This window comes from Engystomops pustulosus, chromosome 5 (assembly GCF_040894005.1).
Source record: "Engystomops pustulosus chromosome 5, aEngPut4.maternal, whole genome shotgun sequence".
NCBI classification, from domain to species: Eukaryota; Metazoa; Chordata; class Amphibia; order Anura; family Leptodactylidae; genus Engystomops; species Engystomops pustulosus.
This window is the reverse complement of record NC_092415.1, coordinates 58,193,138-58,337,316: the sequence shown is the minus strand read 5'-3', so window position 1 is coordinate 58,337,316 and position 144,179 is coordinate 58,193,138. Positions and strand designations below refer to the sequence as shown.

Here is a 144,179-nt window from a genome sequence, read left to right as displayed (position 1 = left end):
CCTCCACAAACATTGGTACAAGAACATGACATAATCCTCTGCCTGTGAGAGTTAGCTAAGTTCTATTGTATAGGCGGAAGTTTTAGGATTACAAAATCTGAAACCATTATAGTCCTAAAAATCACTGAGCAATTATTTTTATGTTTTCCATAGAATCAGGCTAAGTATACTAGCCCAAGGTCTGCTGACGATTACATCACAAGTGTTTCCTTTGTGTAGTTATAGTACGTATGATATAAACCTTTGTGTCCAGAACTCACCTTCGTTGAATGTTTATCTGCTTCTTAAACATCTTATAGAGTAGAGTATTCTCTTAGCACTCAACAGTAAATATATTTATTCATTCATTCATAGACATACAAGACATAATCTTTTGTGGATTAAAGTATATTATGAGGGGTCAGTCCCAGCAGCCTCTTGTGGAGGAGATGCTAAAGTGTGGGAGGTGGACTAGATGGAGATACCCTTTACCCATCCAAAACTTTCATCATCCATCAACTCAAGGCACAAAACAATCTTGATTTACTGCCCTTCATAACAGGAACTTCTATTGTAAGGCTGGAGGAGGAAGAGAGTTGTTCTAGCCAACAAGAACTTTAAGCTTCGCAGCTGGGAGGAGTAGGGACTATGACATACTTGGACCCAAAATGTGCTTCAATATGCATTTCCTTTCATCACATACATCGATTTATTTATGCACCTGGCACCATAATATAATTATATACTAGTATGTGAACAGGAAGTACATGATAATTGCTCTCTAGGCATGTCCATTTACAAGGATCTTTCTTTTCAATATTATACAAATACAAATTCCTATATGCCAACTTCATATACATCAGAATAGTACTAGGGCAGAAACAGATTGTAATATGTCTTTTTTGGGCAACCCAGGGCTTGGGGGTGGCCCTGGCCACCCACCAATAGTGGATTGAGTGTGCCATGGGCCATGGGCTGTTCACACAACTAGGTCCCACCCCAGTGTCCAAACTAACCTCTTCTCGCAACAGGATCACCGCAACCCATACTGCCCCCATTTTTAATGAAATATCCACAGTAGAGCCCCCCTTTACAGAAATGGCCACTGCAGAGTCCCCTTTAATGAAATATCCACTGCAGAGCTTCCCTTTAAAAAAAAGTCCACAGTAGAGCCCCCCTTTAATGAAATAGCCACTGCAGAGCCCTCATTTAAAAAAAATTGCAACTGCAGAGCCCCCCTTTAAAGAAATGTACACTACAGGGCCCCCCTTCAATTAAATGGCCACTGCAGGGCCCCCCTTTAATAAAATATCCACGGTAGAACCCCCTTTGATAAAATATATACTGCAGAGCCCCCTTTAATGAAATGTGCATGCACTGCACAACCCCGATTTAATGAAATGTCCACAGCAGGGCCCCCCTTTAATAAAATGTCCACTGTAGATCCCTCACCCATAAATGAAATGTCCCAGCATGGCCCCTCCCTTTACAGAAATGTCCATATTGAGCAACACTATGACAGCACGCAGCCCCGACACCGGCACACCATTGTGTATGTGTTCCGCCCAGAAGAGCATAAGACGGAGACGTAGGGCCGAGCAAAAGAAGCCAGAAGTTATTTTTTAACCTAGCAATCTATGTAAAGGGACCGGCCATGGGTGGGCCCCTGGAAAGCCAAAGGCCCCTTGGTGCCCGCCCATTCAGCCTATATGAATATCCGCCATTGCCTCCCACACATTCATTCCTTATCAGCCAAGTAGAAAAAAAGTGCAACCCATGCGGCAATTACTTTAGAAGCATATAAATATACACTGTATGTGTACTGAACACATATAAGGACTTGTAAAGGGCCCCGATATGTTTGATTTGTAGTTTAGTGGTGTTATCATCATCCTGCCTTCTAGTAATGCCCCCCCCCCATTACCTAGGGGAAATTTCTGCCTAGTCCCTGTCTAAAAACTGCCATTATTGCCTTTATCAACCAATCACAAGGCAGCTTTTATTTTATATACTTCTTTAAAAAAAAAAAAGAAGTCAATTCATATATAACATATTATAACCAACATGCCAGTCAGTAGTCCACGCAGCGAAGGTGAATGAGAATCGCCGGTGTGAAGGAAACCTGTAGTATTTTAGTTATCACATCACCTTTGACATGGAGATGTAGTAAGAACAAGACAAGTATTATCCACCACAGTTATTTTTGTGTAAACCTGGCATGGCCTTGGTAACTCAATCCTTAAAGCTCTTTTCACTTCCCTTTCTTCCACCCTTTAAGTAAGCCTCAAATAAACAGCCGTGTCTTTGTTTGTCTACTACTTGGCTTAAAATGTAGATGAGAATCGTTATGGTATGATTTGCTAGTATAAAATGACTAGACAGTTTGGACCAGTATTTAGAGCTTAAGAAGTTGCCAGGATGTCACTATGCGGCTATGTCCTACTGGTGTACTACTAATCCTTTAATACTTGCACGTCCCTCATCTCAACATACTAAATCTACTTAACAATTTATAAGGCTGTATTTATATCAGAGCACTATAACACTCCAGCATGAGAGGGGGAAATACTGCCAAAGCATATGTGCATGTAGCGGGACACAAGAAATTTACCTGTATTTTTGATCATTGAAACCAGTAGGCAAATCACATTCCTCTTTTTTCTCATCTATTTTTTTTTATGTGCCTTACAGTAGTCATTCATGAGAACCATGACCAGTAATAGTTTGGGTTGGGTTTTTCTAGGAAACAGTTTTCTAGAAGAGCTCTGTTAGGTTTGCAGTGAACTTTGTGCAGGGAGGAGGAAAAAAAAAGCTGTGATCTTCACTGATCATCAAACGTGGATTTAAAAAGATAAATAAATAAAGGTAATAAAATGAGGACATCGTCCAAACTTGGCAATTTCCAAGGGACCAGCTAAAATGTTCAGAATTCTGTAGGATATTTGGGGAGTTTGAGGGAATGGTAGTCCTATAAGTCAACACCTACCATATAGTGAATTTACGTATTATAAGATTTTGTATTTTATAGTTGTTTTTTACACAACATAACAGTATAATTTACCTATAGATCTGCTTCCAAGGATTTGTGACAATGGATACAACATAGGATTGTTTATTTCCAAAATTACTGAAGAAATGAAAAAAAAGCTATTTTTGGCAACTGTGGGTTGGCATAGGTAAGTTATATTTATAACTGATTTAAACCATTTTACACTAGCAAACAATGCAGTACGTCATTTGTTACCACTAGGTTGCACCTCTGTGCTGCCAGAAAATGAGCAGGTGTGCGAAAGTACATGACAGATGCCGTTGGTGAGGCTCATAAACACAGGAACCTACAGTATAGACGCATGTACAGATGTAGAAGTGCAAACATACACAGTAAACACACACATACTCATCCACATATACATCAACACACATGTACATCATACAAATACTATATATATCCACTGTAAGGGTTCTTTCACATTGGCGTTGATGTTCAGCTTCAGTTGCGCATCTGTTGTGTTTTGTCCTTGATGTTTCTCCGTTTTTCTTCCATTTTGTCTCCGTGTCCGCCCAAAAAAACCTGAAGGTTTAACATTGCTTTAAAGAGAACCCGTCAGGCAAAATAACCCCCTAAACTAAATATATTTTCATAAACTGCCATTAGAGAGCATTGTCTCTATCCCTTCATTGTGCCTCTACATGCAGAATAGATGGTTTTATAATGATTAATGTATGAAATAACTAGATAAAGGCTGTGATGGATCCTTGTGACCTACTCCAACAGGTAGAGGTGACAGAAATAGTGACAGAGACCTGATGACAGGTGTCCTTTAAAAACATCAAAGGTGATTTTTCAGCCTCATCAGTGGAAAAAACATGTTTCATCAGTTTTTTTTGTAGACTTCCATTACCTTCCGTGATCCGCATCCGTGCCAAAAATAGGACATGTTACATAAGTTTTTCCATGGAGAATGGACAATGGATCAGTGAAAATACTAGCCAATGTAAAAACACCAATAGAAATCAATGGCTTTGGGAGGCATCCATGGAAATCGCTGGACGTGAAATATAACGCCAATGTGATAGAGCCCTAATGGACAGCAATGATCAATGCCATACAATCTACTCCTTTAATGTCTTAATACCACTTCTAAATGTGACACCAAGGGTAACTGCATCCCTCCTGTTGACTCTGAAAAAGTTATTGGGAGTTTGAAACTCTCTTTCAATGTGTCTTTTTCAAACATTACTAGTCTGGGTTTACTGTTTTCACCGATCTGTAATTTTGAGCAAAATTATATTGCGCAACCTATCTGTAATCTGTGTGATACAGTGATCTCCTGATCAACAACATCACAGTTTTAGGGGAGGGGGTCAGTTTAAAATACAGAAATTTGTGCACATTAACCCCTTAACGACCTGGCCCTTTTTTGTTTTTTGATTTCTATTTTTCACTTGTCACCTTCAAAAATCTATAACTTTTTTATTTTACACATAAAGAGCTCTGTGATGCCTTTTCTCTGCCTAACAAATTATACTTCATAGTGATGGTATTGAATATGCCATGCCATGTACTGGGAAGCAGGAAAAAAATTCCAAATGCAGTGAAAATGGTGAAAAATGCATTTGCGACATTTTATTGTGGGCTTGGATTTTACAGCTTTCACTGTGCGCCCCAATTGACATGTCTACTTTATTCTTTGGGTCGGTACGATCACGGGGATACCAAATTTGTATAGGTTTTAGAATGTTTTCATACATTTACAAAAATTAAAACCTCCTGTACAAAAAAAAGGTTTTGATTTTCCATTACAGGGTTAAACGCAGTTAAAAACTGTTATTATATTTTGATCGGGCATTTATGGACGTGGCCATACCTAATGTGTTTATGATTTTTACTGTTTATTTATATTTATATCAGTTCTATTTTTATTTTTACTATTCCTCAGACTCCCTAGGGTACTTTAACCCTAGGATATCTGATTGATCCTACCATATACTGCCGTACTACAGTATGGCAGTATATGGGGATTCTCCTGCTCATTCATTAAAATGCGCAAATCGCACATTGTAATGAATGGGTTAAAATGAAACCCGAGGCTGTCATGGCAACTCATCGCGCTCCCCGATGACTTCACGTCACCAAGATGGCGCTGGCTTTGCCGGCGGTGATCGCGGGCATAACACCCGCAATCGGCGCTAGCAACGTTTGCGGGTGTTACCGGTAAGTCTTTGCTGCAATATGTAGCAAAGACTTACCGGCTATAGAGAGGGCTCAGCCCGTGAGCCCCCTCCATGTACCTGCACTCGATGTGCACCGTACTATTACGGCGGCTTCGGTAAGGGGTTAAGAGTAAATTTTTATATCTTCACTGAAAAAGAGAATATAGGAACCACTCTATAAGTACGCAGGAAATGTGAAATATATGAAATGTATTTTTAAAGGACACCTATCACTACTCTAGGGGTGTTAGATTGTCCCATAACTCATGCTCGTTACCTGTAGGGGATGATTCCACTTTTTTTTTTTAGTGAGCTTCCAGGCTCTACAATCGTTGATAAAACAACTTTATAAAGTTATGTAAAAGAGCTGGAGGCGCTCAGGGACGCGTCATCTGAGCAAATCCGTTCACTAATTTAAGCATGCCCCCCGGCTGATTCATATTCATCTCTCCCATCGGCCACAGCTCCCCTGCCTCCCCTGGCATCAACGGTTTGTAAGAAATCTGGCGCAGGAGCGAGAACTTGTCCCTTGCGCAGCTGCACTGGAGACCGCCCGGGCTGCGCAAGGGTCAAGTTCTTGTGCCTGTGCAAGATTTCTTACAACTTTTCAGCGAGCTTGGAAGCTCGCTGGAAAAAGAGGAGTCCTCGCCTACAGGTAACGAGCATGAGGCATAGGACAGTCTAACACTCTTAAACTGTTTTCAGACAAAAGAGAAATCCCAGGAAGAACAATGTAGGACCTATTTTAAGACCTCATATCTTTAAATAGCACTTTCCTTCTTCACTAAGTCATCACTTGTCAGGCAGACTCTAAGCAGATTATTGGTAACAGTGAAACTGGTCCCATGTAATTGTCCCTTATCAACATTTTCCTTGGATGGGATTATATAATGGAGCAAATATTTCTATTAAAAAACAGACAATGACAAGTGGTTGACTGGTGGAAGTGATGTTTTGGTGCAAACATGATAGAAAACAGGAAATGCAAGCATCGAGTAGAAAATTTCCAATAGTTTCTACTAGGAAGTTATTGGTGAGAGGCATCCTGTAGGATATTTGGTGGGTGGTCATCTTGTCAACATCCACATGACTGTATTTTGTGTTCCTTGCCTCTGTCTCGCTCTTCTTCCTGCTTTAGAAAAGATAGACTCCTTAAAATGACCAGGTCACATTAAGTAGTCTACACCACAGAAACATCCAGGATGTGTCTCAAGATCAACAAGACAATAGAAAGCAGAATTTCTAAACTGATAGAAACTCAATTAAAATGTTCCCATGAGAACCTAGCTCAGTTGAAAGCATTTTGAAAGCAATGTTTTCTTATAGTTTTTTCTTCATAAAATAGGTGATTGCTCATGTATATATTGTCTGTATATATGGAGAAGATGGACTTGATACAATGGTCGTCAATGGTCTTTGAATCTGTGTCCTCCACAACATAGAATGCAAGTTTTCCACACGGAATGCCCTCAAATATTCAGCATTGCTAATAATTGTAATACATAAAAAATAACATATATTCCCTCCCCAATATCAATTACTGCTTCTCAAAGCAGGTTCATGTGGGTTGTAGCTCTCGTGTCAGGTAGATCACCGATGGATGGTAGATATGGTATGAATATACTACTCAACAATGATTTTGCAGTAATGATCTTTACAATTTACAAAGGATGGGATGGTATCTTCACATTTTATTGCTGGAGTTCCATTACTGTTCAGTAGCTATCCTGTGGTTCATTTCTTGATTCACTCCTCTTGAATTAGAGACAAAAAAGTCTATTTTTGTAGAAACGTCTCCACTTTTGTCTCCACTTTTGTCCTCCCTTCATCTGCTCCCCCATTTCAGTCTACTGTCCTACCCATGCTCTTTGTTCTGTGAAATCTAATAATAATAATAATAATAATAATAATAATAATACTTTATTTATATAGCGCACACAGATTACGCAGCGCTGCACAAGCATGTCAAATTGGCTAAGAATTTTATTTCCTAAAATCAGTACTTCACAGTCTCCGAGACTGCTCTTGTGTTGCACTAGTTCTCTAAATTGTAGTATCTCTGGACAATTAGATTTATACACAACTTTTACATTCACATGGCCTAAAACACGGCTCCATAGAACGGCCTATTGTCATGGGTGTTCCTGCGATCCATGTCTCAGATCGTAGGCCGTTCTGGCCCTCACTTACCTCTCCACGCTCCTGCTCTCATCCCGGCTAGGCCGCATGTGCGTCCCCCCTCTCTGGGGCGTCCCCACTCACTAGTGTTGAGAGGGAGGTAAAGCAAAACTCCTAGTTTAAAACTCAGTAAAGAGCATTTTGGGAAATACATTTTTGGCTGAACCCTTTATTTGCCAGGGAGCCATTTATCCTACTCTCCTGTACACATGCACACTTGTCTCATTCATGCAGAATGTGAATTTATAGTGAGTTAGATGTGTTTCGTGGTGGCTTATCTTCCAGTACAAAAAAAGGATTGGCCAGATGCAATCCATACATCTGCTTTGGGGAAGAATTAGGACCATACACATTAAATGATCAATTGGTCCAGTCTAAATCAATAGCTTCTGCCAGTACACATCCAAACTTTTCTCATGAAGACTCAATATGCGAACAGAGCCCTTTATACATTTCTACAATATAATATGATATCTATATGAATTCTATTGGCTTTTGATCTGCTTTCTAAAATCCAGGATTCTGACTGCACTAAGATGTTTTTACTTATAACAGGAAAGCCAATGCCAAGAATCTGAACTATGGTAACTATTTCATTAACTTCTAAAAAAACACAAGATCTCATTATATTACAGAATAACCATTGCAAGAAATTCAATCATGAAATTAGGTTTGACACATAATAAATGTGTTGACGTTATCTCAAAAAATACGGGAAACTCAAAAGATAAAGTAAAAAAAAAAGAAATTCTAAAAGAAACAAACCTCTTCATTAAAAAAACTTATTGCAATCTCTAATGAACAATATCTATAATGAATGTTCTTGCATGTATAAGGCCAGTCAAAGTTTTACAAAGTAGTATAAAGTTTTACATTATAGCCATAAACATTGTTACTCCCATGTATACATCGTAGCCTAATTTCTGCTAAGGCATTTTGATATTTGGTATTATGGACATGTTTGATGGGTAAGCTAGGAAAGCTTACACCCTGAGCATGTCATCAAGCAAATACTGTCAGACATATGCCTCCTTTTGGACTTCACCTTCATTGGAGGCCATTATAGGCTACAGGGGAAAGATGTTACTGTATGACATCCATCCCCAGCCTCCGCTGAATGTGCATTGTGGGTGTTCCTTCATTAATGTCCATAAACAGAGGCACCCTAAACATTGGCAAGAGCAAATCAAGGCAAATCACGGCAAATCACGGCTGCCTATGTTCGCTCCTCCTCCCAATTTGGGGGAGAGGCTAAATAGGAGAATGTTTTCAACTGTATAAGCACAGAGTAAGATACATTGCAGCCCTCCTGTATAAATATATGCTTGCAATAATCCCAATCTATACAGCATAGTGTAGAAATGAGATGTGAATGCAGCCTAAGTCTATTCACAGGTGGCACGAAAAACATCTGCATAAAGACATGAATGGTTTCCAGGATAGTTACCAACAGAAGATCAGACAGTTCATAGCTAACAGAGCAAAAATGTAATTAAAAGAGATCTGGATCTGCATCAGACTGGCAAATTTCAGGTTTAAAGTTAACATCAGATGATGGGATGAGAGGATGGATTGGCCAGGGAATTAGTATATAGATGGTAAAGTCCAGTAAAGTAAGACTTGCTGTGTCACAAAAATGAAACAGGAAAATAGAAAAAACTCCAAGTGGCAGATGCATCATTGTGTCATGTTCCTTTAGCTGTGGGTGCACAATCTAACCACAGGCGATTTGCAACTTTACCTTATCCATAGAAGTTTAAGAACATCTGGACTGAAAGCTCATTCTGTAGTGACCAAATCTCTTATAAACATAAAAGAATCAAAATACTAAACTCTCCTTTGCTGAGGAACATATTGTGTGGACAGAGAAGAAGTGGTCTACATTGTGGTGATGAAAGTTTAATTTGTTTGGATCTGATGGGAAACATTTTGTTCATTGACAAACTGGGGAAAGACTGAATCCAAAGTGTGAAAGGAAGTCAGTGGTGGAGGAAGTGTTATAGTTTGGGGAATGTTTTCTGCAGCAGCAGTTGGACCTCTCATACTGTTACACAGCCATGACTTAAGGTGTCTAGTAAACCAGAAACATGTTGGCTTTTTACTTGATGTGTTCTATCTATCTACAAATGGATTAATGAAGGAGCAAACAGTTTTAATAGAGATGGATGTTTCAACTCTTTTTCATTGATGTCAATAGTGGGTACTGCTGAAGGACTTTACTTCCGTGCTGAGGACTAAACAGCAAATGGCCAATTGGGTGAGCTGAAAAGACATTTTCTATAGTGAGAGTGAATGCAGGTGTGTATGAGAACCTTCTTAAAAACATGTGGTTCCTTCCTGTCGCTCTTCACTCAATCAGCCAGCAATTTTCATGGAGAACAATGCCCAGAAAAATGTGTAAGGCAGTTACTTGAAACAGAAAATGTTGAAGCAATGAAATTGCAAGCCCAGATTTCTGATCTAAACCCAGTAGAAAATCAGGAGACTCCTTGGTGATCAAGTTTAGCCAAGAAAGCCACAACTGTGGAAGAGACAATAAAGAGACAAGAAAGGACAATAATCACACCACAGAGCAGCGTGAGAGACTACTTATGTCCTGTGGTCATAGATGTGATGAAGGCAGTGACCTGGGCACTTCCTACTGATTGGTGACTGGTGTAACCTTCAGAAAATGTAATTATAATCTTTCTCTCTGTTATTATAAAATAAAGGTTTTATGTTGATATACTTGTTCATTTTGTTAAACCGTGCCATGGTGTACCCCTTACTAAAAATCCATCAAATGTTGATCAATGGTGATTACATTATTTCTGAAAAATGAATACATTGATCATACATTGTTATCTCTAGTGTATATGTTATGTAAAATCATCCTATGATCTCATACGGTATTTTACCCACATATAAATCAGTAAACTGGCCCCTGGGTTCCTGATAACAAAGTCTGCTGTGGAGTCATTATTCTTCACTCCTTTCTGTTTGGAACTTTAATAAGGGGTAGATACATAAAGAACAATCTGGCCAATGTGAATATAGTAACACCTGCACCAGGAACGGGAGCGAATAACAATAGCAAAAACAAAGACGTCTGTGACAAACGTTATGATTTATGGTTATCAGAAGCTGAGGCAACAGTCTGGTTGCATCTCATAAGCGGTGACTCCGCCCTGAGTCAATATGTCGTTCAAATAGTAGGCGACAAGAGCAGTCTTTAGCACTGCCTGGTACCGTACACCCTGCTGTGCTCACATGGGCTATAGAAAGAAGGCAGCATGATTTCTGTGTTCTGATGGCAATCTGATAACTACTTGAGTCACCTGAAGCCTCATTGTTTTACTCACCTCCGCTCTGGCCCATACATGATAACAGTCTTTGCTTTTTATGGGTCTCTGTTTGAGTATGTGCTAGTTCCATTCTAATTACTAAAATATGAGATGTTGACATGCTTGTTGAATTGCTAACCAGTGGTAAAGGAACTGTGCATTGGAAACGAGAGCTAATAATGACTCATGTTTGACAGCCATTGCTATGTACAACTAACAGCAAGGTGGAATGTAGACACATCGAAGCATTCTTATAAATCTCACAAATGCTTCTACTAAAGAATAACTCACCAAGCTGTGTCTTCCTAAAAAGTAAAAACCCCTCAGGCCTTATTTCGAAACAAACAACTGTGTGTTCAAAGAAATTTCCGCACTATTAAGAGGGAGCCAATTAAAGACGTTGTCTGCTTAAAAACAAACAAACTAAAAAAAATTTTCACTGATCCATTTATATGCAATGCTGGAAAAATTAAAAATGGAACTTTATCTGCGAAAAGTGAAGGGACATGAAAAGACAGTTTATCATGGAGACCAATCTAACACTTGCCATGTGATATTAATAAATAAATTATTTGTAAAAGTCAGCATTAATAACTAAATAAAAAAAGATGTAACAATAGAAAAGACTGATCCTGTTATTAAAAGAAATCTACAATCAAAACCAAGGCACACTTACTCACAGAACCAGGCACTGTGACTCTGGTGATCTTCTTATATTTGTTATCTATAAAATTATGCTAATGAGTCCTTCAGGCTCGTAAGTATAATTTTAAAAGTTAATTTTAGGAGGAAGTAGGCCATGGACAACAAATAAAAGAATATTACAGCATTCACAGTGCGTATGAGTAAGTGTCCCTGGTTTAACTTTTCTTAATTTTTTTATTGCTATTAGTTTAGGCTTCCTAGGGTGCTTGAAGATTTTGGGAGCGGATCACTTATACAATATACTGAAATGCAACTGCCTCTAGCAGACTGTATTAGATGATAATGTGTGACAGCTACGGGATCCTCTAAGAGGTTCCTGCTGTCATGGGAAAGGATCAGTGCCCTCCTATGATGTCAAGGGGGCTCTTCATGTGCTGCACTTCTAGGCACTGTTTCAACTTCAGCACCAAATCGGTAGTACCACCGACTTCAGCAGTTGCCGGTAGGCGTCAACTGTATTATACTAATAATGAGTCCATGAGGCCTGTCGATACACCACTTCACTGCTGGCCAATATAGTTTTTTTATTGTGGAGGGCATTTTATAAGCTTTACAGATACACTTATTCAATTCTCTAGGGATTGGTCATTTTTGAAAAATGTATGTTTTTTCTTGATGCAAATTAGCGATTTCAATAAAGAAACTGTAAAAATAGTATATCTCCTATACATGGAATTTAGACCCAATTTAGCAAACTATCGAAACCACCGCAATATATTTGCCATAAAAAATCCAAAAAAGACCAAAGTACCTGTGGAAGATACCTGATAAATGCTACATCTTCCCTACATTTTATGCACAATTTTACATAAATTAATTTAATTTTTGTAAAAAATGAAAAATACTTTGCATAGCCATATATATATATATATATATAACAAGAAATCAGAGTAATAAGGAAAATGAAATCTTTCACTTCTGAGCACTGAATTTGTTTACTTGGTCTTTATTTTTTCATCTTTTCTTTTCCCTCAGTACATAATATGTAACAATATCCACTCTCAAGGCCATTGGGCACAGACTCCACTGCGGTAGCAGAAGCATTTTTCAAGGTTTGTGCTGCCTCATTTTTATTATTTGCCCATCAAACCTTGGACATAAACAATCTTTAACTGGAAAAAGTAATGGGAACCACCCAAGGTCACACATCTGCTGCTTTACACACTTTGTTATCAGTGATGTCACGGTCATCAAGGACCTTCTATTCATTAAAACAGTTGAATCACCAGGAGGTTAAAATATGCTGCTTTTACAGATTTTCCCTACTAAGATATTAGAAACTTAAAGTGAAACTCTTTTTTTTGCATAAAGACACGTTTACTTTTAGATTGAGAAAGTTTATTAAGAGCAAATCCAATAATAAAGGAAGAAATCTGTGAATTTTGTATCACAGCTGTCCTATAGACTTATTATCTGAATCGTAGTTGCAGAGTCATTGATTTTGATAACCGCATGGTTTTGATTAACCACTTTATTGCCAGTCTGTTTTAGCCATGGATGACCAAGCATTTTTTCTAAATTTGTTCTGTCCTTGCAAAAGGACCTTTCCCTTTTTCTCTCAATATAACAATGTGAGGGCTTGTTTTTTGTAGGCCATTGTGCTTAATTGCACCGTTTTAAAGTGCATAGATCTCCTTGGTTAATTTTTCTACATTGTTTTTAATTTTTTTAAAATAATTATTTAGGCTTTTTTTGCCACTTTAAATTTTATGCTGTTCACCTGGAAACTTAATGAACATAATGGGGGACATTAATCATAGTTTTTTAGACTGTATTTGTGCAAAAAAAAAATTGTGGCGCAGTTAGTTAATTTGGCACAGTTTTCCGTCTTTTACAGGCGCACGTCAAAGTCCAGCACTTAGTGGTTTTGAGTCCATGCACTTTATTTGACATAGTAAGTGGCTGCTATGCAGATGTTTGTGGCATCTATCACAATTTTGCGCATAAAAAGTCGCAGAAAAGTCACAAAAATACACCTACTCTGAGCAGGTGCACTTGAAAAAAACGTCACATTTCATTACTGAAAACAAAGGTTTTCTCTTCCCAAACGAAAAAATACCTCTATGCAACATGGAAAATACTTCAGAGAAGTTTTGAAATTAAAATTTCATCAGTAACGACTTCATCATTTTCTATAGGATAAACTCTGTGAGTGATTATTGTCTTATTGTACAGATCCGAAAAAATTATCAGACACCATTTCCAGTACATTATAATAAAAATGGCAGACTCATTAATATTTTTTTTTTTTTTTTTTTTTACATATCTGTAACTTTTAGTCCCTGCATTTATATCGTAATGTAGACCTGAACGTTCTGTCACCTTTTTTCAATTTTCGTTCCATTATTAGTCACAAATGAAATTTACTTTGTAGGGTAAAAATTTGAGACAAATTTGGCTCAAATTAATCAAACATGCGACAATTCAAAAACGCATTTACTAAGGCAGAACTAGATCCATTATAAATCACAAGCCAAAAAAAAGAACAATCCAGGCGAAAAAATAGGCGACCCTGAGACCCACTATGATTTATGTCCCCCAATATGTTTATTATCTGGGCTGATACTGCTATTACTTTTAAGCAATAAAATAAAAAATAAAAAAAAGTATATATATATATGTCCTTTTCTAAGAACACTTCTTTTTATCTTTCAATATAAAGATATTGAAGCTTCTTGAATCTTCCAGAACATGTCACTTTTATTCTCTAGGCTGATACCACTATTTCTTTTACAGAATAAAAAAATAAAATAAAATAAATATATGTACGTATGTACAATCCATTTTTGAAGGGGGGAGTGTGAAATTAAGGGTTTGTTGTTTTTATTTTTAACTGTAAGGTGCTCCAAAAGGTCCCTCGGCTGCCATGTTAGAATACTAGCACCCCACAATCCACTGCAGCATCGGGAAACGGAAACGGAAAGTGAATGGGCGTCTCTGAAGAGGAGAAGATTGGAGTGCCCAAACTGCTGGCTTATGAATAAGCCAGACTGCTCTTCATAGAGTGACCAAGAGGAGCTCAATTTCATACTTAGTGGGAAAGGTTTGGATTATAATATTCTAATTATAGTATTATAATAATTAGATGTACATAAAGGTGTTGGGTGGAGTTATTTATATCACGGTTTGAATACGGACTTTAATTTAGGTTACAGGTGTCCTCTAAAGCTACTGCGCCCCAATGTCTATCCTGGGCCTCTGTGTTGCCATGTTCAATTTTCCTATGTGAGAAACTACATCAATTTGTATTCAAACCCCATAAATTGCATAATAATGCCTATAAAGTCAAAAATGTACAAAAAAACCTTGGCATAGCCAGTAAAATAGTTACATCACTGCAGACCTTCCACCCCAACATGTATATTTCTGGAGGCAGTCTACACTCAAAAAGAAGTCTTCTGGGTAATAAAGAAATCATCACATATATTATTATAGTTTGTAACATAAAGATTCAAAAATAGCCGGGAACTAACTAAAAGGAACATATTGTTTGCATAGGAAACAATGATTTAAATACAATGCTTGTAGGATACATTCCAGTAATAGTTATCATAGAGCTTAGCGGGAACTCCATTCTTCTGGACAGCTGCTCTCTCAATCACTGGGTCCAGGAATATAATTAAAATAGGTTTATGTTGTTAATTTGTAGTTGTCAAATGACCTACTACTATCATAGTTCATTATCTACTTCATTTACTTTGAGCTTTAGTCCAAGTTTCTGGAGATGTCATTAGTAGTAATGAGGACAAATTCCATATAGACTATTTAGGAAACAAGTTGAACGATGTAGATTACAAATACAGATGATTCATAGCTTATTACAGCATTGAAGTCTCTTCTCAAATGAATGGAAAAGAATTGGGATTTAGGGAACAACATTATTCCAATAAGAATAATAAGGTTTGTAATTACATCATATTAGCTTCCTTTGGCTTTCCACTAAAAATTCTTTGAGTTGACCTTCTTATAATGCACTGAAAATTGTATTTTTGGTCAGGACATGTGGTTTAATTGAGAAGATGTTCTCCTCAAAGAGGTGGCACCGTACCGTCGCTGGGCCGCCATTGCTGTCTATGGGGACACAGATTTTTTACGCCAGTGTTTTGCATTACCATAAGTTGAACCTAATTTATCAAATGGAACATATCACTGGATAAATCTGGCATGTCTAGAAACCGTGAAATGGTCATCCCACTTTTTCCCACCTTTTAACTAAAGCTAGCTTGTGACAATTTCTGCAACTTCTTATTTAAATTAGTTAATTTAATATGCAGGGGATAACCCCATCCACTTTCCCAATTACTTCTCAAAAGTGCAGGTCATGTATCAAAGTCATCACTTAATGGTGCCAGAATTGTATAATTGGCCCACATTTATTAACCCCTTAACGCCGAAGCCACTTTTCCCCTTCCTGACACGGCCCATTTTTTAAAATCTGCCCTGTGTCAATATAAGTGGTTATAACTTTGAAACGCTTTAACATATCCAAGTGATTTTGAAATTGTTTTCTCGTGACACATTGTACTTCATGTTAGTTACAAAATTTTGGTGGTATGTTTTGCATTTATTTATGAAAAAATCAGATATTTGGTGAAAATTTTGAAAAATTCTCAATTTTCAAAATTCAAAATGTTCTACTTTTTCCACACATGAGTCATAACACCAGAAAGCGTAATAACTAACATTCACTGAATGTCTACTTTATACCTCCGTGGTTTTTTATACATACTATCATTTTTGTAAGATGTTATGGGGCTTTGAACGTCAGGTGCAATTTTTCACATTTTCATAAAAAAAGCAAAATCCTGCTATTGAGGGACCCTCTCAGGTTTGAAGTCACTTTGAGAGGCTTAAATAAAAGTAAAACACCATAAATTACCCCATTATAGAAACTACACCCCTCAACGTACGTAAAACAACTTTTATGAAGTTTGTTAACCCTTTAATTGGTTTACAGGGGTTAAAACAAAATCGGATGCAATTTTGAAATTATTTTTTTTTTTTACTAAATTAATGTGTTTTTCATAAAATTTACAAATTCTCAGTGGATAAAATACCAAATGCTCCACAAAATTTGATACCCAATCTCTCCTGTGTATAACAGTACCGCATATTTGGTGGTAACCTGCTGTATGGGCACACGCCAGGGCATTGAGGGGGGAATTGCACCGTTCAGAGCAGATTATGCATTGTCACTTTATAATGGCTATACAATCTTTATTTTTTTGGTGATTTGGACATATAAGGGCCTATTTTTTGCGACATGAAATGCACTTTACAAATACTTCATTTTAGTGGGTCTGTAGCTTTTTGATGAGATTTTATGAACTCTTTAATGTATGGAGGAAAAGAAAATTGTCAATTTTGGGTTTCTTTTTTTGTATATTTTGGGGGTCATACACCATACACTAAAAATACTATAATATTTTTATTCTATAGATCACTACGATTATGGTGATACCTCATATATATAGTTTTTTAATATATTTCACAATTTTACAGGAAAAAAACGAATATAAAGAAAATCTCATTTGTTTTTGCATCGCCATTTTTTCAGAGATATAGCTTTAATATTTTTTGGTTGACAGAGCTGGATTAGGGCTTATTTTTTACATGTTGAGTTGTCCTTTTCAGTGGTACCATTTTGGTGCACATAACTTTTTTTTGATCACTTTTTGGAACATTTTTGTGAAGGGATTTTATGAAAATTTACATTTTTGGCGAGTTTTTCGCATTTTGTTTTTACGGCGTTCTCCGTACAGGTCCAATAATGTTTCTGACTTATTGTACAGATTGTTATGGACGCGGAGATACCAAATATGTGGGGTATTTTGGTGATTTTCAGGTTTTTTCACTTTATTAGATGTGTATAGGGCATTGATGGCAAACCTTTTAGACACTGAGTGCCCAAACTACAACCAAAACCCACACATTTTTCACAAAGTGCCAAAGCCACATTTTAAGCAGTAACCTATTACTCCCTGCTCTGTCACAGGTTTAAATTGTATAGGCACCAATACAGTAGAGGACACCAATACAGTAGAAAAAAGGAGAAGAAGTTTGGATTATCATTGTAGCTTCCTTCTAGGATCCTTGGCTGCCTGGGACTGCAAGCGGCCTGGTGAACCCTGCCCTGGGGTGATGGCAAGGGTGCCCATATAGAGGGCTCTGAGTGCCACCTCTGGCACCCGTACCATAGGTTCGCCACCACTGGTACAGGGAATGTTTGTGTTTAGGGGACTTTAAATTTATTTAATTAATTCTTTTTATTCAAAAGTGTGTTTAATTAGTGTTTTTTACTTTTTTTCTTTACTTTTACAGGTTAGCTTGAACAAGCGATCCACTAATCGCTTGTTCAAGCTATTCTTCACCTAATACAGTGTAATACAGATGTATTACACTGTATTATGTGACACATTGAGCATGCTGTGCATGCTCAGTGTGTCACAGGACCCGGCTCCCTGGAAGCATATCGCGCAGCTCCGGGGACTGGCAGTCCCGGGGCTGCGATCGGAGCAGTGGACCCCCCGGTAAGCGCCGCGGGGGGGGTCCGATTCCAACTAAATGCCCCTGACACGTGTTAGGGGTTCACACCCGCGATCAGAGAAATCTCCGATCGTGGGTGTTAGAGGCGTGTGTCGGCTATAATATATAGCCAACACCCACAGCTTCTGGTGCCGGCTCAGTTCAGGACTTTGCACTGAAAAGAACGTGACAACGGCTTGCACATGTATTTATAAAGCGTCTGCACCAGTTTTGTGTTGCGGCTGCACTATGTCCGAAAAGACTGAAAAAACGTGCAGCTAAAGGAGCGAGTTAGTGCTTAGTTGGAGTTTGCAGCATATTTATTATTGACGTGCACCACAACTCTACAGCATGAATAAAGTGCACCACAAAAAATGATGGTGCCCACTTCCCGAGCAGTGCAGGGGGCGCCATATTAATGAAGACCGTGACCCAGCTTTGATTAATCTAGCACACTGCACAATACACAGGCAAACTGCATATAATACAGAATGCACTAATGTTGATACATGTTGCCCATTGTGTGATACATTGTTCACATTACATTTATACTATTTTGAGAATATTTTAGGTTATAGTGGAAGCATGCATGTATTATTAGTGTGAATCTTATGCACATAGCCGTAAAGATTGCGTTTCCCTCTTCTTTGTGGTTCTTGCTGTTATGCAGTTGTTGAGTTCAACATTTGCTGCTTATATTATTACAGATCATTGATCACTTATGTGACAGCCTACTATTTGGGCAAAGAGGAGTTGGCTGCTCCCTCGGAAACCACATTTCCTCTTACTCTCTTGAATCTTGTTAGCATTTTTGCTTCAAGGACTGTTTGCTTGGTTTTATTGTTGGTTCACTTTGTCTCGGCTATTTTCATATATATACATGACATATGAGAAATTATTGCGCCTTGATGAATAATCATGTTATGTTAGCACAGACCTACTGGACAATATGAGAGGCAGTCACAGATCTCGCCTCTTAGCCAACAACAAAATTAAGCTCTACAAAGCCAAACTTGTTGCATTCACAGGACACTACTTATATTAAATTTTGGCGCTGGAACCGTTCTACATTTTTCAGTGGGATGTAAGTTTGTGGTGCAACGAATTAATGAATTGGCACACGGACTGAAAGGTTCAGAACCCCCTAGACCAGCTTTTAGCTGCTCTCTTTTTGTGCCACAAATTGCACAGAAAAATAGAAGTACCAAAAAAAACTGGTGGATTCACGAGCGGCACCAAAATTATGCACCAAAAAATAGAAGAAGTCGAGAGTGTTGGAAAACACCCCCAGATTTCCGTTTCAAAGGTCATAATAAATAACCCCCTATTTGTTTGAACGTTCGGACACACAGGCAAATATGCAGATTTAAGAGAAATGGGCAATAATTACTGGTGGCCCAGAGCTTCACCAAAAGCTTTTGTCGGGGTAAACTGGGTTTAACTGACTGAAAGCGGTGAACCCCTTCATGACGCAGCATTGTTTTGTTCTTTTTTTGCTCCCCACCTTAAAAAAGCTATACATTTTTCATTTTTTCATGTACAGAGCTGTGTGAGGGCTAATTTTCTGCTTAACAAATTTTACTTTTCAATGATGTTATTTATTATTCCATGCTATGTACTGGGAAACTGGAAAAAAATTCCAAATGTGGTGATATTGGCGAAAAAACGCATTTTATTCTTGGGTTCGGCATGATCACGGTGACACCAAATTTATATAGGTTTTAATGTGTTTTGATACATTTTCAAAAATTAAAACAAAAAAAAATTTCCCCATCTTCTGACCCTAATAACTTTTTCATAGTTCAGTGCAGGGAGCTGTGTGAGGTGTCATTTTTTTTTCAATATAAGCTGATGTTTTCATTGCTACCATTTTGAGGACTGTGCAACCTTTTGATACATTTTTTTAAACTGTTTTATTGAAAAAATTATTTGTACATAGAGCATCAAACACCGCATGCAAGCGGGATACAGTCACATACAGGCTAATTATACGTAGTGGTGTATATTAGCACCTATTATTATTTAAAGAATTCACATGGTGCTCAATATGTGCAAGTACAATCAAATTTCACAGCAAAACACATTATTTTTATAAAAAAATTTATTTTATGTAAAATGTTGTAAAAGTCGCATTTCGGACATTTGGGCTCTATTTTCCATTATTCAATTCATTGCCAGCAATAACCCTTTTTATATTTTTATACCTAACATGTTTGTGATTTTTACTGTATATTTTGTTTTATATGAGTTTTAGGGAAAGGGGGGGGGATTGGAATTTTTATTTTTTAATTTATTTACTATTTTTTACACTCTCTCGTGGTTACAAAGGATCCATTATCCAGAATCTAGAGAAAGCTGCAGAAACCATACCGCCTCAGGTCTTACAAAGACCCAAGGCTGTCATGACAAACACTTGTCTTCATCTGTGCCTTCTTCTTTTAAATGCCGACTTTTTCGGCAACAATTAAGGGGATAACAACCACGCTCAGTGCTAGCACCTATCGCGGTTGTTAGCGTTGGGTGTTTGCTGCAATATGCATGAGCCCTCTTTATAAATCCTTAACAGCTCCCTGACGGATGTAAATCAATATTAATAATATATTACCATATATATTTAAGTATAAGCCAACCCGAACATAAGCCAAGATACCTGATTTAAAAAAAACTGTGAAAACATTTTGACTCAAGTATAAGCCTGGGGTGGGAAATAGATTAGAAACAGCCTCCACCCAGTATATAGCCAGTAGCCCCCTAGTATATAGCCAGTAGCCCCCTAGCATATAGCCAACAGCCCCGTAGTATATAGCCAGCAGCCCCTAGTATATAGCCAGCTCCTGTCCCGTAGCATATAGCCAGTTCCTGCCCCTAGTATACCGCCAGCAGCCCCTAGTATATAGCCAATGCCTGCTCCCTAGTATATAGTTAGCAGCCCCCCAGTATATAGCCAGTGACTTCCCCCTAGTATATAGCGGGCAGCCCCCTTGTATAATAGCCAGCCTCTGCCCCCTAGTATAATAGCCAACCCCTAGTATATAGCCATCAGCCCCTTATATATAGCCAGTGCCTGCCCTCTAGTATACTACCAGCAGCCCCTAGTATATAGCCAGTGCCTGCCCCCTAGTATATAGACAGCAGCTCCCTAGTATAATAGCCAGCCTCTGCCCCCTAGTATAATAGCCAGCCTCTGCCCCCTAGTATAATAGCCATCAGCCTCCTTCCTCAAGTATGCCAGTCCTATAAAAACAAAACTTTGTACTCACCTTTCTGACGCTCCCCACAGGTCCTCTTCTGTCTTCAGCTATGACTCAATCTCCTGGTCCCCGTGCTCTGCCATCACATATATTTTTTGTGGTGAAAAACTTGTCTTATACTTGAGTATATATGGTGATATAATTGTAATGAACTATAATTTAATATACAAATTATCTCAAATTTAATTATCACCAGAGCCCAGCTAGGTTCAGCACAGTCACATAGCTGAGTTTAAAATACCTTTAAAATATTGATTTGAACTAAAGCCAAAATTAGCAGATTGTGAAAATACCTAACAGTTACAGACTGAGCTGTTAATCTTATATTGTTTACTTATTGCAGATCTCACATTGATGTATGTCTGTAACCTTATTGCAAGTTGTGTTCATTGTGTCTTTTAGTGGGATTGGATGGCACCAGGAAATTTCAATATTGTCTCATCTGTCTCCTGATATGTTGTTTTCTGCTTAGCAGAAGCGTCTTTCCTGGAACAAGATGAACAGACATTTCAATTACTCTGCATTTATTTATCAAGCAGTAAAATTACTGTGAACAACTTGTGTCACTTTGTAACTGTTATTGATTGATTCTTAGGAAATTTGCTGTGCTGTCTGGAAATAAGTTTTCCAGGATGGGAGAAGGAAAAAAAATTGCCTTTTTTTGCTACCTTGTAAAGCAGCCCCCTTAACATCAAGCATGACTTTCAGGAAGTCTAATGTGGGATTAAAGCCAAACCAATGTATCTATTCCATAAGGAACAGATTCCCATATGGGTGGTGAATTCGCTATTTTTATCACAAATTCTTGAGTCACAAGCCTCTAGATGTATCCAGTATGACAAAGAAGGACATGGCCACTATCATACACGCAGGATTGCTGTGTATGATAAATCTCCCTCCTTGACTCTGTTGTATGGTACTTCAGCCAATTAACTTTAGGCCTAGTTTTAGGCCTAGGCCCACACCCCTTCCTAGCAAGGTCATGCCCATTTCCCAAAGACCACTCCCCTTATTCAGACAAGTCGGAAGAATGCCAAAAAAATTACTAAAAGCCTTGATAAATGTGGTGCAAGGCAGTATTTTCATTAGAAAAAAGAAATGATATATAGCATTTTATACACTTGCTGGATAAACTGCATCTCTCAATTGTTGAAGTATCTTTAGAGGATAAGGATGGAGACACACTGGTTTCTAGTATTCTCTTCTACTTACAGTATTAATAGCTGAGGCAGCTGTGGCAAACATGGCAATCCTTATTAGAATTTTTTTTAAATACAACTAATTATAGGGACAATATTTAGAGAAAGATTTCACTGTGGGCTCGGTATATGAATAATATAATTAAGTGGGTTCTATTATACAGGCAGTCCCCTACTTAAGAACACCCAACTTACATACGACCCCTAGTTACAAATGGACCTCTGGATGTTGGTAATTTATTGTACTTTAGCTTTAGACTACAATAATCCGCTGTAACAGTTATCAAAGGTGTCTGTAATCAAGATTTATTGTTAATCCTGGTTCTTATGACAAACCAAAAGTTTTAAAATCCAATTGTCCCAGAGACCAAAAACCCGGGGACTGCCTGTATATAAAATAATTGATTGAAGGCACTATACTGGCAGCCCTTAACTTAAAGGGGTATTCTCATTTCAGCAAATAAATTTTATTGTTTGAATTACGGTAAGTTATACAATTTTCAAATATACTTTCTGTATCAATTCCCGTGGTTTTCTAGATCTCTGCTTGCTGAGATTCTATAGAAAGTCTTTACTTCCAGTGGACAAAAATCGACTTTAGAACAAACCTACAGAACATATCTTGTACGTGACCCGGGGACTGCCTGTATATTAAATAGTTGATACAAAGGAAATAGATTTTTAAAAAACTCATTTTGGGGGCAATATTTACAAATAAAATTATTTGGGATTCATTAAATGTAGGGTAAAATAGATAATATAGTGGGCAAACTTTCTAAAAATAATTCCATCTGGGGGCACTACAAACTATATAAGTAAATTGGGAGATAATAAATCATTAATTAGATGAATATTACGGTATTATTAATACAGTGGGTTCTATATAATGATTTATTATAAGATATATACAAGCAGTCCCCGGGTTACATACAAGATAGGGTCTGTAGGTTTGTTCTTAAGTTGAATTTGTATGTAAGTCGGAACTGTATACTTTATCATTGTAACCCTCAGCCAAATTTTTTTTGGTCTCTGTGACAATTGGATTTTAAAAATGTTGGGTTGTCATTAGAACCAGGATTAACACTAAAGCTTCATTACAGACACCTGTGATAACTGTTATAGCTGTTTATTGTAGCCTGAGGCTAAAGTACAATAAATTACCAATATCCAGAGGTCCGTTTGTAACTAGGGGTCGTATGTAAGTCAGGTGTTCTTAAGCAGGGGACCGCCTATATTTCTAATGGACAATATACTGTAAGTGTGTTGATCATTTCTAGGGTACTGTGTGAAAATGTGTGATATGGAGACATCTTGGAATAAAAATTCTCCAGCGATGGGGAGGAGTCATTATGAAGTTTTTTAAATTATATGCTTTTATAAGTTAGTTTTTTTTTGCACAATGTGTCTGAGCTGTCGGTTACTTACTACTGTCTGATAGCTGTATATAGATATATACTTCCCCTAACTGATGAGGTTAAACAGACCTGACTGACAGCAATTGAAATGACAAAGGTTGCATTTACACCTGGCTGAGGAGTTTAATCATCTACTTTTGCCAAACATTATAAACCTTCAGGGTGGGATCAAAATGATGGTACAGCTGCTGAGCCCATGTGATTGGCCACGGTGCCATTATCTACAGACAAAGAAACTTTTGTGTAAACAGAAGTGGGGTTACTCTGGTAACCTGGGATTGATCAGCAAAAAAAGGTCACAGTTTTTCATGTTTTTTTCAGTTACTCATTTTCATAACATTACTGCTTTCAGGTTCTTTTTTTTACCTTGGAAGACAAAAGTGTAGTGGAAGGTTGTGGCAGTCTCTGAACATACCTGCCTTTATGAACCACCTGTTCTTTATGGGCCTGGAAATCAGAGTTAAATATAACTTGGTTTGTGAGATCGATTTCCAGGTGTTATTACATTTGAACTACTGTATTTCCTGTGGTTTGTCACTGGGTTGCAGTGCTTTTTATGCTACTTTATGACTGTCTTTTCTCTAAATTATTTATAATTTTCTAGCAATTATACAACAGTCGGCAAATTGAGAAACAAAATACAGAGAGAACTAAAGTGACATATTAAGCTTAGGATACATCTTTTTGCAGATACCTGTTTTCATCTTTGCATCTTTTGCAGATACAGGGGGTCCCCTACATAAGAACACTCGACTTACAGACGACCCCTAGTTACAAACGGACCACTGGATATTGGTAATTTATTGTACTTTAGTCCTAGGTTACAATGATCAGCTGTAACAGTTATCAAAGGTGTCTGTAATGAAGCTACATTGTTAATCCTGGTTCTTATGACAACCCAACATTTTTAAAATCCAATTGTCATAGAGACAAAAAAAGTTCTGGCTGGGATTACAATGATAAAATATACAGTTCCGACTTACATACAAATTCAACAGACCTACAGACCCTATCTTGTACGTAACCCGGGGATTGCCTATAGTTATCAGCTGCACACCATAAACTATGTTTTGCTGAACAAGAAGATGTGTATGTAACAGACGAATGCTTTATGTTTAGGGCAAATAAAGCCTTTAAAAGACTCTGTAGAAGGAACACAAAAAAACAACGGGAGAGGATGGCGCCTCGTGTAATATTGTTAGAGCCGAGATGTGGTGAGTGAGAAGAAAACCGCTCACCTGATGACCACTTGTTGAGATGCGGTTTGTAGTAGTACAGTAGTACTGAGACATATCAATTTTACCAATTATGTTTTAACCGGTTCGCGACAGCCCGCCGTGTATTCACGGCGGCGGTCGGGTCGCGCTGCATGGAGAGGGCTCACGGGCTAGCACTGATCGCGGGTGTTTTCGCAGCGATGGCATGGGCGCCGCCATCTTACCTGGGATCGCCGCTCCCCGTGACGTCATCGGGGGGCAGCGATCCGTCTCCATGGTATTTCGTTTTAACCCCTTCATTAAAATGTGCTGATAGCACAATGTAATGAATGAGGAGGAAAATCCCCATATACTGCCATACTGTAGTATGGCAGTATATGATAGGATCGATCAGACAACCTAGGGTTAAAGTACCCTAGGGAGTCGGAAAGATAGTATAAATAAAAATAAAAAAAAGTTTAAAAAAAAAATTATAATAAAAAAAACTAACATTTCAAATCACCCCCCTTTCCCTAGAACTGACATAAATAGAAATAAACAGTAAAAATCATCATCCGAAAATGCCCGATCTATCAAAATATGATAACGGTTTTTCAATGCGTTTAACCCCGTAACGGAAAATAGCGCCCAAAGTCGAAAATGGCACTTTTTTGCCATTTTGAAAAATATAAAAAAATCTATAAAAAGTGATCAAAAGGTCGTACAGTCCTAAAAATGATATCATTGAAAATATTATCAGATTTCACAAAAAATGACACCACCCACAGCTCCGTACACCAAAGTATAAAAAAGTTATTAGCGCCAGAAGTTCAAAAAAATTATTTTTGTACAGGAGGTTTTAATTTTTGTAAATGTATGAAAACATTATAAAACCTATACAAATTTGATATCCCCTTAATCGTACCGACCCAAAAAATAAAGTAGACATGTCATTTGGGGCGCTCAGTGAAAGACGTAATATCCAAGCCCACAAGAAAATGGCGCAAATGCATTTTTTCACCATTTTCATTGCATTTGGAATTTTTTTCCCGCTTCCGAGTACATGGCATGGAATATTTAATACCATCACTATGAAGTGCAATTTGTTACGCAGAAAACAAGCCATCACACAGCTCTTTACGTGTAAAAATAAAAAAGTTATAGATTTTTGAAGGTGGGGAGTGAAAAATGGACATGAAAAAACAGGAAAGGGCCCGGTCCTTAACCGGTTAATATGCCACTTTTTTGTTCAATGATTGTTTCAATAAATTCAATTATGTTCATTTAATCACTAATCTGGAGTAATTTTAACAATTTATCACCAATTGAGATACTCCTATATGAATTGGCTTATTAGCGCCCCACGTTAGCTTCCCCCAATTTTTTCCTCCTGGTACCTCACTTTAAAAGACTCAGGTCCCAGGTCCCATATAAACTAAGCATATGTCCTGTATGTGAAATTCCCTGCATCATGACTGAACAATTTTTGATAAAACATGTGCACTCAATGCACATTCATGTGCAGTCTGTGTGTATGTTACAATCCTCTCCGTGCTGTGGCCTAGCTGCTGTGACCCACACCCCTCCCCTCTGCATAGAACATCTATGTAGTCTGACACCTCAAGAATGATAACAGTAATTATTAAGTATTATTAGTAAGTATTACAAAGCTACTTGTGTTCACCTATGCTGCACGGCTTATTGAAAAGTTAGTGGCCATTAGACTATGATTACAATAGTATCTGCATTGCTACTGATATAAGGAGAAATGACCTCAATAAAAAAGATTCTGCTTCAATGAACCATGAATGGGATTCATGGACCATAACATCAATATGTTGAGCTTTACTTAGCCTGGTCCAAATGCATCAACATGCATTTTTGTATGTAATTGTAACACCTTTTGTAACTTATTTTCCACCTGAGCAGACCTTCACGGTCCTAATGCATACTGATCCCTTACTGACCCTTGTCCAGTTAAACCAAAAAAAAAATTCTTTAGATTGGGAGCAGCCAAAAGCAAACAAGAAGTTAAAGTGTTCTTAGTGTAGCGAGAGAGAGGTCTAATTAACACTGCACATGTAGTAAACATCTAACCCCGCTAACCTGGACTGTAAAATTGTAAAGGAGCTGACATATGCAAACAAATTCTTCTCTGTCTACATGACAATCTGCCGCTTGTACATGGCTACAAACATCTTGTATCTAGGGAGATTTCGCTTTGCTGTACAAGACACAAAAACAACCACCTTGTAAAATTAAGGTGTATTCTGGAGGGAGTCTCCAGGAGATTACAAAGTGTGAGGAGTGTGAGGAGTGCAGCTCATAGGTATGACAATTGTTTCTCTGTATCTGTGTTCCCTGGCTAGACTGTGACTGCCATCATGATGGGAAATATGCAAATATGTCTTCCTACATGGGGCAAGAAAGACCACACCTCTTTTACTACCTTGTAAGGCAGCCCCCTTACCATCAAGCATGACTTTCTGGAAGCCTAATGATATGATGGTGGATTAATGACAAACCAGTATATCTATTCCAGAAGGAACAGACTCCCAACTGTAGATTACACGTTTTAACATGGTTGCGTCGCTTCAGTACAGTGTAGGCAACTGGTTTGACTGAGTGAGAGGCTATTGACAAGGGTCAAGGAGTAAGAGTTCTCCTTACTGAGATTTTGTTTGCCAATTAAGGCTGCCTTGTAGACGTGGAGACTTATAGCCATTGATGCTCCGCTAGCGGATTCAGTGTTATAAGTAGCACATAGGGGAAGTTCTCAATGAAGCTAACCATACACATTAGATTTGTAAGAGCCAAACTTAAACCTGTCACCAGGGACTTCATTTTTTACTAAAGACAGGTTACAGAAGCCCATCACATCTGCATTACAAATACATCTTTCTTCTTTCTCTAAGCATTTGCATTACACTATAATTGTGTGTTATAACGTATCATCTCTTTAGATGTCCTTTACACATCAGATGTATTATAGAGCTTTAGAAAGTTTGATAAATGTAGCACCTGAGATGTTTATTTCTGAAGTGGATTTTACAAGATTTAGCAATTTTGGTGCAACTACTTCCTAAGTACATTAGGATAGTCATGATAAATTCGGAGCAAGGTGCTTAAAATGAAAAGTGAAGTATTCCCCCATGTGGTGCAAATCATCAAATACAACCATTTTGAGAAATTTTGAAGACCGAAACAGCTATCCCTTATATTATATAACAAGCTAAAATTGTAGCCATAATACTGGAATACCCATGGAAGAAGAAACCGGTTAGTGAACTGTAGCAAAGACTGGTGAACTGTAAGGGCCATATTAAAATCCTAAATCACGTATAAGGTAAATTGGCATGAATCCAAAATAGGGTCTCGTTTCCTCTTGATACAAGTATCTATCTCTCTCACCATTTCTTCTTCATCTAATAAATATTTAATGTCAAATTCAGGACTAAATAAACCAATGCTCATCTTTGACCATGCTGTATGGCTAGTGTTCATCAAACCCAAACACTGCACTCTCTTGGTTATCTCTTTATCTCTCTGACTGCACTTTTAGTGTCTCCTCCAGAACTCTCTCATATCCTCTTACTGTTGTTAGGACTTAGGGCTCAGTCCTAGACCCCCTTCTCTTCTCCCTCTATACTAACCCCCCATTGGACAAACCATTGTATCTGTGCTGTCTCTAACATGAGTCTTCCACCTACTATACTCTCTCTGCCACAATCTGTTCTTAATGCGGCAGCCAAAATGGTCTATCAGTCCGGACACTACACGGATTCCTCCACCCTGTGTCAGTCACTGCACTTGCTGCCCATCACCTTCCAAATTCAATTAAAATGAATCACCCTTATCCACAAAACTCCCTACATGTGCACTTCATTCCTCCAATTATCTAAGAGTACTTTCTTTCTTAATTCGAACCTCCCACTCATTTCTCCAGGAGTTCTCCTGAGCTGCACCTATTTTCTGGAATGCACCACCTTGAACAGGTTTCTCTGCAGACCGAAGCACCCTGTTTTCTGTAAATAAAAATATGTACCTGTGACTGGTTCATTCAGCATTATGCATTTATTTAATTATTTTATCCCTTAAAGATTGGCTGGACCATTTTACAAATCGCCTTCTGTGTCACTCCTTCATCCTTCATAGTCTGTAAGTTCTTGCAAGCAGGGCCTTCATTTTTATTGTTTCATCTGGTTGTGTTATTTCACTGTAATGTCTTGTTTTATTTATGTACCCCTCTTTACAGTGCTGTGAAATATGGTAGTGCGTAAATATAGCTTTAGATAAATAAAGCTTTATTATTATTATTATTATGATGATGAATGACAATATTCTGACTGCACTATTGTGCCCTACAGTACTTCATTGCAAAACCTGACACCTGCTTGTACCAGAGGAAGTTGAAGCAGGCACAGATGTAACACGTCCTCTACCTACAGCACCATCTTTATCACCACCTGCAGTAGCTGCACCATGGCCACATCCTTTTGTTTTCTGCCTCCTTAGTCTCAAGACAACTGCAGTTCTTCAAACTGCACTACAGGAAAGTATGTGTACACAGATGCAGCTACATTCACTGTGGTATTATACAGTGTCATATTAGAAATGAAGAGACTGCAATATGGATGGTTTGAGATTAGAAATGCAGTGACTGTTGTTATGACACAGTTTGAAATTAGTGATGAGTGGTTTAAGCGAAATTCAGGCTCGACAAGTTTGTCTGAAGATTGGAAGAAAATTCACTTTGAGACCCCGACTTCTGCATAAACTTGAACCTGAACACAAACCCTATTGAAATCAATGGGGACTGTACTTTTAACACCTAAAATGGCTGTAAAATGGGGGTAGTAAGGGATGAATCAGTGCCTTTAATATATTGCTGGATGATGCTGGAAATGCTAATGGTACTGAGACTGGCACTGCACTATAGCAACCTATCAGTAGCTTAATGCAGTTTTTCACAGTGTCCTAAAAAGGGCAATAATTTCAGATTTTCACCTCTCCCTAATCATAGCAGCATCTTCTACTGAAAAAGGCAATTATTGGTATTTGAGAAGTACTCTGCCTGTCTGACCTTATGAAGAACAGCAACCTTATTTCTGTCTCCTGTCTATAATTTTGTCTCACCTGGCCAATCATAGCCATGCCCACAGAGAATATAAATGTGGTTGCTATGGGGTTGAGAGCTTGTTGATTTGCTCAATAGCCAGCTTGAGGTGTTTTTTCACAAGCACGAACCTGAAACCGCAAAATTTGGTATGGACCCAAATGCAGTGACTACTGGAATAGATGGTTTGAGATTATAAAATGTAATGTCTGCCGGATTACACAGTTCAAAATTAGAAATGCAGTGACTGCAGGATTAGATGGTTTGAGATTGGAAATGCAGTTTCAGTCACTGACACTTAAAAGGGCAATTATCATTTTTTATCTGTTCCTCTATATAATAGCCTCCTCTTCCTACCAGGCGGCCCAGTGCAGTTATTAAGTCCCTATTTCCCTTTTCCTAACTATTGTGGTTTTGGTCCACTGAACACTGGTGAAGCGCTATGAATGCTTTACTTTAGTTCCAGGCTGCAATAAATAAGATTTATAGATAATCCTTGTTCCCATGATAGCACAAAATTTTGAACATTTAATTGCCAAAAGGGGACAGTAGTCCCCTCCAAAGCTATCAAACTAAGACTTGAAACAGGAGCTGCAGGTTGTGGGCCCCCAGGAGAACCTTCTTCTGAATGTAGATCATTGGAAGAAACACAGGTGCCAGGAGATGGACTTATTTCCTTCCATGGTAGGCAGGCCTCTACAATTTACTTCTGGCCATGCTTGGTGTCTTCTTCCTATTTTTTACTGTACTGTGGACTTTCTAGAACCTTTTCCAAGCTTTTTTCTCTTGCACCTGGAACTTTATTGGGTTTTCTTCATCAAACTCTAGGATACAGATAGCACTTTTCACTGATAAAACAGTACTAGCCAGAGACATCTTGTTTCCTCCTTTCAAAATGGCACTCGTCCTAAGTGCAGCTGTAAGATAAAACTGTGTCATTAGAATCCCTTGTATTGTTGTGTCATCACGTTCCGAAGTCTTCATGATGGATATCAAACTATATCACAATATGGTGCATTATGTAATAATGAAAGTGCAACATCCCCCACCGGGGCGAGGGAGGGAGGGAGCCACAGGATGTAGATCATCAGCCTGGATGCAAGGGCAGGCTGGAAGATAGCTGTGTCCTAGTAGGATGCTTCAGCTTGTCCTGGGTTGCTTCAGATATCACCCTTGAAGGTAGGATGATAACCCCTTTCCTCTCACTGACTAACTCTCTCCACTCAGGCAGGGAGCTGAACTCTCCTGCTGTGGTCTGTCTACCTGTCTAACTAGATTAGACTGCTCTCTAGAAGTTTCCTGACCAGGGGTTTTGTTACTCCCACTGGTCAGGTGGTGGCTACTCCTCCAATTACATCTCAGCTCACAGACATACAGTATAACACATGTGATTGGTTGCTGGAATTGCATCACATAAAACAATTAACTCCTGCCAGGCAGGTTCTACCTTTGCAGTGCTCATCTGTGTTATGTAGTTGTTATGTAGTGACATGCTGTGGGGCTGATCAGACCCTACACAAGCTGCAAGCTACATGGTGGGATGTATTCGCAACCACTCCTCTGCCTTGCATCGGCGAGGGTGTTGCAAAAGCTTTTAGAATCCAATGACCGAACAATTCTGTACGATGTTCCTTTGACTTTTCTGGATACATTTGTATATGCCAAAGTGTGATTGACCTTTATAAATATGGCAAATAGTTTCTAGAATTATATTTTGTTGGATTCATGTAACATACATCACTACTGTGATATTATTCCACAATATAGAGTTTTAGGATGCAAGACTGATGTAATACATTTGTGCTCCACTCTATACTCTATTTATGTGAGCATTAGAGGAAAGAGAAAGAATCAAAACACTTTTTAGTCTTGAGAAGAGATGTCTAATAGGGGACATTATTTATTTGTCTAAATATTAATATATAAATGGTTCTTACAAAAATTGGGTGAAAAGTTGTTCCAAATAAAATTCTCTCAAAAGACAAACAGTAGTCTATCGGTGTCAACCATGTCAAATGTGAATATTCATTCTACTTCCCGTGTCTACTTGTGTTGACACTTTTACTTGCCATTTAAGTCCTACATTCCCAAGGTCACCTTTTTTTAGGACCATCAGATTTCTCTGTCCAATTTTACCGTAATAATCATTTTACCATAAAATCAGAACTAGATATGTAAAGGAAAACCACTTAATTTCTTTTAAACTGAGGAATAGTCACAGAAGGAAGACAATACGGCAAATCAGCTAATCACCAATCATTGCGGAAAATGAGATGGAAAGTCAAGTTTTTTTTTTTTTTAATTGAATCCCATCATGTCATATGCGATTAACATCCATTTAAAGAATATGTCCAAGTTATCTTTTTCTTACTTTTACTATCCCTTAGAATTGCCAAGAGCCAAAAATACCAGACTCTGGTGCAGTTTGTACTCAGGTGACCTCTGAGGCTTGTGATTGGCTAAAGCTGTGACCTGCCATGAACGGGAAGTCACTTCTGACGTCAACCTGTAAAGCAAACACAGAGAGCAATGACTGGTGCTGGAAACAGCAAAGGGGGAAGGGGTGAATAAGCTTTTATGTCTTTTATGACACCTCTACACGCAGGGTTAGACTTAGAATTAATTAGTGAACAACACCTAAAGGTGTGCGCTACATGTATAGGTTAAACAAGGATTGAAGCTGTGATGTGTACTGCCTATTATACATGGTGGAGTTATCTCTGACACTACACCAGGACAAGATATGACCTTAAAGTTACAAAACATTTGGTAATTGGAGGCAAAGAATGTCAAATGCCAAAATGGAAGGTTATTCTCGGGGTAGTTCCTAATAAGATCCATAAGACTTTGTGTTTTACAACTTTTGCTTGAAAGGGACAGAAACACAGGTTTATGTTGAGATACATTTTTGGTGACAATAATTGAGTATTGGATACTTGAAATATAGCCCTAATTTCTTCCTAGACACAACATTATTTACCTATGATCCGTATCATGACCTTAAGTTCCCTCACATAACTGAATGACTCTTTAGAAGGACAGACAGCTTCCTGGGACACAGCATTCCTGTATATAAAAGTAAACAGAGGTGTGAATGAGAATTTACATGGAGACATAAAATTTTCAAGAAGTTGGCCGAAACAAACAAATGCCATAAACAGGTTCCATATTTTAATCTATAAGGCATGGAAAATGACAGAAGGACACCTTCACAATAACACATAAGGGTGATTTAAGGTGATCCTGATGATATGATCCAATAGGAAAATTGTTGTGGATGTTCTGCAAACAGCACAATCATAAATTGAATGAATAAAATCATAAAACACTGCAATAACTTTTTTTTATTTTACAAACATGGGTGGGAATAAGTTTGTTCAGGTTGCCTGTCAAATATTTGGACACTATATTTCCTTGTGTACAGCACTGTAGAAGGGATATTTTACATTGTAGTTATCTGGTCCAGTTCATAAGAGGGATTGTTAGGCAGCTAGTCCCAACTATGTTCAGGTGTCCTAAAGAGATTAGACAACAAGTTTAACAAAACTCGCGAATCCTTTACATTCAGTCTGATACAAGATCCCTGCGGCTGAGCTCCAGAAATGCAGTAGAGGTGCCACATATGTGTCGTGGACATGTGCAAGCAGTTTGCACATAACCTTAGTAAATGTGCCCCTTAGAGTTAGTTAAAATGCAACAAAAATTTAAGGGCATTTTTCTTTTATTTTAAGCTTGGGTTAAATTAACAAAAAAAGGGGGGGGGCTTTTTTGTAAGGTATGCTATATCTTTTCATAGTAACTGAAAATGAATATTATAAATTAATTCCCTATGTTGTGTTGGTCATTTTGATATGTAATATGTATAGTCTCAGCAAAAATGGTGAATATTGCAATGTTTTTTAAAATATAGAGAGGGATTTTTTTATTGGGAAATACTAATGTATGTTTCTACTAATCTATTAGTGTTTTGTGAGTTTTTAGATTGTATGTCCCCCATGAGGTCATTAAAGACCCCTGAAGGACATTTTCACCAATTTTTTTTAAACATTTTTATTATTTTTTTCTCTTACAAGTTTTACCCTGTAACTGGGGCATGTATATTAGAGCCCCGGTTACAGGGGGAAACAAACCCTGAGGTCTGCACCAGAGCTGTACTGGGTCTCAGCAGCTTTCAGCAGGGACCCATCAGCTCTGCTTAACCCTTGCATACACGTCGATGATTGTGTCTGATAGACAGAGACCTGGTTCTGCATCCATGATCAGTGCTGGAGCAGGAGAAACTACAGCAAACCAGAAAGGTATAGCTGCAGACTCTGGACCCGCACCAGCTGATGTCTTGTCAGTGGGTGGTCAGAGAGGAATATTACCCAAAATTATTGCTTTCCAAATTGCTTGGTGATCCCGTTACTAGAATTTTGGTTTCAGGGTTTGTAAACTACATTATATTGCGCTTCTCTTTCCTGTCCAGTTATTGCATTGAGACATGTTTCATATGTAACATCAGGGATCTAGGTCTGTACATATAAACATGCATGATCTTTCCCTTTGGGTCACTGATCCAAGCTACATGTTAACTCTTTTCCTACAATACAACATTGTTTAATCTTCCACACAACGAAAGACCATTTATTCTTGTACAGTACAGTGTTGTTAATAAGAGGAAATGGCCTTCTTAAGTTCAGTCTGTTGTCACTAATGTGACCTGCTCCAGCATGAACTTACAATAATACTGAAACAAAGTGTGATGGATTTCTTACAGTCCTACTGATTAATTTCCTGTCACAGGCTATTTTTTTTCTTTACCATAGACTAATAAAAACTTCCTTGTTACTGGGTAGCTGTCACTGGTTTTCTCCTCTAAAAGCTAAGTTTGTGTGTTAGAAGATTAGGTTGCCCTTTCTAGGGGAAGAGGATTGTTTTTAATATGAAATACATCAAAAGTAAAAGTAGGTGACAAATGTTTAGATTTGTTAAGAACCTCGACTTTGATCAGGGATTTTCTATTTTATTCAAGAGTTTGACAAATGTCCTCTGGCTTAGTCTCAAACATCTTGCGTCTGTCTGCAGAGTACTTACACTGAGTGGAATCCATTTGATCATCCACTTGCCCTGCTCTCTATAGAATACCTGCTCTGCTACTCATAATAGGACTGTTTCTTCATGAATCAGCTGTAGCCGGAAATCTTTATATCCTCTCAGCAATACTATCAAAAAGAATCCTGCCCCATTGGTAACATATATATAATAAGAGAATAATCTAATATTTGGGTTGATCATAGTTAGTATGTAAAAAGTAAGTTGTCTTACGTTGCCCATGCATATGCACTTATCATCTGGTGACATTATATCATCTCAGGGGAACAAGTTGGCTATTGAGGTGTCATGAGTTTCCTGCAACATCATCCATTGTGTGACTTCATACTTTCCAGGAATGATCAGGTACATTAGCTTTAACCTCCCCGATCCCTGTCTTGTGTACTCCAATGCCAGAGTGGTTTGGCAGCATCTTAGTTCTCCCAAAGCCAGTATGAATAGATATGGGGAGGTGAGGAGGAATATATGGATGACCGCCTTTAAAGGGAACCTGTCATCAGAAATTTACCCCACCACCATCAGAAATAATCCACCACCAGTATGTTGCCGAGCAGCTAAACACCTTCTAGATAAGGTTTCTCTTATGACCTAGTGTGGTTGCATCATTCAGAAAATCTATGTAAATTGGTTGTATACATCCAGAGAAATCACTAACCATATACTCTGAAGTCCAATGCATGATGTCAGTCACAGTAGAGAAGGCATTCAGAGGTCCCCACCTTGACTTCAGTGTTATACTCTCCGCCTCCTTGACTTCATACAACCAATTTTCACTTCACTTCAAAGTTGATTTTCTGGACGATGCCATCACACTAGACCATGACAAAAAAAAAACTAGATGGTGTTACGCTAACTAACAATATACTAGTAGTGGTTTATTAGGCCAATTTTTGATTACAGGTTCCCTTTGAAGTAGCTCCACATAAAATAAGCGCAATATCATTGATCTTTGTCTTGACAGTTGATCATGTCTGTACTTCTCTACCTGTGGGTTTGGAATCTGTCATTTCTAACTATTACTCCCTACAGTGATAGAAAAGCCAACACATCCGTTCAATGTTCCTTATTGCAATAATACAATGATAGTTTTTAACAGTTCTGGATTGCTTTTGAGCCAACTCAAATCTATAGTATACCGCCATCTTAAGAATGGGTATACATATAGTGATTTTGGAGACAAATTTTATAATTCCACCGGCTCAACATTCAAACTTCCGTATACATATCTTCTGAAGTATTGGACAGTATTATGATTTGCTCCTATTACATTACAATTTTTCATTGCAATTATTAATTAAAATAATTTATTAGACATTATAATTATAGAAATTATTACAATTTCTCCAGTCATCAGAAAAGGGTGACTTTTAATTGAAATTAAACCTTTCTGTGTTTTTGTCTGAGCCAGATGCCAACTATTGCTTCCAGATAAGGGAGGCATTCCTAAAGAATACCAACCACATGAGCTCACAATGTAGGAAGGTGGGGGAGTATTTCAAGGACATTGCTGAAATGGTCTATAACATAAACAAGTTCATAGTAACATAACTTAGTCCTGGTAATAATCACTATCACTAAACACTTTATCTTCCTTTATTCTTAGAAACAGGCTTCATTATACAGGGTGTAACAAAAATGTCGGGACAGTGAAATATTTGGCAAAATACACATCAGATTTAAAAACTAAAAATATACATGTCAAATATTTTACAAAAATCTATCCATCGCTACCAAACTTGACCCCCTACCCCAACCCCTCTGGAGATGGGGCTGGAGGCAACTTTAATATCTTAAATGGGGCCCACTATTTTTTATTGCAGATTCAGATTCCCCAGGTAAATTGATACATTGGTTTGACCAATTTTTCAATTTTGGTGACAGATGGTGCTGTAATCATCAGAAAATAAAATGTGTACAAAAACGTTGTAAAAGGGGATATTTCTTGAATACACATAATGAATACACATCATACACAAAATCTGAAAAAAGACAGAATATAATATTTTTCTAAAAAATCTATCCAATGTTTTCAAATTCAAGCACTTTAAGTAGAGCATTCAAGAAAACTCTAGGAGGAGATATCTCTGTCCAGGAAAATGTAAAATCTACAATTGCTTTTATAGAAGGTTGACATTGTATGACAAACAAGCTTGGAAAAAACTACAAAGACCATTGTTGATTATAATGATTAAAATTATTATTTATAGTGTACAATGTAGATGTTAATTCAAATTCATATAAAAATGTAGAAATTGACATTTTCCATGTGCTTTAATGATTATTAGGGATTTGTTGATTGCCTTCTTCATTTTCTATTGCATGCATACATATTTTGTATTGAAACATCAGAAACTTTAGCTATAATGAATAAATAGAAAGTACGTGAATAAAGGGTATAATGTAACCAAATGTCTATCCAAGTGGTATTCTCGCAGCTATTCATCATTGATGTGGTATCCAGAAACTTATCTTCCCTACCAGTGATGGTAAAATGTAAGCTGCACGGTAAAACTGATGACTGTTGCAGACCACTTTCTTATAACTAAGCTTAGTCGTATCCTACCATTAATTACTGCTGCTCATCATTTCTAACTCTAAATTGTAAAATCTCCAAATATTTCTAATTAAAAATTATCTGGTCATGATATCACATTTCTATGATGGAACCATGATGATGACCCATCAGCAACTATAAATCCATGCTTAGATCCTCTACAAAAACGGATAAATTCCAGCTCAATGAAACCTATGCAAAAACGGCAGAATGGAAGCTTCCACCTTAGATAATACAACTCTTCAAATCTCAGACTGTGTACAAAACAATTGGTGTAGTTATTAAAGGAGATGAGTCACTTAGCCCCAGATATCTGCTGTTATTAAATCCTCTTTATTCCAGCAGAGGATCTATCTACTCTGGTATATACCTGCATATCCTCACATCTGGACTGCTGTAATGCTCTATACCTGAGCCATCCAGATAAAGAGATACTACACCTTAATTTAGTACAAAATGGTACAGCCAGGTTAAAAGATTTGGAGACAGAGCCGGTGCCGGGGTATTTTTCAACAGCTTCCAATCTCTGGAACTTATAACCTGAACCTGTCAGAGAGATATCCCTGGGGAGTTCTATTAAGATTCAAAAAACATATTTCCAGTGACAACTGGAGACAAACTTCTATACAGAACACAATGCAAAATACTGTTTAACTTACCTTCGAACTGTACCTTAAGTCCACTGTGGGAAAAGTGCATTATACATATTTGTTGTTGTGTCTCCATTGCTGGTATGATAGCTACCATACCAGTAAGGTCTATCTCTCATCTATCTAGCTCTTCTATCTATCTATCTACAGTAAGAAAAGATCCAAGCTGCACTATCAAAAAAGAAAATGGGTAAACAAAAATAGAAAGCGGGTGCATGCCTAAGAGGGCCGGGCATCAGGTCCTTCAATTATAAAGACAAAGGAAAAAAAGCAGCACACCAGATTGTAGTGAAAAAATACCTTAGTGCAGTGATGGCTAACCTATGGCACTGGTGCCAGAGGTGGCACTCAGAGCCCTTTCTGTGGGCACTCGGGCCATGACCAGAGATGACTCCAGTTATCTTCCTGCAGTCCCAGACAGCCCAGGACTTGCTGTGCACAGAGCTATTTTAAAGTGACAGCTGTACCTGGGACTATTTTCTGCTTTATTGGTGTCCTCAGGTGCTGGTATCAATGAAAGCTGTGACAGAGAAGGGAGTATAAATCACAATTTAAATTTCTGTGTTGGCACTTTGCGATAAATAAGGGGGTCTTTGTTGTAGTTTGGGCACTCGGCCTCTACAAGGTTCGCCATCACTGCCTGTGGATTTATTCCATGTGAAAGAGCAACGTTTCGGCTCCAAACAATGAGCCTTTCTCAAGCTGAATATCCATGATTGTGTACAGATATATAAACAAAATGGAGGAGGTCATGTGATCATTAATGACCAATACAGACAAAGTGCAAAGTTCAAGCAATGTGCAAAGTTCAAATAATCATAATGCTCATAAAATTTACTAAAATACAAATATCAAATAGATACATCATTAGATTAAAGTGCATGTGCATGTGTCTCAACATAGTATATCTATACAAATATAGTTTTAGCATACAACGTGATCATCCATTGATGTGTGTGAACACTGACATAGTAAAAGTGAAAAAAAAATTTTTAAAAATCCATAGCTAACAAGCCATAAACAAAGTCCCCATCGTCTCACCACCTTATATCAAAAGAAGAGCTAGTGATAGCCGTGTACACCATCGCACTGGGCTGGCACACATGGTAAAACGCACACCAGGAATGGCGCCTGCGGGTGTGCGGTTCGGCACATTGTAAGTCTATGGGCAGAACCACTGCCAATCAAAAGACTGACAGCAGCTGATGTCCATAGACAAAAAAATATATATATAGAGGATCGCATCGCTGGAACCATGAGTAAATAGATGCGTAATGACAATGTGTATGTTAGTATTCACACTGCAGTATGGGCTAGTCGGTCCAAACAATAAACTGTGGGGAAAACGCACCATGGCAACCTGTGTATCGGCAAGATGTACATATTAGCCACACAGAAAACGCATGATCACCGCAAGGGAACCGCAATTATTGCGAATAGCGCCTAATAAGGCTGGAGGTGCCAGTTTATGTCTAACCCCTTCCCAGGGGAAAAACAAAGAACGGCAAATTACCTCTGTTTTAGTGGTAATAACCACAGCGGTGACAAAACATTAGATGCTGACCCCATAAGAAATAACAATAAATATATGATAAGATGTGACTGCAGATACGAAATACAGAAGGAATCGATGTCAACCCTCTATATAAAAAAAACTATTTTACAGAAAAAAATGTCAATATCACAAATAATAATTAAAAATCACTACAGAGACGAGGAAGACATATGTTCAAGTTGCTTGAGATATGCGACTTCATAATCTGAAAAAAGGAAAACAGACATTATAAAAATGTAAACAACAACAACAATCATATAATTCATAATTCCACCTACATTAGTGGACACAGTGTACATCGCTACATTGGACTGGAGAGGAGAAGCATCAGACCGAACTCAATCTATAATCAACATTTAAGCCATGTGGTTTAAGTGTGTTTAATACAAAAATCCATTTCAATTTCCTGCGTTTCAGAATACGCTCACGGTCCCCACCTCTGCGTAGTGGTGGTATATGATCTATTATACGGAAACGCAACTGCTTCTTAGTGTGTCCAGCCTCAAGAAAATGTTTGGAAACTGGCAAATCCTTACGTCGAGACCGAATTGTGTATCTATGTTGTGTGAACCGCACCTTAAATTCTATCTATCTATCTATCTATCTATCTATCTATCTATCATAATAACAAGAAGAATTCCTTTAGTTATATAGTACACTCAGATTACGCAGCACTGCACAGAGCTTGCCAAATCGGTCCCTGTCCCCAATGGGGCTCACAATCTAATCAATCTACTAGTATGTTTTGGAGTTTGGGAGGAAAACGGAGGAACCGGAGGAAAACCACACAAACACAGAGAGAACATACAAACTCTTTGCAGATGTTGACCCTGGAACTTGAACATCCTTTTATCCAACAAATACTATAAGTACATTTTTATTCTTACTCTTTAAAATACACACATTAAAGATTGATCAGGTGCATAAACAGGAAAGACACATATTAAATGGTATGTATATAGATGATTCTAAGTACAGGTCGTCCCTGGGTTACGTACAAGAAAGGTTCTGCAGATTTGTCCTTATTGGAACTGTATATTTTATCATTGTAATCCCAGCCAGAATTTTTTTGGTCTCTGTGACAATGGGATTTAAAAAATGTTGGGTTGTCATAAGAACCAGGATTAACAATAAAGCTTAATTACAGACACCTGTGATAACTGTTACAGCTGTTTATTGTAGCCTGGGACTAAAGTACAGTAAATTACCAACATCCAGAGGTCCGTTTGTAACTAGGGGTCGTCTGTAAGTCGGGTGTTCTTAAGTAGGGGACCGCCTGTACAAGAGTGCAGACCTACAGTAACTGATATTCCACAAAAAGAGACAGGTAGGTGATCATGGCACTACCAACCACTGACTTAGGCTGATATACACATATGGCACATGTGCAGGAACTGGAATCTGAACGGGTGTTGTGAGTTCCAATAAAACGGTGGCGCTCAAGATCCAAACAGTATTACATCGGTATAGGAAAAGGCAAAAGTGAGTATTACTCTTTGAATAATAAAGAAGAAAAACCTTTGCAACAGGACGTTGGTGAGTGCCATCCTTTCCATATAACTTTTCCTATGCCGAACTACAGTAATTATAGTAAACCTTACATGGGACACAGTAACCAAGCGCAAAAGTTCATCACCATCATTAGGCGTAGTGTGGAAGACTTGGAGAAAAGCTACACATATGCACCATAACCTCTAAACACAACAACCAAATTTTCACCATTATAACAAATAAGGTAACTATGGATCATTTAGTATTCAACCTTTGATGCTGTTTTGAATATCATAGTTAGATTTATAATTAAAATTACTAATATTGTAACCAAACAAGGAAACATATACACTCACCGGCCACTTTATTAGGTACACCATGCAAGTAACGGGTTGGACCCCCCTTTGCCTTCAGAACTGCCTCAATTCTTCGTGGCATAGATACAACAAGGTGCTGGAAGCTCCTCAGAGATTTCGGTCCATATTGACATGATGGCATCACACAGTTGCCGCAGATTTGTCAGCTGCACATCCATGATGCGAATCTCCCGTTCCACCACATCCCAAAGATACTCTATTGGATTGAGATCTGGTGACTGTGGAGGCCATTTGAGTCCAGTGACCTCATTGTCATGTTCAAGAAACCAGTCTGAGATGATTCCAGCTTTATGACATGGCGCATTATCCTGCTGAAAGTAGCCATCAGATGTTGGGTACATTGTGTCATAAAGGGATGGACATGGTCAGCAACAATACTCAGGTAGGCTGTGGCGTTGTACCAAGGGGCCCAAAGAGTGCCAAGAAAATATTCCCCACACCATGACACCACCACCACCAGCCTGAACCGGTGATACAAGGCAGGATGGATCCATGCTTTCATGTTGTTGATGCCAAATTCTGACCCTACCATCCGAATGTCGCAGCAGAAATCGAGACTCATCAGACCATGCAACGTTTTTCCAATCGTCTACTGTCCAATTTCGATGAGCTTGTGCAAATTGTAGCCTGAGTTTCCTGTTCTTAGCTGAAAGGAGTGGCACCCGCTGTGGTCTTCTGCTGCTGTAGCCCATCTGCCTCAAAGTTCGACATACTGTGCGTTCAGAGATGCTCTTCTGCCTACCTTGGTTGTAATGGGTGGCGATTTGAGTCACTGTTGTCTTTCTATCAGCTCGAACCAGTCTGCCCATTCTCCTCTGACCTCTGGCATCAACAAGGCATTTCCGCCCACAGAACTGCCGCTTACTGGATGTTTTTTCTTTTTCGGACCATTCTCTGTAAACCCTAGAGATGGCTGTGCGTGCAAATCCCAGTAGATCAGCAGTTTCTGAAATACTCAGGCCAGCCCTTCTGGCAACAACAACCATGCCACGTTCAAAGGCACTCAAATCACCTTTCTTCCCCATACTGATGCTCGGTTTGAGCTGCAGGAGATTGTCTTGACCATGTCTACATGCCTAAATGCACTGAGTTGCCACCATGTGATTGGCTGATTAGAAATTAAGTGTTAACGAGCAGTTGGACAGGTGTACCTAATAAAGTGGCCGGTGAGTGTAATTAATAATATTAATGAAACTATTATTGGGGCACACATGGTGTTATTCCTGAGGGATTCTACTTTATAGCAGGTCATATGTGAGTTACTATTTTCTTCTTGTGTGATCTGTGTTTTGTCCACACTGGACAAACCCTTTTTAGAAATAAATTCATTTGTTTTTTGGATGATGAGCTTTAACCTCTAGTTAACACTTGTCTCCAGCAGCGAGTTGCATGAGCAGTATATAAGCATTCACCACGTGATGGCCACTGCCAGCTAAGGAAAAATGAAAATAGCAATGAGTCATTCTTGTGTTCTAGTATTTGGGTTTCTAAGCCAATGTAAGCAGAGATATGTGACAAATCACCTTATCCTAATGGCGCAATCTATTATTTTAATGAAGTAGATAAGAATGCTGCTGCCTGCTTCAGGAAATATCTATAAATGAGAAGTGGGGGGGGGAGTGTAGACTTTTTTGGTAGATGTTTTTTCAGGTACTTCCTGAAGAAAGCCTTTTACACCAACTCAAACGCATTTTGTATTCAGGGACAATTTGTGAGTGGAACTTTCCCTCTTTAACATTCCCACTCCCATCAACGTCAGTATGCAGGTCATCAGTAGTCTAGGCATATGATATATCACAGGGACTGATCTGCTGCTGTAGTAATATATTAGTCTGTTGGAATGTCTGGGTTCTCTTTTATTTTATTAGCTTTGTGCTCAGAGCGCTGTGTGTCAGCTTCTTTGTCTTGTGTTGGGACTTTGTAGTTCCCCTAGTTACAAATGTTTACAATGCGCTAACTGGATTACCGAGCAGGACACACAACTAACATTGAAGTACACACACACACATACACGTCCACACACAAACAATACACACAACTGGACAAGATCACATGGCCAGGAAAAAGATTGTATTTTTATTCATATTTTACGCATACCATAGAAAAAGTCTAAATGACTTCTTGTGCCAGTTCTGTTATTCAAGTTTTTTTTAGCTCTTTGGTGTATTTTTTATATCAGATGTTATTATAGTGGCTTCACAGTTAGAGAAAAGTGCTTTCATTTTAGCCCATGAGGTGTTAATGTCTGGAGTGGATTTGCAGCTTTTTGACAAAAAAGTTGCAACTAGTTTATAAGTTTTTCCTGCTCCCTGGGGGAGTGGAGTGGATTTGTGCCTAAATTTGTGACTCTTTAAAAAAATATATTTTCACTTCATAAATCTGTCTCACATCTGGAATCACATAGTAAATCTGAAATAAGTTGTCTACATTCAAAGTGGAGCCCAATTATTCAATGAGGAGGGATAACCCAAGATTCTTACAATTTGCTTTTAATTGATAAGAACTTATTTTAGGATCCCATCACATCTGTCTGTTACATCCGATTTTATTTTTCGCATCACTTTTATCATTTGAGGATTTGAGGATTTAAAAAATATAACACAACTGCTTTATGTGAATATGTGTATTTTATAAAGGAGTCACTCATTGGGTTTTAGTTACAATTCAAAGTTATGTTTTTCAACATTTTTGTTAACATTGAACATTTGACATTTTTTCTTTTTCTTTGAGTATCTGAACTGTTCCCAGGTGATTGTGATTTCTTTATATCATTACAAAACAGTGTTCTAAGAAAAGACCTGGTCTGGTCACCTTATCTGAAGAGACAAATCCAACTCCAAAGGGTTACACTCACCTAGATGTTTGAGTTAAGAGGAGTGGAATGTTTGTACTGTTCCTCTGAAGATTTTTACTTCAAAGAGCAGGTCCAGGCGATTCCTCTGCTCAGTAGTCAATAGTTGTGTGGCTTGAGAACTCAGCAAAAGTTTAAATGAGAAAACCATCAAAAAAATACCTGACCTTTAAGAATCTCTGGAGACACCATTGTAGTACAACCTTGGCTACAATTTTAGTGGCCATATTTTCAAATAACTAAATCACTGTTTAATTCAATTTTTTATCTTGGATTACTATGGTCCATATGACCCCCCCCCCCCCCAATGGTTAATTGTACTGTTAAATGTGACTATTCTGTTCCCCCTGTAGTTCCTCCTGAACTTGTTATAGAAGTATCTATTTATAACTATAACTATTTATTAGGTAATTCTTGTGCTGTTTCTAAAGAACCACCAGAATGAAGGATTGTAAACCAAGCACACTGACATGCTGGTGTATGCCCCCTCTGGCAGAATCTGCTCTTCTTTTAGCTTCTTATGCCCTGGTTTTAACAAAAACAAGGCTTTTAAAATAATACAAATGTATTCGAGGGTCTCCAGGTCCATGGGCGTTAATACAACCTCGAGCCCCTCAGTTTAATTTGCATAATTTGTAAAGACTTTTTCTTAAAAACATGGGCATAGGAAGCTGAAAAGAGCAGAACACATCTGCATGTAAGTGTGCTTTGTTTACAACTTGATTCTGGTGGTAGATGTCCTTTAAAGACACATACTGTGCTACTTACAATTATCTGAGCCATATAGATGGTATTGAACACCCAGGTGTCAATGAAATATGCACTGTGTATATAACTTTGTACTATATATGTGACAACTGTTTTGATATGTGTATTATAATTGGGGTTGATCTGTAGCTGGCGAATGTGGTGCTGGTAAAAACTTGTCCAGATGCCAAGACAAGTAATGATCTGCACAGCAACTATGCTATGTCAGCATTAGTGCAACCATGGATGCTAAACCTCCCAGCATGCACTGCTGCTTAGTTTTTCTACGATTTCTCATTGAAGTGAATTGAACTTGCTGGAAGTTGTAGTTTTCCAACTTCTGGAATGTCCTGAGTTGCTAAAAAAAACCTGGAGAGAGCAATTACTACAGAAGGGACATTCTTCTCACCGAAAAGGTTGCTTTGATATATGCCATTTCTAATCAGGTGCCCTTTGGATATTGGGTCTAGACTTTTCATCATTTCCATTGTATCTCAGAGATGACAAAGTCTGTGAAAGGACCACTACTTAAGAAGAGCCACCACTGTTGTTGCAAATTGTTCCCCTTAGAAACCCAAGATTTTAAATTATTTTGCCTCTCATCTATGGAATCGCCACAAATACTGCCATTATGCAATTACCATGTCTGTTACTCTTAATATTCAAGTCTAAGACTAGCCCAGGCTCTCTATAGCACATAGTAGGGAAGCTTAAAAGTATGTGCATAGATATATGTATCAATACATCATATCAAGCAGTGGGGGTGAACCATCTCTCTGTCCACATGTAGAGGTTAGGGTACTAGGGTTCCTGCACCACTTTAGGGAATCCAGGTAGTAGTTCAGAATTGATGTCAGGCTAAGCAGTGCAATATTATAAGAGAAAGCCCTGGTCATATGGTTATGCAGGGTAATTCCCCATCTCAGGGAGAGTTTCCCCTTACATGTCATTTATATGCTTATGGGAGGGGAGGAGAATCAAATCTTCTAGCATGAGCATGGGAGACAAGAACATTACTAGTGAGCCATGGACTCAACTAAGATTTCCAATAGTGTTATGACCTATACTGATATATAGAGCTGTATCTACTAAGTAGATATCTCTCTATATAATAATATTTTCTTTATTTATATAGCGCACACAGATTACGCAGTGCTACACAGAGCTTGTCGTCCCTGTCCCCAATGGGGTTCACAATCTAATCAACCTACCAGTATGTTTTGGAGTGTGGGAGGAAACTGGAAGACCATGAGGAATCCCCCGGAAAAACGGAGAGAACATACAAACTCTTTGTAGATGTTGACCTTGGGACTTGAATATAACATCACATTGTCCTTTTTAAATGATAAAACCTAGAATTAAAACAATATGCGCGGTCCTTAAAAGTTTTTCTTCTGGCAAAGTATCATTTTGGTATAAAAAATTATGGTACTGTACAAATGATCAATATCAAATTCCTAATCCTCTTATAGAAACATCTCCAGCATAGAGTTCTGACTTCACTGAGTGACTCCAGGCCTCCTCCTGCAGTGCCAGGCAGCCCAGGACATGCCGTGCTCAGCACTATTATAAAGCGATACATCCTGGCCTGTCTGGGGAGTTAATGGTGAATGTATGAATATATCATTGAGAACTCTGCTATTGTGTTTTTCTTTCAAGTCAAAAGATGTTGATCTATTACTGTTCAGGTTTAATCGCCCTGTTGGCACTTTGCGATGGGTTGACTTTGGGTCACAGTTTGGGAACTCATACTAGGCTCACCACCATTGATATAAGGACTCATATATAACTGGGCATGTATATAGTGCCGGTTACTATTACTTCGATAGTATTTTATTATGCAATGCTGCAAGAATTGTCAGAATTTTCTTTATTTATATTGTTATTTATATTACTATTAAGAATGACTGACCCAGAATTAAAGGCTTGCCATCTTAAATATCTATCATAAATATTCAGAATTATAAAAATGTAATGTTTGTAATGAATTGATAAAATACCATGGTATGTAATAACTTAAAGTTACCTGATACCCCATTTTCCCAAATACAGCTAATGACAGGTTCCCATAGAGCCATATTAACTAACTGACACCCTTCTTTTAGCTAAAAATTGTTTCCCTTGCATCCCCATAAATCAACTTTATGCTATATTATCTGGCATCAGAGGGTAATATATGGGAGCCGGCCACTTCCATATACCCCTCCCTATGTCCCATGCCTTTTCTCATGTGACCAGGGTGATGTCATCTAAGGTCTTTTACGTTTGCAACGTCTACCCCATGTGTGTATCTGATATCATGAAATCACAGCATGACTCCATGGATTTCTGCTCCTCCCTATCCTCCATATAGATCTGCTGAGATTACATATGATCAGATACATACATGGGGCAGATGTTGTAAATGTAACATGACCTTAGATGACATCACCCTAGTTATATGACATGAAGTGCCCAATGATGTAACAGAGCTCCTAGCTCCTAGCTTTAAATCAGGGATTATGAAGGCAGTGCAGTGAACACTGTATATTATAGACCACATTACTATCACTGGACTCACATCAGGTTATTTGCATAAAAGTTTATAAACTGATTTTTTAACCTTGCAGCCATGAAAGGGATAAGGTCAATGCTTTTCGTTCATAGTTTTTAATGAGGAATTTATTTTGGGTGGATTCATTTAAACGGCAGGTTCTCTTTACCATCAATCCTGACTTTCAAGAAGTCTACTACCATGATGTGCGAGTAAAACCAAACCAGTATATCTATTTCAAAAGGAACAGATTCCAATCTAGTTGAGAGGCAATGTTTTCCTTATCCCATCCTGGAAAATGTATTTGCATATTTTCCCAGAATCTCCAAGTAGAATGTCAATGGCTGTAAGTCTCCACACACCTTCAAAGTGACCATAATTCGCAAAGTTTCCATAAGGAAAGCTCTCAATTCCAAACCTGGGTTCTCTTTGAAAATAGTATCTAATTTAAATTTAAAAACTCATTATTATACCATTATACTGTATAATACATAGGTTAGATAAATAGATTCTGAGACAAAGTCACAAAAACCTTTTGACAAACATTGCATAAATAACAAGTGAATACTAGAAATCTTGTAATGTATCTACCTAGCATATTATATTGTAATATATATATATATATATATAATGCTTTTTCTTACTTTGGCATTTACCATCCTCTCTCCTTTCTTTCTAAACTGTGATTGACACTGAAATCTCTGCTGAATTACATCTGCTGAATTAATACATTTTTATTACATTTTTACAAATTTTATGATATAGGGAAGACAAACTATTCAGTTCACCAGTACATTGTATGTGAAATACATGCAAAAAAACTTAGATAGAAGCTTAAAAAGGTGTGAGATTACAGGAACTCTATTCAGTAAGTAGTCACAGAAGCTAGGTCTCCACCCACCAGTTTTGAGCGGACTGCACATTTATAGGCAAAGACTGCAAGTAAATGAGGGGTTCAAGCCACATAGTGACCAGTTTTATTCTTTATTACAAAGGACTGTTGAGTTTATAAAGGTTGTTGAATGGTAAGACCATCAAATCTCCTTGTGATGAAACAAACGCGGGTTTTTCTATAACTAATTGTGGCCAAATAAACTTTGACCAAATAAACTGTGTTTAAAATTTCAAATCATGGGAACAAAAATCCAGTACTAGTAGAGTTTTATTTTTTGGATGAGGAGGGGTAAAATTCTTATTGCGTCACTATACTTCACATTTGGTTCACATTCTGCTCACAGGGGGGAGATACCTATCTGCAGTCACTGAGTGACTTGGCCAATGTTTAGGGCTTCCCCCTCTCCCCCTCCATTCTGCCATCTTCACCATCTTTCAAATCGTCAGTCCCACACTTGTGCACTTTGCTTCTGCGATGAGCAGACCCCTCTCCACTGCTTACTGCACATGACACAAGCCTGGAGTCAAGTGAAGTGGGGTACTTGAGATTTTAAAGGAGAATACATTGGCTGAAGGGAGGGGGGATGAGGGAGTTGCCAGAGACGTTGGCCTAGTCACTGAGTGACTTGGCTGAAGATAGGAAATGCCCCCTGTGGCTATTTGGAGATGCCTGCAGGAACTTGTCATTATGTTTAAAGGTGGAAACCTGATGAGAAGTTCCTTTTAAAGAAAATGTATTTTACTACATATTTCCTCTTGGATATATTTATTATATAATAAACTTAGAGAACAGTCACTATGTGGTGAAACCCATACATTTTAGTATAGGTCAGTTAGACAAAACACATTCTGATAAAAGCTATCTATATTTACAAAGCATTTTCCTAAACAGAATGAATCTATAAGAAAGATTTAACAGAGCGGGCAGTGTTTATGTTCATGAACTGAAAGATGTTTCTATCAAGAACTCCCCAAGGAACATGATGTATTAGTTTTGGAACAAGCTGTTTCATAGAGCTATGTTTTAATTTGTCTACATGGATTGTCTGTCTTCTAATTGTTATGAAATAACATATATCTTTTGTTTTATAGTCTAGGTTATTTTTTCAAGACTCCTCTGTGGCTAACAGTTATATGTGTAATGATGCTCTAAGTTCATAATACATAAATGAACTTTGTAACAATAGATGGCACTTAAAATGATTAATGTGTCAGCCTCAATGGTTGTTTAATCCTTTTAATGTTAAACACTTTAATGTTAAAAATGTTCTTCTTTCACTTTTTACATATTACTATCTATATGTTAAAATAAATCTGAAATCTTGCAGTTTAAGTGTAAACTGGCCCTTCCAGATTAGTAAAAATCACTTCCTGTTCTGCAGAGATCATTTCTCAGCAGCCACACAATCTCCATTATTCACAAAAAAGATAATGCCTACAGCTAATCCCCTCCCCCTCAATGCACAATTACCTCTGGGCACCACAATTTATGGGTTTATGTGGTCCATATAACTTAAGCAAATTGTTGCTCAGCCCAATGGCAGTAAATGATAATCTGTTAAACTGAGCTGTGAGCTATAACGAGCCTTACACCCGTGTGATGTCACATGACCATGGGTGGGTTTCTATCAACAGGAAGTAAACAATGAAGCTTCCTGTTGAATGTCAGGGAGCTGAGATGTAGAAAACCATGACACATTGATGCAGAAATTATATTTGAAATTTCAAAAACTTTTAATTACACAAACAATAATAATTATTTGCTGAAAGAGGGCAACCCGTTTAAGGAAAAGTCAACAGAGGTCAAATGGAAGGCTGATGAGTAAAGGGGAACTGAACAGGTGAGTACAGATTGTTTGGTTTTATCAGCTTTACTGCATTCATTTATTAAATCCAAATGCATTTAGGAACATTTGATTTTGTTGTGAATATGTGTGATCCTCTGTAGGGCATCTTGCATTGTGCATCAGGTGCTGCCATATTTTTCATTCTTGTGGAATACAGAAATAATACCCATAATCCTCTTTACCTGGGTCACTAGTCTGCATTTAAACCTCATTCTGTGTTTGCAATGTATTCTGAACTGCAAAAATGCATAATAAAATGTGTAAAAATGAAGAATGTCTGTAATGTTCCAGTGAATATTCCAATGGTGTGTGTCAGTCTAAGTCTTATTTACATAAGACATTTACAACGACTTCCATCTTCCCATTAAATTTGTCACACAACATCTTGATGTCTATAAAGTTCTTTAATAAAAAAGTTTTTTATCCCCCATTTTCCTCACAAGTTTAGTTGCTTACCTTTTCCATTGTGAGTTTGGCAGCTGCACGGCCTTCTATAATAAAGTACACACGTACATAATGACTTTATCTCTTATTATAAAGTAATGTGTTTGCCCATTTACTATGAGCTACAAGTGATTTCCTGACGCTTATCTTCATATCTCGCCCCAGCACTGTTTGTTTATAAGTTTAGCTACGAGAAATTCTCCGTACTCTTGGAGGAGTGAACTGTGATCGTGTGGAAAAATCCACTTCCCAATGTACAATCATTAGCACTTTTTTCATTTGCAAAAAAGTGCACTAAATATGTAACCACTAACTGGATATTGTGAACCAGGGTGGAAATCCTCCATACATATCAGATAGCAAGTCAGTTTCATTCACATCGGAGGGTTCATGCACATTTATGGAAAAATTTTTCATTCTTGCTTTTTTTTCTTTTTCATTTCCCAGCTTCCAAAAGCCATAGCATTTTACTCTCCCTTTAACAGTGCTCTATGAGGGCTTGTTTTTTTGTGTGACAAGTTGTACTTCCTAGAGTTAATTTTTATGTTGGCGAAAAACTGTCGATTTGGATGTTTTATTTCAGTTTTTTGAACTGCTTTTTTATGCAGTATAGGCCCAATGAGTACTTAAACCTTAGGGAGTCTGATTGCTGATACAATATACTGCAATGTGCCTATATTATGTATTAGACCCTGCCTCTACCAGCAGAGAGACTCCGGGGGAGAGCCAAAATAACAGCGCACTGCAACTTGGTCTATATGTTATTGTTTATTTCCTTACGTGAAAATATCTTACTTTTGTTATTGTTTTGCAGTTGAATAACATTTAGACTTTTTACACCTCTCTTTATCTGTGCAAATACTGCTTGTTCATGTAAAACTGGTATGTTCTAGACCAAAGCGCAGCCTAGCGTTTTATCATATGTTGTGGAAGTCCAGTATTTACTTTATTGTTTCCTGACCCCATTCCTCAGGTTACATCTTTTTCATTTTTATGAACACAAGTAGGTGACTTTTCCTTCCTTTTCTAAGTGCCCTTTATGTGTATGGGACTGATAGATGGCTCATAAACATATCAATGGAATTCTGCTGATCCGTTAATATACAGTAATGCTAATCACCTATCATTAATACCCAACACATGCCATCTGTCCATTCCCATTCATATTGTGTAAGTGTGTAAAGTCTACAACCCTTTCCCTTGAAAACAGAAATAAATTACCAATGTCACTTGCATAGAATGCCTTGTCCTACAGACAAAATGTAACAAGGTCATGGAAGCTAGAAGCTTCCGTATCTAATTAAATGCTTCCTGTAAGTCTCTGCTTCTCGTTGGGCAGGAATATGAACTGTAAGAAACCCTTTGCCTTAAAACCTGCTTCCTGTTTAACAAGATTTAACAAGTCCACACTACAACACAAAACCTTTCTTAAGTACATCCCTGTGTCTGTGACTCTACCTCACGTCTGCTAACATCAATGATTCAGTGAGGCAATCCCTTTAAACACAGGCCAAGGGGCAAACATTATTTGCTTAGGCTGAGAACCAAGGGGTGCCTTATTTTTCCATTAACAAGAATTCACAAATATTGTTGAAAATCCATAAATGTTCAACATTTATTACTATCTTGTAGTCCTGCTATCCAGCAAAAACCAAGATTTTTTTTTATTTAAGGACCATTGTGCAAAAACTTCTCTAACATCCTTATAACCCTTATAACTTTCTGTACTCAAAATAGAATAGTGAAATTGAATTCTAGGTCTTATTTTTTTTTAATTTGTTCAAAAATGTTATTATTAGAGATCTACAAGGCTAAATGCCAATTTCCAGGACAATTAATGGAACATTGGTTTAGACCAAATAGATTCTAAACTGAATCTAACGAGAAAAGCAAATCTTTTCTCCTTATTTCAAATCTCTTTTAATTTTGATTTTTTACATATTTAACAGAATATAAACAGCAACGGTTATAGACATCAAGTAATTGGACACGCTCAGATTAAGTGGGTCCAGTGTACGAAAGTGTAGAGCACAAAGATAGAAATAACAAGGGCTTCCGTGAAAGCACAATATAACACAAAACATTGAAAATGACTTATAACTTATTAGGATAACACAAAAATACAAAAACATAAGTAGGTAAAAGGTCACTGATTCAGAAACTAGGAATATGCTATGGACTAACCTGTCTTAGGAAGTTAGTGGGAGGGGAGCATAAAATATCCAGCAAGGTGGATCGCACCAAATGGAATTTGGGATAATTTCCATTGTGGAGGGCAGTGATTCTTTCCACATGGCACAGTTGGGAGATCTTGTTTGGGCAGGGAAAGTAACTTGAGTGGAACACCAGTTGATGGGGACCAGGGTCTTTGTGGCTTGTATCAGTTGCGGCCATATTGATTTATTGAAATTCCTTTTCCAGTAAGGGAAATAGGTTTAGAAGTATGATCATTCCTATTCTAGGAGGGGGAAATAGGTTTAGAAGTATGATACACACTATGAAGGGGGGGGTCTTACCTGAACAGATGTGGTTGATCACTAGTTCCACCTTTTGATTCACTCATCTCTATAACCATTTATATTATATTCTTTGAGGACAGACCTAATTTATCCTTAGTCATGCGCCCTACTGAGCAATGGAAATGTTTGTACCCAAAAAATGTTGAGTTAAATGCCACCTGCTTTTACACCAATAAACTAAAAGTCCGATCAGGTAGGGTATGAATGATCCTATCTTGGAATTGTTTTTATGAAAACAGCTATAAAACTAGTACTATTACTAATTGGTGAAATTTAAATGCTCCTCTATTGGGCTCTGTAGCTGCAGATCAAGATCTGATACCCAAATATGTCTTTAACTGGTTGTATCTTTGGTTTTGTAGCTCACAGAATCACAAACCTGATGTGTTTTGAAAGTTGAAATTCTCATTGTTTCATTAGATTAGAATTTCATGCCGTGCTTGTCACTGAATAAAGGGGTGAGTGACAGTCCCACCCAGCTTCTACAATGGCTGATTTAAAACGATGGGGCTCATTTATTAAGGGTTGCCGAGCGCATTTTCGTCAGACTGTGCGCCATTTTTCTGGGATAACACAGCTTTTACAGGTATTAAGCAAGTGTCTGCTTAAGGTGAACTCCATCGGACCTGAGCGGGAAGCGACACATGCAGGATATCGGTACACAGTGCATTATCGTCGGACAATGCACTTTCGGGGGAACTCCAGCGGCTGGGTAATTAAATGTACACCAATGTATTCTTTTTGGTTTGAAATGTGGTTTTGTCAATCCACTATTCAATTTAAGTCAACAAAAGAAATAAATCAAAAAACTGAAAACACATTCCACTGATTACCAGTGCTGCTCCTCAATTGGTCCTCCTATTCTCTATTTACATGAATAAGGCATAATAAGGCATGTGGCCGCTCCTGAATTCAGTGGACGCAGTAGCCTTGCACTTTATTACTGGCATCATGGCTCCCAACACTTAGTTGATAAATTCAAGAGCATTGCTCTTTCCTGCATGACACTGAAAATATGCATAGAGTTCTGAACTTTTGGAGATGAAGTCAACAGCGCGTAGTATTTCAGTCCCTGAAACCAACAACCTCTAGTCATAATAACATAGAAGGACATTGTCTATTGAGAAAACTATTATGTGAAGATATCTCTCTGCATCATAGTCTGCCAGAATCAAGGCCATAAGTAACTACATTTCACATCAAATTGTTGCAGAATGTTGCAAAATATAAATAAAAAATTATTGCAATTGTTCAGTGAGCTATTTGGTAAAGCTGAACAGACTTGTTGTGCACTTATGATCCATTCAACCAGAGTTTGAAAATTTCTAACAAAGGTTTGGGATCTTTGTATAGATAATTCATATTGCCAACTCTCATGAGTAATTTACAAACAATGTTAGATATGGCACCATGCCATTGATGGATAAGAAGTAGATATGTGATAAAAAAAACTAGCCATCCTTAGTATGGGGAACCAACTTCACAACTGAGGTCCCAAATCATTAAAAGGGCTCTGGGCTTGAGCACACAGCTATTATATCATTTGCTGATATTGCAGCTTTAGTTCTGCCCCCGTCCCCCACTTTATTCCATTAGGTTTCATGTCCCATACAACCCTCCCTATTTGCAGATTGTGATATGTTCAGATGTCTTAAAACAGTCCATTTTAATTTACTCCAATAACCCACCTGGATGCAGAACAATGAATTGCTAAACTAAGGTTTTCATTTATTGTCAATTTCTGGAGAATCTCTTTAACCCATAACATAGAAATTGCACAATATATTTTACATGGGTCAGGGCTCAGTGTTTATTATATCCGATTCTGACTCCCCAAACTCCTATTCTAGTACCATGTGTAGGAAAGGACATCTACCACTAGGATCAAGGTTTGTAAACCAAGCACATTGACATACTTGTGTGAGACCCCTCTGGCAGGATCTTAACTTCTTATTCCCTGGTTTTTACAAAAAAAAGGCTTTTCAAATTGCCGTATATACTCGAGTATAAGCCGACCCGAGTATAAGCCGAGACCCCTAATTTTACCACCAAAAACTGGGAAAAACTATTGACTCGAGTATAAGTCGAGGGTAGGAAATGCATTGGTCACAGTATATAGCCAACCAGCCCCCTATAGTATACAGCCAGCCCAGCCTGCCCCCAGTGGTATACAGCTTGCCCCCAGTGGTATACAGCTTGCCCCCAGTAGTATACAGCCTGCCCCCAGTAGTATACAGCTTGCCTCCAGCATTAAGAAAAAAAAAATTATATACTCACCCTCCGGTGGCCCCGATGTGCAGCGCTGCTCCCCCGATGTCCGCGCTGCTTGTCTTCAGGCTTCCGCGCCCGACGGGCACGGAAGCCTGAAGACAAGCGGCGCGGACATCGGGGGAGCAGCGCTGCACATCGGGGCCACTGGAGGGTGAGTATATAAGTTTATTATTTTTTAAGTATTTTTTAGTGACTTAGTGACTCATGGCTGCTCTGCTGCTCTGCTCATTTCCACATCCAAATTTTTCCAATCTAGGCCTGCTAACATAATGGTGTGTGCCTGCACCAGAAAGACCGCAGTGGAATGGGTCCAGGAAGATACAATCGAGAACAGAGCAGAAGCACTCCGTTGCAATCCAGTGCACCAAGTGTTCTCGTCGGTAGTGGATTATAATATAGGCAATTTGGGAGGTAGCCCAAGGCCCAAGCCTAATCCAAATTAGGCATCCAAACCCCAAACCAAATTTTATATTGAAAAATACCTTCACTCATGAACACATCCTCTATTCCCCCATAAGCTTGATTCTAGTACCATGTGTAGGAAGTGATTCAAGGATTTAGCAGTCTTATTCAGTCCCTGGTTCTCATTATTAATCTGAAATACATGCAACGTTTCGACCCTCGGTCTTTGTCAAGCATGGTTGTCAATGATTAACAAAGACTGAGGGGCACATTTACTTACCCGGTCCAGTCGCGATCCAGCGGCGGGTTCTCCGACGCTGATTCGGAATCTGCTGGGATTCACTAAGGTCCGTGCGCCGATATTCACCAGGTGTCGCTGCTGCGCCGAGGTCCGCTGGAGTTCACCTGCTTTTTTCTGGTGTATGTGAGTGCTTGATCTTGCGACACAAATGGCTTTTTAAATTCTGCGGTTTTTCCGAATCCTTCGGGTTGTCCGGTGGCCACGCCCCCTGATTTCTGTCGCGCGATTGCGCCAAAAATCGATCGCGTGCGCCACAATTCCGTGAAATACAGCGCAAAGAGGAAATATTCGGGAAAAACCCGACGGATTCGCGGCTGCGGACCCTTAGTAAATGTGCCCCTGAGTGTCAGAAGGTTGCATGTATTTCTGATGAATAAAGAGAACATTTGATTCACTGGATTACAACACAGTGCTGCGGCTTTTTCCTTGATTGGAAAATAATGTGAACTAGCTAGTATTTGCAATAGCAAGGATGTAATGTTTATGCCCTTATGACACCACATTTCTTAATGTTATTGGGAGTTCCTTCCTATACTGCATATCCAAAATAGAAGCTGGGGCAGTCCCTCCAGTCTTCATTTAAAATGGATATCATGTGTGTGTTTAAAGAAAATCTACCATCAAAATCAAGCATGATAAGTCGGGGCGCTCATAGATCCAGACACCGTGACTATGGTAATCTTCTTATATTTCTTATCCATGGCCTCCTTACTTCCCTAGAACCTCTATGATCTGCCTTTGCAGGCTTCTACAATGTTTCACCCTCCCCCCACACTTCCTCAGCACTTGTGTAGTGAGTACTTCCAGGTCATAGTCACTGTGGCTGAATCTGTGAGTGAGTGTCCTTGGTTTATCATGCTTGATTTTAAGGGTTTCCTTTAAGTAGTAGATTGGCTGCAGCATTCACATTCTAGCCATTTGTAAACAAAGACCAGAGGACCTACCAGAGCATCTTTGCTGGATCGATATTGCTGATAGTATTGCTTTTCTTGTTATCTTAAAGAAGACCTGTTGCCAGAATTTTACCCCCAAAACCAACAATGTCTGCTGGTAAAGGGTTATAAGTACTCAACATATCACCTAAAATTAGTTGCCAGTGAGACATCGTACCTTTTCTTATATGAAAATTAGCACACTTGACTTATCCTGGATATGGCTCTGGGTTTCTTCCGGGCTGCCAGTGAACCATGTCCCCTTATTTTGACTGAAGAGCTCTGCGTCTCTTCAAATCATGGGCATTGTCCTGCCTCCTTGTTCTTGACAGGTCTCACTGCTAGGACATGCTGCTGTATGGAACTACCATATTATTTAGGGAACATCTACCAATATACAACTACAGACATATAAAGCTCTGTTTACTTATAAGATATACTGTGTCAAATTTTTAACACAGTGCCTTGTGTTACATTCATGTAGAGGTCTTTTTCACCCTAACATTTTCCATATTTACCCCATGTATATTTATATCTATCTATATACACTCACCGGCCACTTTAATAGGCACACCATGCTAGTAACGGGTTGGACCCCCTTTTGCCTTCAGAACTGCCTCAATTCTTCGTGACATAGATTCAACAAGGTGCTGGAAGCATTCCTCAGAGATTTTGGTCCATATTGACATGATGGCATCACACAGTTGCCGCAGATTTGTCGGCTGCACATCCATGATGCGAATCTCCCGTTCCACCACATCCCAAAGATACTCTATTGGATTGAGATCTGGTGACTGTGGAGGCCATTTGATTACAGTGAACTCATTGTCATGTTCAAGAAACCAGTCTGAGATGATTCCAGCTTTATGACATGGCGCATTATCCTGCTGAAAGTAGCCATCAGATGTTGGGTACATTGTGGTCATAAAGGGATGGACATGGTCAGCAACAATACTCAGGTAGGCTGTGGCGTTGCAACGATGCTCAATTGGTACCAAGGGGCCCAAAGAGTGCCAAGAAAATATTCCCCACACCATGACACCACCACCACCAGCCTGAACCGTTGATACAAGGCAGGATGGATCCATGCTTTCATGTTGTTGACGCCAAATTCTGACCCTACCATCCGAATGTCACAGCAGAAATTGAGACTCATCAGACCAGGCAACGTTTTTCCAATCTTCTACTGTCCAATTTCGATGAGCTTGTGCAAATTGTAGCCTCAGTTTCCTGTTCTTAGCTGAAAGGAGTGGTACCCGGTGTGGTCTTATGCTGCTGTAGCCCATCTACCTCAAAGTTCAACGTACTGTGCGTTCAGAGATGCTCTTCTGCCTGCCTTGGTTGTAACGGGTGGCGATTTGAGGCACTGTTGCCTTTCTATCAGCTCGAACCAGTCTGCCCATTCTCCTCTGACCTCTGGCATCAACAAGGCATTTCTGCCCACAGAACTGCCGCTCACTGGATGTTTTTTCTTTTTCAGACCATTCTCTGTAAACCCTAGAGATGGTTGTGCGTGAAAATCCCAGTAGATCAGCAGTTTCTGAAATACTCAGACCAGCCCTTCTGGCACCAACAACCATGCCACGTTCAAAGGCACTCAAATCACCTTTCTTCCCCATACTGATGTTCGGTTTGAACTGCAGGAGATTGTCTTGACCATGTCTACATGCCTAAATGCACTGAGTTGCCACCAAGTGATTGGCTGATTAGAAATTAAGTGTCAACGAGCAGTTGGACAGGTGTACCTAATAAAGTGGCCGGTGAGTGTATATAAATAATCACATGAAATCAAAGCATCCTCCATAGGGGATGGGGAGAAGTCCATGGAGGCATGATGTGATCATACCACAATACTACCATGTGATCAGATACATGGCAAATTTTAGGAAGAAAAGGACCTTAGAAGACATCACCCTGGTGATGTGAGGGAAATTTTTAGATAAAAGAAGGGTGTCAGTTAATGGGGCTCTGTGGGAACCTGTCATTAGATGTATTTGTGAAAATGTGGTGACAGTTTCCCTTTAGCTTGATGCCAACCACCCACTTACTTAAGATGTTTGGTGGTAAACGGCTCGTATAGATGTCCCAGTTACAGGGGAAAATTTTTACAGAAAAAAAATTTAGAAATTAAATAAATCTAAAAAAAAAATGTAAAAAGGACCCCCAAGGATGTTTTATGACCTTATTAGGGACATATAAAGTAAAAGAACACACACATCACATATGTCTGAATATATATAAATACACATTATATAATTTCCAATAAAATTGAAAAAGAAAATCTCACCCTATATACTCACGTATAAGCAATGTGCTGAAAAACCCTAACTCGGGTTATACTCCAGTCTAAGTAAAAAAAAACCTCTATACTTACCTTTCTGACACCACCTGCAGGTCCTCTTCTGTCTTCAGCTCTGGCTCCGTCATTGGGTCCCCTTACACTTCGTCGCACACAAAATGTCGTCATCCACTTGCCAACATCATAGTGTGTGCGCCGACATCGGCACACACTATGATGTCAGCAAGTGGCTGACGTCATGGTATTTGCGACGGCACAGCGCAGCAGCGGTCATGCGTGGCTGTCTGCTCCATTATTTTCTGGGAGCGACAAGGGGTCCGACTGAGGTACCTGGGACCCCATCGGACCCCTCGTTCTCAGGATCTGTGGGGTCTCATCACTGAGATCTTCACCGATCAGCAAGTTAGGCCCTATCATGTGAATAGGGCCTAACTTATAATGTCCCAAAAAAAGAAGATGTGCCATAATAACCCAACGGTAAATTGGAAATAATCTTTATTAATTACAAAAAAGACCAGACACACAATATAAAATCACTTAAAAAGTGTACTAAGACACTCAAGACTCGGTGTGGTGAATGAGGTAAGGTCACCAACACTCAACCTCTGATTGCACAGATGGGAACAGTGTGAGCTCAAAAAAGGTTCTCACATGTTAAACCAGTAAACAGTATATATGCAGTTAGTACATATCACAAACAATGCAATATAAATCAAAGTAACCAGGATAGAGTGGACACTATAAAAGTACAAACATCAAAATCAGAAAACAATCATGGCTACTAAATCAGAGCTCACAACAGAGCAAATCAGGGTATAGGCATTACCACCCCACGCGTTCCGTCACTCAAGGTGACTTCATCAGGGGAATGAGGCCCAGAGTTCACATGGCATCCATTTATGTGTGTATTGAGGGGTCCCCCCACCTACCAGAGCGGCGATCCTCACCTGTGAATAATAGCAATCAGAACGGCAGTAGTGCCGGGGCGGCGCTTGTGGATGACAGAGGCCAGAAGTGCGCGTGCGCACAAATCAAGCCGCGATAGGTTATTGTGGCGCATATGCGCCAAATCAGTCGCACGGAGTATTTACTGCACATGCGCCCAATTTTAGTTGCGCCCAGGAACCTACTGGGTAGTAGCTTTGTGCATTGTGTGCAGGGCTAAAAAGAAACGCCGCAAAAATAATCAGTGCCCCATAGTTGATCAAAAGAGATCAAGTTGTGAGATATATTAAAATAATGCCTTGCCAATTAAAGATATATATGCAAAATCAAAGTGAGTAATTATAAAGTATCCGTGAATTAACGGCGCCTTACATAGCTTCCAAAGAGATCAAGTTGTGAGATATATTAAAATAATGCCTTGCCAATTAAAGATATATATACAAAGTCAAAGTGAGTAATTATAAAGTATCCGTGAATTAACGGCGCCTTACATAGCTTCCAAAGTGCCAAAGCATAATGGCATAAAAAATAAGTGCAACAACAAAAAAATATAGGAAGATATATGAAACGCATTTTATTGGAACCCATAGCATGCGTGAAACATGTACCCCCAGATAGGTATAGATGGAGATAAATGTTCGACGATCACAATATTATACCAAAACGGCATTAAAAGAGGATATAACGAGGGCCTAACTTGGTTCGTGGGAAAACCCCTTTAAGCGGCTAAAAAGTTGTTTTTATTTTTTATAGGGTAGATTATTATTCTTTATGTCTCTGTAATCTAATGATAATTCCAAGATATTAACCCCTTAACGCCAAAGCCACTTTTCACCCATTTTTTTAAATCTGCCCTGTGTCACTATAAGTGGTTATAACTTCGGAATGCTTTAACATATCATTTTGAAACTGTTTTCCCGTGATACTTAGTTCTTCATTCAAAATTTTGTTGGCATGTGTTGAGTTTATTTATGAAAAAAAGGGATATTTGGTGAAAATTTGGAAAAAGTCTTGATTTCTGAAATTGAAAATGTTCTACTTTTTCAATACATATTCATAACAGCAGAAAAACTTGATCACTAACATGAACTGAATGTCAGCTTTATGTCTACATGGTTTTTTTATGCATTATCTAATTTTTGTAAGATGTTATGGGGCTTTGAACTTTAGGTACGATTTCTCACATTTTCATAAAAAACACAAAATCCTGCTTTTGCGGGACCTGCTCAGATGCAATTATGAAATTAAAATTTTTTGGGCTAAATGAATGTGTTTTACAAAAAAATTTACAAATTCACAAAGTGGATAAAATACCAAACGCTCCACAAAGTTTGATACCCAATCTCTCCCGAGTATAGCAATACCTCATATGTGGTAGTAACCTGCTGTATGGGCACACGCCAGGGCATCGAAGAGAAGCTGCACCATTCAGAGCAGATTATGCATTGTCCCTTTTTATTGGCTATACAATCTTTATTGTTTTGGAAATTAGGACGAATAAGGGCTTATTTTCTGTGTCATTAGATGCACTTTACAAATACTTCATATTAGTGTGTCATTAGCTTATTGATGAGATTTTATTAACTCTTAAATGTATGTAGGAAAAAAAATCGTAAATTCTGGTTTCCTTTCTTTTGTATTTTTTTGCGGGTTGTAAACCGTACCATAAAAATAACATATTATCTTTATTCTATGGATCACTACGGTTACAGTGATACCTCATTTATATAGTTTTTTTACAATTTTACTAAAGAAAAACTAATACAGAGAAAATCTCATTTATTTTCGTATTGCCATCTTTTCGGAGACATAACTTATTTTTTACGCGTTGAGTTGTCCTTTTCAGTGGTACCATTTTGGAGCACATAAAGTTTTTTGATCACTTTTTAGAACATTTGTGAGAAGGGATTTTGTGTAAAATGGACATTTTTGGCAAGTTTTTCGGGTTTTGTCTTTGCGGCGCTCACCAAGCTGGTCCAATGTACAATGTACAGATGGTTATGGACGTGGCGATACCCCGGGGATGCAAGCAGAGGATTAATAAGCCCTGCGGGGGGCCAGATTTCGCGCACGGGACCCTTGCACGGCACGGTCATGTGTGACTGCGACGTGGTAGGGGTAAATGCCCATGAATGGGTGCTAGAGACGGGTGCTAACTGTGACATACAGCTGGCACCCGCTTTTTCTGGTACCGGCTTCGTTCAGGAGTCGGTGTCTGAAGCTGGATATAAAAGTACTGCAAAATGCGGGAACGCACCTCCCGCCATGCAGTACTATTAGGTCAAATGTTGGGTAGGGGTCAAACTAATTGCTCATAGCATAGATCTACAGTATCTAATATGAAAATATTCTACAAGAAGCTATAAAACTAAAAAGTGTAACTGCAAAGTAAAATATATTGTATCTTTTAAAGTACTCATCACTATAGATAATATGGACATTTGCTTTTTCTATTATAAGTTATTAGAACAAAGATTTATAGACTGATTTACTAGGGGTGTAATGTGCTTCAGCACAGCAATAAAAGTTTATTTTGGCTTATCTCCACCATTCACATATTTACTGAAGTACCAAAACAAGCACTTGAGTGTTATGATGCGGAACGTTTTTACCAAACCATGACCTCTTAATATTACTAATTACTTCTCATGGACAGAGTTATTTACCCATTGCTTATGTGGTTGATGGTATATTGATAATCTTAGATTAATAATTGCAAAGTACAGCGCTATCCAAACCATGACGCATGGTGAAACACATTTCTTGTGCATAGTTTTTCAGCATTTTTAAGAAAGTAAAGACATCAGATGAAAGGCAGATGGTGCATAGACAGTAATAATAATAATGTTTATATAGCGCCATCATATTCCGTAGAGCTTTACAAATCATAGGGGACATATACAAATACAATACTATACAACAGAGTACAAACAGTCATGTGGAACAATGATGGTCCTGCTCATAAGAGCTTCCAGACTATGAGGATCAGGGGTGACACAAGAGGTAAAATAGCTTGTATAATGGTCCAGCCCTTCTTTATAAGGGAACAATATACAATAATTTAATGAATAAAAATTCTGCTGCTTCAACCAGTCATCAGCTGTCATCTTATATACAAGGTCCAAGGTGAATGTGACTGCAGGGAAGCCTGGAACTTAGTACATATCTGGTGTTTGCTGGATAACAGATGGGAGCAGGACATAGGAGGGATTAGTACAGGGAGTTGACATTTCACAAAGTTAGAAAGCTTTATAATCTTGCCTAAAGAGAGGGTTTTAAGAGCACATTGGAAACTTTGGAGGTTGGGTATTAGTCTGATATTCCACGGAAGGTCATTCTAGAGAATTGGTGCAGCTCGGGAGAAGTCCTGGAGACGTGCGTGAGAGCATGGGTTGGGCCGATCAACTGGGATAAGAGAGATAGGGAGGTGCAGCATTATGCAGAGCTTTGTGGAGGAGGGTTATCATAGGCATTCCCCGGGTAAAGTAAAAGATAAGTTCTTTAGGTTTGTTCTTAAGTTGAATTTGTATGTAAGTCGGAACTGTATATTTTATAATTGTAACTCGAGACAAAATATTTTGGTCTCTGTGGGAATTGAAATTTAAAACCTTTGGGTTGTCAAAAGAACCAGGATTAGCAATAAAGCTTAATTGCAGACACCATTGATACCTCTTACAGCTGATCATTGTAGCCTGGGAATAAAGTACAGTAAATTACCAACATCCATAGGGCCGTTTGCAACTATGGGTTGTCTGTATGGGTGTTCTTAAGTCGGGGACCGCCTCTATTTTAAACTGTATTCGGAAGGAGACTGGCAACCAGTGCAGTGACTGGCACAAACTGGAGGCATCCGTATAGCATTTGGTCTGAACGACAAGCCAGGCCATTGAATTAAGAATAAATTGGAAAGGAGAGCGTATAGTAATCTGAACATGTCAGATTGCAATGTCTATTACAGTCAGACAGTAGTTTCCTGCACGGAGCCAGGCATTTTTTTGGCAAGGATGTTCAGCCCTATTGACAGCCCTATAGTTTGGGTGTCTGATGTTCAGGGTGACGGTCGGACTGTAGTTCATGTATCCTTCCCATCCTTTTACATTAGATCTTGGTTTTTGAGCAGGTAAGTAAGAGTGTGAACCTGTTGTGAGGAGTTTTGTTACCTTATTTAATAGCACAAAATAAAGGGAGGGAAGATGCGCCCTGTCATGTATAGGCTTGTTTAATTTGGAGTAGGATCTCTGAGTTGAAGGAAAATCATGTAGATCAGCCGCTACAAACCCCTGAGATTGTTGTGGAAACAATAGAGATGCAAACAATCTAATGATTGCATCACATTTAGGCCAAATACACATGATCCCTTCTTTGCATCCCATCTGTCATCAGTATATGAGTACTGCTCACTCACTGATGACAATAGAAAATCACTGCCTGAGCTGCAAAGGCAGGAATAGGGCTTGCTATATCTGTTGCGGTCTGTGAGCCCCTTCCCTGCCTCCTCACTGTCCTGACTGCTGCAGGAGATGGAGACACACAGTTCCAGCAACTTTTGAATGTATCCTTGGTTTCCCCGCCCACTTTAAAGGCTAGTGCTTCACGTAGAAATTTCCTAAGGCTAATTTTCATGTCATTTCCAATAAATGTTATTGTACCTGCATTAAAGGAGGTGTCACTCCTGTCCATCTACCGGTGTGTTCCTGATACGGCACGTTCTATGTTTATGAGGCGTGCCGATGTAGTCAGACACGAGGTCCAGACTCTGTAAACAAACAGGGACACGGCAATGACAAGCAGTGTCACTAGTTTGGGAGCACCAGAAAACGTAAGGATAAGATTTTTATTGTTTTTATAGCACCCCACAAGTGTTTTACATTTTCTATAAATCCTGGACAACCCCTACCACCAGCTACTAATTTATAAATCTCCTACAAATTACACCATCAATGTGGATCAACTGGAAAGTAATATGTTTGTTTCGGCCTTGGAACCATCACTAGGCTCTGATCACTGACCTTTTTCTAAAACCCCAGACCCCTCTCTTTCACTGTCCTAGCACTGCCCTCCTTTCATTATGCAGTAGGTCTTCTTCTCACATCTTCTCCTTGCTACATCCCACCATCAGCTTGACGGAAGCGCTCCACCCACATCATGGATATCTGTGTGAGGGACACAGCGTCTACAGTTCTTGTGTTCTCAAACCAGATGTCTAAAAGACCTAACAGGGGTTTCTTTATTAAAATGGAGTCTACCTCCACCCCCACATTTTTTTAACTGCAGGCAGTGCTGAGCAGAGACCCTCATCAAACATACACATATATTTATCAATCAAGTTACGTTTTCAAGACATATGTAAATAAGGATGGCGGTGCACCCAGGGTGCTGCCTCCGAACTTGTGCCCTTGTTTAATACTGAGCCCTCCTTCACAACGTGACCCTTCTACCACTGCATACAATGCAACCAGGGGCTCATTTCACATATAACTTTTCTGACAATTATTATTATTGTCTGTTGCATTTCTTTAACTGCATCAAATTCTCTTTTAAGTGAAAAACACCTTTTATTATGTTGATTTTAAAAAAATATGACAATTGAAGAAGGAAGTGTAAATTAGTGAACAGATTCATATAAATTCTTAATAGGTGTTATAGCACCAGTAACAGAACTGGCATTGTTGGTCTGCTTGTTAAACTTGCTGTTTACTATGGAAAGAAATTTGAGGCCTCTGTCAGAGGAGCCAGGAATAATACCACCAGCAACAACAGGTTTGTTGTTATGAGTAAAGCCTGTAGACCAGGTACTGTCACCTAATGGGCTAATGTTACCGGAGGAACAGAAGCTTACACCACATAGGAACTGCTGCCATATACATAGAGAGGCCATACTGTTCTGTGCCCTTCCTCTGTCACATACAATTATTTATGACATCGACAATACAATCTACAATAAAAGGGGGAAGGAGTTCATTAGTTATGTAAAATGTATGTAATACGCAGATTTGTTTTACTGGAAATAAAATACTCATATAGCAATATTTTCACAAACATTTAAGAAACTTGCATTCTGTGTCTGTGCCGTCTGTGACTCTGCATCATGACTGACTGTGCCAACTGTTTTTTTCCTTCAACAACGTCAATGGCCTCAAACCTAAACAAACAAGTTCCCTACACTGTGCTGATGAGATGCAAAAACACCAAAACAGCACTGTCCACAGTTAGGAGTTGGTCCACAGTTAGGAGTCTTTTGGAAAAGACTTACTGGTTTGGCTACTATCCGCCATCCAGTAGAGGGAGATGCATTTTAACAACATGTTACAAATCTTGACATCACATGTTGGTAGTATGTATTGAAGGGACTCAAGGCTGGGCCCAATCCATACACAGTGGGTGTTAGCTGCATTATGCTGGCACCAATCATGGGTGCTATGGTGGCACTTAAATGGCAGCAATGCATTGACTCTGCCATTTTGGATATAGCCAGTTGCCCTGGGATGTCATCGGAGGGTGCCATCCAGTAGCTAAAAAAGCCAGAAACCTTACAGAGGGTCCTTGGCTGTCAGAGCAGGTTCTGTAAAAGGGACTGCCATTAGCACACTTTTTTTTACAGATCCAGTGATTTTACAATATACTGCAATACTGAAGTATAAACAAACAAATAAACATAAGCATTTTAGGTATCGCCACATCCCGTCCCAATAAAAATATAAAAATGTGTATTACTGGCGGTGAACCTGTAACAGAACATAGAGCCCAATTGTACGAATTGCCATTTTTTTCACCATTTCACAACACATACAAAGTGATCAAAAGTTCATAGAGTCCAAAAAATGGTAGAAATAAAAATGTCAGCTCATACCACAAAGATTACACCTTACACAACGTACACCAAAGTATGAATAAGTTATTGACCACAGAATATTGTAACACCTAGTGCACCTAGCAATTTTGTTACCTGAGGAGAGCAAGAAAACAACCTCCAAGAGCAGCAAGAGCTTGAATACTGAGCTGGGCTGCCTGTACCACCTGAAAATTGCCACCCCCTAAAGGCTGGATGGATGGTGCAACACTGTATATATACTGAGTTTAACAAATCAGTAGGGACAGTGGAATATCTTGCATAATACACATCGTATTGAAAAGCTAAAGATATGTGTTCAATATTTGTCATAAAAATATTATATATATATATATATAAAATATATATCCAATTATTCAAAACTCAGACTACTACCCCCATTCCCTGAGGGTGGGGTGGGTGGGGCAACTTAAAAATCTTAGGGGGAAGCCATTATTTTTTAAGACAGGGTCTTTTTCAATTGTGGTGAACGATGGCCCTGTAATCACCAAAAATTGAAATATGTGCACAAATGTTGAAAAAGAGGATAAAAATAAATACACATCAGATCCCAAATCTGAAAATAGATGTACAGTATGCAATATTTTTCTAAAAGCTATCCAAATTCAAGTGATTAATATGGAGCATTCGATATTTGAAAATAAATGATAATAATAATTCCTTTAGTTGTATAGCGCACACAGATTATGCAGTGCACACAGAACTTGCCAAATCAGTCCCTGTCCCATAGGGGCTCACATTCAAATCAACCTACCAATATATTTTGGAGTGTGGGAGGAAACCGGAGGACCTGGAGGAAACCCACCCTCAACAAGAGAAATCCCCTTTTTCAGAGGGAAGAAGACTTAAGTTAATCAAGCTTTCCGATGTGTTAGAGGCTGGGGACATTAAACCAGCCCCCGAAGAGTACAGAAAACTACTATGTCCATGTCGTTCTTCCTGGGTTACACTGAATGCATATTTTACATTAAAAAGTAGTTTACCCCCACCTCACCCCAGGGGCCAACAATACTCATCATACAATCTTACAATAGTACCATTTCATAGATTTTTTAAAAATATTTGACATTATTATTTGATATTTGTTTTTGGTTTTTGGTCTAATGTGTATTTCTGGAGATATCCCCTATTTTCTATTATAGCGCCATCTGTCAATGAAGACGACTTGAAATGTGGAATAAATCAATGTCATTTTTATGGGAAATCCAAATCTGCAACAACAAAAAAATGGGTATACCCATCAGGGATTGATTAAGACTGCCATGGGCCCAGGGCAATCTGAATAATATAGCCCCTACAAGTCTGGAATTCACTTCCTACATATGGTAGGATGTGTACCTTCTGCCTGCTGGCAATCTGCCATTTCAGGACCTTTGGAGGACCTTCAAAGGTCTTGAAATGGCTCTTGTGTACATGGTATTGAGAGCAGGAACAGATGTACAAGGATTTCATGGGTGAAGGTCCATCTCAGTATGACATTTGGTGGGTGGTTTGGATGGCTAAGTGCCCTCTAGCAGGCTTGTCCCCGGACTACCCCCGAAACTACCATTTATTATTACCCACTACTGATACCTGTGATCATACCGACCCAAAGAATAAAGTAGAGGTGTCATTTAGGGCGAACAGTAAAAGCCATAAAAACTAAGCCCACAAGAAAATTACCCAAATACATTTTTAGTCAATTTCACCAGATGAACTTCCCAGTGCAAGCATGGAATATAAAATACCCCAAATAGAAAGTGCAAATAAGAAAATAAGCCCTCATAAAGCTCTGTAAATGGAAAAATAAAAAAAGTTGTGATTTGTGAAGCGAAAAACCGAAACATAAAATTGAAAAATTTCATTGCTGGCATGGGGTTAGGGGGTAGTTTCAAAAGAAACATGTGGAGACACAAATGTTACTTCTCACCTGGCTCACATCAGATATTAAATGCAGATATCCCCGCTTTCTCTGGTGCACGGAAAGTCACCCGACACCTGTCTTGAATTGAGCAAATGACAAGAAAAAAGTGCCCTGGCGCTACACGATTCAGCGGTAAAAAATACTTGTTTGTTAATAATGCAGAAATAAGTCACTCAAAAGTCATATAACAGCCATGAACAAAACTGACCAAGACGTATCCACAAATGTGTCTTCCCAACCTCAAAAACTTATTTGCAGATTTTGAGATTTACTAGAATCCAAAGCAGAGCATAAATAGCCTTTAGGTCTGTATACCTGTAATGGTTCTTCCTACCCAAGCTACAGCCTGCAGGCTGCAGGGAGAATAGTGCGGACGGGAACTTATGTCTTCCTGCACCATCCGCAAGATACATTTTAAATTGGATTATTGTATTTTTTTTTTTACCTAAGACACTGACCAAAATCAGCTTAGATACATGTCCAGAAGTGTGGGCTAGGGTGCTGTGTGTTTGAGCAACTAGTGCTATCCCCTTCATGAGCTGAGGCAAAAGTGACCACTTCTCAAGTACACATAATGACTTTCCAATAAAATAAATGCACTAAAAGAAAAATAAAAAAGATCTTATTTTCGTTTGCTTTTACATATGTACATGATCTGCTGTGCAGTAATTTTTTTCTCATTGTGATTTTTTTTTACTATATTTTGTCATATTTAACATATGTGGCCAAAAAATAATTATGCTTCAAATTATTTTTCCAAACTCCTTCCTAGGTTTTACCTTTAATTGGAATCTCTGAAAAATAATTATATAAATGGCAACTCAGCTCTTTGATGCGACTGGTATCCTGATAGTATTACCTCTGTGTGTGCTATATAAATAAAGGAATTAAAGGTTCACAGCCTTGTAGCTTGCGTCTGGCAGTATCTTCTCAAGACAGGGAGAAGGAGTAGAAATTGTGATGGTAAATTGAAAAATTAAACAAAAGAAGGAGTGTAGAGTTCTCCAAAGCTTCATCCAAAGTGAACATTGCTTGTCGTTCTATGGTTACAGACAGCTATGTAGACGGGTAATGTCTTGTTATCAGAATACTGACTGGTGGGATTAGAAAAGATGGACTGGACATTACTGACCAGAAAGCAATTCTGCTGACCTTGGTGACTCTCTAGTGATATGGACATGGCTAATTGGGGTGGTCTGACACACCTCAGACAGCAGTATAATAAATAACTCTGCGGGTCCTGTAGATACCAGAGTGTGTCTTACAAGGAAGTCCTGCAGATGACCACACGGGTGATGACATGGGAAATGCAGACTGGGATTACTCTCTAGAGAGACAATGTACCTTATCCACCCTGCAATGTTACTCTTCACATATGTGACATTATCTGAGTCATGCATTCATTATATTTAGTAACGTGCATTAAAGGTCTTCCATCATCATCAAATTACAAATCATTGATTCAGGATCTCCATCCAACGCCATGTACTGGTCTTTGCCTTTCTTCGTAAATTTTGACTGAAAATATTTATGAAAATGTCTGTTTAAATCTACACTGGAGGTTCTTTTACAGATTATGCTATACAAAATATCCCATGATGGAAACCTGACGTTAGTCAATGGGGTGTTCTTCATTTTCAATGTTTTGCTTTTATGGCATGAACAACATCTGTTAGCAGAATATACAAAGAGTAGAGTATATATAGCTCTGGAGGACTTATTCCCAGTTTTTTAAATTATGATTTTCTAATTATTTTATGACTGTTCAGACGAGTTGAAGTCATTTTCGAACAAACCTTTAAGTTTTCCATCACAATTGCCAAGGGCCTTGATTACTATATTTTTTTCATCAATGTTTTTGTATCAGGGCTTGTTTTTTGTGGGATGCATTGTAGTGTTAAACAGTACCTTTTTGGCATACATTTATTTAATTGATTATTATTCTATATAGAAAAAAATAAAACAAAGCCATCAAACCATGGCTTCTTCTGTAGCAGAACGGAAGTAAAAGTTGAGAAAGACTATTACTTTAATATGTAATGCAATCTGCTTATACCGTTTTCCCTGAGACCTTTTTGACACATAACAGATAAGTTCTCAATAGGGAGAAGCAAATTAGCCATTGCTAGAATTATCTAATAGCACAAAGGGTCAAATCTTAAAATCCAACATATCTAAAACCTTCTTTTATCAGATATCTGCCATTAATAGAAATGATTGTAGATGTTTTTGAGTATTGCCAAAATATGGGTTCTGATGATGATGATTTAATCATGTCTTAGTAAAGAATTTTGGTTCTCCACATATATAAGACAAGTTGTATAAAAAAAGAATGATTTCAACTAAAACAATAATTTATTGGGTGGTATTTAACAGTTGATTGTTTAAGCATGTTTTGGTCAAAATGGGGAGTGTCAAATTTTGACTCTAGAATGGAGTTCAGCAGAAGTAGGAGCACAGACAGAATAAAGGGTTAGGAATAGGTTTGGGTACTCAGAGTTCCGGCTCAGGCTGGGGGCACACAAGATTCTGGCTCAGATTGGGAGTAGGCACAATAGAACAGTATACGTCCCAGAATAACCGTATACGTTACATTTAGCAGGAAACACTGGATGGAAAAATGCAGCAATCTTTTTTTCCACCATTCCTCATGCTGCAGAGTGACATATAGGTCGATGGAGGCCATAATAGCCAATCGGGGATGGATACAAAGTGTTGCATCCATTCCGGCTTCAGTTGACCATAAGCTCTGGGATGTTCGATGTCATGTAATCATTAATATTAGAGGAATGGATGGAACAAGAAGACATAAATGATTATATAAATATTTTCTTACATTAAGGTGAAATTGTAGACTGCGGCAAATTTACTTAGGGCTTTGCGCCGCCCTTTTGTCAGACTGTGCACGTTCTTCTAGGCTAAAACGGCTTGAACAGGTATTTAAGAAGTGCCTCCATCGCTATTGAGTCACGCGCAACCCTTTTGTGTCACAGCAGTGCTGACTTTCATACGACACAAATTTGGGGGCGTGCCGTCGGTCGGTCAGACTGATCCGGACCGAGCGCCGTATTTAGCTTGCAAATTCTGTTTAACGCCCTACGTTAAAGATGCCCCATAAAAAAGATGGTGAACTTTGTCCGACTAGTGTGGGGAAGCGTCAGATTCATGATTTCTGGTGCACGATCTTAGTGAATCGCCACACGCAGCATTGTGCACGGAAATAGCACTTTTAGTACATTTTCCAAATTTCTAAGTAAATGTGCCCCTTTATATCTTGGCTAAAATTATGTTAAAGTAAAACATATTTTTCTAGTAAGAATTGAATTGAACTATTGTTTAAAAAAAATGCAAGAAAATCCTTAACTCACCCCTGATTACATCACTAGAAGATTTATCTGTAATGTGGCTACATTTCCTCTCAACTTTCTTAAATTGTCTTATACATTACAAAACAAAACAAAAAAGGCAAACAAATAGCTTAAAAAAGGACCTGTCACCAAAGTCTAATCCAGGGACACTCATAAATCCAGGCACTGAGACTGTGGTAATCTTCCTATATTTGTTATCCATGGCCTACTTACTCATAAAATAAACTTTTGAAATTATGTTAATCAGTCTGAAGGGCTCTGGGAGTGTTTCCAGAGTCCTTCAGTGTGACAGGCTGTTACAATCTAGCAATAGCAGGAAGTGCAGGGAGAGGGAGGCCTGCTCTGCTCATTGCAACAGTGAATGAAAAGACATTACTGAGGGGCTCTGGAAACACCCACCTGAGCCCATCAGGGCCATATTTGCTCACCCTCTGTGATAAGGAAATAAACAGTGTGGCAAGGTTCAAGTAATGCAAAATGGTGCAAATCAGATATGCAATACACACAAAAATTGAAATTAAACTAGAAATTAGACAAAAAAACAACAATGATTGTGCCCCACTAGTTCTCCAGGACTGTGTAAAAAATGTGCATATATTTTCTAAAGACAAGGCTGTCAACTTATCAAAAATCATGGAGAGCTTACCAGCCTCCTCATGCACCCATTCCCCTCTTTCCCCCATCCCTCTCTCCCCCACCGCTCTGCGTCTTTTCTTGCTTATCCTCTATAAGTTTTCTTTCTTTTCATTTCTTATTCTTTACCTACACAAAGTTATAAGTATGACCATACAACTTAACTGCTCGTTCTGTATTGTACGTGCACTACTTCTGTATGCACTACCCTTACATGGCTATTGGTTCATCTATTCCTAAAAGACACTGGGGCACATTTACTAAGAATGTGGGAAACTGCACTAAAAGTCCTCTGCCTGTGTATAATTCTGGGTGCGCTACATTCACTAAGATCATGCGCCAGAAATCATGAATCTGTCGCTCCCCTGCACTGGTCCATCAGAGTTCACCATCTTTTTTGTGGTGCACCTTTAACATAGGGTGTGCAACAGACTTTGAATGTTAAATCTGTTACACGGTCCGACTGAGCACCGGAACGTTCCTTAATGTGTGTTGCATGATGCCTAGAGCAGCTGCGCCACAACACTCTCGCGTAGACACATTTGTGGTGCAGGCACTTCTTAAATACCTGTGCAAGCAATTTCCACTAGAAAACTTGCAAAGTCCGACAGAAAACTGGCGCTAAGCCCTTTGTAAATGAGCCCCAATGAGTTGCTGTCATACTACTGTCATGTCATTGTTACTGTATTTCAGTTTAGTTCAATAAATCTCTTTTAAAGGAAAAAATCACGGACAGCTGAAAAATGTATGTATGTACTCATTTTGGTAAATGAGATTTTCTAACCCCAAATCTGTGTGAGCTCATTTTGCATATTTGTTTTAGTTATTACTTACTTTCTCCATAACAAATCTGGATAACTCTGGGGCAGATGTATCTGTTTTGCCATGTTTTGCAACTTTTTGCCTTACCCAGTCAAATTTATTATACATCAGCTGTTTTTACTAAGGTAGTATTAACATTTATGCTCTTGGCATCAGTTTCTTAGTCATCCTGGGGGGGAACTGACGTCGGAGTGGATCCCATTGGACTCCCTTAAGGGATTGGTTCTGTTCAAAACTGCATCAGTTGTAAGGTAAATCAACAAATAGCGTATTTTTTATCAGGCTGCACTATACCAACTGACGCCAGATGGATGCTTGTGGCATGCTAGAAGGCTATCAGTTGTGTCCGGCTCCAACATAAAATGGGCATCTTAGGAAAATGAATTGTACTAAGTATTTAAGTGATACATCATTGGGTATATAAAAATATATTCACAAGAGGTGGGGGTTAGCTTTCTCTTCCTGGAACAAGCCTGCTAGGTTACAGTAGACCAACAGTATAAATAAAACTATAGCCCAGCTTGAGGACTGTACAGTACAAGGGTCAGTCAGGGTCAGTCACTTTTTAGCTAAAATTGATTCAAAGTTTTGTAACTAGAAATATATAGCAAGATATATTATTACTAATATTTGTATTTAAAAATGTACTTTTGCATTTTTGATACAAAATAATCCATATTTGATCATTATGATACTATAGCTCCATATATCCAGATGGTTTACTTTTTTTTACTGTGTTATATCTTCCTACAATAGTACATAACTGACCCAAAGACATTGGCCAAGTACACCTCAGGAGAATGGAAAGGTTGTAAGGTTTTACATTGTTGTACATCTTCGAAAATTTACGAAGCAACAGACAAATGCAGCTTTTGTATCTTTATTTTGTTTTTAAAAGGTAAACCAATTATGTTGTTGGATAATTAAATATGTATTATGCAGTTTAGATATAAAATCACAGAAAAAATAAACTAGAATTGTTATAATCACTGGTACTACTATAGTATTAATCATAATTTAAAAAAAAAACAAAATGAGTGACATTATAATTTTAATAATAATAGTTTTTATTATTATCATACTTCTACTTCTATTTTATAATATCTAGTCAGAAGAAACGGATTAGTATTGTTATTTCTGTAATTTAGCTATACCTGATATTAGTAGTAGTGATAGTAGCAGCAGTAGTAGGGGTATTTAGAAGGACATTAATCTTCTCCAGCCTGACAATCTTCTCTACTCACACACTACATTAGATTGGATGTCATATCACATAGCAGCAGGCACTTATCAGCCAGTGAACCAGGGACTAGAAATCATTTACTGTTGGGATAGTAACCACCAACTACCATTGTCTTGTAGGATTTCATTATCTACAGCACAGAAACAAGCTCTACATTATATATACACAACTATTACATTGTGAGAATTACAGCAGAGATCCTCTGTATATGATGTCATGCATATTACATACACATGTCATTTCTTACCTATACATTTATTATCAAAAGTACTTGTAATAATAGGTCAACAGTTACCTAATCCCTGAGGAAAATGATGATATAAAGGAAACGGGGAAAGAAAAAAAAAGAGAATAAAATGTGAGTGTAGTATGTGTGGAGGAGGGGGAGACACAGAGTGGAGTCAGCTCTTATCAGCCTGGCTGCAGTGTATAAAGTACATGAAGTTATATAAACACAGCATGGAGGAGAATGGCTTGTACCCCAGCCCCTCATGCCTGCTCTTAGTATTACAAGCACTGGTAGCCTTCATTGTAAACTTTATTACTTTAATATAAGACATATATAGTTGACTATATTTTCACACAGACACTGCTTATATCTCATGCATATACCCTATGTAACAAAGTGTGTGTTTACATTATGTTCTACTTACAGAATATCGAAATATTTAATTACCAAAAATGACTAAAAAATAATTATTATTAGGCTTAGCTATCCATTGCATAGAACATGATGAAATTTATATATATATATATTTATATACTGTGTTGGAGAGCAGGAGGCATGTGTCAGATGATTGGTAATAAGGGAGAGGAGAGGTGCCAGACCTGTATGTATGCTAGGTAAGGGGGGGTCTGGTGTCTGTGATTGGAGATAAGGTGATAATCCCAGCACCAGTAGGGATCAGGTATAGACTCCAGCGCCAGGGTGACAATTACATTAGGGAGGGCTCCTGCTGAGCTCAGGCCAGTTACATTACCTGGTGACATTTGTCTTTCTATGTGCTATATGGTAATTACTGGTAAACAGACAGCTAATCAGCGCTCACTATACATGTATGGATGGAGGGGGTCTGCAGATAACACCGCCAGGTCATACTCTGAAGAGAGGACTTATCAATGGGCTGCCTGGACTCAGACACACAGACGACACAACTGCTGCTCTACTTTACTGTCCTCCCCCAAATGCAAGTCTTCACTTCTCTATTGTGCAACACATGGGGCTGAGGACAAATATTATTTGTTTACTGTTTTTCTTTTACATTTTGATTACACTGTAAGAAAAAAAAAATGATGGAGAACTTTGTTCAATATTTCCTTTCATCATAATGTATTTATCCTAATGGCAATAATATATGTTACATTATATTATATTACCTTTAAAAGAAAATAAAAATGTACAACATACATTCTTAATTCTTGTCATTTAATGTCTGTCAGTTTCCAAAATGTATATAAAAGGTTAACCCAATGTATCCTTAATAAAATGTTGCAATTATTATGGCTTCAGAAAACGTATTATTATTATTATTATTATTATTATTATTATTATTATTATTATTATTATTATTATTATTATTATTATTATTTGGCTCCTGTCAAGGTTACATCCATAGAAATCGTGGACCCATATTGACAAAACTGATTTTCTTAATACTGTTACTAAATTAAATCACGGAAGATTTGTACAATTATTAAACTATTTATGAGGAAATACATAATTTACCACTACTAAAAGTGAAAACGATAATAAAGGTGAAAAAATATTATACACCGCTATTGTGTGTGATTTATCGACAATACGATATTAGTAATAAAACAAATCATCCTTCTCCTGATATTATATGGTGTGTAGAGTTATATAGTAAGGGAAGTGTTTTATATGCAGCCTGTGGATGCATAAATACAGAACTTCTCCCAATCTTACAGCAGCCCTAGTAACAGTAAACGCATTCTTGTATGTGTATGTAGATGTGTGTTAAAACAATATAATATACAATCCTACAATAAAACTAAGGGATTAAAAAGGCCAAGATGAGATTTATTTAATTTATAAGCAAAGACTGACTACAGATTAAATATGCAGCGTGTACAGCAATATAAGTGTTCAATATCAAGGTTTTTAGAGCACTGACACACTATACATTATTATTATTATCATTTTAATAATTATGGCTCTTATAATTATCAGTATTGTTGTTGATATTTTACAATTAATTTCAGCATTTCCCTTATATAAAGCAGTGAAACCCGGAGCTGGCTGTCTAGAGTGATTGTATTTTTGCTAAATTTAGGCGGATTAAAGCAATGACAAATTAAACAATACAGCTGTGCAGTCAGTGTCACAATGTATTATTCTCTATGTGAGTGAATTACCTGCCTCTCTCCAGACTGTGTGTAAATTGCCAATTTTATGTGGATTTTTGTAGAAAAAAATACACGGACAGTTAAATGGAATTTAATGAAATTATGGGATTGGTAGTGACAACACAAATGTCTAGGATTTTTTTAAACATACATTTCGTATCATATGTGTATATAAAGAATATTCACTAAAATAAATGGCATATAAACGAATATTATTGTAATCCATGTACAGGCTGAAAAGGAAACCATTACATATTACGCATATCTATGCTTTTCCTACTGCAATTATAAATAAAAATAATATTCTTTCTGATTTCATATCTCTGCTCTCAGTCGGGTCTTCCTAAAACATGGTGTTTTAATATTATAGATATCAGAATATTATTATGGACATTTGGACATTATAGTGTTTGTTTTCTTGACATTTTATTTTTATTTTGCATGAATAAGCAGAATATGTTAACATAAAACGGAATCAGTATGTAATGACATTTACAATAATTAGATCAGTAATTTGATCGAAGCTGCAGGAATGTAAATACACAATACACAAAGATACAAAGTATCAAAAGTGTGAATAACATTAGCATAATCACATAGGAATCAATCTAATGCGATTTACGTTGATAATAAACTAGGAATGAATTACAAAAATTGCGGTTTTACAATGAGTTCAGTCAAGCAATAATGACGACATTTCTGTAGTGTGCAGTTTACTGTATATACCTGCTGTGATCATGTATTCTCATACTCACCCATCACTAATGTGTATGTAGAAAGAGACCTATTCTGCTACATGGTTGTTGCTAATGACAAGTCTACTATGATAACCTTATATGCAGTCACCATATCAGTGTCCACATGAGAGATAACTAACAGCTCCTCCAGGTGTCAGGGGACCTGCAGTCTACAATGGTGACCTCCCTATGACTTACCTGTACACAATCACTGGGAGGAGCCCTTATCCAATGAAACCAAACCACACAACATAAATATGATTTTGGGTTCCTCAATTTTACCCCATCAGCAGTATTACCAATGAATATTAATGAATTTATAATAATGCATGGATTTTTCCTCCCCATATTTTAGTCTGGGTTATGTGGCCATATGTGTTTGTATGTATATAAATATTTAGGGCTGCAGTAAGTGGGCTGTAAAGCTATTATAATAGCTTTGATCATTAGTCATTAATGTGTTTGAGGAGAGGCTGGTGTTTGTGTAGCCCCTTGTTGGCTAAGATACACATCCAATGTCCAGCAGTCAGTCTGTATGTGGCATGTGAGGAGCTGGCACCCTGTGGAGAGCAGAAGTCCTGTCCTGAGTGGCTGCAGTGTTCAGGCAGAGCTGTAAGAGGCGCCTCCTCCTCACATTGTAAACTCTCTCTGCTCTATCCAGACACATCTTCTCTGTCACACTGGAGCTCTGACTGCACCCACAACACCCATGGACACAGCTCTGGAATAGGTTTGCACGTTTTCATTGCTTTCAGGGTGTACATTGAGACTAGGTACTAAAGATCAGACCTGCACTTGAGTGTAGTTAGGGATACTGCTCAGTATATGGGTGCATGTGATCTGGGTGCTGGTTGGTGTGGAGCCTAGGAGTAGTAGGTTAGGGGTTATGTGTAGAAGTGAGATAAAGCTGCCTGTGACTTGCACACTTGTCACTTCCTCTCAGGTGAGACCTCATCTCACAGCAGAGCCGGGACACATGGCATGGGGGATATAGGGGATCTGCACTTTCATTGAGCCTCATACTGTTGATAGTGGAGAGCTGCCATCCCTAAGGTGTGTTGGAACATGTAACCAAATGTAAACGTTGGGAGGCCCTAAGTAAATGGTGCTGACTGGCACGGAGCTACTCCAGAAGATTGGCTTCCTCCTCCCATAGGACTGAGTCAGTGTGAGTGGATGTAAGCTGAGCAGCTAGCCTCTCTCCTACACAAGGGGAGAAGATCGGAGCTATCTGCAGGGAGCACATATGGTACAGACTCTGATAGGAGACAGTTAGTGTGGTGGCACCTGGCTGGGATCTAGACTGGATCGTGGCAGATATCTCTGAGGACTTCTCGTATTATCATAATCCTTTCACTCCTAGAAGTTCATCATTGTGTAGTGGGATTGTTAATGACTCTGATCCTATTATGTGACCCTCTTTTGCATAGGACTATGTTCCCTTTGTCTGAAAGCAGCCTAATTAATCGAATTAAAGGGGTTTAATTGTCTATTTGGCTTGTTCTCTAACCTTGTTCTTCTTTCTCTCCCTTTCTCGATATCCTTTTTATGGGCTGTGCTTAAAGGAATCCAGGTTCCAAGTTCCCATTTCATTCCAGCTTCCGACCTGGATGGACCTTCCTGAGGACACCTGGTCCGATGTCAAGAGACTCAATGCGGGGAGCTCTTTCTACCCCGTCAAAATAAAAGGAACTGACAGTTCGTCTTCATCTCCATCTTCCAGCTCTCAAGGAGGAGAACAGAACTCCACCAAAGCCCAACACCACCACCACCACCAGCACCAGGATACGGACAGGAGCCATTCTTTGCAAGAGACCAGGGCTCCCACTTCTGCCCACCACTTTGGTGTCGCTCATCTTTCCAGCCTGCCCAATCCGGAAGATATTATACTTTTTAGGGATTTAGATCACATCAACAAACTGATCCTACCCAGCAGAGATTCCAGGTTTAGTTCTCTGTCTGAACCACAAGGGGATATGTACCAAACCTTGGCCATCACTGCGGCCCAGGGACCGGTCAGCTATGATGGATCTCCTGGAGGTTTTATGCACTCCGCTGCCAGCTCTCCGGTCTATGTGCCCACCACCAGAGTTGGACCCATGCTTACAAGCATCTCCTATATCCAAGGGAGTGGACCCTCCCAGGCCTCCCACCCTGTGAACAGTCACTCAGTGTGGTCCCAAGCCTCAGAGACCTCCTTATACAGCAGCAACAGTCCACACACATCCAGCAGATACCATTACTCTCCTAGCCCTCCTATGGCCAATGGAGGCAACAGGGACTCTGGCTACAACAGTGCCCTCAATGTAAATGGCAGAGATCAATACACATCTCTTCAGAGATCGCTCAATGGATCTTATCCTAATCCCTACACATCCTACATGACACCACCTCTGACGTCTGCCTGGCCTACAGGAGCTATTGACAACACCATGCTCCATAGCCTTCAGGGGAGATCAACACCTATCGCAATGAGAGGACATCCTGGAGGTAAGACCATTCCAATGACATATCATATGTAGCGAAATATTATGCTTTTATGGTCCTAACATAATAAAATGAGGATGTCCATTGTTAAGTTGTCTAAGTTTATTTAAAAAAAAATAGTCTGTTAATGTGTTTTATGTTAACAGTTAAACCAGGTGGATGTTACAAAATGTTGCAGATTTGTACTGTACAATGGTCATAGGAAATTGGCCAATGTCATAACTATAAAAAGAGGAGGATACAAAGATATAACCGTGAAAGTGAACTTGGTAGATCTACTTTTTTTTAGATAATATTGTGAAAGATCTCCAATGGTGAATCATTACCTGCACATATATAATATTAGCCAGTGATTCAGTGCTCGCAGAGGTTTCGACACTGAAGTCTGAAGTTTTCACTTTTCTGGACAACATACCCAAAGATAGCTAATATTTATAATCTGTAAGGAAGTAACATTCTTCCAGTGCAATACACTGACAAAATAGATACTAAATAGGTAGATTCTTGTAGGTCATTCACAGCCCTGGGATCATATGGTTGAAATAATTTTAAGATACTACAACTAGAACCCGGATATGTGACCAAAGCTGAAACTTGAGAGGATCCAGAAGCAATGTAAACTTTCAGTGACAGGGCATTCTTCATCTGCTCTGTTATCATGTCATGCTGTCTTATCAGATTGATAAAACCACTCTAGTAGGGGATCCCATAGAATAACAGAAGGAATGGAGACTTGCATCACCACCTAGTGATACCACTTCTCCAGGGTGCCATGTGTCATATGCCTGAGTGCACTCATAGTCCCAGCTGTCACTGCCTGACAGACCATGGCAAATAACTGGGAACATTGTGTTAGTGCATTATAATTCTCTAATTTATTTCAAAGTAATAAAGAAATAACAAAATTCAATACAGTTACAACATTCCCTTGATTTTATTTTCAGCATCAATTTGCCTAAAGGCGACATAGTTATTCAATTAAGTAGGCCAAAGCCCACTCTCCCTGTTATAGGGGACACCACTTATATCCAAGACAAACCTAGAAAAGTTAAAATAATTTTCTCTCCGCCAGTGGTCTGCCAAGCATCCATAATCCCTGTTATTCTGAATCTGAAATATTCCGGATTTCCACAATGTCTGTGACAAGTTAAGGATACAATGGTTCTTTAACTCAAACAGATATCTGACCAACTTCTGTCTAATCAGACCTATATCAATCTTTATTGGTGTGTATAAATATGCAATTCATCTTTTTAGTCTTTCTGAAATACAGTTCCATTGTAATGAATATATATACACATTTTTTAGAAAACTATAAAAGGAACATAGATGTAAAAATTAGATGGATGGATGTTGGATTTCATTTGTGTCTCATGGCGGCTTATCTTCCAATCCGCCATTACCTTCTGAGCTATATGTTTTATGGTGATGTTGATGGAATAATTTGTTTAGCAAACATACAACTTAGGCTACATGAACATTTCTATGGCCCAGTGTGTACCGCCTGCCCGAGCTGGAAAATTATAGATCAGGTGCTATTCCTGTCCGTGTTTGCGGCCTGTGTAGTATTCTTCTATAGACTATAAGCACCTGCGGATGACACATGGGCCTCAAACACATGTTCGGTGAAAAGCGTTTGCGTTTTAGGGAGGCTTAGACTGAAATTACTTTGGTGCAGATTTTGTAGCCATTTTTGATCCACAGAAATAAGTGATTTATTGAGAAATGGGAAATATAAAAGTGGATATTATAGATTTTTTATGTAAAATTTCTGCAGCAGATTCCAGCCATGTGAGTCTATTATAATCCACAATGTTTTACTACAACTATTAAGGTTCCCTAACATCACTTCATATGGTACAGAATATTTCCTAAATTCATAAACCCGTTGGTAATTATCTGATTTTATGCCTAATTTGTCACAACCCTTTGGGCATGTTCACATAAATCAGTTTAGTCCGTCCAGCAGTCTTATGCCATAGCGGGACCCAACTGATGACCTTATGGCACCCATAGGGACAATATAGCTGGATCAGAATATGCAGTATGTACCAGCTTTTGATCCGGCCTTTGCAAAGTTATGTTTCAGTATGGCACAACACCTGATACTGCTACAACTCGCAGAACAACAACTCACAGAACAACATGTGGCATCTTTAATGGGTGTAAGGCTAAGTTCACTCTACTATTCAATCCGTCCATTAAAAAAAATTAGAAAAACAGCGGTTTAATGTATCAATTAAAAATTCCATCAACATCAATGCAAATTTTATTTCATCCGTAATGTTCAGCTAGGTAGGTATTATCCATGCGTTTTGCTGACAGAAAAAATGAAGGTGACTACAGTACTTTTTCTCAGTTTCAATAAAACGCATGAATAACAGATGACTGTCAATGGAATTTTTTTACGTTAAATGCTTGGGTTTTTTTTAGTTTTGTTTTTAACAGAGGTAATAAATGAAGGTTCTAACATTAGTGAACACTTTTTGAACAGCATTTTTTCATTGTGTCAAACTCTACAACCCTCCATGTTTTATCATAATATTGTTTTCCTAGTGTTTTTGTTTTTTTAATATTTTCAAAATATTGTCAATTATGTCTAAAAAGATACCCAGAATATATCCCCAGAAAAAAATGCTTTAAGAAGCAGCTGTTTTGTAGGCCTTGGACTACAAAATAGTTTTCAATAGGAATAGTTTTCAATATTGGTTACAAAATATCTTTTTAATATAACATTTTTTCAATCTGTGTCACATTTTCCGGTTTAGTAAAAGACATTCAGCCTCAGCTGTTGTAATGATGACATTGGGAGCTATATATCTCTAATTTTACGAGACAAAACTGTTAAATGTCACAACACCTTATGAAGCCTTTATAGAGGGATCCCATAGCAACTTCTCATGGCAGAGAGGCTGATACCAATGCTAGTGTGAACACAAGCAAGTTTACAGCAAGCACAAAGATGTCTACAAGACCCATTTTATATGAATGGGACACCTGTAGAGCTTCAGTTAATCATACCTTAATATCCATACATAGCACATAACATGTATTGTTAACAAGGAAAAAAAGTGAGCAGGAAAGTTACATGTTCTTTTTAATTATTTTATACATTATATAAGAGCAAGACAAATGGCAAACATTAAGCAAAACAGTGATTTATATAAATATTATATAAATATGGGCGTGTAATCTATAAAAAAAAATGTACATATACAACCAAAATTTTTACTAAATGTAACAGTTGAAATACACTGATTAAGAAAATATGAAATATCCATGACACCAGTCAGACCTGTCCGGCACAGGGATTGGATAGGTGAAAATGATCTCCTGTCTGAACGTTTGTTCCATTGAACATCATAGATTTTGTAACATTAATTTCAAAGCAAAATAATATTCTTTGTGGCCTAAGCGAATGTAAATGTTAATGTTAATGGAAAAGATCAAAGTGTTTTTATACAGCACCATAGAAACATAAACTATGCCCAGTACTAGAGGTCTCCACCTACTGGTAGCTTCTAAATACTCTAATGTGCACATTTAAGCAAGTATATAAAGAGTTCACAGAGAGAGAGTGCACAATGAAAGGATATATCAGGAATGATTCCCCCATCACAACTTCCTCCCAGCTCAGTGATCACCCTGCAGAGTATAGTGCCACTTCCAGAGATTTATTCATGTGCTGCACACTGACAGTCTGTTTATCATAAAATTCCTCAGAGATTCCTCTTACAGTCAGGCAGGATCAAGGGAGCAGACAATCTACTACAAAATATTTTCCTCTAGCTACAGATTAGGGACTGAGATCACAGAAAATCATTTATTCCATTCAGTTCAGATAATATTATTTTACATGACCCACCTGTAGCTTACTAGTTCAATCTAGTTGTCCCCTACATATATACAGTCATGATTTAGTTCATTAGCACAATATATTATCTGATATTAGGATTTTATCCACTGGCTTCTAATACATTAGTTAATGCATAGAAAATATAGTTACTTTTTTATATAACATATATCACTCTAAATTACTATTTTCATATCTATCTATCTAAATATCTATCTATCTAAATATCTTTCTATCGTCCTATGTGTCATCTATTTACACATATATTCAGATTGATAGATAACAGATAGAGATAAACAGATAATTAATAATCAGAGATATATATTTAAAGAAGCCATTCATAAGTATTATGAAAATTATCAATATCATCAACCATTTTAATCCTTAGAATACTTTTGTTTTATATAATTAGAAAAATAGATATTCGGAAAATGAAGCTATAAGAATTGTTTTGCAATCTGCAGATTAGACTAGGAGGATATAGTGAAGTCATATTTTGGGTTAATGTTTCATTTACTCTTTTTTTACTGCTCGAAAGGTCATCTTCTTGTAGATCGGCAGGTTTAACCCTTATACAATATTAGTCATTGCTCTACATTGTGCAATCCAGCAGGGAAGCATCCAGGCTCTGACACAGTGCTGGTAAACGCCAATGTCCTTGAAGGGTCTCTAATGTTATAGGTTGCAAAAGTTAAACTAAATAAAGGTAAATGAAAAGTATATTAAAAAAAAAATTCCAGAATATAATAAATGATTATAATCATACGAGCCAACACAACATGAAAAACAACAAATAGCCGCTCTCTTCTAAAAGGGATCGATCTATTATCTGTCGTTGTTTTAGCTTTCTATTCATCTATTATCTATCTTTTTTTATCATTGGCCTATCTCTTCTGTCTATCTATCATCATCTATCCATCTTGGTTTTAGTAACACTTTTACTATTGTTTCCGAATTTATTCTTTTAATGTAATAAACAGCACAAGGTAAAAGAAACAACAGAAAAATGCCGTGCTGTATAATGTAATGTAGGAGATAATAATAATAATAATAATAATAATAATAATAATAATAATAATAATAATAATAATAATAATAATAATAATTGTATCAGCTCTACAGGTACATACAAATACTGACTTATTTTATATTGTAAAAAAGAGAAGAGTTAGGAGATTACTTTGTTTAAATAAAGAGAGAAGGAAAGAACGACCAAAAGTAAAAAATAACAAAATAACAAAACAAAAAAATAAAAAGGAATTATTAAAAATAGCATGTCCTTACATATGTTATACATATAAACACAGATGACAATAGGTAGATAAACAATAGATAAATAATAGATAGATGAGAGGTGTATAATAGATCAAAAGATTTATCTTTTTTTTTTCCTAAATATGGAAGATGACTTTTTCAAACATTCATGCAATTTTTTTTCTAAAGATTCCGCTTAAAATTAGGTTTTGAAATATTCTATATTTGTTTTTTTCCGTACATAATCATAGAGAGAGGGAAATAGAAAATGTAGAAAAGTAATAATTGATTCCTGATCCGTTATTGGTTGTGTTTGACAGGGAATGCTGTGCTTTGTAGGGCGAGTTCTATTTGTTTCTTTCTGATGACATTTTCTTTGCAGTATAAATATACGGATAGCTGTAAACAGGTGTAGGTGCTGTGCTGTCTATACGGCTGTCTATATGCAGCGATGTGTAGGTGCTGTGCTGTGTATATGGCTGTCTATATGTGTAGGCAGGAGCGGTGCTGTGTATAATAACGGCTGTATGCAGCACTGTTTAGGTGCGGTGCTGTGTATACGGATGTCTGTATGGATAGCTATATGCAGCGATGTGAAAGTGCCAAGCTGTATATACGGACGTCTGTAAGGATAGATATATACAGCGCTGTTAAAGTGCGGTCCTGTGTATAATAATAGCTGTTTGTATAACTGTATGCAGCACTGTTGAGGTGCTGTGGGTATACGGACGTCTGTATGTAGAGCTATATGCAGCGCTGTTTAAGTGCGGTGCTGTGTATACGGACGTCTGTATGTCCCCCAGGTGCGGTGCTGTGTATGCGGACGTCTGTATGGATAGCTATATGCAGCGATGTGTAGGTGCGGTGCTGTGTATACGGACGTCTGTATGTCCACCAGGTGAAGTGCTGTGTATACAGATGTCTGTATGCAGTGCTGTATATACTGACAGTTCTTCTCCCCGCAGATGTGCTGGACGAGCTGCCGGAGAGCCGGGAGTGTGTGAACTGTGGCTCAGTGCAGACTCCTCTGTGGAGACGGGACGGTACCGGCCACTACCTGTGTAATGCCTGCGGCCTGTACAGCAAGATGAACGGCCTGAGCCGACCCCTCATCAAACCGCAGAAGAGAGTGGTAAGTCATCACATGTACATCATCAGCTTATATTAATGTGTAACTGTATCTCCTCTCTCACTTCCCATATACTATGAAGAGAGGCTCTACTGTCATACATGTCAACCACCTGATTTTCATATCTACTACTATTATTATTATCAATGTATTGTTGCAATATCTATATCCTTTATCCTGCCTGTACTATGCCTGGAGATGCTATATTGCTTATGCTCATATATTGCTGCACACACTTTACAACAGTTGTAGGCTAAGTTCACACTTCTGTTTTAAACCTTAGTTCCATACCTCCATATGAGTACTTGCAGTACATTAGAAAAAACCACATGGATAACAGATACCTGCCAAACTGACCATGACAGATGATATCAAATTTACATGTATGTCAATGGGATTTTTAACTGTTAAGTTAAACCTCTGTTAAACCTTTGTTCTTTACTTCTTTACTTTTTTTTGTTAATGAAGGTAAGGAGCAGAGTCTTAAAGGGTAGTGTGAAATCAAGTACAAACTTTTGTTCCTTACCACTGTTAAAAAAAGTAAAAAAATGTAGGTTTAATGTATCAATTAATAATCCCATTGACATACATGTTAATTTTATCCATTATGATAAGTTAGTCGGTCATCTGTTATCCATGCGTTTTTTTCTAATTGGGAAAAAGTACTGCAGCCACCGTCATATTTGTCATAGAAAAATACATGCATTACAGGTCCCTGCCTAACCGACTATAACAGATGATATACAATAAATATTGGTGTCAATGGGATTTTTAATTGATACATTAAACCTCTATTCTTTACTTAACTGAGGTAAGGAGTGGAGCTTTGAACAGTAGTGTGAACTTAGACTTATTTAGTGATATTGATGTTTGCTATTTTGATACCATGTAAAGCACTTTTTAGGCCCAGTTGGATCGGTCACTATTGTACAGAGGTTTGTACTTTTGTAATTGTGTTAAGGCATCAATACTGTATTGTGCCAGCTGTTATGAAGAGCTGGGTTTATACTTATTGAAATATGGAATTCTGGTAGTCTGCGCTTATCTGAGATCATAGACATCGCTAGCTTAGGTTTTGTTCTCACTGCATTTGGAGATTGCCCATAGCAGGAGAGTTTTAATGACATATGCAGTTTTATGTCTACTCGTCACACGTGTCTGTCGTTGATTACCAAAAAAAGAAAAAGTTTACTTGTATTGAAAAGGTTTGTCAGCTGTGGCTTTAAATACAGTTTATGATCCTGATATATTCCAACCAAACATATGCCAAAAGGACAATTTTGGAAACCGGTCACATTAGAGAAGCAGGTTTATATCATAACACAGAATCTATGGGCAGTCAGTGGACCGTGACTTTTTTTGAGACCAGTTAGATTGGAATTAGTACTGAACTTTTCTTCCAATCACATACAGGCAGTCCCCGGGTTACGTACAAGATAGGGTCTGTAGGTTTGTTCTTAAGTTGAATTTGTACATAAGTCAGAACTGTATATTTCATAATTGTAACCATAATTCGTCTCTGTGACAATTGGATTTTAAAAATGTTGGATTGTTATAAGAACCAGGATTAACAATAATGCTTAATTACAGACACCTTTAATGACTGTTATAGCTGTAGCACTAAATTATTACCTATAATTATTAATTATTACCAATTAGCAGAGGTCCGTTTGTAACTAGGGGTCGTCTGTAAGTCGGGTGTTCTTAACTAGAGGGCCACCTGTATAAGAAGTTATATTAATTTACCCTAACACAGATGTGAACAGGGCATTAGGCCCTGATATATATGAATATACATATTCATATATAAATATGAATTTATGCAGACATTTACAGTGAGCCACACAAACCATGAGTTGAGAAATGATAAACTCTATTCCAGTAAGGCCTAGAATATATCATTTTAATAATGTTTCCACCCTTGGGATGGGCATTGAGGTCTGCACCTGCCACCTGAGGCCAGTATAATAGGGATGGCCCTGTGGTTTTCACTGTTTGCTTGCAGTGTTGGGGTCCTGCGTTCACAGTCCATTATGTTCTTCCCATGTTTGTTTATTTTCCAGCTAAATATCATTTTTAGATTTAGATTGTGGGATCCTTAAATATGGAAAAATTGTCTCATTGAAATAGGAGCCACTTGATGCTATATTATAAAATATATGCAAAATATGCTATTGATGGCCTACTCTAAGCCCCAGTCCTGACAACACCAAACAATATTTAATGGCCTATCCTTAGTCCAAGAGCAACATATGATCCATTAATTGGACATGTTGATGCTAACTAAGATGTGTATGTTGTCACAACTGTTTTATACTCCACAGTTACCTAGTTGTTAAATAGTTTTTTGTGTTAATCATATTTTTAGGAATTTTTTAAAATGTTGTCATTGTCACTATTAATAATTAATAGGGAAAGACATTTTCCATGATGACATGACAGCTTATTTACAGCTTCTATCTGCACAGTATATGCCTAGAATACTCTCCATAGATCTCAGTGAGTTGGCTCTAGACCATTACTGCCTGAGGCCATGAGGCTGCTGTAAAGCATATCACTAAATGCTGTTACAAGACCTGATAGCAGCCCCCAATAATCATGGTCGGAAAAGAATAACTCTTCAATCCGAAAATAAAAAATTAAAACATCTTGTCAACAATTAGTCACACACATCCTTTAAGCAGTTGATCGTAATACAAGTGCATATATAATGATATAATGATAATTTCGTCATGTTATTTCCTGTATTTACCCTGATTTCTTTTTCATATGCCCCTTTGTATCTTTGACATCATTATTATAGCCATTTGCTTTTGTATGTGTAAGAGACTCATTGTCCATTGTACACTCAGGTACTAATAAAGCTGTGTTTAGTTTTGTTATATGGCTGCTTTTAATATGAGACTGCTGTACCTTGGCTTCAAAGTGCGGGATATAGAGTCATAAAGGGCTTATTTGTAACACAGGCCTTGCTGCCAAAAGTTCACTTGTAGTTTGAGAACAGATTAAGAAGGGATCGTGCATTGTCCATATGGCATTTATTATTCCTTGCTTCAAAACAAGCTGTCTACTTTTTGTGAAATACAGCGTAGTTATTAATGTGTAACGCACGTCGTATAGTAGTGTACTAGGAGCAAACAAGACCTCTGCTGCCTTATGGATCTTTTCTGACACGATTACATCTCAACAGGCTTCTTACAAAGGGGACTTTTTACTTTGCTGGGCCCCAAAATTAAGGGTTAACATGTTTTAGACTTTTCTTTAAATAGATGTTCCCTTATTTGACTAATACATTGCATCGCAAGAAACCAAATCTGCCAATTTTGTCAGGTCGCCATCAAATTTGTAGGGGACTGCCCTGAGGATCAATGGGCAAAATGGAATTTAAAGCCCAATTCTTCTGTTATGGGGAATAGGCTGTTGCTAGGTGATTACCCTTTTCTGAGTATGTGTGAAGGTGTCGCGAGAGATAGACGCACGTTCAGCTAATATGTATCTAATGTGAATCGGGGCCTTCAAAAAAATCCTGTACATTAAAAAAGGACCTGACCACCAATGTTCCCTTTAAGTTGGGCAAACAGGAAAATAATGAGTTAAATCATTAATTAATGAGGTCAAGGAGCTGTGTTACTGTTAAACGGTTTCAACCCTTTCATTTCCAGTGAGCACAACTTAGTGGCAACTTTCTTGCCTTCTCTTATTACAAGAGACTTTTTTTTCTTTTTTCTTTTTTTTACAATGCATTTATTACATTTATACCGACCCTTATCTCTGGTATTCGAAAACATCCATTAACTTTATAGGTGAAGATAACGCATCTTAATATATTATTACGCACCAGTGCATTGATCTTTTTACTACTGTTAATGAGATCTATGAGAAATAGTTAGGACCCTGGCACCAATGTAATCATTCAACGATTGCCTGTTTAATCTGTTGATACCTGACATTTATAGAAGTTTGAAAAAAAAAAATATTTTTTTTAAATTTATTCAGCCGTCTTCAAGGAGGATCGGACTCTCTTGTGCCAACTGTCACACAACGACTACAACGTTATGGCGCAGGAATACAGAGGGAGAGCCTGTATGCAATGCCTGTGGTCTGTACATGAAATTACATGGGGTATGTACCACTCTTTCTTGCTACTTATTTTTCTTTTTCTACATTCAAACTATTTTAAAGATAATAAATGATTTATCTCTGATTTAGGACATCATTTGCTTAACCTTTTGTGAATATTTTCAATATAGGATTCCTTTTATTTATATAGGACTTCATTTTGGTTCTCCAGGGTTTGTGCTAAACAATCTTTAGACATTCATTAATTCATTTATCTAAATAAAGATAAAATAATATTTAAGGAATATAAGATTTGGCTGTTAGAGAACATTTAATATAATCTTAGAGCTAAACTGGAAAACAACTGAGCATAGGAAAGGTGAATTAACAGGTCAAAAGTCCATGTGTGGACGAAAACAGGGCACGGTTATGTAATGTAGCGTTTGGTACTGATGTGTCACCATATTATAAGTAGAAAATTTCCTTTATATGTCCATAAAAATAATCTCAAATTCCTGTTATTGCAGGTTCCGCGACCACTGGCTATGAAAAAGGAAGGAATCCAAACTAGAAAACGAAAGCCAAAGAATCTAAACAAGTCCAAGTCCTCCTCAAGTAATGGTAGGTCATGCATTACATATACATATGTGTATGGTAATTGCATAAAAATATATATATGTATACATTTATCAGAAAATAGTTTTTGTGTCTTTACATGGCAATTTTTTCAATGTATTTTTGTATAAAGATGAAAGAAATTCCATATGAGATAATAAATAATATGGTTCTAGGCCCATTTAGTAACTAATATAGTAATTTATTTCTTCAAGAGTTATTTACCTTTATTACAAAACATGACAAATATTTCTTATTTATATTAATGCATATAAATGTTCAGATTGACAAAATCTCATAAATCATAAATGAGTTAGCAAATTCAGTAAAATAAAATAAATTCAACAATTGGTTCACAGTCGGACATAATTCTAAAAACTTAATTATTAACCTATTAACCTGGTGATGGATAAAAAATTAAAATAAAAAAATTATATATATATATATATATATATATATATATATATATATTAATATATATATACATACCCTGTTTCCCCGAAAATAAGACAGTGTCTTATATAAAATTTTGCTCACTAGGTCTTATTTGCAGGGGATATCTTATTTTTCCATGAACAAGAATTTACATTTATCGTTGAACAAAAATCAACTTCTGTAACATCCTTATGATTCTCCAAACTCTGAATTTCTTGCTGTATTTCTTGTGACTCCATTTCTATTACAATCATTGGCCTTAGTCTCTCATGTTTAGTAAAAGCACTTTCCATAAATGACCCTTCTTATCCTGGTAGCTGCTGGTATCACATTTGCAGCACCACAGTCAGTGATTTAATTCTTCCCCATGTCACAACCATCTGCAGCATCTAAAAGATTTCCTAATACTAATGTATGGCGTGTGTGTGATCTCAGCTATCTAACTGAAAATGTCATTATCCTGTATGGTATTTGTAGGTACTGGTAACCACCAAATCCCTATGACTCCGACTTCCACAACGTCATCCACAAACTCTGATGACTGTGTCAAGAGCGGTTCTCCTAACAATCAGAGCTCAGCCTCTGGGGTAAGTGTCATAATGATAACATAAGAATACAACTCTGTGTCTTATCTCTCTCACTATCTTATCTTGGGGAAGTTATCTCCACAAACATTTAGCTTTCAATGTCTGATAGCATGTATGCAAGAAAATTATAAGTCATAACTGAGCCAATATAAAAATAGGAAGCCGCTATAGTTTGTTAACTCCTATCTAAAAGGACCATAATTGCTAGTCATACACACAATAAAGGTTTTTTTTTTCTTAATTTTTAAACAGTAACAAACAGTTTTGTTAGATACTTTTTGACCTTTGCCACAATCATTATTCAGGGGCTTCCACTTCTTTTGAAGTGGTTCAGATGCTTGGGTTCAATGTTATAATTGATGATAAACATAGACCATTCATTTATTCTGTAGTTTGAGAGGACCATTAATTCCCTTTCAGATTGGTATTCGCAGAGGCAAGAGTTTTCTTACCAGGGTTCCCTGGAATTTTGTTAGGGAAGTCTCAGAAGTATAAACATTACATTTACAGTAGGGTTTGAGGTCTTCCTCCAATGAAAAAAGGCTAGGAAACATTACTGGATTGTCACATGATGACTCTTCCCCATTCAATCAGATTAGCACTCCAAATAATACAATATAGTTTGGGGATCCGATGCAGATTTTCCGTATTTTGCCATAAAACATAAATGGATCATCCAAGGTTGTGGAACCTTTATAAATGATTTGAAAAGATTTGGTTTATAGCTGAACCAAAACAGTCTAATCTGGTGTTGCTCCAATTGTCCTGGAAATTGGAATATAACACCCCCCAATCCTCTAGTCTAGTCCATAAAACTCCAATCTTGTTTAAGAATTTTTGTACAATTTTTTTAAGAATTTTTGTACAATTTTTTTCTCACCCATACCCCCATAAAGCTCTGGAATAAATTCATAATTAACTAGCCAGATTCACTTCAGAACCTGAAAAATGCCTGGTTGGTACAGAATTAACAGAACCAACAAATAGAATTGCTCATCTCTAGTAACCAGCAACGTCTTGGGATTCTCCCGACTAAATGTATAATATTATAATACTACTACCCGACGGCGTTACAAAATCTCACAAAGAAACATTATAGAAATAAATGAATATTTCCATTTTAAAGTTGAATATTTTGGCTAGTGATCATTTTCTTAAAGGTATTTTATTGTATTATACATTTTAATTCTGTTTTGTAAGTCATCATGTTAATGCATATAGGAACTCTTTGGATTATGGCCATATTTATAACAGAGGTCAGTAAAAGTAAAGGAATGCTGAAAGAATTTAGTGTTTAGGGCACTAAATGGATTTATTGCAAAACAGTTCCCAGTACTGAAAGACTCTGGCTTAGATCTATTCACTAGAAAACGGTGTCAGCAATGTAATCTTCATACCACAGATATTTTATCTACACACCCAAATCTTATTCACAATGACGCTCCAATGCGTATTGAGGGCAAAAATGTCATGTAGTTTCATGGAGCCTTAAATCATTATTTCCATTGTTACAATCAACATAATGCAGTTATTTAGATGACTATGTTATTTCAATCACTTAGATGAGATGCCAATCCGCCTGCTTTCAGAAGAGAAAAGTAAAAGGCATTTCATTTCATGAAGGTTAAGTGGCAGAGCCAGGCACATGTCATTCCTGTTTTTCTTTCTTTACTACTATTGGTATAGTCCCAGCTGTATAGTAGAGCTTTACAGTGCAGAATTATCTGGATCCATGATCCCAGTGGCTAGCACGACTCAACTTTACTGGATGGTACATCCTTGACTTACTGATAAAAATGCTTGAAAATTCTAGAATTATTTCACATGCGTTAATTGTTTAAAATTTTGCACACTTGTTTTTTTTTTAATTCCTACATTTTTTCATTTACATTTTTTTTCATTTATTTGTTACTTCTAAGGGGGAGGTCACATGTGGTAAATGCCTAACAACAGCTGAGGAGAGGTGATTTGCCTAATTACATTAATGTTAACATTTGCATTTACAGAACACAATGTAAACACTATGTTAACACAGTGTTGTAATTAAGCAAATCACCTCTCCTCAGCTTTTGTAATGTCTTTCAAAACTCAACTGAAACGCGTGACATCACCCTTAACACCACGTGTGACTGCAGCCTCATATGTCGTCATCTGCCTGGGGTGTGATTAGAGTACTTGAAAATGCAGGACATGGCCTCAAATCTACAGTAAAAAATTGTAAAATTGTAAAATTAAAGAAGTGTCCACTTTTGTATATAAACCCCTCACATGATTTGTGTCCATGTGGATTTGAGACATTTGCAACAAAAAGTCTCAAAAAGAAACCAAAATTTGTTCCTTCTATCCAGGCAAAGCTGAGCATGTATCACAACTTAAAAGACATGATAGTACAAAAGGCGCAAAGACCTTCCAAATATCTCAATTATACACCAAAGGCAAAAGAAACTATGATATATATCCCCCTTGAAGTGACATCACCGATTCTTGGGCATAGTGGTGGGAGTGGGTGAAAATCAGGAAACGAAAGAACTATGGGCCGCCTGTGTGACCGGGCACTTATTAGCAAATTTAAAAGTTATTTTTTTACCACGATAGAGCTACATAAAGATTAATTAAGGGATGCCCAATTATTAGGAAGAAAAGCCTGAGCTGTGTGTATGTGTAGTTTACTTCCGTACTACCTAAATGGTAGTTTTTCAGTAAGATTCTTACTTGCTTCAAATAATTAGTGTTTTTTTCTCTCTCTGTACAATGTCATATAATGTTTTCATTGAAAATTTCAATAATTATATCAAAAAATTGTAAACAGCTTAGAGATATCCATTATAATGTTTTTACTTTGAAGACGGGTGGAATGGACGTAATAAAATAAAGACCTATAAGTGGCAGTATGGGACTCCATATTATTGGCCGATTACTGTTATTCCATTGTTATTAGATCCTTCTTGCAAATCTTGATGTAATAATTTACAATGACAACTTAAGTATAGCTACATGGAATTCCAAGTAGAGAGCGGCTGATATGTCTGGCTATGTGAACTCCTCAGAGAAGAAAAACACATATCGCTCTTGAGCTTAAAGCAACAGATATTGTTGAGCAACATATAGCAACAATATTTCAACTATTATGGAACATAAATAAAAAAAATATAGATCATTGGTCATATTCTAGACTGCAATGTAGTAGACCAAGCTGCCACAGTCCATAGGGCATGATAGGTGTTGTGCCCAAGGAACCCACGTCCAACTTTGTTTAAGTTAGTGTTTGGTTGGGTCAGTGAATTAAAAAACAAAAAAAACAAAAAACAATGATATTATAGAACCTGGAATTTTTGGCAGGAATAGGACCTGCACTATAATTTGCAGTGCAGGCAGTCAGTTAGGCCTTGGAGCGGTGCATGCATTGCAGTGTGACCAAGCCCACCCAACCCAACAAGGCAATAAATCAGCCAGATAAAGACTGCAAGCTCACACTGAAATAAATGGTTGTGTGCATGATGCCTTATGCATACCTCTGCTGAATGGAAAACCAGGATGTCTATGCTAGAAAAGCAAAGATTTAGATTGTCAGCATTTATAAATGGGTTCATGTCATAAATGTGCTGTTTTATTAATTTTAATGTTTCCTCTTGTTTCTGAAGGTTGGATCAATGATGATGTCTTCCCAACAAAGTGGGAGCACCAGCCCAGATAACAATGCACTAAAATACAGCGGGCAAGATGGGCTGTACTCATCTGTCAGCTTGGGATCGTCCTCTGAAGTTGGTGGTTCCGTGAGGCAAGATTCTTGGTGTGCTTTGGCTTTGGCTTGATAACTGTTGGAATGGTATTGGCAGTAAGCCTCCTCCTTATACTTGTTAAACCAAGTATGCAGACTTCTGATCTTCATACGTCCATGAAGAACATTTTCTGATCCTTAGTGCCTTGGTTCATGAGCAGATTTGTGGAGAACATTGTTGATCATCTATGCAAAAGGAATAAGACCAATGGATACATATCTTTCATGATAGTGTTTTAAGAAGCCACTGAACTTCCTATCCTCGGTGGATGCAAATCCTGCTCTTCAGAAGAAGGTCTTGATAGTCCATCACACATCGAGAAATGCTGCCTTGTGAAAAGACACTTGACCCCATTATATTTCCCAGCCTTCCAGGTGGTGAATTGCCTGATCTTCCTTTACTGGCTAAATCTGCAACTTTAACTTTTGTAATCATCTCAAGAAGATTTACTGTCACTCCTATCCTTACTCCATTCAGCAGAAGTCCATCACTTGACATTCAGTGCAATACGAGCCTGATGGATTACTGAATCTTTTTATGGTATAAAAACTTCCATTGTAGCAGAATTATTCATACTTACTTGACTTTGGCAACTCATTTGCATATTGTTGAAAGCAGATATGTATTGAAGGCATGATTGAGATGCATCACTTGCTAACCTAGGGTGGTTATTAGATTTTGTCTAATAGTCTAAGGGGTAAATAGCAGCATATCCTCCTGGTTGTTAGGTTGACCATTACATACAAAGAGATAAAAATTTTAAGCACAATCACAAATTAATTCATTTGTTCAGAGTTGACAAAGAGTTTTTATGGGAAGATATGGTGTTCGATTTCCATTTAGAAAATTTCAGGAAGTGTGAAATATAACAATTGTAAGAGACGAAATAAGTACCATGTACAACTACAACTACCAATGTAATTAAGAACATAGTTTCAAGTACACCACCAAGTGTTCTCTTATTATAAGAGCAAGGCCACTCAACATCTCCCAACATCTGCACCCAATTGTCACCATTCATGTGGCCTATGTATGGTTCCTTTGCTATAAATTGCTTTCCTTTTCTTAGAAAAATCCATGTTTGAAGCCCCGTTTATCTGTAAAGTCAAAGTTGTGGGAGCAGCCTTTAAGTATACCATTTCTTTAAGTGTCTTTAAGTTAAGTATCTTTTAGTGTGACAGTATCACAACACTAGACATCTCATATCTATCTTACCTATGACTTGTGAGGTCCTGTTTCCCTACATGAGAATGGCTTCATAGAGAATACATGGTAGAAACCATTTAAAAGGTTCATTGTATTCCATCGTCTTGGGTCTAATCCCATTTATGATTTCAAAACAAGAAAGAAGAACAGATCTCCCAAAAAATGAGTAAGAACCAAACCTAAGTCAAATCAGCATGAAGAACTAGATATCTTTCATCAACCAGTTACCATATCCAACATTTGGGTGGAGGGTTTATCGGTTTGAGGACTTGCCAGCCTTTTTGCGTATACAGGGTAGCAAATTATAATATTTCTTCCAAAGAGAAGTGAAGTGCAATTGTCATTGCAGCAATCAGTGTTAAATCATTTACACAAGATTTAACAACTTTTTGTATGGAATGTATACATTTTAACTTAATGGTACTTTAATAATTTAATAATAGTGTAAAGCTGGCATTTTTTTTTACTTTCCCAAGTCTTGACAGGCGCTCTCCACCCCTCCCCCCTACCTTCCTCAACAAGATTTCAATGAACATTTTGCGTTTATTTTTTTTTTCTAATTCTAATTTTCTTTCAAGAACAAATATTCTCAGGAAAATGGTCTTTATTATTGAACGTTATGGAAAATGCAAATAACCCCACTACCTATTTGCTGTAAAATGTGTGCAAAGGGCAACACATGTTAAAATTTGAAAATGTTTATGTGTTAAATATGTACATAGATAAAGAACTACACTTGTGTGACTGGCACATTGCTAAGTTGGTTTTATGTTATTTTTTGCCTTTTTTATGGGATGTTGTTTGAAACGTTGCCATAATAGAGCTTTAAAAATAATTAAAAAAGCCTATTGTTTTTATCATTGAGTTTGCTTTTCTGAAATCCTTGAACTGTGCTACAGTCATGCAACAAATGCTTACACAGCTGGAGAAACCTTTTGCACAAACCAACCTATCATGTTATTATTTCTTAGAAAACCAGGAAATCTCTTATCTGTTATATTATTATGTAATCACATGTGCTGGTATTTTTTTTAGCCACCATTTTACCAAAATGTGGATTTGCTAAATTCAAGGGATTAATAATTTAATAACTGGCTAAACTTTTAAGGTTCAATGGGGGGGGGGGGTGTTTATTCATTATCGCCTTTCAAATGGAAAACTGGCTGAATCCCCCTCCCCCCCCCCCCCGCTGCACCTTATTTATGAAGTGTGGGTGCCACCAGTGGTGTAACAAGAGTCCTCTGGGCCCCAGGGCAAAATTCCCAACAGGGCCCCCTCGCTATGCATAAAAACATTGAACACCATCCACCAGTAGCCGTAATCTATGTCCCCCCTCACCAGTAGCCATCCATAATTAATGTCCCCCCTTACCAGTAGCCATAATTAATGTCCCCCATAGGTTATTTCCCCCTAAATAGTCATTTCCTAACTTTCACCTGTGCCCCCCCCCCCCACTTAGAAACAGGGCCCCATATATTTAAGCAAAATAAAAAATAAAATTCTTACCTTATTCCATTCCTCTTTGCGCTTTCTCTCCTGGAGATCCGGGGCAGGCGAGGGCCGATGACGGGTGTGCCAGGTCAAGTGCTGGGTCAGCAGATCTGGCACAGACAGACGCGTCATTAAGACGCGTCATTAATTAGCGTAATCGATGGGTGCGGTGGGTGGGGACGGCAGGTGAGGTGCATGGGGACGTTGGGTGTAGCGGGGGGCCCGTTTTCATTTTAAATTTTGACAGCTCCGGGCCCCCCAGATCCAGCGCATGGACCAGATGCAGAACAGTCCGTGCGCTGCAAGGGGAAGGCCCATGGCTGTCACAATTTAAAACATCTGCCCGCTGTGCTGCACCGAGTTATCAGGTGCAGGCCTCTGAATGACAATGGGCCCGGTCTCAGTCACGACCCCTGCAACCTTGATCGTTGTTATGCCCCTGGGTGCCACTACTTTGGTGATTTTCTGACACGACTTATTCTTTTTTTGGGCGCAGAAATTGTGGCACCCCGTGTGAATAGGTTACTTTTCTTTATTTTTTTTATAGCACCATCAAATTTCGCTCTACAAATTATGGGGAATATATAATAATAAAATAAGACATAAGTGAATAATCCAAGGAAGCAGAACTCTAATGAAGTATCAATGGTTTATTCACCAACAGTGAGAAGCATACAACGTTTCCTCCTCTCCATGGAGCCATTTTCTAGTGAACTGATCTAGCAGGCATCAGTTCCATTAGGCGAAATATGCAAAATTTCTAGAAGCGCATTTTAAAACAACTGGTAAAAGGTTATCTCTAGATTCAGCTACAAATGTAGCGAAGTGACTATTTACATATATGAACACACAATTTTCCTTTTCCTTGATGTCGCAGCCAGCAGTCTTCTCATCGTGCCAGAAGGCAGAATGCAACAGGCAGTGGGGTGTGAACCTACATTGTTGTCTAACCTCTAAAAGCATTGGCCCACATTTATCAAAAACTGCACTAGGTGTAGTTTACCCTGAAGTGTGCAGGGTGCAGCATATTAATGAATCTGGTGCCTCCGGCACTGCTCCGACAGACTGCACCAACCTTTTTTTGGTGTACCTTTAATATAGGGCATGTAACAGAATTCTGTTGGACACTGCATGGTAAATGTGTCCTACAGTGCACTGGAACACCCCTTTCAACATAAAATTTTGTGTCGTGTCGGGTAAAGTGCAGCTGCGAAATTAGCGAACTCATTCAGATTAAGAGATACCAATGTTAAGCACCAGTGGTGTGGACAGAAGATTGTCAGAAGTAAGCCAAGGTCAAAGCAGACAGAGTTCTTGTATAGTTGAGAAACAAGCCAATTTATCTTTAGCCTGGACACAATTTTTTTTTGCTTTTTTTCTGGGTTTTGGACTTGTTTAATTTACAATAGAGGGTGTCATATCGGGCATGTGTGTCAATTGGAATTTGAGCCCCACAAAAGTAAGTTGCAAATTTGTACGCAACCTAAACTTTCTAAACTTTTCCCTACACCTGCCCAGGACTGGAGTTTATTTGCAGCAAATTTTCGCCAACTTCTTTATATGTCCACGTCTGAATTTTAAAGATATATCAGGAGCAAGATTGAAAAATTCATCAAACTTTGCTAGGCTAGTGGAAAAGTCACACATTTTGGTCCAAACATACGAATGCTTGTATCATAATGTTTATCTGGCTACAAAAATGTCTGAACTTTTACTATTCAATCAGCCATGATGATAAAAACACACCATGCTAGTATTTTTGTCTCGGAATAAAGTCATCTCCTATAATGTCTCCAGATAAATAAGCTTATGCCAAGTGGTGAGAGAGGTGGTTGTTGTGTACACACGGCTACCTTTGTACCAGGTTTGAAGCACATGAAAGCAAACACTTTCCTTCTCCCGGTGGTTGGAAGCACTTTGTTTAGTGTGATACGATCAATGAGTGCTGAAGCCTCCTTAACCACATTCTTCATAGCTCCTGCAGAAGTGACCCTGAGTTCAGGTAGTGGGGAACACTTCTAAATACTCCTTTTAGGGTCATAATAGTTAACGTTTCACAGAATTTTACATTGCACTTTGAAAAATCTAAAGGTTAAAAAGGAAAAGGAATAACTCTAAAGTAAATGAATTAATGATATAGTAGAAATCATGATGTAGTAGAGGCCAGTGTTAGGAAGACTTGTGCCATTATGGCTACTGCCCATTGTTAACCCTTACATGCTTGATACAATAGGGAATGGTTTTTAAACTTTCTAATGTAAGTACAGTACATGCTGGATTAATAGCATTGACTTTTTAAGGAAATGACTAAAAATATTAAGGGTTTCCAAAGCCTAAATATTGATGAGGTTTCTTTGTAAACCAACTGAACGTCTAATTTTGGGTCTGTGGTTCGTTACTATGCAAATTATCTAGAAAACCCCTGAACCAGACATAATTTATCCACTAGTATTGAGGGGATTGAGCCATTCATCCACTGGTATTGATGGGTATTGAGCTTGGTAATTGGTAGATCAATACTGATAACTTGCACGGATTCATAAGAATAGGTTACGTAAGACCATCATGCTTGGTTTGCATCAGATAATAACAAATCTGGATGTGGGTCATGTAGATGAGGTGCTAGGAATATTAAGCAAATACTGTATATACTCGAGTATAAGCCGACCCGAGTATAAGCCGGGACCCCTAATTTTACGACAGAAAACTGGGAAAACCTATTGACTCGAGTATAAGCTGAGGGTGTAGTATATAGCCAGCCCCCATGTAGTATATAGCCAGCCAGCCCCCATGTAGTATACAGCCAGCCCCCCGTAGCATACAGCCTGCCCCCATGTAGCATACAGCCTGCCCCCATGTAGCATACAGCCAGCCCCCATGTAGTATACAGCCTGCCCCATGTAGTGTACAGCCAGCCCCCAGTAGTATACAGCCAGCCCCCAGTAGTATACAGCCTGCCCCCATGTAGTATACAGCCTGCCCCATGTAGTATACAGCCAGCCTCCATGTAGTATACAGCCAGCCCCCATGTAGTGTACAGCCAGCCCCCAGTAGTATATAGCCAGCCCCCAGTAGTATACAGCCTGCCCCCATGTAGTATACAACCGGCCCCATGTAGTATACAGCCTGCCCCCTGTAGTTTGCCAAACATAAAAAATAAACGTAATACTCACTCTCCGGTGTCCCCGATGTTCGACGCGGCTCCTGGAGGCTCCAGAACCCCGTGTATAAGCCGAGGTGAGGTTTTTAGTACATTTTGTGTGCTGAAAATCTCTGCTTATACACGAGTATATACGGTAAACTCCAAACCCGAGCAGGTTTGCCAAAAGTCTAGAGGGAATTGCAGAATTTTTTTGTAAAAAAAGGCACAAAAAACAGACACATATGCCCGATATGTCATCCTCTAAGATAAATGAAACAAGTCCAAGACCCAAAACAAACAAAAAATGACACGCACAAATGTCCTGACTAAAAATAAATGACTGCTAAAAAGTTGTAGGTGGTACTCAAAATGGATTAAAGCCATCTAACCTCAAGGGTCAGTAATGTGTCCCATTCCCAAACTAAGGTTACCTTATTGTAGGTGTTAGCACTGTTAATCCAGTAATTACTTTTTAAAAAAGCTCTTTGTTCGGGATCCACACAATTTTTTTTTTTTAAATATTTGTTGACTGTTACAGCACATAATGTATTCCGCCATTGCACTTCAGCTATGTCAGCTATCTCGCTACATCCAGGGCCTACGCATTAGGTATAGCAGTACAACAAGTTTTGATATATTTAAAAAAAATGTACTCTTAGTTATAAAAATTAGTATATCCTGACACCTGTAAGCATTGGTACTTATATGTATGGAGCTGTGTAAGAGTTTCATGTTTAGCTGGGCCACCTAGTTTTCATTGATTCCAGTAGAATCTGTTGATCCCTTTTCATTCTAATTTTTATGGGTGGCATATAATATATATGATTTAAGTTGCAAGTTTAAAGGACATCTACCACCGGGATGAAAGATTGTATACCAAACACACTGAGTGTTTTAGCCTGCACCAGAAATTGGCACAGGCTACTGGTAGTGCACGGCTGCTGGGCAAGAAAATGCCTCATAGCCTCACTAATGAAATTTCCAGCAGCCACCTGTTATTAATGAAATGTCCAATAGCATCTCCTTATTAATGAAATGTCCAGCAGCCTCAGTAATTTAATGAGTAATGTCCTAATGTAATGAAATTAAATGTCATGGAGCCTCCCTTCAGTAATGCAATGCCCAGCAGCAGCCTCCCTTAAAAGTATGAATACCAATTCACCAGATCCTAAATGTGCAATCCACGGCCTTCAAAACTCAAATCTAAATGTACCTATCTACAGACTCTATGCTAAAATTTGTAAGGACATATAGCCATAAATCACAAACTGATTTATCAAGGATACATATTTTATTAACATATACAACAAATATCAATAGTACGGTCACCACGACTCCAAAATCAACCCATAAAAAACAATCCACATGTCACATAAGTACATCAATGGTCAATCATATTTGAAAGTAAATACTAATCAGAATCATATATTGGCCACTCAAACTGTGAACTTACAAAGAAACCATCCCCTGAAAGTAATTCCATTGTATATATTGCGCGCACAAATTACACAGCGCTGCACAGAGCTTGTCAGATCGGTCCATGTCCCCATGGGGCTCACAGTCTAATCACCTACCAGTATGTTTTTGGAGTGTGGGAGGAAACCCACGCAAACACGGAGAGAACATACAAACTCTTTGCAGATGTTGACCTGGGTGGGACTCAAACCCAGGACTCCAAGGCAGAAGTGCTACAAAGTCATCCACCGTGCCACCCCTATATAAAGCAATGCTCAGCAACCTCCACTTAGTAATACAATGCCCAGCAGCAGCCTCACCTCAGTAATGCATTGGCCAGGAGTAGCCTCTCCTTGGTAATGCAATGCCCAGCAGCCTCCCCTTAGTAATGCAATGTCTAGAAGCAGCCTCCCCTCAGTAATGCAATGCCCAGCAGCATCCCCTCAGTAATGCCCTTCTCCATCAGCTTCCAGCAGGAGCGCAGGGATATAATGTCCGTGCACTCTAAATGTGCACATTCTATGATGCGGCAGTGGCACCACCTGCAACATCATAGAGTGTCCACAGGCACTCCCATGGACCTATAGATTACTGTCTAACAGACAGAAGAGTGCAGGCCCCCTCCAGCCCCAGTCCAGATGACTCTTGTACTCCCTGTGACCGTGAATGTTAGGCTCCAGCTTCCAGGAGCTCTTTTTAACTTTTATATTTACACTCACCGGCCACTTTATTAGGTACACCTGTCCAACTGCTCATTAACACTTAATTTCTAATCAGCCAATCACATGGCGGGAACTCAGTGCATTTAGGCATGTAGATATTGTCAAGACAATCTCCTGCAGTTCAAACCGAGCATCAGTATGGGGAAGAAAGGTGATTTGAGTGCCTTTGAACGTGGCATGGTTGTTGGTGCCAGAAGGGTTGGTCTGAGTATTTCAGAAACTGCTGATCTACTGGGATTTTCACGCACAACCATCTCTAGGGTTTACAGAGAATGTTCCAAAAAAGAAAAAACATCCAGTGAGCGGCAGTTCTGTGGGTGGAAATTCCTTGTTGATGTCAGAGGTCAGAGGAGAATGGGCAGACTGGTTCGAGCTGATAGAAAGGCAACAGTGACTCAAATCGCCACCCATTACAACCAAGGTAGGCAGAAGAGCATCTCTGAACGCACAGTACATCAAATTTGAGGCAGATGGGCTACAGCAGCAGAAGACCACACCGGGTGCCACTCCTTTCAGCTAAGAACAGGAAACTGAGGCTACAATTTGCACAAACTCATCGAAATTGGACAGTAGAAGATTGGAAAAACATTGCCTGGTCTGATGAATCTCGTTTTCTGCTGCGACATTCAGATGGTGGGGTCAGAATTTGGCGTCAACAACATGAAAGCATGGATCCATCCTGCCTTGTATCAATGGTTCAGGCTGGTGGTGGTGGTGTCATGGTGTGGGGAATATTTTCTTGGCACTCTTTGGGCCCCTTGGTACCAATTGTGCATCGTTGCAACGCCACAGCCAACCTGAGTATTGTTGCTGACCATGTCCATCCCTTTATGACTAAAATGTACCCAACATCTGATGGCTACTTTCAGCAGGATAATGCGCCATGTCATTAAGCTGGAATCATCTCAGACTGGTTTCTTGAACATGACAATGAGTTCACTGTACTCAAATGGCCTCCACAGTCACCAGATCTCAATCCAATAGAGCATCTTTGAGATGTGGTGGAACGGGAGATTCGCATCATGGATGTGCAGCCGACAAATCTGCGGCAACTGTGTGATGCCATCATGTGGACCAAAATCTCTGAGGAATGCTTCCAGCACCTTGTTGAATCTATGCCACGAAGAATTGAGGCAGTTCTGAAGGCAAAATGGGGTCCAACCCGTTACTAGCATGGTGTACCTAATAAAGTGGCCGGTGAGTGTATATAATGTATTTTTACTCTGTGTTCAATCTGCCCATTTTCTCAATTCTTACTTTTTCTTTTGTTACTTCTGAAAGTTACATAAAGTTTTATAAAGTTATGTTTTCAAATGTTTTCAGTTACAATGGTAGTCTCAGCAATAAATAATACTGTAACTTCAGGGATGAATTTTAATCTTTTAAATATAAGTAAAATATAAGTAAATATAAGTAAAATATAAGTAAAATATATTTCCTATTTTTACTTTTTGGCTTTAGAGATAACAAGTCATTGTGCTTTCTCCACATTTTCCTGTTCCTGTTGTATTAAAAAGAAAGCTTGAATACTGAACCAAAAGATGTTTCTAGAGAAATATACAGAGGGAATAGATGCAGAAAGTCTCCAGATGACCTTTCTTTGGCTGCCAGTTGTGTGAAACAAGCATAACATGTTCCTCACGAGGATATCTGCAGAGACAGAACACAAAAACACAAAACCCAGGAAATAATTTCACAAGTTTGTTCGGCATTCATTACAGAGAAAATAAAAATCTCTTAAAAAAACGGTACAGTTAAAGAGAATACTTTAGAGGACTAATCTTTATATAATCCTTATGTTTTCCAAGTACACTTTGAGAAATTCATTCATCAAACTTCAGTAACCTGGTAACTGGTACGTTAGACAACATTTCCTGTTATGTTCTCTACCCAGAAAGTGTTGTTATAGAAAACTTTGGGGGCTGTATTATTGTAGTTTTCAAAATGTCTCAGAAAATTGTCACATCTAGCTATTTTTCCCACTACAATATAGCAAATCCTTCACACCTGAATAATTGACCGATTTTAAAATTTCAAAATGAAACCACATTTATCAATCTGTCTAAGCCACTGGAATAGATCTAATGTGAAAAATATGGTTTTACAGAAACAGGTTTGTTCCAACAAACTCGCTTCATGTGTGTTTAGGATTTACTGGACTGAATCAAGAATTGATGGACTGAATCGGGCAGCAGGGTGGCTGAGTGGTTAGCACTTCTGCCTTGTAGTGCTGGGGTCCTGGGTTCAATTCCCACCCAGGTCAACATCTACAAAGAGTTTGTATGTTCTCTCCCTGTTTGCATGGGTTTCCTCCCACACTCCAAAAACATACTAGTAGGTTGGTTAGATTGTGAGCCTCATGGGGACAGGGACCAATTTGGCAAACCCTGTGCAGCGCTGCATAGGCACTATATAAATAAAGAATTATTATTTCAGCATATCAGTTAAAGGAAAGCTATTATCAAAAGGAAGCAAGATAAACCAGGGACACTTACTCATAGATCCATTTATGGTAGGCTTTTTTTTCTCTCTCATATTTGCGCATTTGCATATTTTTAAAGCTAACCTTAGACTCATTAGCATATATTTAAAGAAGATACACTAAAAAGCAATGTCTCATGTAGCAAAAGTTATATATTTTCTTAATATAACTTTAACTATTTATCCTTAGTGACCAGGCCCTTTTTTCGTTTTTGCGTTTCCACTATTTACTCCCCACCTTCAAAAATCTATAACTTTCGAATTTTTCCATGTAAAGAGCTGTGTAAGGGTTTGTTTTTTGCATAACAAATTGTAATTCATAGTATTGTTATTTAATATTCCACGCTGTGTACTGGGAAGTGAGAAAAAAAATTCCAAATTGAGTGAAATTGATGAAAAAATGCATTTGTGCCATTTCCTTATGGGCTTGGATTTTACAGCTTTCACCAAATGTCTACTTTATCCTTTGGGTCGTTACGATCACGTGGATTAAAAAAAAAACCTACTGTACAAAAAAATTTTTCATTTTGCCATCTTCTGGTGCTAATAACTGTTTCATACAGTGTACAAGCTGTGTATGAAGTCATTTTTTGTGAGCTGACATTTTAAATGCTACCATTTCCTGGACTATATGGCCTTTTTTTGATAACTATTTATAATTTTTTAAAATATTTATTTAAAGGGTGACAAAGTGGCATTTTTTTTCCGTTACAAGGTTAAATGCCGGGAATAACTGTTATTATATTTTGATAGATCAGACAATGGGGCAGATTTACTTACCCGGTCCGTTCGCGATCCAGTCCGTTCTCTGCGGTGGAATCGGGTCCGGCCGGGATTCATCAAGGTAGTTCATCCGCCGTCCACCAGGTGGCGCTGCGGCGCTGAAAAGCATCTGAACGCACTCAACTTCACCGAGCTGGACCAAGTGAAGGTAAGCGCGTCCCAAGCGACACTTTTATTGTTTTAAATGCGGCGTTTTTTCCGAATCCGTCGGGTTTTCGTTCGGCCACGCCCCCTGATTTCCGTCACGTGCATGCCAGCGCCGATGCGACACGATCCGATTGCGTGCGCCAAAATTTCGGGGCAATACAGGGAAAATCGGCACAAATCGGAAATATTCGGGTAACACATCGGGAAAACGCAAATCGGGCCCTTAGTAAATGACCCCCAATGTGTCGATACAAGCTTAAACCACAACCACAAGCTTAAATGAAGTCCAGTTTTTTTTTGTTACCTTTAAATAACACTAATTTTGTCACGATAGAGAAAGGGGTGCAAGGCCTAAATTCACCCACAACCATGGTCCCTACTTGACTGCGCAGGTTGTGCTAGCACAGAGGAAAACTAGTAGATGATCCTTAGTCTGAGAAATGCTCAGAAAAGATGACAACAAACACAGATGAAGAAATAACAGAAAATAGACAAACAAGAGAGGTTTTTGACAAAACCAGGTCACATCCAAGATGACAGCAGTGTACAGAATCAAGTAGCAAGAGATTAGTCAAAAATGTATCTAGGGTCGGATACACCGTAGAAGTATAGCAAAAAGCAGAATTAAGACAACAAGTGCATGAAGACTAGTAATAACCAGTAACTACATGACTGGCTAGTCCATTGTTCAACCCACACCTAAAACAAATACAACAGTCAGAAAACACCACCAACTAAGCTCATGGAAGTGTCTCTGAAAAGCAGCTGTCAATCAAATCTCAAACAAAGCAGCCCTGGGTGGGATTCACAGAAGTCTAAAATGAGATCTCAATCATAGGGTTCCGAAAAATGAATTCTCAGCCCTTTTCTTCCCTCTGCAGTCTTGGGCATAATAATTATTAATGGTGGGTATTGGTTTGCCAATTTTGTGATCAGATTTGGACTTTGTTCCATTTTAGATGCCTTTGGTGATTGTGATTTTTGTGTAGTCACATGTTATTTATGGATACTTGTTGTGGGTCACATTACTTTCAGGTAAAAGCGGCCTAGGACTGAACAAATTGCAGGATTTAACATTTTTGAAAAGCATTCAACTTCACTCAAATTATATGTTGTTCAAGCAGGATATACAGGTCCAAATCAAATTTACTTTGTTGAGACAAACTCTCATGTGTAAAGCTGTCCTAAGATTCTCTAAAAAAAAACAACCCATTGGGGAATATGTATCTTTATTTTGTCATGTACTTTTCTTTCAATTATGCAAATGTTTTGTTATTTTCCACCTCCATGTTTTTTGCGCCTGTCAGGGTTCGGGATTAGTGGTCCCCCTGGACCACCGCGGGAGGTGGTACTAGATGACACCTGGGACCGGAATCTAAGTGGTACCTGGTCTTAACCAGAGCCGCAAAGCGGGATGGTCTTGCTGCGGCGGGGTGCCACCAGGTCGTTCCACAGGTGTGACTAGCCCGCGGTGGCAGCCAAGGTTGCGGTACAGAAACAGAATCCAGGCTCAAGGTCAGGAACAGGCACAAAGTCAGGGCAGGCAGCAGAGATGCAGAAGTCAGAGGTCAGGTCCGAGGAATGACAACGGCAGATCAAGGCAGGCAGGTACAGAAACGCAAAGGAAGCTTTCTCCTAGGCAATAGAGCTCAAAGATCTGGAACAGCCGGCTTTAAAAGGAAACCCGGGAGTGCCAGCGCCCTAGGAATTGGGGACATGCGTGTGGACCAGACCGGACATTTGCAAGAGCGTGGAGAGGTGAGTTTGATGCTGGGGCCAGGGGGGGGGGCGCACCAAAACCGAGAGGGGCATGGGGGCACCCGTGACAGCGCCTACATCACAACACCACAAAGTTTGCCGGTATGTGTGCTTTTTGCAGTCTCCCTTCACAAAACAGATTTTTATTTGTCTTCTTCACCCCCTATTTTTGTGCAAATTAGAGACTTTTCAGGAGCAAATTGATTTACAACTGACCCATACTTAGTCACAAAAGTCAAATAAATGTGCAAGCTCACGCCACAAAAAACACATTTTGTTATGTATCTCAGACTGAAACACAGAAGAAGAGTATGCTGACAACAGACAACTTTGAAAAGAGACATCAGAAATACAGTGATACATGTACCCCATTGACTTATTCACATCACCATTAAAAGGGTTTTCCAGGAATCCTGAGTTGATGGCAGAGGCACAAAATAAAAAAAGTGTTCCAGCATTGATGCAGTCTCCTGGTCTTTGGCACTTTTGACCCAGCTTGGGGGTAATAGGACGTGGGACTTGCTTTACGTGAAGAGTGATGTCTCCAGGCCAAGCTGGAGTAGCTGAAAACTGGGAGAATACCATGACTCTGGAACCACAAGCTTAAATGAAGTCCAGTTTTTTTTTTGTTACCTTTAAATAACACTAATTTTGTCACAATAGAGAAAGGGGTGCAAGGCCTAAATTCACCCACAACCATGGTCCCTACTTGACTGCGCAGGTTGTGCTAGCACAGAGGAAAACTAGTAGATGATCCTTAGTCTGAGAAATGCTCAGAAAAGATGACAACAAACACAGATGAAGAAATAACAGAAAATAGACAAACAAGAGAGGTTTTTGACAAAACCAGGTCACATCCAAGATGACAGCAGTGTACAGAATCAAGTAGCAAGAGATTAGTCAAAAATGTATCTAGGGTCGGATACACCGTAGAAATATAGCAAAAAGCAGAAGTAAGACAACAAGTGCATGAAGACTAGTAATAACCAGTAACTACATAACTGGCTAGTCCATTGTTCAACCCACACCTAAAACAAATACAACAGTCAGAAAACACCAACTAACTAAGCTCATGGAAGTGTCTATGAAAAGCAGCTGTCAATCAAATCTCAAACAAAGCAGCCCTGGGTGGGATTCACAGAAGTCTAAAATGAGATCTCAATCATAGGGTTCCGAAAAATGTATTTTTGATTTATTCTACAAAACAAGAAGTGTTAAGGCTTCTATCACAGATCATCTATTACATCAGAAAAAGTGGCCCAACCCAACAACTTTGCAGGACCTATTTGTTGTGTACAAGAGTCTTTCAACTCTGCCCCAAAAGACAATGGGGCACAGTTACTAAAAACTGTGCAGTTTGCCTATGTAGTGTACGGTGGGCACCAGATTCATGATTTGTAGCACCCGTTCTTCATGGATCCGGCACTCCCTGCACTGCCCACGACAGAGAGCACCAACTTTTTTTAACATGGGGTATGCAACGCACTCCTCTCGAACTTTGCATGATAAATGTGGCACACGGTCCGACTGTGCACAGGAATACCCATTTCAGTGTCGGAATTTGTGTCATGTGAAGAATAGTGCAGCCGCAACACAAAAGGATGAGGACTTTTAAATACATGTGCAAGCAGTTTGTACATAAAAGAAAGTGCAAAAGACTTTAGTAGACATGTAGACTTTAGTAGACGCTAATTTCTGCCAAATTCGCCAAATGGTTGATCTATAAATATTTTCCCCACAGTTCATTTTACTTTCTATGACTCCCACTAACTGGTGGAAGATGTGACTTTTTTTGTGAATTAAAAAAATGTTTTGGTAATTCTGGCCTAAAAAAGATAACAATTCCTTATATACAAAAAACGTTTGAAGAGAGTGTGTGGCATAAAATTGACAAAAGTGGTAAAATTGTTAGATAACTGCACCAAAAAAACTGCAAATCTCCGTTTTTGTTTTTTTTAATGTGAGAGTTGTGTAGTGCTATAACGTTATCTTGCCTCCATTTTGATCAAATTTTTGTTCTCACAAAAGATATGGAGGCACCATAGGTGTCAATTCTTTATGTTCCCTACTCTACTTATTGAAAACATAACAAAAGTTTGCTTATGCAGAGTCTGGAGGAGTGTCTGATGCAATCACAATAAGCTGATGCTAGAAGCCTCATATGCCCTTTCTGGTAGGGACCTTCTTTGTATATGCCTGAACTTTCTCACCTATATAAGTGAGTTTGTCATCAGCAGACACTATTATAGTGAGCACCAGTTCAGTAAAAAAAACAATAGGACGTTTAATGCCAAGAACTCATTAAAAGTGTAAGCAGTAGCTGTGAATTTTGAACTTTTGAACTTTAATCTAGAATATTTATCGACACATGAGACAATAGTTTTGGCTTTTTGCTCAGTTTTAGTTATTCCATGTTTAATCCTAACATTGTTGCTGCTTGACTACGAGTATCCACATTTATTTTGAATGTTTTGGGATTTCTAAAGTAGGCATAATCTTTCGAGACAAAGTGGAAGAAATAATGAGTTCTGTCCCAAGGGGAACAATAATTTTACATAAGGATATTTTCATTATGTCAATTGTATTTCTAGGATAAAAGCCAAGCATAACAAAATAAGACTTCTCCAAACACTTTAGAAGCTTGGGAATGTATGACCTCATCTTGTACCAGTGAATCCTGTGAAAAATCTTGATGTAGTGCGTATTAGGTAATAGGCAAACATGCTGAGAAAAATATCATCATTAGTAAAACAGAATACAGCTACAAACAAGCCAGAGGTCTTGCCTTTAACAATGGAAAAGACATTCTGTAATTGTTATTGGAGCCAGGTATAGTACTATCTTTGTTTATGGGAAACTGGGGATGGTCATTCATCCTATTTCCTCTGCTTCCTTTAACTTTCCACTTATTAACAGTTAACAGGATCAAAAAAATCAAAGGATTTCTATTATCGTCCACTATTTATATAGCACCAAAACACAAAATACCTCCGCAATCATTACCTAATTTTGTTACTACACACAGTGAGGTAATTGCAAGGCAACTAGTCTATAATGGTAATACTATGAGAATTTGGACTAAAGCAAGACAAACACAAAGAGAATAAATTAAAATAAGAGGTGGCAATCCACACACAGGGCTGCTTGGGTGGGAGTGTTGAACGACAGCTACTTTTCAAAGTTATTTCCCTTGGCTGAGCAGGGTTTGTGTTCCTCCGGGTGGTATCATCTGGACCTGTTGTAGTATCAGTTGTGATTTGAGTGATGGACCACTGAAGCAGTTAGCTGCTGGGGTCGACATCCAGGAACTCCATTATACACCTGCACAGTTCTCATTACAGTTTCCTGGCTTTATGAGTCTCCTTTCACTTGTTATTTTCTGCTTCTCTATTGCTATTTCTGATACCATGTATCTTAATAACTACATTTCTTGACCACTCTTTTGCCTAACAAATCTGGTTTTTGCTGCTTTCATAGTTTTGACCCAGTTCTCCCTTACTTCACTTTTCTGTTTTCTCTGTTGTTTTGTCCCTCTGTGTTTGTTTGTCTTCTTTTCTGAGCCAGGGATTGCCTACTAGGCAATTTGGTAGGGAGTAGGGTTGTGGGTGAGCTGCACCCCTTTCTCTTTTGTGACAGCATGAAAATGTGAAAATTGACTAGCAACCAAAATTATACTGTTTGTTTGGTTAAACCTGGCCATACAACCATGTTGGGAGATTTAACAGCAGGCAACGGCAAAACAATTAACAGCAAATTTCAGCAGCAGATTTGGCAAGCTGGTAGAGTCATGGAGAGCTGGTCCACAGGAAGGTTACACACAGCCTGGTATTAGCTTCAGGCTGGGATGATAGAGATGGTGGTGGATCTCGGATCTGGGCTTAAGTTTCCAGACTTGCCCTGGATGCTAGGCAGGGGCACCTGTGGTTCCTGTTATTTGGACACTAATACCTGGTTGGGTTCTCTCCTTACTGTTCTCTGCAGACTAAGACAGATGTAAGACTAAGACCTAAGACCATGTGCTCTCACCCACCAGGGGTTTATATACTCCCTTGGTCGGGTGGTAGGTGGTAGCACTCCTCCACTCAGCTTCCAGCTTGCTTTACAAGAACCTCACTAGACAATAACATTTCACAGTGTTAACTCTTGCCTTACCAGACAGTGGTTACAGCTGCAATTACTAAGTTCTCCAGTACTTAGAGACTTCCTAGAGAGGTGATCAGTCTCCCTAACAGCTTCTGACACGGAGAGGGTGCTATTTGCAACTACCACCTTGCCTATGCGTAGGAAGGGGTGCTGCATACGTATTAAGTGTTATTGCTGACCAAATAACATGGAATATTTTATATACAACATTTTGACCAGGTTACAGTATAAAAAGAGGTCATAAGCATCAGCCAAAACATTGAACACAAAATGTGCCTTATCTTGTAGGTTGTAATAGGTGATATGGGATAGGTTTGCTAATGTTGAGCCATTTCTTCTAAAATATGATAAAATTCTATAGATGATTGCATTTAATTTTTTTAAAATATTTTTATCTGGATGGTCTTAATAAGAAAGTCACTATCACATCTAGAAAATGGGGATTGTGTAAGTTACTCAGACCTTGTCATGTCAAATAAGTTCTTTTTATTGATCATTAATACATTACATCCCCCGGCATATTGTTTCCAAAAGCCATAACACAACAATGTAGCCTTCGCATCTCCTCCACTAATTAGCCTTGGCTCCAGATAGAAACTCACAATGCAGATCCTGTCTCTGGGGAGGAAGGTGGGTGAGAATGCAGTGATGTAGTGCCTCAGACTGCAGTATTTCACATAGGCCTGTACAGAAGTGCGGCTTGACACATGACAGATTGACTGCCATGTACAGGACCTTCAGTGTTTCTGTCCAAGCAGTCTGAAAACAGTGTTGCCTTAACTGGACACCTTTTCTCCTCTTAAAAAGCTTGGGAGAAAAGGGTTAAATAAATGTTTGTGATATGATAAGGTAGTTGTTTATGTAGGCAATGACAGATTGTTGGCTCCAGTTGCAGGCACTGGAGAAACAGCACAAAGAAGTTGGCTTTACTCTTCATAATGATGTGATTTCCTCCATAGGGTTCACTAATTCTGAGGAACAATTCGCTCTGGGAATTTATTCAAATGATTTTTTTAATAGCGGGAACTGACAAGTAGAGGATGATTTTTCAAGGGTTGGAGCCATAGAGGTGGGAGTACAGATTCCTTGGATGTCAGTGTAATAGGCCTTCACATTAGTTCTCTGTGTCTCATTGTGGTCTGCGGCTGCCATAACACAAATGTACAGATTTTTTTTTTAAACTCATACCATGAAAATATTTCAGGCCCAGTCCACATACTTTTATAGGGCGTGTGGTGAGCTGAGCCACCAGGAGCAATGATCTACTAAGCTTTTTTTCCTAAAGTGTTTTTCTACTATAGTGTATTAGAGCTATGATGACCATGTACATTTAGTACTGTATCCACCTTTGAAGAAAGACACGTGTATACACATTAGTATATACAATGTATGTCAGAAATTCCAGAGGTTGATGACTAGTTTTAAGTGCATATCTAGACCTTATACTATGGATCAACTTAAATTTAGATGTTTTTCGTAACAGGTTCCAACCATCCTAGATTTGGTAAGAGTTTTAGGAAAGTAACTACTTCTTATAGATCTGCATTAACTGTGGTTTATGTGCCGGTAGTAGTAGTAGTAGTAGTGATGAGCGGGTCTGGATCACCACATAAGGGTCTGTTACTTCACACTATCAGTTTTAGAAGTATTTGCATCTGTGTTAACTTACACTTCTAGTCTAAGTCTTAGACCTATTTGCATCATGGTTACCTTACATTATCATTCTATTTGCATCACTGAGAGTTCTCTTATTGGCTTGAGTAGGTCATAGTGTAGTGTATTGTAATGCCAGTGCCAGCACTAATTACATCTATATCCTCATATGGTCAGGAGATAGGGAGATGATGCTACTGGAGATATGGTCCTTCAGGGGCTATTGATAACTGCCCTTTTGGGGGCCTGTCTGTAAAACGGCATTTGTATTCTGATATGCTACTATGACACATGGCCAGTGACTAATTCCATCTATGTCCTCATGAGGTACTATAGTGCAGTGAAAGTACCTGAATTTCAATTTTTATAATGTCCAGTAGAGCAGGTACAGTTCTTTCTTTTTAGAGACAATAGAGAGCTGTGCCACTCCTGCTCCTTGGCCTTGTGATGCCACTGAGCCCTCAATGTCATATACAACCCTACATCCCTAGCCTAAGTATATACTGCCCGCCATTCCAAGTCTTAGTATATACTGCTCCCACGTTCCTAGTCTTAGTTTATACTGCTCCCTGCTTCCCTGGTCTTAGTATACATGGCACAGAGAGGGTACTTCTGTCTGAGATACTCCACACATCCGACACAGATGATGTTTATTATTTTGGTAGTGTATTCAGGATTCCATGGGCACCCGTATCGCCCAAACTATATTCTGTTTTGCCAAGGGCACCCCATTCACCACCCCCAGGGATCCCTACATATACATCAGGGTTGCCCCAGGGAGAAACATCTGATTCCTTCAGCCTCTCCCTCCTTTCTTGTGCTTGTAGCAGACCACGTTATGGCTATAATGCGCCTTTGCTCCCTTCCACCTCTTTTGCTGACTACCTAGGGCAGTCATGGCGAACCTATGGCACGGGTGCCAGAGGCGTCACTCAGAGCCCTTTTTGTGGGCACCCGGGCCATCGCCCCACCTTACTGCAGTTCCAAAAAAACGTAAAATGCTGCTTTCAGTCATATTTTGATACGTATTTCGCTACTTGGGACTGTTGGAAGAGGGAGAATTAGACAGGGCCGAATTATCTTTGGAGGACCTCCTGCTGGCCCATGATTCTCTATGTACAGAGGGACACTGGAAAGAAGCTAAAATGATGAAAAATTTCCATCTTTCTACTGGCATTAGGAGGCCAATATGATTTAAAGTTGTTGAACAGGGAGCAATAAGTTACTTCTTTAATTTTTGGTTGGCACCTCAAGATAAATAACAGGGTTTTGGGTTGCAGTTTGGGCACTTGGCTTCTAAAAGGTTCGCCATCACTGACCTAGGGCTTTGTGACCACCACCTATTTCTCCAAACTATCATTACCTTAAAGCCATGTTGGGTCTAGGACATTGTCATTGCTATTCAGATTTTCTTCCACCAATCCCTCACTATTACCCTCCTTGTCAGTCTCCACATGGCAGAAAGCCACAGAAGTTGGCACGTTGGTTTCATCATCATGGTAGATGTCCTGCGATAGTCTAATATGCACTTCCTCAAACTCCAACACAAGATGTTGGGCTCCTGGGAACTCTATGTATGTAACTCAGGCAGGGGCAGGCTGGAGCCTCCTGAAGTATCTGGCGTTGTCAGAGGGTCACAGACTTTATCATATATATGTATGTACATATGTATTTATATCTCTCATAAATGTCCCCCAATGACTCCATATACAGAAAAGACATCAAGTAACAATGCAAATAATAGTGCAATTAGTAGGGCTATCATTCTACGGGGAATATATTAGAAATGTCTTAGGGAAGGAAACTGTGTTACTTTTTATGTTACTTAATGTTTTTAACCTAAATAATATGACTAACTCTTTGTCAGTGTTGCCCCTAAATATATTCTCTCACAGTTATTTCATGAATGAGTGGAATCTATGACATATGTTTCAATGTGATTAAGCCAAGTGTCGAAAAATGTGAGAATATTTTTCTAGGAGGGTATTGATGGCGACCAGATCCCAATACAGAACAAGCAGCAGAAGTAACTGAAGTGACAAGGTGGTCTGAAAATAATCACACAGGACGTCTCTCTAAGAGATTTAACAGCCATAGGAATTTATTTAAACCAGTTACCTTCTGGTTTTATATGGAATGAGTGGAGCTTTCTTTACAATATGGGTTAATTTTACAGGCAGTAAATGAGTTTAACAGTTAGAATAAAACCTCTTGAATTCTCCACGGCTAGTGATGAGTGGACCCGTTAAAATTCAAGAATTTTAAAAAGATTTAAAAAGATTTAAAAATCTTAACACTATCAGTGCTGGAACCGACTGCTGGTGTGAACTATTTAGATGCCACTGGCAAAGTCCCAGCAGCATTTAACCCCTTAGTGACCAAGCTCATTTGCGCCTTAATGACCAAGGCCTAGTTTTCAAAACCAGCATGTGTCACTTTACCGGGTTACAACTTTAGAACGCTTTAATTTACCCAATTGTTTTTGAGTTCGTTTTTCCATGACATTTTGTACTTTAAGTTAGTGGGAAATTTTGGTTGATATATTTTGAATTTATTTATAAAAAAAAAGGTGATTTCACGCTTAAAAATGTTCTGTTTTTCAAACTGATAGTCTTACTACCCAGCTTACTAACATTTACCATATCTCCTCTCTGTGTTGGCATCATTTTATAAGTGTCATTTTGTTTTATTATGAGGCTAGAAAGATCACAAATCGAACAGCAGTCTCTCAATTTTTTTAGAAAGTTTTAGAATAACTTATTTTAGGGAAAATTTCATTTCTATGGGGGTTTTGGAAGTTCTGTTAATAGAAACCCCCCACATATCACCCCGTTCTATTAACTTCACCCCTCAAACTATTCAAAACATCAGGTAGGAAGCTTGTTAACCCTTTATGTATTTTACAGAAATTCAATCAAAATGAAGGTTTCATTTGGATTCACTTATATTCATTAATACGTTCGTTTGGCAAAAATTTACACACATTAACTAAATAAAAGCATCTAGGAACATATTGGGCGTTGTTTTTCTAGTAAGAAGACAGGGCTCATGGCGGCGCGGAAGGGAAGGAGCACCATTGAGCTTTTGAGGGCAGGATAGTTTTCAAGTACCATGACGTGTTTGTAGAGCCACTTGGGCCACATTCACACGTGGCATTTTGGTTGCATTTTAAACACAATCATGCGTTGAGTTAACATTGCTTTTCCTTTGCGTTCAGTTAACGTGTTGGAAACACAATGTTACCAAAATATGTGATCACGAGTGGAGCTATTGGATTGCGTTTCCAAACACAACCAAAATGCCCCGTGTGAACTTGACATTAGGGACCACAAACCCTTATCCCAGAGAATTTGTAAACTTTTGGTATGGTGGTATAGGAAGAATTTTAACCCCTTGCCACTGATAAGCTTTTTCCATTTTACTTTCAGTTATCGCTTCCTACTTTCAAAAATCAATAACTTTTTTATTTTTCTGTGTATAGAGCTGCGTGAGGGCTTGTTTTCTGTGTACCAAATTGTACTTCCTAGTGATCATATTTTTTTTCCATGCCGTGTACTTGGAAGTGGAAATACAATTCAAAATGTGATAAAATTGACAAGAAACATCATTGAGGGCTCTGTTTTTATGTCTTTCACTGTACACACCAAATAGCATCTCTAATATATTCTCTGGGATACCAAATGTATATAGGTTTTATTAGGTGTTAATAGATTTTACCAAAGACTAAAACATTTTGCACCCCCCCCCCCAAAAAAAAAAATTACTTGTACCATATTCTGACTTCAACAAGTTTTTTATATTCAGGAGTACGGAGTTGACTAATGTGTCATTTTTTTCTGGGATGAGCTGACAGTTTTATTGCTACCATTTTCAGGACTGTGCCATCATTAGATCGGTTTTTATAAAAAATTTTATGCGTTGCAAAAGGGCAAAAAAGGAGCGATTTGGACATTTGAGTGCATTTTTCCGTTACTGTATTCACTCCCGGGAATAACCGTTTCTACATTTTTATAGATTGGGAATTTTGGGACACAGTGATACCTAATATGTTATGTTTTTTTAAAACTTTTTTTCCACTTTTTTATTATTTGTTTTAAATGTGTGAGGGGGTTTTGGGACATTCTAATGAATTTTATTTGTATCTGCAGCTGCTTGGTCCAACCCACAGCCCCCTCCCACTGCAAGTATGTAGATCCTGTGGTCACTACATTGACTGCGGCATCTAACGGGTTAACAGCCAGATCAGAATGAAGTTCTGATCCGGACTGAAAGAGCAGGGTCCCGGCTGTGTTATTGCAGACCTTAGGTTATACCGACAAAGAAACCCGTCGGCCTAGCCAAAGGCCCCTTAGTGACTGATGGAGAAATCCATATGGGCGGTCACTAAGGGGTTAAACTACTGCCGACGCACTAAAACGCCTCCTAGCCTGAGATGTATCTGGTATATTTAACATTAGATTCCATTTCAGCTATTCCTGATGTGGGTAGGCATTTCTAGGTTGTGAACTCAGGGCAATGAAGCCAGAATAGGACATCATGTTTGTAATTGGCCAATCTGAAGCATGTGATGAGTCACATGCTTGTGACATCACTGAAGGTCCTTTGCCATCAAACTAAGTACTTTCAAATGATGCAGAACAGCTTGTTTCTATTTGGACTACCTGAAGCATGTGATGATTCCCATGTTTTTGACATAACTACAGCCCCTCAACAAGCCTCCTGTCATCTCTAGCTGTACTATACGGTTTCCCATGGCAACCAGAAAGCATTGCAAATGGAGATTAGCCTGGGGGGCAAGGTAAAACCTCTGCTAGCTGCAAAACAGCTGCAGCTAATTATAATAAATAAGATAATTGCTTATTTTTGCTTAGTGCAGAGTTAGGCAAATGTTTTTATACTCTACAGTTGTACTTTAACCTTTTAAGGACCTCGACCTTTTTTATTTTTTAATTTCCATTTTTCACTCCCCACAATCAAAAATCTATAACTCTTTTATTTTTACACATACAGAGCTGTGTGATGGCTTGTTTTCTGTGTAACAAGTTGCATAGTGATGGTATTTATTATTCCAAGCTGTGTACTGGGAAGCGGGAAAAAAAATAAAAAAAAGCAGTGAAAATGGTGAAAAAACGCATTTGCGTCGGTTTCTTGTGGGCTTGGATTTACGGTTTTCAATGTGCGCCCAAAATGACAGGTCTACTTTATTCTTTGGGTCAGTGCGATCACGGGGATACCAAATTTGTATAGGTTTTATACGTTTACATACATTTACAAAAATTAAAACCTTGTGTAGTAATTTTAAAAAATTTTTTGCCATCTTCTAGCGCTAATAACTTTTTCTTACTTAAGTGTAGGAGCTGTGGGTGGTGTCATTTTTTGCAACTTTTAAAGAAGTTTTCAAGGCTACCATTTTTAGGGCTGTGTGACCTTTTGATCACTTTTTATTGATTTTTTTACAGTTTTCAAAATGGCAAAAAACTGACATTGGGCATTTTCAGGTGCACCGATACCTAATGTGTTTGTGATTTCAACGGTTTATTTATATTTATATCAGTTGTAGGAAATGGGGGGTGATTAGAATTTTTAGGGTTATTTGTTATAATTTTTTTTGATTGATCCTACCATATACTGCCATACTACTGTATTTTCCTCCTCATTCAAGACAGCCTCGGGTCTGCGGAGCCTCACATACCCTGCAGGGAAGTGCTGGGGAACGTGTTTCAGCCACAAAATCTGCAGTGCTGCGATACTATGTGATAAGCCCCAAGTTAGTGGGAGGTGCCCTACCATAATACTGGCTACGCGCATCGTTTGTGGGCACTGACATTTACAGCTCTGTGTGTAAATGACCCCAAAAAGTCACAAGAACATTTTTTTAAAAATTAAGTAATTATTTTGTTATTTCCCCACAGTTCTATACAATAAATAAGTAACAAAATTAAATAAAGTCTAGAGAGAATAATATAAATAGTGAAAAAAAGATGCCTCAGTGGATCACAGTGGAACTACATTATTACTTCCTTACATTATTACTTCATTATACCCCTGACGAAGGGGTGCGTGCGTCAGGTGGCGTGATGCGTCTGGGATTTTCGCCCCATACCATAGGTGTCTCGCATACATGTTATCCTTGCTTAGGAAGTAATAATGTAGTTCCACTGAGGCCTTTTTCACAATTTATATTATTCCCTTGAGACTTTATATCATTTTATGAGTTACTTATTTATTGTATAGAACTGTGGGGAATCCCAACCAGCTACGCCTTTATAGGTTGTATCCCATATTGATTATTATTAATTTTTGTAACAATTATGACACCTTGTTCTAATATGGAACAAAATAATTCCTTAATTTTTACTTTCTCCTGTGTACTAGTGTGTTTCCCATGGACTGTTCTTTTCTAGGCTTTTCTATTAACTATTATGTGATACATGTCGCAGAATTTTTCATTTATTTGATTTAGAGGCGGTCCCCTACTTAAGAACACTCGACTTACATACGACCCATAGTTACAAACAGACCTCTGGATATTGGTAATTTATTGTACTTTAGTCCTAGGCTACAATAATCAGCTGAAACAGTTATCAAATGTGTCTGTAATGAAGATTTAGTGTTAATATTGATTCTTATGACAACCCAACATTTTTAAAATCCAATTGTCACAGAGACCAAAAAAGTTCTGGCTGGGATTACAATGATAAAATATACAGTTCCGACTTACATACAAATTCAACTTAAGAACAAACCTACAGACCCTATCTTGTATGTAACCCGGGGACTGCCTGTATTCATAGATCATAGATTGCGTTCAGCGATATGCAGGATGAGTTTGGGGACCTGAGAGCATGGTTGACTTGACCTTTTATCTAATGGTCTATCCAAAGTGTAGTAGCTATCCTCCTATGCTTGTAATAACTTATTTCACAAGAGTTTACAACTTTTTTAAATTGTACTTTATATTGTTAAATATTGTTAAAAATATATATTTTTTTTTAATTAAAAAAACTTGGGTCTGGTGAACTCTAGATGCATACTGTACTTGGCTTCTGGACTAATTAATGTCTCTTGCCTAAGATTACAAATACATGCCAACAGGTCTTTAATTCCAATGTTACATTTCACAATGGAACACAGTGTCCTGTCCATAACTCAATGTTGTCATACAACCAGACACATGTTGGCTAGCCAGGACTGTAGAATAGTTGGCAGAATAGTGTTTGTTTTGTGTCAAATAACAAAAAAAATAAAATGAAAGAAAATTAGCCTTACAAAATTACAATGAAATAGACATTAGTTTATTGTTACATAAACTGATGCTAATTATTTCATATAAACAAATCCTAAACTTTGATATATGGCTACGTGGATAGATATTTAAATAAATTGACAAATTCAAGCAGCAAAGAATTCCTAAAGTGGGTGCAAATCCTTGGGAAAAGGCTCAATATTACAATTTCAAATTTGGAAAAACGCTTCCAAATCTTGAAAAGTGAATTTGTTTTATTCACCATAGGTTCACATGCAATGCTTCAGATTCAAAAGTAACATAGATGGATATAGTATGCTAAACGCCAAAGACAACTGATGCCTGAAGTGAGCGAAACAGTGGTTTTTGTCAGAAATCACAATTAAATCAAAAGGATTGTTACTATTTTTATGTGCAATTTGTCATAAAGTATAGCATCCATTTAATATTAAGGAAGCGTTTCGGCACTCCTGAGCCTTTTTCAACCTGGGGCTTGAAACTGGGGGGTTGAAAAAGGCTCAGGAGAGCCGAAACATATCGGGAATATTAAATGGATGCTATCTATGACAAATTGTACCTATAATAAAAAGAAGTTAAAAGCTACTTCGAAGTGCCGGGACCATTTCTTTCATTTGGATACACTGCTACTATCCCCGAGCACGAGGTAAGAAGCAGCTTGGGTGCTGTCCATATTTGGAACTTTGTTGTTTTGTACAAATGGCTGAACTAAAAAAAGAATAAAGCCAAACAGTAATGAATTATTTTGTTTTAAGATAATCATTCCAAAATACTTATAATATCTTATATACCCGTATGACCAATACTAGAATACCCACAAGCTCCATAGTGAAAGTGGGCAGAGTGGGCATAGAATCCTCATATGACTATCCACAGATCCAGGTCCAAAGGTTCTGGACCAGTCACCAGGCAAACCAGTCTAGCAGGGTAGGGATGTGAGTAGAGAAAGCACCTGTCCATCATAGCTAGCTTAACCGTCTGCCTCCGAACAAAAGTCAACAGGAGACAGATGGGTGTGGTGGAATTGAATTAAGACATACAGGAGTGACATAAACATCACGAGATTATATTCCTTCATTTATGTCTATATATATATATATATATGTATATATATATATATATATATATATATATATATATATATATATATATATATATTTATATATATATAGAAAAGATGAGAGGTGAACAACTTCTTATCTTATTGTGCCCTCTCTTGTGACTAGCGTAAAAACTGTAAAGTTTGAGGAATTCATGTTTATAGCCAGATTAAAAAATTCTTTTACAAATAATGGGGGCAATAAAAACCTGACATTTCATTTTTCGGTGATACATTCCCTTTAACACTGTTTAATTACCTTTTCCTGCAAAGTCTCTCTTCTAGTCTTGATGTGTTCCATGTGAGAATAAAGAAAGCATATTTGAACATCAAATGAATGTCTCCTGGATGTTTGGTTTCTTCTTTGCGGCATAACATGTATTATTATTGTGCATCTGTTAACGATCAGTGTCTGTTCTATTACATAGTTTCATAGTTAGTGGGTTTCTTTTTTTAATGTAATCTTGCATAATCCTGGTTAATAATGTTCCACAAAATAGACATAAAACAAGGGGCTTCAGACACAATTCTGTCAGACTTTGCATGTTAAATCTTGTGCATGGTCCGACTGAGTAGCGGAATCCCCCCTTCAGTGCAGGCATGTGTGCCGCATGAAGACAAGAATAGTGGAGCTGCGCCACAAAACGGTCACGTGGGACACAAATGTGGCACAGACACTTCTTAAATACATCTGCAATCAGTTTACACCTAAAAGAATTAGTAAAGTCTGATAGAAAACTGATGTAAATGATCCCCATTATATTTACATTATACTAGAATGCCTCTATGTTTAGTTTTAGGGTTCTAAGGTTGCATTCACAAGGCATTTTTGGCATAAGGTGTAAGAATAAATCAGTTGATTCTTGATGTGTCCTTACAACGGACCACTAAGACGTACCCCACTGCATGCTGATACAGAGTGATCCATCCTCTGGTCCTGCCTCATACCCTGCGGATGTGTAAACATTGGCAGCAGCCAGTGACTGTCCGCTCCTGATATTCAGGAGACATTGGGGTCTTCCCTGAGTGTATGCTTGCTGCTTCTTTCCATTCTGTTTACTGCCCAGTTTACAATGTATACTGAGCAGATAGAGGAGAGATATATGCCTTTGCCTGCCAGTATATGTCTATGTATACACCCAGCATATATGTCAAGAGCTTTCCTGGTGTATAAATTGAGCGTATGCAAAAAGATCCATGTGAAACAAGCCTAATTTGGAAAAAGAAGACATTTTAAGAAATAGAAGTTCGAGCATTGAATTGTCAACAAAAGAACAAAAAACTTTTACCTTTTAAAACAGACCATAAATGACACCCCAGTGACTGCTACCTAACCCTCTTAACAGTGCAAGCAATCACACGTACATTAGCGAGGACACGTCAATATGGCAGTGTTAGCTATAAATAACTCTCAATGAAACATAGTGGGATTGTTTCCATATGGCAACACTTGTCACCAGTCCCTTGTACAGATAGGGCAGGTATTTTAAGCATTCCTGGGTCAGAAGGGCATTTAGACAGAATCAGAAAAATCAGGCTAATATGGTAATGTGACGATCCCTTACTCATTACAGTAACAGAAATGGAGAAAATAGAGGTACAAGCTTGGTATCCTCAGAGCATATAAACATCTAATGATACTTTATGTTTAATACAAATTCTGTATAGTAGATACATTTAAAGAGGTTGTCAAGGACAAGAAGAACATGACTGTTAGCGTCCACCCCTGCTCATGGGGTTGGCTCTGGTATTGCAGTTAAGCTCTATTATACTTTTCAAAAGCCCTAACTTGTTTACAGAACCTAACAAGGGCTTGTTTTCTGCCGAACCGTCTAGTGGCAACATTTCATTTTCCATGCAATATACCAGGATGCTGAAAAAATCCAAATGCAGTAAAATGGACAGAAATGTATTTGCGCCATTTTCCCACAGGGTTGAATTTACAGCTTTTACTTTGCAGTCTAAATGGCACATTCCCTTAATGATTTGATAGAGTATGATCATGAAGATACCAAATCTATATCTTTATTTTAATAACTATATATACAAAGTTTCTCTTTCATTTCTGACACCATTACATTTTTTATACTTGGATGTACAGAGCTGTGGAGGGTGTCATAATGAAAAATTTGTAATTTGGACGTGTTTTTTTCTGTTGCAACATTCACCTTTTAGAATTTTTTAAATTCAGTTTTGATTAGAATTTATGTTTGATACATATTTTTATGACAACATTTTTATGATTTTATTTGTTTGGCTATTATAAAGTGTGATCCAGAGTAAGGGGTTGTTTTTTATTTTATGTAGATTTAGTTTATTTTTAACTTCTTTTGTGACTGGAGGGGAGAAATGGTTTCATTATTTTGCCAGTGCTGAAAGAAGTAACGTCTAAAGCACTTGGTTTTCATTTGCATATTTTTAAAAGTCTATTTTCACACTAATTAGAGCCTAATAAACATAACAATAAACATAACAAACATAAGATCTTGTACGAAGATGCCATAAGGAATTAAGGAATCAATGGCTGGAGCTGCTTTAGTAAGTATGATCCAGTCCGTAGAGATGAGTCTAATGGTGGATGGTTTCTATTTAGAGAGTGATCTATCTTCATTATAGATTTACCTCATATGGTATTATGGTTACCTCCTATAGCGTAGGTGGTCTTTAAATTGTAGAACTGTACTGTTTACCATATAAAGACAAAATTATATCGTAAGACACATTTTCAGTCCATTTCAGGTTCCCTGAAGATAGTAAAATCTTTAGATCTTTTTTTTCTCATGTGAAAGAATCCAGACCTTACATCAGCATACAATACATCAAAACAAGTAACCCATAGGGGAAAGTGTAGTCTGTTTGTACACACAGGAAATATGGGTGATGGCCAAACATCTGAGATGATCATTTGTGTAGGAAAGCTACCGGTCAGTGATTTGACAAAAATAAAATGATATTTCCCACCCAAGTGTCTCATAATCCGATTTATTTCAAAGGCTTTTAAACATGAAACCATTTTGACATGCATAGCCAAGAGAAGTTCAAAGAAAACTTTCGACAAGGAACATGATGAGGTCATTGTTAAGCATCCGCAATGTCTGTGTGGGTGGAATGAATGAGATGGTGGACATGTGTATGATTCATATTGATAGACTGGACCATCCATCTTATAAAACCAATTTTTCAAGTTAAATGTCCAAGCAATTCTGACATTAAATAAATCTTTCCAGCGCCTTTTAAACTGTCTTTATGTGCGTTCCTCTTGTCTGTGGAAGGATGTCTCAAGTAGTATCTTCCAAACAGCACTTAACTCCTTGACACAGGGTCATTCCTGACTTTTTCTCCATGTTATCTGCTCAGATGCTCCTCTGACAGAGATAGTGAGATGTTTGGCTTGTCTGCTGGCATGTTTCACACAACTGATCCATTTTAGTCCTGTACGCCTTGTTCATTGGCACCGCTTTGATCAGCGACATGTAAGAAAAAAAAAAAGAGGTTGTCTCTGAAGAAGATTAGCCTGCCGTATACTAAATCATGCAGGTCAGCCACAAAGGATCCACAATGAGCAATAAGAAGATCTCCACTAAGTGATTGTGACACTGAAGATTTATGTCACCTCTGCTCATCCCTATTAATGTCTTGTAGGCCTTTCTGTGTTATATCTCAAAGTCTTTATTATTCCCCATAAATTTCATGTCAGAATGTTTATGTAGACATGGCTGAAGAAAGAACAGATTATAAAAACTTGTATAGTCAAATGGCTTCCTCTACAAACAAAGGGCCTTTTATCTTAATAAATGGAAGGTCTATGGTAATTGTTATCACCTTTGAATCTCGGAAGTTCTTATAATATTCCAATTACTTATGTAGTTATCAAATCTTAATCGTGAAGCCATTTCTTCATAGGATTTTTTTAAAAGAAAAGAACATTTTTAATTTCTGTATTTCCTGTATTGGAGTTTAAATGTAAAAAGAATGCTAAAATTCGAGATATTACTAAATATCACGTATTTGGTAAAAAAAACTAAATTATTTTGAGATCTAAGTCTCTACAATCATCTAGTTTAAAAGGGCTTTTCCTGTTCATACATCTTAATGAATCAACACAAATAATTAACTTCTGTTTTTTCATCATTGAGTTTTTCAAAACATGGTGCATTGAAAAAAAACCATGGTGCATTTTCCCATTGAAGGAAATGGGAGACTCCTTGCTATAGTTTTCTACATACTCTTTCATGATTTAATTGCAGGGCTAGATTTGGTGAAGTCCACTGGGCGACAAAAATTGGTGGGGGCCACCCAATATATATTTTTTTACTTTATTAACAAAAAACTAATAATGCTTCTCCAGAGATCCCAGATAATATTATTGCCCATAGTGACACTAGTCCCACTTATGCAAGAATAATACTTAAACTCTAAAGAAATAAAACACAAGACAACTAATTTGGATAAAAATGGTCACAATGCTTTATCATTGGGTAACCAAGAAAATAATTAATTAGTTTTAACCCCATAGCGCAATAAGACGTATCCTTACATCTTGTTGCGCATGGGGGAGTATGAAGAGGGCCCACGGGCTGAGCCCTCTTCATACTCACTGGGCATTTGCTTCACAATGAACCGATCGCAGGTGTTAACCCTTTGATCGCCGCCAGCAGCTTGGTGCCGCCATCTTGGTTCCGATTGTCGCTCCTCGTGACGTCATCAGGGGGCGGCGATCTGTTGCTATGACAGCCTCGGATCACACAAAGATCTGAGGCTATCATGATCTAGGCTATCCATAACAATGTGTGATTTGCACATTATAATAGATTATGTGCAAAATCTCCATATACTGCCATACTGTAGTATGGCAGTATATGGTAGGATTAATCAGACAACCTAGGGTTAAAGTACCCTAGGGAGTCTAAAAAAAAGGGCAGAAATAAAAATAAAAATTATATTAAAAAAAACTAAAAATTCAAATCACCTCCCTTTCCCTAGAAGTCATATAAATATAAATAAACAGTAAAAATCATAAACACATCAGGTATCACCGCGTCCAAAAATGCCCGATCTATAAAAGTATAATAATGATTTTTCACTGTGTTTAACCTCGTAACGGAAAATAGCGCCCGTTTTGCCATTTTGAAAAATATAAAATATTCAATAAAAAGTCATCAAAAGGTCATACAGTCCTAAAAATAGAAGCATTGAAAACGTCAGCAAAATTTGCAAAAAATGACAACACGCACAGCTCTGTACATCAAATTATGAAAAAATTATTAGTGGCAGGAGACGGCAAAATGAAGAATTTCTTTTTTGTACAGGAGGTTTTAATTTTTGTAAATGTATGAAAACATTATAAAACCTATACAAATTTGGTATCCCCGTGATCGTATTGACCAATGAATGAAGTAGACATGTCATTTGGGGTGCACAGTGAAAGCTGTAAAATCCAAGCCCAAAAGAAAAGGCTCAAATGTGATTTTTCATCATTTTCACTGCATTTAGAATTTTTTCCCGCTTCCCAGTATACGACATAGAATATTGAATACTACCACGATGAAGCGCAATTTGTTATGCAGAAAATAAGCCCATACACAGCTCTTTACATGGAAAAATAATAAAGTTATAGGTTTTTGAAGGTGGGAAGTGAAAAGTAAAGACGCAAAAAGGAAAAAGGGCCTGATGCTTAAGGGGTTAATAATAATTAATAATGAATACAGGATAAAACGATACAGAATATATACAACTAAGTCTCCCCCAACAAGAAATCATGACAATTAACATACTGTAAAATTGACGGGCGCTGAACACCGATTTGTCTTCAAACTGGTACCGGAACCCTGGCGACAGCCCCTTATATCTGTAAGTAGATGCGGTCAGCTGCCAATCAGTCTGCCATTGTTCCAGCTGTTCTCCAATAACAGCTGATCTAACCTTTAGCGAATCAGATCGCAGTACCTGACATCTAAGAGGAAATGTTCGGGAAGGATACCTCAAAAAGGCACACAACTCAAAAATTTACTTCAGAACTAAAGCAAGTTAACCCTTCCCATGCCAATAGTAAAAATTAAAACTGCTATACCACCTAATAAAATTGCTTAGGGACCATGCCACCATGCACCCCCTTCAAAAAAAATTATCAAGGGCCCCTTGTCATAAAATGACTTAATAAAATCACAATTCATAATGCACAGCTTAGCTGCTGCAGAACTTCATAATACACACCTCAGCTGTTGTAGAGCATCATAATATACGCTAGCTGCTGCAGAACCTCATAATAGAAAAAATACAGCTACTACCAAACCTCCTAGTACCCAACTCAGCTACTGTAGAGCATCATAAGACACACCTTATCTGCTGCGGAACCTTATAATACACACCTCAACTACCAATTAACCTTATAATACACCTCAGCTGCTGCAGAACATTAAAATACATTCCTCAGCTTCTATGGAACATCATAATAAACACATCAGCTGCTGCATAACCTCATCATACACACCTCCACTGCTGCAAATCATAATACATACCTCAGCTACTACCAAGCCTCAGGATCTGCAGAATCTCATACTATACCGTTGCTGCTGCAGAACATCATAATACACTCCACAGCTGCTGCAGAACCTCTTAGTGCACGCCTCAGCTGCTGCAGAATATTATAATACACACCACAACTGCTGCAAAAGGTCATAATACACACCTCAGCTGCTGAAGAACCTTATCATACGCACTCCTGCTGCTGCAATACACATCTCAGCTGTAACAGAACCTCATAATACACACATCAGCTGCAGAACATCTTAATAAGCACCTCTGGTCTTGCAGGATATCACAATACACGTCTCCCCCTCCTCACTGGTGAAGGGTTAACTGCGTTGTTTAACAATCCCTGCATTGACTTCAAATATCTTAATATAATATAAGGCAAATTATATTGATAATTAACACCATTCAAATTAAAATATTAAAGGATATTTGTACAGGCGGTCCCCTACTTAAGAGCACCCGACTTAAAGACGACCCCTAGTTACAAGCGGACCACTGGATATTAGTAAATTACTGTACTTTAGCACCAGGCTACAATGATCAGCTGTAACAGTTATCACAAGTGTATGCAATGAAGCTTTATTTATTAGTCCTGGTTCTTATGACAAAACCGACATTTTTAGAATCTAATTGACACAAAGACCGAAAAAATTCTGTCTGGAGCTACAATTATAAAATATACAGTTCCGACTAACATACAAATTCAACTTAAGAACAAACCTACAGACCCTATCTTGTACATAACCCAGGGACTGTCTGTAATTGTGAAATCAATTGAAATCCATAATGTGTAGGTAAACACTTTTATATCTAAGGCACAGTCCTCAACTGCCTCCACACCTCTGTTAATATCTAAGTTTACTAATAATGGAAGCCTAACGGAATGATTTAATGGACTTTTATTGGAATCAATGGACATTTTATTGGATCCGTTTGACTTGCCTAGTTATCATTTTAGAGACTGAAAATAATAACTGAAGTCTGAATCTGAGCCGTGTAAAACCAGCTTTCAAAAATCTTATACTTGATTGGTGCAAATTTCATCTTCCATTAGGAAAATTATATGGAACATATTTCTAAGATATGGTATGTTCTGTAAAGAAGGAAACCAACATAATGTGATGTTGTTATATGTGTTCTGCTAACATGTTTACTGTCAATGTGTTTTGCATGTTCTGCCCAGCACAGTGATGTACTAAGGAGGAGGAGCAGTCTGGTTTGGGGCAGTGGTTACAAACAGAGCAAGGAGATAGTGATGGGAATTCCGGCTCTTTTTAGTGAGCTGGCTCTTAAGGCTCCGCTCCCTAAGAGCCGTCTCTTCTGGCTCTTGAACAGCTCCCTATCAAATATATAATAGGGAGCCGCAGGCCAGTCAATCACCCCCCACCACTCCACTTTTAACCCGATTGTATTCGGTTAAAGGGGGCATGGTGAGCAGGTTAGGGGCGGGGTTAAGTGAGCCATCGGCTCACTGAGGAGAGCCGGCTCCTGTCATTCACAAACAAGAGCTGCCATTTAGAGCCGGCTTGTTCGCAAACAGCACATCGCTACAAGGAGAAGCATGGGATAAAGTCTGCAATCCAGTGATCCTGTGTGGGTTCCTTCTACATCATACAGGTTTCTACCACGACATTACACATAACCTCAGTGATAGACCAGTTGGCAGAATCACCACATCTCAATTGTTCTAGGATAACCTTTTCCAAAAGGTCTAATAAAACAGGCCAAAAACACCACTGCAAAGTGATAGGTTACAATTTTATTGGAAACCTTTTGAAAACCAGAATCTAAAATGCCTGCCTAAAGAGAAACTGTGCCGGAGACCAGAAGCAGCAAGGCAATGTTTATCCCACCATTATTCTACTATTTTTCATCCACAGGTGGTGATTAATTTTCATTAACGTCAGTTACATTGCATGGATTCGAGAAGGTGGGGGATGAATCCAAGCAGGCCATTTAGGCTTAATTTACACTGCTGTCAGAGGTGTCTGGTACTCTCTTCCATTATCCAAAACAATATGGCATTAGACAAATGATATGGGCTTCAATTAAATTGTAAATTCATCGTACAATTATTAGAAGGTATCTGTAATTATGTTAGAACAATTGAAACCCATAAATTTGTAAGTAAATGCTATTATTTAAGGCCCAACTCACACCTGCATTCGGACCTCCGATATTATTTTCCATAACTAAAGCAATAATAACAAAAGTCTAACGGTTCTTTTAAATTGTCTTTGATTTCAACTGACTTTTATTGGTTTTTGTTAGTGTCAGTTTACACGACTTAAATCAGGCTTCTGTTATGTGAGCTGAAAATTGCCTGAATTTCAGGGAATTCTATCAGTTTCCAACTTGCACTTTATGATTCCTCATTCCTCATTCCACCTGCATGAACAGAAAGATCCTGCTTTTGTTATTTACAGCGAGAAACACTTTAGTGTGAACTGGGCCTAATTATGTAATAATGAAAAGGCTACATATGCAATGATGAAAAGAAAATGAAGACAGATAATACATATTTGATATAGTGACCTCAAAAATAAAAGAAAATGTATCATTTATACTACATGGTAAACACACTTTATAAAAATAACTTTTATTGCAAAAAAATTGTACAAATTTCTGGATTTTGCCATTTATAGAAGTAGTACTAAGGAAAAACCAAATGATCTGTAATGGGATTCTACCACCTCCCGAAGCATTATTATTAGTGATGAGAAAACAAGTTAAATTTCAGGAATCCTGCTGAGGTCGGCAGGTGTTATCTGTTTAAAAGCTGCTGGAATAAGTTGCCAGTGGCATTTAAACTACTGTGGACGTGTATATCCCAGCAGTAACCTTCTGGCAGTACTTCCATTTTGGGAAGGATCATCGCTTCCGATGACATCATACATTTCTTAATATAAAATGGATTTGATATTAAGACTTGACTTCTATTAACTCAATTGTGCACACATCTAATAAATGTTCATAATCAAAATGACAGGAGTAGTAGTTATATGAATGAAAGAAAATACATTTACATGTGTTCCTGTTTTCTCTATTAGCAAAATCCACAAGGCTTTATGCCCATATAATTAAAAGTGAAAATGAAATAATTCCAATCTACATGTGAAAACTGTGTCCTTGAAAAAAAACCCATTCTTCTGCACATGCCCTGCACCAGGTGCAGATTCATGCCTAAAAAGTCACAAAAATAAACCAAATAAGTGATACTTAAGTAAAAATTTGGAAAATAAAGATACATAAGGCATTGCACAAGGTGCAGACCAAGGCGTACTTGAAAAACAACAGCAAAAGTTGCAGTGATAAGTCACAAAAACAACAAAAGTAAAAAAAATGAGATAAATAAACTAGTAGAAATAAAGATACATGTCCCCCATGACACTCTGTTAACTCACCTATAACACACACACACAGTCAGCTATGCTATATGCCTCCCTCCGCCGGGATAAAGACCATAGATGTCTGTAGTTTGTAGAGTAAGTCTCTGCTGCTGCTTACCAGGAGGAAGTGCCTATGTCTGAGCTGGTCCTGTAATGCAGGGTGGAGGGACAGGAGGCAGAGAGCAATGCAGTGTGCAGAAAAGAGAAGCTATTCATGAGAAGAATCCAACCATAGTCAGAAGATGGATCCAGGGGCAACCAAATTGTGTTCACCAGGACTGATACAGACAGGTTGGAATTACATCTGTGAAATGTTGCATATTTGTTAATAAAAGTAATTGTTAATAAAAATAAATTAGAGAATATGTTACTTTGTTATCTTGAGTATATTTAAGAATCTTGCCTTCATGGGAATACCCCATAATGGAGTGCTGACAACCAAGAACACGCATTCTGGTGTAGAAATCCAGAATGTGAAATGTATAATCAGGAGTCCATATGTTACCTGTCACCAGGTTCTACCACACTAAACTATCAGCTCCCTCGGGTAGGGTAAGAAATGTCTCTTCTACAATTCCTTCGTTTATGTGAAATCTTACCGGCTAAGAAAAATTGCATGTTTTTAGGTACTATAGAACACAAGAACACTTTTGAAGTGACACTAGCCCTGCAACCCAGGGGCGTAACCAAGAGAGGCAGGGCCCCATAGCAGACTTCTGAACAGGACCTCCTCAAAAAATATACACATTTATGCACTCCCGCATTTATACACTTGCACAGATCTGTTCCAGTAGCTGCAGTCCACATGAGGGAAGTATACAGCAGGAATTAGAGATTAGGGATCCCTAGTCCTGTAATTCTGCTGTCCTCTACCCAACATGCCAGCTCAGCTGGGTACTGTGAAACACGTGTTATATATGGTAGATGTTATGATGTACAATGTGCAGCATAATATGTATATAATGGTGCATATCCTCCATTCTTTAGTGTGCTAGGTCAGATGTCCGGGCCCCTGAAACTGCTGTCCCCATAGCAGCTGCCATGACTGCTACCCCTGTAGTTACACCCCTGCTGCAACCACCAAGCTTGATTCATGTAATGTGAAAATGGGTTGAGAAGAGTCATATTTGCCTGACTTTGAGGGAGATTTTTTATAGGTAAATTTATGAGATTTCACATAAAAGAGAGAACTCTAGAAAGGACATTTCTTACATTACCTGAGGTAACTAGTAGCTAAGTGGGGTAAAACCTGGGGACAGGGGTTGGCAACAAAACTTTAACAAATAGGGTCACACATATCATACTTACTCCTTTAAAGTTTTTGTGTAGTTGCCGATATTGATGGGTCATTTGCCCAACTGACAGCAGGACTTGGGACTTTCAGTTACATGCTGTGTCCTGCAGGCTTCCGGGAGATGGAGGGGGCCATGCAGTAATTACAGTATTTACTGTATGCCCACCCTCCATATTAGTGGTTGTAGGTGGATGAGGATGTCCTTGGCATGTCCCTACATCCACTGATATGAGAGTGGTTAACATAGTAGGGGTGGGCGTACAGTAATAACTGCATGGCCCCCTCCTCCTGCCGGGAAGCCTCAAGACCGGATGAAAAAGGTGGCCTGTAAAGGTTGGCCACTACACAGAAATGTTACCAGGGTAAGTATGATATAGGTGGCCCTATAAGGGTCTTTTACTTATGCTGGTAAAGTTTTGTTTTAGCAGCCAACTCTTTTAAATATTTCAAATATGAGAATTGTGTGATTGGCTTCTGGATTCATGTTGTGAATCAGTCAAAAGTGATGTCACATCCTGGGAAAGCGATAGTAGAAGAAAGAGCTGAACTGGTAGTGGAAACCTAAAAAAATCACATTATGAACTGGTCCCTGCTGTGATAAACTTGCATGTGGCTTTTGCTGCCCCCAGTGATAACCGCTCTGACACACTTTTCCGTGCCTTGAATGGCTGCCTATTATTTGGGGGAGCCACTTTTGGTAGTTTTCTTCAGTGGCTCTAGGGCATATGAAAAGGGGATGTTGAGATGAGACAATAGATTAATGTTAGTAATATTACTGCAGTGAAGTGGTTGGAAATGGTCCTTTTGGGCCTTTTATAGTTTGCAGATGATAACATAATATCTCATTTTAATAGGAATCTCTTACAGAAAAGCAAATAATAGTACTGTGGTGACTCCAAAAACTGTGTGATTAACAGAACTGTTTGTTTCCAGTCTCTTCAAGTGCTTACACATTTTTATTATTTGTTCACAGTTCGTACAAAAGAAAACCATGGCCCAGTTGACAGACTCTTGGCAGTGGAAGAGACATTCGAGTTCCAAGCATAGCGCAGAGGCTTGAGAACATTCTGTCTGGCGTGTTGTGTATTCTAAGTTTCACAATTTTTAAAATATAATTTACAATTTATGCTGGTCACCAAAATCTATGTATTGGAACAAATCATTGCTTCATTTTCCTTGTAATGTAAAGTTTATTGGAGGCAAACTGACTACCTATGGAAATGTGTATGTATGCATCACAAAATATAATATAGAATAAGAGCACAATAACACACTCATATTACCACAAAGTCACCGGCGGACATGTATCATAGTTTTTTCTTTCTGTGGTGAATTTTTGAAACATTTGGCAGGTCTTTTTTGCGTTTTATGTATGATCATGTCTTTTTACTTGTGATACATGTTCAGTTTCTTTTTGAGACTTTTGTTACAAAGGTCTCAAATCCACATTGACACAAGCCATGTGAGGGGGTTATATGCAGGAGTGGACATTACTGTAAATTTTGAATTTGAGGCAGTGTCCTGCATTTTTAAGCACTGTAGTCACACCCCAGAGAGATGACGACATATGAGGCTGTGGTCACATGTTGCATTTTAATGGATTTTTGTTAGGGTTGGGTAACACAGAAGACAGGGGATAGTGTCACAACGAGAGGATACATCAAGAGCAAAATCAGTAAGCAAAAGGGTCAATGTCAAAAACTAGCCAAGATCACAATTCAGGACACAGAGCAAGTCAAACCAACAGCAAGGAGCAAGAGATTAAAGTGATTTCAAACACTGGCACAGGTGACTAGTGAAGTTGCAATTTATGCAGCCAGAACTCCACCTCCAGAACCTCATAGGAGCTGGACAACTTCTGGGAATTAACCCCTCATGGTGCAGAATAACTAAGCACAATCGCAGACACCATGCAGAGGTACCACAACTCCGAGCAGTCCAGAAAACAATCCCTAAAGAGCGCAAGGTCTTAGCAGCCTCTGCCTTGAGCGTGCACCAGAGTCCGCTGGTAGCTTACATTGATTTAAATGTATGCGTAATCTAAATTTGAGAGTCCAGTGGGAGATCCAAATACTTGACTAAATCTGCATAAATTAGCAAAAAGTAAAGGCTTTCAAATTTCCTTAGAGTTTTTGGTGCTGAACAGGTTGATTGGACATCGTATTAGAGAGGAAAATCTTTCTTAACCCCTTATTGACCACTCATATGGTTTTCTACAACAGTCACTATTGAACCCTCAGGCTAGACTGACAGGTTTCTGCAGCAGCCTAAGTGTTGCATGGGTCTACCGTGTGGTGCAGAGCAGTCTTGTGACAGCTGGGCACCTGCTCTAACAGTCCAAAACGGAAGGAGATCCAATCTGGTCTATTAAAACCCATTAAATTTTGTAGTCAATGCAGAGCACAATCTCTCTATCTCATTTCTCTCTCATTTCATCATACTCCCCCTATGGATTATGGGTTGCTGATAATTGCTATGTCAACCAAAGATTATACTGTGGCCTCTGAGTTTCCCATGTAAATGAAGCTGAAGTACTTTGGGAGGAATGAGCACAGTGCCTTAGGGCTTCGACTCCACATCTTGTAGAACCCAGAGCTAAGTGACGGGTTCTCGGGTTCCCTGTAAATAAAGGTAGCCTGTTAAGGGGCCTCCTGCCTTGTAAAAAGTAAAGAGAGTGGAGACATCTCTTATGTTGGAGAATTTGTCCTGTTCTGTATGACACAGACAGCCCACAGAATAATCTCATTTTGGAACTTTGAAAAGGGTATGTAGTAATCTTATAGCTTTCATTTGTAGCTGGTCAGTCACAGTATACTGCTCTGCTATGTCTGTGCCAGGATTTTGTGGTTGTGGAAATAAAGTATTTCAACTGACCTCATATTAAAAAAAGAACATTCATATGTATGTTATCCTTCTCCATAAGCTTTCCACCAGTCCCTAGTGATAAAAGAGGTAAATGGAGGCCACATTATATTAGGATATCCATACACCTTCAGTAGCTATTGCCAACAGCTATTCCTCGAGACCACCCAATAAAAAAAAATCTATTCATTTTCAATGGGGCGAGAAGTGGTTTTTCACTTAGGGGTAACAAAAGATCAGACATGATCAAATTTAAAGCCTGATTCTTCTCCTGACATAATTGAAATTACACATGTTTTGTTTTAAAATGAGTCTCTATAAAATGAATTTGTAAATCTTTACAAGATGTAGCATCCTGGAACAACTTCTTCTGTTATTAATTTGTGGTGATGTTGCATTATATCATTTCTGTAAAATGTATTGCTTGTGAGTTAGTGGGAAATACACTACAATCCCAGTTGATGATTATTGTGTGAATAGATGTATCTCTTAAATAGTTTAACTACTAAACAATATTTCCTCCTTCTTTACACCCAAATTTGGCCTTCTTCACACATTCACACATTTCCCAAATGTGATTTATTCTACTGTTCTTTGCAACAAAAGAGTCATCCAAATCCTTAGGTCAGCAATCCTTATGTATGATTGTGTTTTTGGAACCATCTACACATTACATTTTGATTGGAACAAGCCCAAGTGAAAATTTCTCAGTCTGTGACTCCTCTCCCTTCCGGTCACAGTTTCTTGTCTAGAAGGGTAAGGTGTTTTCCAGTTTAAAATACTTTACACACTTTCAGTAACTTTTTATGGGAAATAGGAGGAACATGGACAGGCCTTAAAATTCCTATGGGACAGGGAAGATTAGAATCATGCTTTTTATACTACTTTCTGATTATACTCAATTTAATTGTAAGAGTTAGACAACTTGTAATGAGATCTATGAATGATACCTCATTTAAGAAAAGTATTGTTAAAGAGTCTTCAAATTGGGAAAATGAGTCAATGAGCCAATGCAGGTGATAAATGTGAACAAACAATTTTTCATTTTGTAGTATAAACTTTGCTCCGAATGTCTTCAAAATTCTAGTATGCAAACATTGGAATTTTTTTGTAATATATTGGATATAAGCAGATTTCACTACTTGATGATGGACTTAATTGGTTAGGTTAGATGGTAAGGTTAGGTTTTGGTAAGCAGGAATTATTTGGGTCACTATTTCAAGCATACCTCACTTTATATAAAGCTACAGTCAAGTATCGAATCAGTGGATCCAGTTGTTATTTAGTTATGTCTTTACCAGTGTTGAGATTGAAGGACTACATGGAAAGTAGCTCAAAGGTTACCAAAGTTGTCCCCTGTTAAGCAAAATTGAAGACAGCCAAGTCAGGCTTTCGCATGGAACACCACCCACCAAAATGTGACATTGGTGGAAGTACAATTTACAAGTAATTAGACTGCAACAGAAACAAAAGAAGGTGAATTCCCCAGACCAGTTGTAGATTATAAAATAGGCATTTTGGGTGGCCACCTACACTCCCGGATGCTGCCTCCAGCAACTGAAATTCACTTACAGTTGAGGAATACACAAAGCCTAGAAAATGACACAACCCAGCTTTCCTCAGAACATACACCCAGCTGAGCCCATGCAATAAACTCACCAAGGCAGCTAACAAAAACTGCTCAGCGCAGTATCCCTGGGAGCGATCATTAAGCTCTGAGCAGCCAGAATCCATACAAAAGATTCATACACTGTGCTCATCTTCATAAGACAAACTTCATGTTTCGTGTAAAGTGTCTATATGAAGCTGTCACAGCTCAACTACAGTATGTATGAGAACAATAAAACCTCAATCACTGGCTATTGATATGTACTTCTGCTGCTTTAATTGATCATTTCCTGTTGTATGTTTGCAATCATAACTTGTGGATGTAGATAACTGCTCAAGATAAGATAATGAATGTGATAAGAAACCGGTTACTCTCATCTGTGTCCAGGCTACACAGCAAGACCTGTCTAAGCATATGTGCACATGGGATCTATTTTGATTGGGATAACCTCTGTGCCCTGGCTGGTGGCTAGTCTGCTGCAATGTAAAGTAGCAGCATATTGCAATGGTTGGGATTTTAACAAATTGAACCCACATGCTGAGACAAAAAAAAGTACTCAATTCTGGTTTTGTTGGTAGTGGCAATAGTCAAACTGCTGCTGAATTTCGATGATGAAATGATTATCTGTGAACATATCCTTAAGCAGATTTTTTTTATGGTCCAGCGGAATGTAGCTCATAGGCCTTCTTTTGAGAGCTATGCTAAGACCGTAATAATCCGTAATAATATGGTCCTAACAGGCAAATTTAAAAAAATGCCCTGTTAATAAATGACAACATTAATTACTAGCCCAGATTCAGAGGATTTGGCTTACTTAGACTTCATTCACACTACATTCGGTAAATAAACGGAAATAAACGGAAACTGAACATGTTACATAACTTAAAACAGATTTTCCATTAAAGGAAATCAACCACATGGATTTAGTGGTTTTAACACAACACATACTAACATACTGGCATGTGCCCATTGAAACAGGATGGATTCTTCTTTTAGCTGTTAATGTCTTATTTTTTGTAAAAAAAACATATGCAAATGAGCCTCAGGGGCAGATGGCATAACCACAGAATGAAGTTGTACTTCTGTGACAAACACAGGAGCCCCTGAGGATCATTTGCATATATTTTTTTCATGAAAATTAACAGCACAATGCAGAAGGGATCCTGTTTCAGGGGCACACAACAGAATATTCTTGGGTTAAATGCACTAATTCCAAGTGGTTGATTTCCTTTAATAGTGCAGTGTTTAATTTTTAAAATAACAGACAGTTCATGTCATTTATTTGCCGTTTTTAACATTAAATGGGTATTCCCACACTTATATTCAGGATGGTAAAATAGCACATGCTTTAATTCAATGTTATGAACAAAAATACAGCATTTCACAAATACAATTCTAACTTTTCTCTCTCAGTACTGCTGTTGTATTTTTAGGTTGGCATTGGATTCAACCATAACCATAATCTGTCCTATGGCCAGTAAGGTCTTTCTGTCTGCTCAGATTCCTCTCACACACATGCAGATCTTCTGTACAGCAGGAGCAGTGGTGAGGGGCAGGAGATACTAGAGGAGGCAAGGGCTACAGACCAGATAAGTGTCTTGATCAGAAGTTGGAGGGGGAAAAGGTGTGCTGAGTGTGTGATTGGATAGATAAGATAGCAGAGCTATCATTGTCATTTGGGTGACATGTATCATACTTGTGGCTTGCCTTTTACTTTAATTTTTGAAACTTTTCATGGTGCTAGTGCTCAATTGGAACTTTTTATGCCTAAAACAGTCTTCTTCCAAAATTTGTCATTGAATAGTTTTCTGCAGTGTTCCCTGAGTAATCACCTAAATCCAGATGTGAAAGTGTGACTTTTTAAAAAATTTTCACACAAATCTACGGCTTCCCCTGACCAGCCATAAAAATCAGCTTGGAACTGATTGGGACTTTTGGAGACCTTTTTGCGACTTTGGTTTTAAATATTGCAAATTCACTAAATGCAAAATGTATCAAAAAGGACAAACTGCTAACGTACACCTAGCCAGCAGAAAAGACAAGAAAAGGCCCAAAAAACAGATGTGTACCCCATTGTTTCTTATATCCTTCTCATGACTTTTATCTTTGGTTTTTTTTGTGTCAGATATTAGTAGAACCTAAATGAAAGTATCGCTTAACCCTGTACCCTGATCAATGCACTGATAAGAGCAAAAGTAGTAATAAAACCTAGAAAAATTACAAAGTAAGGGGTAAAAAGTTATCTTTATCATGTTAGCATCACTAGGGGATTAAGATTTGAGAACTTTCATGAGCCAACACATTTAATTATGATGAATTTTTCTATTCAGTGGTGGGATGCGACCAGTTTTCACTTGGTCAGGTGAGCCGGTTGTTAAAATCACGGCCGGCTCTCTGAGCCGCTGAGAAGCAAGACAGCGAGTCAGCTCCCACCCTTCACATACTGCTGTCAAGCACAGGAACTTTCAGATGACCCGGCGCCGGTGGAGGTGGGATGCTGTCTTGTGTCACCTGTGCAGCATCTCCTGCAGAAAAGAAGGCTGCAAGAAGAAGGAAGAGGAAGTAGATGCTGAGGGAAATAAGGTAAGTTTCTTTTAATTTTTCTATAATTGGCTACTGTGAAGCAGTAGCCATGGCTACTGGGGCAGGCACATTGATCACTGGGGGTAGGCACCTTGACTATTGGCTACTCGGACAGGCAACTTTACTACTGGCTACTGGGGGCAGGCTCCTTGACTACTAAGGCAAGCACATTACTTACTGGGGCAGGCAACTTGACTGCTGGCTACAGGCGCAGGCACATTGACTGCTGGCTTCTGGGGGCTTGCACTGTGGCTACTGTTGGCTGGCAATGTGACTACTGCCTACCAGGTGCAGGCATTGCGGATACTGTGGGTCTGGCACTGTGGCTACTGGGGACAAGAATTGTGACTATTGGGGGCTAGCAATGTGACTACTGGAGGCAAGCATTGTAACTACTGGAGGCAAGCACTGTGCTGATTGGCTACTGGGAAGGTTATTTTGATCTGAACTATTGTCAGATTGGTGGCCAATCAGCCAATAAGGCAAACTGATGCCCCTATTAGCCAGCCAGGGCTATGATTGGCCAGGGGAACATAATTTTTCAGGGAATAACAGAACAGTATTAAGTTCATGATAGGAAGATTGAGGAGATAATGATGAAGCAAGAATTCCAAAATTTGTGTATTGCTAAATCTAAAGAGACAAGTTGTTTTGACTTTAGTTCCAATAGTCAAATGGTTACAAATGTTTATAGCGGATTATAAAATGACTAAAATGCTAAAATAGTTGTAGCATTTCAAATGTAAATTTACCAAGTTTCATCATCTTGACAGGATATAAAATAGGATATTCCTAAGGAAAAAAAATCATGTGAATGAAGAGTAGTATTGAATCACATGGATTGTGGGGTTCCATGAAATACCTGTTCATTTACATCAAACAACAAAAAAAAAGTGCCTGGACATCACAGTCATTTTCACATTAGGAGTTATTCAATGTAAATTGATACATAACAGAGTTCAAAATGTGGTCATGTCTGAAAAGAAATTTCCCAGATATGCTTTTAGTATAACAAATCATTCACTAGAGGAATGGTCATAATATAGCATTCTATGGCAGACTAATTGTCCAGCTAATCGGTTATTTCAAGGCAAAAGGCTAAAAAATGAAGGCAAGAATGTAGAGCAGCTAAAATCTCAAGAAAGTCCAAACTAATGATTAACCTTGTGCTTCTAGTTTCATATGTGTCACCATATCAGCTACAGCTTCTGCTGGACATGCCTATGATTATGCTGGAAAATTTTTAAATGAAGACTGATCAGATGGAATTTTTCTTTTTATTTATATGCGTGTACTATTCATATTTGTGTGGATAATAACCTTAGGTTATTACCATAACTTACTATACCATGCTTGGTACATAGAAGCCAACCCGAGCACAGTGCTTGGAAGGAGAATGCTTGCATCATAGAGAAATATGCAACACTTTGGTAATGCTGTTCTGCTATTATAAGGCCGACAGTACTTTACAGTACATGGTCCGTGGAAACCAGACAGCTTACTGGTCGGATTCCATTGACAGTGCATAGTTCAGACAACCAACAGGGACTCCTTGCATCATATTTCATTATGATGCAAGGACTTCCGTCAACTGCACTATGCTTTGTCCATTAGTTTTAATGGTGTAAAAAAAAGG

The 144,179-nt window shown here is 38.3% G+C and overlaps 1 protein-coding gene and 1 long non-coding RNA gene across 4 annotated transcripts; one reads left to right on the top strand and one right to left on the bottom strand.

Annotated features, from left to right (window-relative positions):
• Positions 1-32,339: 32,339 nt before the first annotated feature.
• Positions 32,340-79,272, bottom strand: LOC140132824 (uncharacterized). Its single transcript, XR_011855721.1, has 3 exons — positions 78,749-79,272; positions 33,082-33,167; positions 32,340-32,607 (listed from the first exon to the last, which is right to left on the bottom strand). It is a non-coding gene; the product is annotated as an uncharacterized lncRNA (long non-coding RNA).
• Positions 79,273-79,302: 30 nt separating this feature from the next.
• GATA6 (GATA binding protein 6) lies at positions 79,303-98,991 on the top strand. Of its 3 annotated transcripts, none has more exons than XM_072152085.1 (7): positions 79,303-79,460; positions 80,296-81,220; positions 87,290-87,456; positions 91,450-91,575; positions 92,040-92,133; positions 93,040-93,149; positions 96,791-98,991. In XM_072152085.1, exons 2-7 carry the CDS (start codon positions 80,341-80,343, stop codon positions 96,959-96,961), a joined length of 1,548 nt encoding a protein of 515 aa, XP_072008186.1. In that variant the 5' UTR covers positions 79,303-79,460; positions 80,296-80,340; the 3' UTR covers positions 96,962-98,991. The 3 variants fall into 3 exon arrangements, with proteins under 3 accessions (XP_072008186.1, XP_072008187.1, XP_072008185.1); XM_072152086.1 differs by lacking the exon at positions 79,303-79,460 and adding an exon at positions 79,499-79,783; XM_072152084.1 differs by lacking the exon at positions 79,303-79,460 and adding an exon at positions 79,879-79,979.
• Positions 98,992-144,179: the final 45,188 nt, after the last annotated feature.

Coding starts and splice junctions, on each gene's coding strand:
- GATA6 (XM_072152084.1), top strand. Junction 87,457..91,449: donor TCAAACCGCAGAAGAGAGTG/GTAAGTCATCAC, acceptor AAATTTATTCAG/CCGTCTTCAAGGAGGATCGG. Junction 91,576..92,039: donor TGTACATGAAATTACATGGG/GTATGTACCACT, acceptor CTGTTATTGCAG/GTTCCGCGACCACTGGCTAT.